At 45.0% G+C, this 115989-nt stretch overlaps 3 protein-coding genes across 3 annotated transcripts; all 3 read right to left on the minus strand.

Annotated features, from left to right (window-relative positions):
* Positions 1–17649: 17649 nt before the first annotated feature.
* Positions 17650–44093, minus strand: FBXO9 (F-box protein 9). The gene is given in 14 exon segments (XM_078873153.1): positions 17650–22640; positions 23377–23531; positions 24122–24218; positions 24734–24829; positions 26283–26373; positions 26901–27019; positions 27913–28027; positions 32119–32243; positions 32735–32837; positions 36436–36493; positions 39414–39593; positions 40436–40519; positions 43911–43948; positions 43951–44093. Coding segments are annotated over 14 exon segments (1431 nt in total). The 5' UTR covers positions 44012–44093; the 3' UTR covers positions 17650–22531.
* A 4239-nt stretch (positions 44094–48332) lies between these two features.
* LOC144945008 (tektin-2-like) lies at positions 48333–59985 on the minus strand. The gene is made up of 10 exons (XM_078873166.1): positions 59815–59985; positions 58215–58420; positions 56613–56738; positions 55355–55560; positions 54436–54579; positions 52770–52884; positions 52008–52115; positions 50593–50736; positions 50058–50137; positions 48333–48596 (listed from the first exon to the last, which is right to left on the minus strand). The coding sequence occupies exons 2-10, from the start codon at positions 58368–58370 to the stop codon at positions 48359–48361; spliced, it is 1317 nt and encodes a 438-aa protein (XP_078729292.1). The 5' UTR covers positions 58371–58420; positions 59815–59985; the 3' UTR covers positions 48333–48358.
* Positions 59986–82214: 22229 nt separating this feature from the next.
* On the minus strand, positions 82215–113518 carry LOC144945014 (protein argonaute-1). The gene is made up of 19 exons (XM_078873179.1): positions 113327–113518; positions 106952–107120; positions 106042–106162; positions 104304–104485; positions 102005–102141; positions 100736–100870; positions 98559–98646; positions 97474–97621; positions 94646–94765; positions 93253–93375; positions 91915–92048; positions 90876–91060; positions 90235–90394; positions 89002–89092; positions 87482–87676; positions 86593–86727; positions 85309–85410; positions 84383–84582; positions 82215–83900 (listed from the first exon to the last, which is right to left on the minus strand). Exons 1-19 carry the CDS (start codon positions 113355–113357, stop codon positions 83792–83794), a joined length of 2565 nt encoding a protein of 854 aa, XP_078729305.1. The 5' UTR covers positions 113358–113518; the 3' UTR covers positions 82215–83791.
* Between the last annotated feature and the right edge of the window lie 2471 nt (positions 113519–115989).

Consider the following 115989-nt stretch of genomic DNA (forward strand, 5'->3'; position numbering starts at 1 on the left):
CCAGAGAATCAGTCTGTCTAAAGCAACTGCAGTTCCTTGTTCGAACCTTAGTGTGGTTAAGATGAATCATCCAGCACTGGAGACAAATTAATAATTGTATCTGTCTTCATCTGCGGACATGACAAGTTACTTCCAAGTTAGAGGCAAATTCATGTGATGCAAAATCCCCTGATTGCAGGGAACAGGTGTACAATATATTTTTCTCAGCACTTCTCCCGAACAATCCTTTAATATGCCCTTGTATCCTTAGTTTGAATTACCAGGGCTGAAATGTAACCAGATTATGTTCACAACCAAATGTTGTATGATGCGGTTTTTGTGCAGTCGTTGGTGACTGGGCTAAGACCATCAACTCGATGCACTTGAGAACCCAGTGTCAAAGGTCTGACCCTCTGAACCACGCGGTCACATCACTCGCTAAGTGAGCTGAACACTAGCCGAGTTCCACAGTTGAGCAAACGGAAGTGAATATCCACACCTCTCTACTCCAGATACAGGGCCTTGTTCTGAGCCACGGCTCAGCTGTGGCTTGGGCGCTTACACGGCTCTGCTCAGGCTTGAACCGCTCAGTTTCCTGTCAAAGACGCGCGAGTGAGCGGCTCTGCCATGATCCGGGGACCATAGTGAGAGCCGGCTCAAGTTAAGGAAGGCTCATTTGAGCCAGAGCCAAGCCTCAGGCAGGCCGTCACGAAGAACCCAGGGCCTAAAGGTTTCACACTCAGCGTCAGTGGCGCCTTTGATGCTCCAGATTCGGGAGGCCACAAACTCCGCCGTGGACTTTTCATGTTCCGATCAACAGAGCCAAGCCTCAGGCAGGCCGTCACCAAGAACCCAGGGCCTAAAGGTTTCACACTCAGCGTCAGTGGCGCCTTTGATGCTCCAGATTCGGGAGGCCACAAACTCCACCGTGGAGTTTTCATGTTCCGATCAACAGAGCCGGCTCAGATCACGCGCAGTCGTCAGATGTCGAGTCGTCTGCGGTGATCTCTGCTTGGCGAGTGTTGTGATTTTGATGCGACGTGGCTCGTGTTGATGCTACGTGCGCTTGCCTCTGAACTGCGTGGATTTTTCTTCTTCTCGCAAGCTGCTCGTCGTACGACGATTATTATCTCTGTAAATATCATCCATCCGAGATGAAATACGATCCCGATCGCGAAAAAACACCCCATAAACGCGCATATTACCACACACTCACTGTATGCACGCACAGTGCCCGCTGTGGTGACGAGATGAGTGAACATCTTTTTTTTGACGATGAGTCTACTTATTCGCGTATAACAAAACCAATTATTCGAATTATGTTTTACTTTAAATACTTATAATCGATCAAATAAAATGTCAGTTAAACTTTCTGCTCATTAATAGTGGCCGTATGTTACATATAGGCCAAATTTACTGGAGTAAGTGTTTAATAACAAATGTTTTTGTTTTACCCTTGATACTTAATAGTCACGAAGTATTATGGAAAGAGCAGGTAACTGCGGTCATATGTCATAGTTTGATAAGTATCAGCAATTTATCTTCTTGGTTCTTTCGGTAAAGTCACGTAGAAGAGATGCTGTCTTTCCGACAGCCCTGTTCTTCACTTGAGGACGGCTGCTTGCGTTGTGGCCGAAACGTCGTGAGAATTGTATTTATTATGTTTTATTTGTATTATTTTATTACTTCCCTTCTACGTGACTTTACCGAAAGAACCAAGAAGATGAATCCCTGCAGTCACGAAAGCTTTAAATCGAAATTTATCAGCAATTTGTCCTGATGATTTACAATTCACAGGTTTTCCCATCCACTTTTTATACCCAGAAAACTTAGCAAAGTAGGTGATGTTTCCCCCCCCCCCTGGAATTGTGATAGCAAACATTGACTTGGATATATTTTGTTGGGTGCGGGGAAAGTGGCGCTGCAAGTGGTGCCACTGTGCCATGAACCTGACGATTCCCCGGTCATGGCTGACATCGGCAGAGAGTTGATATCGGCAACAGTCTTTGTTCACCCCCACTCTGAACCAATAAAAGTTGGCTGGAATAACCCAATGTTGTTGAATGAGGCCAAGACTGCAATAACCTTTGTACCGATGGCATTGGATTACAGGCTCCCGCTGGCACGTGTGACACCAGGAGAGGTTACGATTACCGTTATAGAATCACGGACGTGTCTCCGTCGCAGCTCATCAAATACCCGGGGTCGTCGAGCTACGCGATGATGCCGCCCTCCTTCTACCGCCCCGACGACGGCTTCTGCAGGGAGCCGAGCGCCTCGGCTCTCCCATTCCAAGGAGCTTTCCTCTCCACGGACACCACCGAGCACTACTCGTCGCACACGCCGGCGGGATACGAGTTGCCCTACCCCGGCTACGGCAGGCTGACATCGCCGCTCGCCACCCTGGGCCAGCACGGCGGGGGGCCCGCGCCGCCCCCCACGCAGGGCGGCTACGCCAGGGGCGGACCCCGCTCGTGCGTCGACGTCTCCCGTCCGTTCATCGCCGGCTACGAGCGAGCGGGAGCCGCCGCCGCTGCTCCTGACTGCCTCCGCTCGGCGCGCGTCACCACCTCCTCCTCCTCCAGACCCGCGTCGGCGGCCTCTGCCTCGTCCGGTGGCCTCGGGCACGCGGACGACCCGGCGCTGTCCTACCACTGCATGCAGGAGAGGCCCCGGCAGGCGCCCGACGGAAAGCCGCCGCCGCCGCCGCCGCAGTCGCAGCCCACGGTCGAGACCATCATCACCACCACGACCAAGGTGTCGTACCAGGCGTACAAGCTGCAGCAGGGGCAGCACGGCACCTGCGCCGAGGAGGCGGCGGCGGGGACGGTGGTGGCGCCCGGCGGCGCGGCGCAGGGCTACGGCTACCCGCCCGTGGTGCAGCACGGCGGGTGGCCCGAGCTGGCGCTCTCCGAGGCCGGGCTGCCCGCCAGACTGGCGGCGCCCGCGTATCTGCAGTCGCCGGCGGCGGCGGCGGGGACGGTGGGGACGGTGGGCGCGGGGAGATCCGACGGGATGGGCGACGGGAACGCGTCGTGCTGTGCGCCGCTCTACCACTCGCGCTACGACCTCTAGCGCGGGTGCCGCTGGCGGCGGTCACCGGGGGAAGGTCGCCGAGGACGCGAGCGAGACTCGGTGGCCCGCGGGGCAGTAGTCGGTGGGAGCGCACCGAGGTGGGCGTTCCCGCTGCCCCCATCCGTGCTGGCTGTCGAGCGCGATCTTCCCCGGTGACCGACGCGCACGCGACGGCAAGTTGACCCAACGTCCCAAAGCAGCGTCCTCGTGGGGGGAAGAAGAGATTCCCGTGATTAATGTTACACCTCACAGCACGGCGTCAGCGGGAGCGCGCGTGACATAGACTTGTGTCGTCGAATTGACCGTTGCCATGGGATTATTTATCGTGTAAACGTTATCTCCATCATCAAGCTGCGGGCGTGCCTCATGAGGACTCGGTTTTTTTTTTAGATAAAATGCAAGAACTGACGACCCGTGATCATTTTTAGTTCCAGTTCCTCTCTGCAGACATCACGTGGTTAACGCAGATGGTGGGCCACGGTCCAATTTATGATGGATGTGCACAGGCACTGAGCAGTCAGACTGACTGAATAGGAATACATCATCCGGATTCAGAAGAAATCCATTCCATGTGAGACAGCGACTGTTCGCGAATCTCAGAGCGGGGTGAACATTTTATTGCCGACTGAAATTCTTCGTCATCGAACAAGACCGACAAGAACGATCAGGCCGCACCATACCGCGATGTTCTCACGAGGGCATTGGCTCGCAACGGAACCAAAGTGAAAGGAACTCACGTGATTTGTCTGCGAGAACTAAGAGGAAAACCCCATATCGCCTTGTCCTTCTGCACATGCCATGGCCAGTCAATACGTCCTCTAACTTCCCTTCTGTTTGTCTCCACTTGCGTTTGTAACTCGAGTTTGCGTCTGTTTAGATCGCATCCACTCTCCCTTGATCTTCACGACCGGCATTTATTCATAATACCCCCCTCCCTCAACCAGCTCGCGTGCTTGCTCTATCTGAATATTGCACCACCACGCAGCATGTGTGGCACGCTTTGAAAGATGTCTACGTGGTGAATGATCGGGCAGCTGGTCAGAATCGAACCATATCCCCTTTGTGCTGATTGGCCCAGCAGTGAGCGTGCCCAGCATGAGGTGATTCAGCAGCCCTGGCATTAAAACACAACGTGTGTGTGCGCCGTGTGCCGTGCCGGCCTTCATAGGTGCTCGCTAACAGCACTTGCCTGAACAGTCCGTTAAAGGCTACACGGGGTATATTTGTCTTTGTGTTTTTGCATCGAACGGTGACGTAATGGTTATAGCACTCCACGAAGCAGCCAACGAATTGAGTTTGATTCCCGGCCACGGCCAACGCCAGTGATGAGTATCTGAATCGACCCTGGACCTCTCCTGGGTCGACTCAGCCTTAAATGAGCACCTGGTGCGGTGTGTACATATTAGCACTTGGGGAGCCAAAGGCGGCCGGGCGTGGTGCTGGCCACCTAGCCCCTCGTGTGTCGTGCCAGTCTTCATAAGTGCTGCTCGCTGACAGCACGTGCCCCAGGAGTATGCTAAAGCTACAAGGGGGATCTTTGTCTTTGCATTGCTCTATATCTTATTATCAATATAAGAGGCTTTAAGTGTAACGTGGCATGTGTTTGATGGGTCTTTGCGAATAGTTTTTTTTTAAGCTTGTGCCTCCTAATTGACTTGCAAATGAATGTCGCTTTTTTGCCGTTTTACACTGCAGGGCATTATGACTCCAGTAACGATATCCACAAGTGTGTGTGGCTCTGTCTCCAAATCTCTTGATCGTTTACCTAAAAGGATATCTCGGCCAAATATTGCTGCCTGGCTGAGCCAGTGGCAAAAAGGAAAGCTATCAACATATGCATTGAGACGCCAGTTTTCATAAGAATAATGACAAAATTAAGTTTGATGCATAACTGATTTGTGGGTTAGGCCACGTAACGTTCTGTCCAAAATATGTGTCGTCAGACCCTCCGCCACCACAATTTTCCTGACAAGTTAAATAGTCACGTGTTCACGTACATTTCTTTTTTTACCAAACTTGGTTGTGAGGAGTATTCTTCAACGTAGCCGTGAGCTGATACAATTACAAATGTCGCGTTAAAAAATGAAAATGACCACGCCTGCACAGGTGATAAGTTCATGTGTTTGTGGCCGTGTCGGGTTCTAGCAAGTCTTGCAAGACACATTCGGCGAGATCATTAAATATAAAATCATGTTGGCTGTGAATACATGCGTGTTAAGTTCATATTCAATATTTACTCTTAGTTCTTTCGGTAAAGTCACGTAGGTAAAAAATGAAATTAAAATTAATAAAAATTAAATAAAAATCACGACGTTTCGGAGGCAACACATCTACCGAAAGAACTAAGAGTATGAATCCTTGCAGTCACGAAAGCTTCAAATCTATAATTAATATTCAATATGTTTAGGCCACAACGTATCACCTCCCCACGAGAGGACATTGCACGTCACATGAGGGCAGGCAAATGTATTGCTGAGTTCTCCCTGTGGTGCCTTGCAGCGTAAATGTATTTATACGAGCACTTATTGTTATTTATTTTGATAGCAAGACTTGGCCTGCACGTTTTTGACTGGATAGTATTTTTGTAGAGCAATCTAGTCGTGAAAAAAAACCTTACAATTATTGAGTATGTGCTGTGTATGTTGAATTTCTTTCGCGCCATGCCTACCCAACCATGCTAATCGGAGGTGTGTGGGGGGGGAGGATAGCAAACTAAACACAAAAAGCTGTTCTAACGAAATTAGTCATTTGCTTTCTGAATGAGAATTAAAGGAGCAATCAGATGCTGATGACGCCATTACAGTAACACGATTATAGATGACACTACGAGCGAGTATTTGAAAGTATAAGGACGCATTAATGTGTAATGTATCTTCTTGGTTCTTTCGGTAAAGTCACGTAGAAGGAAAAACATAAAATAATAATAATAAAACATAATAAAATAATTCTCACGACGTTTCGGCCACAACGCAAGCATCCATCTTCAGGTGGAGAACAGGTCTGTCGAGAAGGCAGACAGACCTGTTCTCCATCTGAAGACGGCTGCTTGCGTTGTGGCCGAAACGTCGTGAGAATTATTTTATTATGTTTCATTTTTATTATTTTATTATTTTCCTTCTACGTGACTTTACCGAAATAACCAAGAAGATGAATCCCTGCAGTCACGAAAGCTTTAAAGTGTAATGTATCGTTAACATTATTACAAATTCACCATTGAGGCTTCAACAGAAAGAAACTTGTCCTTGAGGCTTTATGACTCGGGGTAGAACGGTTTCACCCTCCAGCTCCGGGCCATTCACTGTTTCAATTTGATTCAAGAATAATTATTTTAGTTTTTTTATGCATCGTGTGTGGCGACGACTCGATGCCTAATTGCACCCCTGCTCGATGATTCAGGGTATCGGGCATCAATATTCAAATCCAGAGCCACATAAACTGCTGTCTTGTTCCGCTTCATTGGAGCGTCTTGGAGGAACAGAAGTTTGTACAAAGTTAAAACCGTATACACTGTCATTGTAATGTAAACAATTAAAGTAAGCTAATAATGTATTGTTGCACATTACACGCCTGTTCTATTGCAACCGTAAACTCGCCAAAACTGTCTGATTGCTTGCTTCAAAATTTGCGTTCGGTCGTATACGGGCGGTGGTGGCGGCTCTGCACATGGTCTGTAATCCATCAATGTGTAGGCCGTGAGGGTTGGTGGATTACACAAATGTTGCCATACCCTGGATTGCCAGAAGGCAGTACAGCAAAAAAAAACATGAACTCCACCTATTCCATATGTATGGGACAGAGAATATGATTCCTTGCAGTCACGAAAGCTTCAAATCTAGAATTAATGCCCTCTACGGGGAGGAATTCCACCTATGTTTTACCTACGTGACTTTACCGAAAAAACCTAAGAATATGATTCCTTGCAGTCACGAAAGCTTCAAATCTAGAATTAATGCCCTCTACGGGGAGGAATTCCACCTATGTTTTACCTACGTGACTTTACCGAAAAAACCTAAGAATATGGGACAGAGTATTTGTCCCTCGCACGTGTGAGTTTGCTCCGAGCGATTATCACATACAGAGGACCACCAGCACACGATGGCGACACGGAATCTTTACCGTCCGCTGTGAAGCAGATGGCGTGTAGTAATCTAATGGTTAAATACACACCGCAGTGTTAACCAGGGCGGCCACTGGAGTCGAACCGTAGGGCCAGCCGTGTGGCTGCTGTTGCTGTCTACCCACTCGTCGGTGGTCTCTCCTCTTGGCGCGTCTGAGTCGTCGTCTCTTTCTCTCGACGAGAGCAAGCGGCGGCGGCGTGCTACAAGTTATTAACACGGAAAATGCCATTTAACTAAACTATTTCAACGAGGCACATTCCGCAAGGAGTGACTAACCCCATATCTGCAATTGTCATCAATATGCTACATTCCTCTGTTGATATGGAAACTCCTTTGTCAAGGCTCTCTCCTCCTCCCACCCAGCTTAAAATACGCTGCCAAGCTTAGCAGTGTTCATTAAGACGCTGTCTTTCCGACAGCTATGTTTCTTCACCTGAGGACGGCTGCTTGCGTTGTGGCCGAAACGTCGTGAGAATTTTATTTTATTATGTTTTATTTTTATTATTTTATTATTTCCCAATAATATGAATCCCTGCAATCACGAAAGCTGTAAATCGAAATTTATTTCAACTATTTATATTTTACCAGGTAAGGCCCACTGAACTATATAGCTGTTTTTCCAGAAGCGACTTGGTCACAAATGATCTCTCAACGAAGTAGCTTATCACGTGGACATTTATAGCAGCCAAATACGCTAAACGCATGATTCTAAATGCGGAGGGAAAACCCGGAGGACCCGGATAAAAATCCACGCGACCACGGTGAGAATATGCAAACTCCAAATATACAGGCGTTAGGGTCGGTATCGAACCCAAGAACCTGATGCATACCATTTAACCGAGTGCGAGAGTTGTTTCTTCACGGTATCAAACCACGCAACTCACGACCACCCCTGACAGGCAGGGCACAATCACAAATGCATCACTGCTTGTTAGAATCACAAGGGCTGCACACTCCCACCTACCACAGTACAACATCACAGGGGGAATACCGACACACTGCCATGTGCGCTGCCGAGCTCAAACTCACCTCCCGAATTAATTGACCAATTAATAGCTTTCAATTTATAATTTGGACAAACGTGTTCAGGCAATAACCAAATTGGCAAAAGCTGCCGTGGCGTCCACATGAGCGTGGTTTTTGGAGTGAGGTCAAAAATATCCACACTTGAACAACATAGAAGAAGAAGCATTGGAATAAACTAGGTCAGATATTTCAGGCCCAATGTGGAGAAACTTCAGGAGCAGATACAGTATTACCGAAGTCCATCTCTCCGTGCGGATTAGCCCTTGTTCCGACATGAACATCACAAATCGCACTTCCCCTCCACTGTTGAGCAGCAAGATCAGAATCAGAATCTTTATTTATTCATGCTGGAGAAATCCGATGAATGAATAGGCCATTGGCACGAGGCGGAATGGAAGGAACGTGAGCAGGACCACCACGGGATCTACACTGGCCTAGAGGATTTAGATTCTGCGGCCTCTTACCCCGAGGTGATCGAGCTTCCTGGCTCTGCACATCGTTCACCTTTGAGACACCACACGCACACGCCTCGTTTAGACAGCCTGCTAAGTAAAAAAAACAAGTCTCGTTTTCAACGGAGATCTGGGTCATGCAAGCCATACGGTAAACGTGTAAAGAAATGATCAAGACAACGAACATCGTAAAACTGTCATCGATGTGAACATTAAATAGCGTTGAATATTAGCAATACATTTACAATGAATTATATACATTAGCAATGAGCAAAACTACAGTCCGTTACAGCCCTTTGTAAATCAACTACTGAATGTTGGCCTCTCCATTCCGTGTCGGTCATGGGGGACGTTTGGCCAAACATCACCCAACACGCTCGGCAGTGACGGTTGGTAGAGGGAGAGCCCAGGACCTATGAAAATGTCCCTCACCACTGATGTTGTTTGGTCTTGGCCACAAATGTAATTCGGGGTTGCTGAAGTTCACATCGCAATGCGATACAAAACCAACGTTTGTGGGGAATAATAGCCAGTTTCTATACTTTTGAGGCATAAGCAATTAAAAAATAACACTTAGTACCCAGGGACAAAAATCGCGTTACATCGTGTTACCAGTGGTCTAGGAGATTGCTTCTTTCTCATACTGCACAGGGCAGAGTTGACCGTCTGCTCGTCACAATATGAGAAAGCGGCGCTACTTCTAATTGAAGGCCCTTTCACCGCCAGAAGTAGCGTTAGCAAACCCAGGGCTGCAACTTTTACCTTCCCACCTTTTTAATCTTGTTCTACCCATTCTAGATTTGAAGCTTTCGTGACTGCAAGGATTTATACTCCTAGTTCTTTCGGTAAAGTCACGTAGGTAAAAAATGAAATAAATAAAATAAAAATAAACATAAAATTTAAAATAAAATTAAAATAAAATAAAAATAAAATTATTTTAATTTCATGTTTTACCTACGTGGCTTTACCGAAAGAACTAAGAGTATTGTTCTACCCAAACATCGCAAACCTCCTGGCTTTGCAATTTCTCTTCAGAGACACAGGTGGAACCATCAACCACATCAGTTCATAAACAGGCTGATGCACACATCTCCTTCGTTAACGGAACACTAAAGGCCGTGCGACCCAAACTATGGACCATATAGTAAACACATCGAGGCTCACAGGGACCCATTACCTACTATAATCACCCAAAAATGTCTGTCCGTCCCGCGTGTGACGTCACTCCACATGAGCCCCCCCCCCCGCGTGACGTCACTCCCCATGAGGCCCACCCCCCTCATTAATATTCATGAGTTGGTGGATTTTTACACGAACGCAGAGGAAGGTCGAGCCGATTTTAATAAGTTATTATGCAAAGTCGCTTCAAATATGACGTTTCTTTACAGAAAGTGACGGTAAAAAATAAATCTAAGCAGCACAGTGCTACGTCCGTGTGTGACGTCACCGCAAAAGAGCCCCCTCCCCTTCATTAATATTCATGCCCACGTGGAAATTTACACCAACGCACAAGAAGGTCGCGCACTCCACATGCCACACCCCTCCCCTCGTTAAAAATCATGAGCGGGTGACGTCACTCCACATGCCGCACCCCTCCACAACAACCATTAGTGGGTGACGTCACTCCACATGGCACCCCTCTACAATAACCATGAGGGGGTGACGTCACTCCACATGCTGCACCCCTCTACAATAACCATGAGGGGGTGACGTCACTCCACATGCTGCACCCCTCCACAATAACCATGAGGGGGTGACGTCACTCCACATGCCGCACCCCTCCCCAATAACCATGAGGGGGTGACGTCACTCCACATGCTGCACCCCTCCACAATAACCATGAGGGGGTGACGTCACTCCACATGCCGCACCCCTCCCCAATAACCATATTCTTGGTTCTTTCGGTAAAGACACGTAGATCTAAAATAAACATGTAAAATAATAAAAAATAAACATTTTAAAATAATAAAAGCAAAAAACCCACGACGTTTCGAGCGCAACACAAGCAGTCTTCATCAGGCAGAGAGAATAGAGAGGGCAAGCCTCCAAATGCAACTGCTTCTCAGGCTTTTCAAAGTGAGTGGTCAGGGGACGAGAGCTGGGAGGAGGAGGAGAGCTGCACGGCGCAAACAGCACGGGCGGGGCAGCCAGTCAGCCAGTGCCAATGTCGGAGTAGACAATAGGGGGAGGAAGGGGGTAGAGATAGGGGGAGGGGGGTGAGAGATAGGGGGAGAGGGGGGGTGAGAGATGGGGGGAGAGGGGGGGTGAGAGATGGGGGGGGGGGCATTGCACCTCGCAACACACATCCACACTGCTGACGGTAGAAGTTGACAAGAAAACACAAATCAAGTCATGACCCAAAGTGGTTGATGACATCTTTACAATGATTGCTGAGTTTATAACCGTCGTCTCGGTTGAAATTGTGTCTGTCTGTATATATGGATGGCTTCCATCCATATGTACAAGTCAAAATTCCCCAATAACTATTAGCGGGTGACGTCACTCCACATGCCCCCCCCCCCCGCTCATTAATAATAATAAGCTGAACAATTTTTCTATTGAATATTTCAGATTTGCTGCAATATACACCCGTCCTTAGACGGGCATAAAAAAGCAAGTCGAGACAGATTAATGACACGGCCACAAGTCATGTGACTGTGGCCATCCCACCCAAACGATGGACCCCTGCAGTCTGTGAGCCTTCAACGGAGGAGAAACCAGGAAGAGGAAAACCACAGAAACTCTCTCCTGAAGTCCTCCCGTCGTGGCTGGCAGACCTCGACATTGGCATGTAGCTCCTGCACATATTGCCCATACACAATACTATAGGCACTAATCTTATTCTATTACAGTGATTGTTTACTCATGTATAAACAATTGACTCATATATATGGGGGAAATGTTCTGTGTGTGTTGTGACATCACCACGCCCTGCGTGTCATCGGCATTCTGATGGCAAGGTGCAACTTATTCATATAAATCACTGCATTCAGCCGTGCTGACTGGAGTTATTGCAGTGTTCGTTTGCACAACAGACCACACGGTAAAATTTTGATTTAAAGCTTTCGTGACTGCAGGGATTCATATTCTTAGTTCTTTCGGTAAAGTCACGTAGAAGGGAAATAATAAAATAATAAAAATAAAACATTATAAAATCATTCTCACGACGTTTCGACCACAACGCAAGCAGCCGTCCTCAGGCGAAGAACAGGTCTGTCGGAAAGACAGAAGATGAATCCCTGCAGTCACGAATGCTTTAAATCGAAATATCGCTAAACTCTTCTCGCTGTTTTCTACCTCGATCACCTTTGCAGACTTCGTCCCGAGCTCTTGACGTTCAATTTCACAATTGGCGCGACAGCGTAAAGCGAACAGAGGGGGTTCATATTCTTAGGTTTTTTCGGTAAAGTCACGTAGGTAAAAATTTTGTAATTAATTAAAGTAAAATAAAAACATTTTTACCTACGTGACTTTACCGAAAAAACCTAAGAATATGAATCCTTGCAGTCACGAAAGCTTCAAATCTAGAACAGAGGGGGGTTGCTCAGAAGACCTCCCCAGCGTTCCCTGACCCCGCCGTCCGAGGCGCGCCCTTCCCCGGCCAGAGCCGGGCCCTCTCCCCCCCTCCTCTCCCCGTGGTCTCGTCGTGGCCGACGGACGCGCGCCTGGCGCGATCGCTACGGCTGTTGTCGGTGCCGGGATGTCAAGCCGCGTGCCGGAGAGCGTCACGGGGCAACGTGGTCCACTCGCGTGATTTACATGATTTGTTTCTTACGAAGGATTTATTGAAAGACAAAGAATGGGAGCGTTTCTGAATGCTGCATTTTTGCTTAGAAATGAAGCTTTTATTTTACTTTTAATGTTTTATGGTGTCATCTTCTGGACCATATGAAAAGTATTTTCTTAATTATTTACGATGCATCAATTAGTTCATATTAGTGAATGCAATCCGATGAGACCATGACAAACTTTGTACCCATGTATCTAATTACAGACTTTTATATTTTTGGGGTCTTTCGGTAAAGTCACGTAGATAAATAACAAAATAACAAAAAAACGACAACGTTTCGATCTCAACACAAGCGGTCGTCCCCCACACGCACGCACGACCGCTGGTGTTGCGATCGAAACGTCGTAGTTTTTTTTTCTTTGAACCTATCTACGTGACTTTACCGAAAGACCCAAAGAATATGAATTCCTGCAGTCACGAAAATTTTCAGTCAAGATTTTACAGACTTTTATCTGCATCCATCCACTCACCTGTCCATCCATCTACACATGGATGCACGTACCTTCATCGCCATCCATACATCGACCCATCCATCCACGTATTAATCCATGATTGTGTCTATCTATCCATCTCTCTATACATCCACCAGTTCCTGCAACCTACCATCCACCCATCTATGCACGCATCTTCAAATCCATGCATCTACACATTAATCCACGCTTATGTCCATCCACCCGTCCACCCTTCCACCCACGTATCCACGCAATGACAAAGGCATACATCCTTCCATACATCCATCCACCAATCCACCCACTACCCCATCCAATAATCCATCAAGCAATAGTATCCATATCTGCAGTCGCCAGTCTCTAAAGTCCTGAATAGCACTCTAAATCATAAAACCGCCGTGCCGCAATCATAGTCATTTCCCAGGGTCTCTTTCCTCCAGCAGCCACCTCATATCGCAGCCCAATTTAAGGGTACTTATCACAGAACAACGGCAATTTTCTGACAACAACCGCATGCGTCATATTTGTGTAATGCAGCCCCTAATGGACCAAGCCGCATGTGCGCGTCCCTTGCAACACAGTAGCTCGCAGTGCGGCGTTGCACTTAAACCGGGACACGACAAAGGCACCGTCCGTGTACACGCACGCACGCACGCATATACACACGTGCTGTGTGGTGGCCTCTTAGCGTGCCGTATAAATGCGATCAATTCCCACACGGGCTCGTGATTTAAAGAAAATCGCCGCGGTCTTAAAGCTCGGGTTTTTGGAGGGGGGTGGTTGTCTCTCCGTATAATCAGCGTCTCAGGTGGCGCTTTCATCTCTCATTGCCGCCACAATTGAGCAGCTTTTGTAGGAAACAAACTGTTAAGATATTCCTGTATATTTACATAAAGGTATACTTGCACTATACGCACGAAACTATATGGGCCGCGGGGCACGGTCAGTCTTTGTAAGCCCCTTTTTGTATGGAGTGACCTGAACTCCGCATCGCGTGGCCCATCCTTTGTTAGACTGGTCACGTGTCCACCAATTTGTCAGTATCACTTGTACGAGTGATGTGCAAAAGGGGGCTCAGTTCACGTGTTGGTGAATGTTCTCCGTTGTGCAATGTTTTTGAAGAAAATCTGTCAGTCTCCAATGTTTTTGTATGTTGAACTTCTTTTGCACCATACGTAGCCAACCATGCTAATCGGAGATGCGGGGGAAGGACAACAAACTAAACACAAAAAATATATTAGGAAGCCACTGCATAGCTCCAGTGGCTTCCTAATATCGAAAGGGCGTTCCAGACGGCCACGGAAGCGCATCTGAAAGCGCGCGATGCAGTAACCGTCTTTACTTACAGCTGATGATTATCACAGCTGATGATTATCACAGCTGATTATTAAGATGCGTGTGGCCCAGTGGAGGATCCATGGGGAAAGGGGATGATTCCCCCCCCCAACCTTTTGAGACCCTGTAAATTGGTATTTTATTGATACAATATTCACAATGCAAAATCCAATGCATGTTTTTCTAGATATATATTAATACTGGTAGGAACCTCCTGGTTACACCAACCCACAGGGGACTGTTGTGTCCGTCGTGCAGGGAGGGGCTGGGTGGGGAGAGAGGGGCTGGGTGGGGAGGGGAGGGTGAGGAGGGGCTGGGTGGGGAGGGGCTGGGTGGGGGGTGGGGCTGGGTGGGGAGGGGCTGGTCACCCCGTGGTGCCCTTATAAAACTCAACGTTTAACCTACTCACGCCGGCTTGTGCCCGGCCTCACAGTCGGGCATATTTGCGGAATACACCACGCCGCCGTTCACCCTGGCCAACCCAACGTTCCTACCAGCTCCCTCCGCAGAAATGTGTTGTAGGGCCCTGTTTAACAACCTTCAACATTGTATACAGCCCCGGGACACCTCCCCCATCACCTTTGGAAGTTTCTAGATCCACCTCTGGTCTGGCCCAAGATGTGTGGGCAGTAGCTGAGTAGTAAAGTGGGTTCACAACGCCTGTGTCGGCCACCGAGACAACACAAGTGTGTTCTTGAGTCAACCCCCAAGTTTCCCACTGAGATCAAATTGCAAGTTTTCAAGTGCAGAGCTTGGTGGCGTCAGCCTGACCGGCAATGACTGCAATTCATTCTACACCTTAGTTGGGGCCCAGCTGTAGTTTTAGATTAGAGGTTGAAGCACCACTCGGCTGCACGAATAAAGGGAGCACACTGGAGTTTATGCAAGACATGCCCTTGATAGGATGTCTCGCAAATCCATTAATGTTAGCTAATGATGAATTTGTATTTTAATCTAAATTCCAGTTGCTGACCACAAGCCCCAAACCTATAAAATGCCAAGTTTCCAGCAGCAAAGACATTTTGAAGGTGCAAGAGATACGAATGAATGTTTCTTGGATTAAGCAAGGTGATACGAACTCGAGAACATTTACGATCGAAGGGAGATTCCAAAGTGGAGCAGTGCGAAGGAAGAAGCAGAAGTAAAAGTGTTCAGATTCATCGTCGGGGTTGAACGCAGTGCGGATGAGACAACAACAGTTGGGTAGATTGATTACTCAGCAACAGCATCCAATGTACAAGCGATATGATATCGATGAGGCTACTGACTGGCAGTGAGCGACTGATTGGAGTGAATCAATAAGTGCTGGATCATCACTCAACATTATTATATCAAGTAGACTGGGTGCTTCACTCCAAATATGATGGCAGCATTCCAACTTCGGCTGAATTTGTGCGTTGCCTTGAAGTAATAATTGTTCGGAGTTAAAAAGAATCACAAAACATCTCTGTTGTTCGCATGTATCTTGCAATCACAGTTGGGATTTAATCAGTGAAATATAGAGATGAAACATGTTTTACCAGACTTAGGCAATTAAATAGATTGAGCCCCATGTCTCTTCCAATGATGAGAATTGAGCCTGGCTATTACTTGGATGGCAAACCACGTGGGAATATCAGGTGTTGTATAGACTTTCGCGGGGGTGGTCAGTAGATGATAATATGGCAAATGATTATTGCATTTATCTGTTAAGAGCTTTGAGTGTTAAGGCCTCGTGTTTTTTTTCTCTCCAGGTATTTCAGTTTCATCCCACGTGCCAACCACTTATTAATGTGTAAATAGAAAACAATTCCAAATCAAAGATCCTACAAAAAAAAGTATTGCGACTCAGTGAAGCTTTCCGGGGGGATACATTATTACCGTTCTCCCTGCATCATCATGTCTCGATGTTGAATACAGTCCAATACTATTACAAATAGTACAATATTTTTTCCTTTACACTAAAATAAAAGTGCCCCATAGCGGATTTAATGCACCTTTATCTGCAGTTTATTTAACTATGTAAGTTGGAAACTGCTACACATTTACATGCCACAATAGAGATTTCATTTAAGACGTACAAATATTTTAATGCAGCCATGATTTTTTTTAGCTTCCTATTAAAAGCCATTTCAGTGGGCAGTGTTCTTTCGCTTTGTGCTTTAATGTATGGAACCCCGGGATACGTTGTTCAATTTTATTTTCAAAGAAAAATGGAGCGAGCTCCCGGCACTCGCGTGATTGCGGGCAGAGGGCGGACAGAGCCCAAAAGCTTTCAAAAGCAATCACGGCGTTTCCATTACGGTTTGTCACTGAACACTGACAAGCACAAGGACCCTGCACATGAAGACACATTAAAAGCATGAGTGCATATGGAGGCAGGGCAGGTGGTACCAAGCCCCCATGGCCAAGAGCCCCATTCCGTAAATTTGGGCAAGGCCCTCTCGCTAATGACAAAGATTGTTGGACTTATGTGAATGATTCACATTTTAGTTTGTTGTTCGTATTGTGAAATGTTCTTCTTGTGAACTTGTTACTTTCGGCATTGATGTATCTAATGCTATAGTTTATACTAATAATACACGTATTGACGCTAATGTTAATCACAACTTTGACCTGAACACCAATATTAACTGAAATCCTAAGAATTACCAAAAACATATTCCTAACTCTAACCAAACCACAACCCTAAAGGCGTAACTCAAATAACAATGACCACAATCCTATTATTTACCAAATTTATAATCCTAACAACCTAATCACATTCTCATCCTAACTCTAACCAAACCACATCCCTAAAGGTGTAACTCGAATAACAATGACCACAATGCTATTATTTACCAAAGTTATAATCCTAACAACCTAATCACATTCTCAGCCTTAAACACAAACCATGACCACAATCCGAAGACTGACCAATCCCGAGTCCAACACCAACTTAACCACCACCATACAGTTAACATGAACCATAAACACAATTCTAAGACTGAACACAATTCTATCCGCTAACACAGGCATTCTGCACCGCGATCTCAGCTTCCTTGCCTCTCTTCCTCGTGCTGATATTGATGGCATGCCGGCGGGCATTCATTTCAGGGTGAAGTCATGTTCATAAGCGACGAGCAACACGTTATAGTAATTTGTTTTTACCCTTTTAAACTGGTACAAAACTGACACATTTATACAAGGCATCATGTTTGCAATAACCACAACACAAGCAGTCAAAATGCAAACAAAAATAAACTCTGATGATGATATGCACTGTCCTTGAAGTTGATTGGTCAACACCCGAGACAGCTTTCCTTAGAGCCTAGTCTCCTTTATACAAGGCATCATGCAAACATGATGCCTTGTATAAAGGTGTCAGTTTTGTACCAGTTTAAAAGGGTAAAAACAAATAACTATATTTTGCCACTGGTAAAGGAGATGTCTCATAGAGCAACACGTTGTCCAGCAGTCAAAATGTTTTTAATGATGAACACACTTGGTACAGCTGCCGTAAAACAAAATAAAAACTCTTCTATAACAGAGCCAAACATACAGGGCAGTAGCACAAGCACACAGTACCACACAGAGGACAGCCCATGAGCTCACATGAACATTGAACTAAAGTTGTAAGACATTAATAAAATGCAGACCCCAAAGAGGTGTTCAATTGTGGGAGAGTTTCTGACATCAAGATGTACAGTCATAGCCAGCAGACACTGTTAAATATATCATCTGATGTGCTATTATTAATACTCTATGGAATTTGATTAACATAGCAATGCGCTGGCTGAATCTGTTTCACGGGCTGCGTCCGATTCACGCATTGTTGTCGATTGTTTTTTTGTCCCGATTTTCATCGAAAAGGTGACAATATCTCCATCGGCCAACGATGGGGCAAGTCGTCGGGAGTTTCGTCAAGAAGTAAAGATGCCCCGATACATTTAAATTAGGTGACTACATTAATGTGCGTGCAATTGACATTTTAATTAAGTGTCAAAACTTTTGTATATGGTAATTTTGAAAAAGCTGTGATATTTAACTTGTTTTCTTCCCCAAGGAGTACCAATGCAAGACTATTTGTAATATAGCCAGAAACTAAATCTGCTAGTCTGTTATTGATGGACTTGTTATTTCAAAAGGTATACATCTGGGTTCAATGTGTGGTCCCCCCCCCCCTCTTTTATTTATAACATGTCAAATGTACCAGTATATTGTTTTTATTGGGTAAATTTGTTAATGTGGCTTTTTGCCGATTACCCCAGCGTAACCGACAATCGACACATTCGTCAACAACACTGGTTTAAGAGGAACAGGCCACTTTTTAAATCCTTTATATTAAGTTCACGTGCTTGCTTGCTTGCGCGCTTACGACCGTGCAAATCTTTCGGTCGTTTTTTAACTCACTTCCCGTGATCCAATCGAGCTGACATTTTGCACACAGACTCGTGCGTGACAATTTATTTTCGTGAAAATTTTTTTCCAAAATTTTCCACTTTTTAGGATTTTTTTTTAATATTTAATTACCAATTGCTTAATGGTGGCAGGCAATCATCTGACCCATAGGTGGCAGCCATCTCAAGCCAGAGGACGAGTGGACTCTAGCCGCCACGCATATAAAGGATTTATAGTGAAGAACTTTGTTTTTACGGGTTAATTTTTAGGCATTGGCTCTTCGTCACAGCACATGAATAGAAAGCCACCAGCACAACTGTCAATTCAAAGCTATCTCGAATATAAATTTTACACAAATCTAAAATCTTTGGCAATTCCTTAGTCGGACGCACGTTCACATGTGTGCACATCCAATCCCTCCTACAACTGAAGACCTTTTTCACATTTCGCCGCAACATAAACCACAACACTTAACGTATGCTAAATAAAACACAAGTAGAAATTGTAGCGCTCGCACATAAGTTTCGTCAACGATGGCTCACATTACTCAAGGGGTATAGACATTTGTCACACTGCATTGCAAAATATATATTTTTTTGCCAACAAAAAAAATAAGACTTCTTTAAATTTCTTCTTTTGTTTAATCTGCAAAGCCATTTTTTTACGTCCACCCTTTGAGTTTTGAATAAAACCATTTGAACGGTGAATTTAACAGAAATTATTTAACAATGGCGAGCTGTACGTTATATACATGCGGCTACGGCAACCGGAATTTGAAATTACAATTCTCTGTGGCGAACAGCCTCTCTTGACTCAATTCACCTTCACGACTTTAATTGCCAGTGTAAACATTTGCAGCGAAAGGTAGCAGTTGAATGAGGTGCCATGTAAATGATGAACCTTCTACACCAAGAATCATTCCTTCAATCGCTTGTTCACAAAAATGTGCAATTATACACCGTGTAACAAAAAAAAGTGTTCCTGGGTAGTGTTATTTCCTAATTGCTTACGCCTCAAAAGTACAGAAAATGGCTATTAATCCTCACAAACTTTGCTTTTGTGACCAGGACAGTGATATTTTGAAATTTACCTATTTTCAATGAGAAAACGTGCCCATGTGTCTTCTCGTTCACATAAAGTCCTGGTCACGAAAGCAAAATTTGTGGGTACTGACAGCCATTTTCTATACTTTTTAGGCATAAGCAATAAAAAATAACACTTAGTACCCAGGAACAAAAATTGTGTTACATAGTGTTGTGTCGATAATATTTGAAAACCTCAGTGGGCTTTGCCTGATAGGATGGGATGGTTTAGTTGTATTTGTATGTGTTTGGGTGATTTGTTTACCTTTCTTGTACTTTGCACAATCATGTTTTTGTACTGTTTGTTGTTGTAACGTTCTTACCCACCCCCTCCCCCCCCGGACATGTTAAAGAGCTTTATAGCTCATCAGATTCCTCCAGAATATTCTGATTCTGAATGGAAAGCCCTTGATCAGATTTCATGAATTCATACAGACTTGCGATCAGGAACTGAAGTTTACAGACCATCCATTGATTGGTGATCCGAATTCTCTTGCAAAACACCGCTCATCAATTTGCTCACGTTTAGTGCTGAACCGCTCACACTGGCAATTAACCGTCAACGGCTGCATTTTTTACTTGCCTTGTTTTCAGAGGATTTCGTGTAAATGTCAATCCGGCTTGCCGCAGGGAGCAATTAAGTGCTTTTTTTGTTGTGTTTTAAATTAATCTTAATTCTACAGCATTACATTCACAAACGTCAAAACCGTACCAACTGGCCATGCCAAGAGATCGAGTCGAGCAGACGTTGCTGGCTGGAACCCAGAGGAGACGATGACTGGAAGTGAATCGCTAATTGGTCTCCTAGCGGGAAGGCCACAATGTTCAGAGATGTTTCAAAGTCAGGGATCAACAACTCCAAAAACTCCAAAGGAGACGCAAAGGATCTCGCCACCTCTCGTTACCGCTGTTCTACAACAAATGCAGCGCATTGCAGGCAGTGGCCCTACTGTGTTCAAAGGTGGCAACCAGTCTTGTAACAAGTCAAAAACCAGAACAGCCCCCCGGAGATTCGATAATCACATTTATAGGTCACGATCTGATTCCAGAATAGTTTTTTTTTCGTCTCATTTTTAACATCTTGTTCGTATTTTTTTGTATTTTTTCTAGTTTTATTCACTTACAAGCTTATCATTTGCATATAATTTGCTTAAGTTGTAAATAATCGATTCTCACATGCATGATTCACTGCATGTATAGCAAAACAAAAAATCATTACGAATGGATGCGTCTAATGATGAAACCTGTTTTCATCCAAAACTCATCTGCCTTCTGTTGAGCAATAACTTCACCAGCACCCCCTAAAACAATGTTCACAAGCTTTCATTTTTATATATTTTTTGATGCAATATACGCTTTGGATATGCTGTTCACTATTACTTTCATTGATGTGTGCCCTCTATGGTTTCCGTCGAATAATTGGGCCGGTGGGAAGCTTGCAATTATGCACTTGCTAAGTAAAGGGAGTTCTCAGAATCATGGCTCAACAACACATTCTACGCAGCATGACACCGGCAAAATTGAGTCTTTTGATTTCACCGCAGATAGCGCAAATATAATCAAGGTGCTTCACCTGCAGCCGCACTGCATTCCCCTTTAAGCCTAACTTGACATTAACCTTTACAAGGGATCAAACAAGCAACCAGGCTACTGGCCAATCACTGTTTGCCTGCCCTGAACGAAGTTTGCGATTGGTTGGTCGATTCCTGGTGGGTGGCGAATATGAGAAAAATCAGATATCGGGGTTAAACGCAAGTGCGATTCAACTGAATTGACAAAGCAAAAGTATTCTGTGGCAGCTGTATAGGTCAAGATGTGCAATTCAAACACATGGCAGTCGACTACATAGGTGGGCAATGTTGGTTATGACTACAGCTCAGTTAATTCCATGTTGGGAGTAACACAATAGCCTCACGGCGATTGAAAACTGCACAATTGTGAAATCCATGGCAGGTTTGGACAGCAATCTCACACGGGTCAATAAGCTTCTGCTGGGCAAGGTCCACGCAAGCCAAGCAGAAGGGTCGGAGTAAGAGGTCGGTCTAGATGAGTCAACTTGTCTGGATTGAATGCTACCTTTACACCAGGCAGATACATTTAAAAATGAAAAATAATAGGTTTTACCCTTTCTGGCAATAAAAACCGGTGTTAAGATATTCAAACGCCAAATAGATACCTTTTTTTTATTTTGATACTGGCAAAAAGGTCCCAAAGGCAGATAACATTTTACTCTTGTAGTATGTGATAGATATTTTGGAGAGGCAATTGTGCCTCTCACAAGGTCTCAAGATGTTACATTCAGATTACATTTCCTTTGAGTTATCTATAAATTTAACAATCCCAATGAATTTATGTAGGAAGCTGTCAAAGTTTAACATTTTCTACCCAATATTGAACCTTTTTTGCAGTAATTCCTTTCGGCCTTTTGAACACCCAATAATATTTTTCTAAATGTACTCTGTAGATTTCACAGCAGTCATTTACAAAATTGCTAAATAAAATGTACACACGTGTGATAAGATTCAATGAAAATGGGGTAAGTTCTTTCACGGCCCTCCCATGCTTAACAAATTATACAAATAAACCAGGTTATAATAATGATAATATACTTATCCAGGAAAGACCAAGTCTCAAGACATTTGGGATAAAACAAGTATGAACACTCAACCTCAAAACTCATATTTTTTTTAAAGAACATGTGAAGACGCTAATATACGTCTCCATAACATCTACGCAGTGGTGACGTGACAGGTCTGTTGCCGCCCTGGTTTGTGACGCACGACCTCTTGATTCCAGACACGTGACCCTATCCCACTCCCCCCTCCTGCAGGCTGGGTATACACTCTCGAGGGGGTGGGGCGCTCTCTTAGAGGGGCCCCTCCGAGTAGGCTGTGAAGCTTTTGACTCGGGAGAAGAAGAACGAGGCGTATTTCTTGTCTATGTCAAAGTTGGACACCACCGTCTCTCCAGTTGCCCTGGAAGCAAAGAGAGACACCAGGTAAGAGCAAGGGGAGACATTTGTCTCTCTAGGTGAAGTTTTTCATTTTTCAGTTTCATTCATTTGGTATCGCCCTGTGAGCCATTCGGCTCTTGAATTGGGTGCAACCACAACAAACAAAAAACTAAAACATGAACAAGAAAACATCTTAAAGTGACTATGTGCAGTGGAGGATACAAAGGGGGAGTGATGCGAGTGAATGACCCCCCCCACCCTCCCTTGAGACTCAGGAAATTGGTATTTTATGGAAAATTACAAGAGAAAATGCATTGAATGTTTTTTTTATGAATGTTAAACCCTATTTTAAGCTTGATATTTCAGGACTGCCAAACCCCTTGAGAAGTTTCTATATTTGCCCGGGTGAAGGTGTTCCACCTTGTTTTGGAGAATGGTCCTGGAAAATGTCACAAATAACTTAAAAATGGTTCTGTATACAACAGTAAGGTGACATTTCAGTTTTTTTGCATTTCAACCAAACCGAAATTATTTCATCTTTAACAGTTGGAATAAGACATATGAAATGACAAACCAAATATCAAGTGATTTAAGGCATGCACACACATCCCAGACACCACAAACACCCATCATCACACACACAGCAACACCACACCGTCCAGCCCACGACCCCAACACCTCACCACAACCATCCACAACACAGCTCATGGTCCCCCGCACATCCCTGTGCGCAATCCCCCATGCCCACGTGCACCCACCGGCAGGTCACTTGGCATGAATGTTGCAGCCACAACAGCTTGTTGAATCTCTGCCGCCCCCCGCACACCAACTGCAGCTCCACGTGGAAGCGCTGCTCCGACTCGGGCGGTGCCACACGGCGGTAACGGCGGTATCGCTGGAAATCCCCGCCCCTCTGCACGAGATCAAGCACGCGTGTGCATGCGTAAGGCACAGTTAATGAACTCACGACAGAGAACACTCCCCACCCCATCAGCGCACCCCCCCCCCGCCCCGTCCACTAAAGAACTCACAGCACAGAGACCTCCATTAGTTGCGTTCACCACAACGACACTCAGTGATGAATACTTTTTTATATATAAAAGCTATTTTATCATGTGTGAAAAGGCTTTAACGGTTTGGTGTAATTTTAACAATTTGTTTTTAAATGTCCTTTTACGCACCTAAAATTGGTTTGTGTTTAAAAGGTATTTAGTTAAATGTTGTTGCGGCTTGGCAGTTGTGCGATTGGCTCACAATCAGAAGGTTATGAGTTGAAATTCCGGTTTATGATTGATTCAGCATATCATCCCTCCGGGGTCGATAAAATTACTACCACTCTGCGAGAAAGTCAGCATAGACTCACCCCTGCTGTAGGAACGTGAAATTTCCACCACTGGCTCAATGCTCTCAACAAGGAGATGACAGCACTGGTTCAACGATCTATTAAGAGGTCACTTTGCTTTGGTTTCAGTCACAATGCCATGCTGGGCGTGAGGCCCTCACCTCCTTGTCGGGCCTCTTGGTGAGGATGGAGAGGACGCGCGTGTCCCCGTTAGAGTCCTGTGTCATACGGAAGTGGCCGTACAACACAGCGTCAATGCTGCGGTGTGACAGGTTGTTAGGGACAGATAAACGGGAGAACGTTTTAGAATACATATCTTAACGGAGACGTTCAACAAAAACAGGACAAAATACTGAAAAACCATCAAATGGTTAGAAATACAACAAAAGATACAAGTTAGGACATATGAGTTGGGCCACTTTGAGACAATGTTAGAGAGACACTTAAAATGAGTAGAGAACTTTAAACAAGGCGGCAAGGGCAAGTCGGTTTTGGATGCATCTCCTACACTTAAAATACTCCACAATTCGATTCCTGTCCACAGCTACCATTAGGGTCGAATGACATCTGAACTGATTCTTCTAAACCTTCACCAAAGCCTACCGACCAGCGTGGTCAAGTGTCGTCAAACAACCAACACGACCCAACAGTGTGGGGAGGTTCTCATCCAATAATCGCCTGACAAGAGGGCTATAAATGTGCGTACATACAGAGTAGGTGGGCATGCGAGATTTGAATGACGGCTGCTGTATGTGGCGTCGCTCGTCGCTTACCGCGTGTGCTTTGTGCGCAGACGTGACACGATGGACTGGGGGTCGTCTGGAGTTGTCAGCATCATCACCAGCCCGTCAGGGAAGAAGCGCAGATACCTGCAGTAAACAGGGACACATCGCACGGAGGTCCCGGACGCAGCCAGCCATCCAGTGATCTACCCCCCTTCTGCCAAGCGATCAACAGTTCAAGACCCGATTTTTTGTCTCATTTGCATTGCCCGCTTCATGTACCGTGCTTCGTTCGTTCCATGAGCTGAAAGGTAACATTTTTATACTATTGCATGTAATTTGCATCTCATAATAATTGATATATTTTCATGAACACGGTTGGATTGGTCTAAAGTGAAAGTGTGTTAATTTTCACTGGTGAAGCGCTACATGCTTATAGGGGACAATGCTTTTTTTTTACTTAACCAGGTATGCACGCTCCACACTGAGGTGCACTAACTCCAATAGAACAATGGAAGAAGTTGGTCTGTACTGATCCAGACAAGCCTGTCTCAAAACTCTTACTAATGAAGGTTTTTTCACATGTAGTAATGAATGGAAATATGCAGACCATCCACAAATATAATGGAAAAACATTCAAAGGTCCGCACATGGATGCGAGATTCTCCTTGCTATCTTGCCATCTCAAAGCAACCTCAAAGCCCAATGGCTTTTGGTCATTTTAAACACCAACCCAAGGCATGAAATAAACCAACTAGTGGGATTGAGCCAGATGTGTAACTTCCACATCCTATGGCGGTGGCCAAGTTTATCCAGCGACCAAACTGTGATGACGTCCCACACCGTGGTATGCATTTTATTGACCCCAGAGATGATGGGTTGACTCGGCCCCCGACTGGGATTACAACTTCCAATATTCGATTGCGAGTCAAGTGCTCCAAGCGCAGTGCCACTTGCCAAGATACATCAAGGCCAAGATGTCATCATGGCCAAAGCTGATGTTGTCACCAGACCTCTCCAATACGTTCTACCCTCCACAGATCCCTCTGCTGCTCCACAATAGAAACTTGACTTCCAAGATCTGCCCTGACAGGATCCCAAGATCTGCTCTCGGGGCTTCCATTTTGGTCACCAGATTCGTGAACATCACCCCAATGCGGGTGTTGCCAATCGCCCTCACCCATTCTGCGCATGTCCCACCCAGCACAACCAGACACATCCTTATTGCTTCACAACTCAACCCTTTTCCATTTCGAGACATCTGTAAGTTGCAGGGTGGGTCCCGTTCACCACTGAATCTCGGAACGCGCAAGCGGTCAGCATTCAAACTAGATTCGGTTAGCATTCATTTTATTGTGAGGCATCGTGTCATTGTTTTTAAGGATAATTGTCCTCACCGCAAGAAAACTGTAGCGACACGACTGCACTCTATGACAGCTGATGCCAAACCGTGCCACACGCCCTCCGGCATGGCCTTTTACTTCCGATTGTGACCAAGACGTGGAAGAAAAACTGATGACGGATATGTACATACACGTACGTCATTGGAACGAGAAAGGGTTAATGGTTGAAATCTATCCACTAAATTCGCCCGACTCACCTGAAATATTCAACCAGGTGCCAGGGGCTGTAGAAGCCGTCCAGGGATTGCTCGCCCTGGCGAATGTAGCTCACTCTGCTGATGTACACCCCTGCATCCCGCAGAACAGCGCTCGTTAACGCATGGAGCTATGAGCACGCGAGGGTCAAAGCCGACGATCATCATGTGTGAAGTCTGGGGATCATCATGCCTATCTTAAATCACCTGCAGTGTATGGCTTTCTTTTTACTGCCTCTCCAATCTCGATTGTTGTTCTCGCTTGTCTATACTGCGTCATTTGTAGTCATTGTCTCATTTCTTCAGTTCAACCAACAGCCTAAAACATTATTATTTGAACTTTGTGTTTGCTCAGTTTGCCTAAATATAACATTAATGTATCACATGCATACATAAAAAAAAATCCAAACATTTAAAACAATCGTTTATGACACGCAACTCGATGCACGCACTTGTGTAAAGATTTGACTCTAACCGATTAATCGTCGCATGCCCAGTCGCAGGCCAACTGTGGGTACAGCGTCTCGTCACGGCACGAGGTCACAGGGTGTCACTGCCGTGAAGTGAGGAACCACACGGTGGGGAGGGCTGTGCAGGTGGCCTTGGCGGAGGGAGCGGTACCATCGTAGCGCAGGCGCGTTCGCTCCAGGAACATGTGCCTCCAGGACAGGTAGGGCGACAGCTTGCCCGTGTTACGGCCCCACACCCTCAGGCAGGCCAGCCGCCAGATCTCCGGGTCCCTGTGCAGTGACAAAAACACAGACTTAAATTACCTGCAAACTATTCCATCGGGATTGCAAGGAACAATCGATGGCGAGATGTTAACTACCTCGCCTGGTCAACAGGATGTGGTGGAATTTCGATTTAAAGCTTTCGTGACTGCAGGGATTCATATTCTTGGTTCTTTCGGTAAAGTCACGTAGAACGGAAACAATAAAATAATACAAATATTAAACAATACAAATTCTCACGTTTCGACTGCAACACAAGCAATCATTATCAGGTGTGAAATCCACAGCAAGAAAATTTCTTGCTGTGGATTTTCTTGCTGTGGATTTCACGTCGAAACGTCATGAGAATTTGTATTGTTTTATATTTTTATTATTTCATTATTTTCCTTCTACGTGACTTTACCGAAAGAACCAAGAATAGTGATGTGGTTGGTTGTATATCTGGATGAAAAAATAAGACTCGGCTTTACCCTTTCTGGCAATAAAACGGGTGTTAAGATGTTCAAACACCAAATGGATACCGATTGCAAGTCGGCATCAAGTCTGCATTAACCACACGTACTCGTGGCAAAGCATGCAAACAAACACGCCCTGATAATATGTGCATTGCCTTTGAAACCGATTGGCCTACACCAGAGACAGCCTTCTTGAAAGTGTAGGCCAATTAGTCTGCTTACCTTTCCTATACTTTGCACTCCCATCATGTTATTGTTTATTGTTTGTTGCTTTTGTAACGTTCTGACCTGCCTCGACTGGAAAGTTGTGAAAACGAGCTGCATAGCCCATCGAATTCTTCCAGTATGAATACATATTCTGATTTTGACACTCATCCATAGAGGCAGCGACAAACACACCGCACATACACATAAAGGCGGGCTGGATTCACGTAGACCACTACCGACCTGGCACACATGTAGAATCCCCGACACACCATAGACAGTTGTTCCAGAGAGCGCAGGTCCAGGTCGCTGGATACGACCCAGCGGAATACATACACCAGCACCTCCACGGGCAGCGCTGGGAACACCAAAGCACGGGCAGAGCATAGAGCAGTACCGTCACACTCACCCGCATGCAAACCGTCGAGCGAAAACTTGTCTGTGTGCTCACTCGAGTGTGGGGCGACGCTCATCTTCACTGGCAGTACCAGAGCCAGTGGTGGAAATTCCAGTCACATGTATGTAGAGCTTCTTTCGCACCGTACGTAGCCAACCGTGCTAATAGTAGCGGGCAAGTTGATCCAAAAGGACGTGCATTAAGTGGCATTACTCATTTTATCCACCCAGAAAAGGTGATCGTGATGGGTTGAGTTGACACTGGGCCAGGATTTGAATTTGCGACCTTCTGATTGCGAGTCGAACGCCGACAGCGTTTCTTCATCTGCCAGGTTCTTGCGTTCCAAGCACTCAGCACCAAAGCAATTGCCCTTGCATTAACAAATCGTACCCTCTGTCTGCAACGCAAAACCCACACTTCAAAGCATACAACTCTCGCCACAGGAATTTGTCAGTATTCCTCTTCAGCCTTAGCCAATGGCCCAGAGGTCTGCAGACACGCGCTCGATACGCGCGTACATTCAAGTCGCGGAGGCTCTCGCACGTCACAGAAATTAACGAACCTCCGTCTCCAGTTGCTTTACAAACCAAGAGGCCAGGGGCCAAGGGGGTTGATTTTCTCCACGTTCGGGAGTAACATTGCCAAGATATCATCATCCGCTGGGCCACTGTGCAGACATTCCGTCGCGGCATCTCGCTCGGGTAAACTCTCCGTTCTGCCGCGCCGATGTTTATCGGAAAGGTAGGCTGGCAATCGTGTGGCAAAAACAAGCCTCGCCAGCCAGTCCATAAACGGAGCCTCCTCTCAGGCAATTCAATCGGCAGGCCTAAGTCTTCCAAACCTATCTTACGTCCCTTACCAGTTGACCACACCTGACCAATACGAAGGTAACGATGCATTGATTCACCAAATCAAATCAGTTGTAACACTCAAGATACGTGCTTTAAATCATGTGTATGATCAAACTATTTACGTGCGATAATCTACTAATTACGATTTCTTACAAAATATGCGCGATTCACTTTAAGATTGCGTTCGTTTTTTTGTCTCGATTAGACCGTCTTAGCTGCACTGTCTGGTCTGCACGTTCCATAGCATTGGTTTACAACCTCTTGCTTGCCGCATGTCCCCTACCAGACCTATCAACTGTCCATATACCCCTACCAGCATATGAGTTCAATATTTGATTAAATAATTGTGATGCTCTTAGTTACATGTAATTAAAACCGAAGCCATTTATCTCTTAACTTAACAACAATGACTAAATATTGACAATGTAATATTTCCACATGAACAACACACTTCCGTACAGTTTAAGTAATCTTTTAAACACCACACTACACAGCAGGAAAGTTGAGGATCACTGGGCGTGGAATAAAATAAACGGTGTAAACACGAGAGGGCACAAGCAAAGTATGTGGATGGCCGAGGCGTCCAAGTTCATGGGTTCACCGAATTCCATTCGACAGATAAGTACATGGCATTAGAATTGCTAGTGCACACACAATGCGCATACATATTTTTTACACTTATTTATCCAGCAAAGCCTCAGCGAGTCCCACTAATCTTTTGCCAGGAGGATCCTGCCATGTTTTTGCAGTAGGTGGCAATGACTGCTATGTATATTCCAATTTAGTCATCTCCTTCGAAACCCCGCGTGACCTAACCCAACGTGACCATTGACATTCCGTGACCCGTGTCGCATAACCCTCGAGATGTCACTTGGTATCCCTGGGAACCGCCCGTTCCATAATGCATATTTCAACGGTACTATCCCATTCGTACAGTCTGCACCGTCACAATTTGTCATACCATATCATTTTTGTGCTCCGTCTCGTTTGTTACTTGGAACTCATTTAAACCATTAGCCTCAATGAATCATTTGCAGAACGCAAATATAATTATAGCCGGATGCAGAATTCTATGCATGCATCAGAGCATAAGAATCACATCGTCCCGACTAGAGCCCCTGTGACAGCACACACACAAGCGAGTCACAAAGTGCCACGTTCGCGGCATACATTTTGGCAATGACTCAGGAGGAATAACCCCCAATCGTGAATTAACATTCAAAATACAATCATTGGGAGACATTTCAACGTCCAATCACCTGCAGGAATCGCAATGTCCAATCGATCAGCCAAGGGTTGCTCAACATCCAATCAGCAGGAAGCTTTGTGGTGATGTTCAGCGATGGTATAGAGAGATGCACATCTGGCTTATCTCATCTGCCGTGATATATTCAGAGAAAGGGAGCAAGAAAGCATGCTTGGACTATGCCAGCCATGGTGCTCAGTGAGTTTTACTGCAATCAAAGTGACTATGAACTTCCGAGCATCTGCAGAATCTAGGAAAGCGATAACCCAGAATAGCAAAGCGTATCGGGTGAATAAACGCACGCGTTTATGTTCCTTTTGTGTCACCCGCCGCTCACTTGGTTTTATCATCACAGGCGAGCCACGTGGGTTGTTTCTTTTTCAAATGTTTTTCTCTCTCACGTTTCGCCGAGTGGTCGTTATTTTTGTTTGAGAGCCTCAGGTGCTGCACGTAGCGTTAAAAGTGCAGCTCTCTCTCCCCCTCTAAACAATGCTCACGTCAATGATGGGGTTTTACGGTCAAGTTTTGGGTCATGAAGATGCACAAAAGAATGTATTTACAAAGACGGTGGTGCCTCGGTCACAGCCGGAGAGAATAAGAAAACCGTGGAGAGCGTGACTTCCTTATAATGACATTTCATTCGTCTTTCCGAGGTGGAAAAAAAATCCGAAGCACATTTGTGACTTTCAATTATTATTTCTTTATTTCGTGTAGCTGCGGCACTTGGAACGAGCCGTCAGCATGGACGGGTTCAGGAGAAACCACTTCCGGAGCCCCAAGAAATAAAAGAGTAGTGCTTGACAACACTCAACAAGGCACACGGCACGACCTTGTAAATAAATTACACGATGGCTTCACGGCTTCTCGGGCTTTCACGCGCCAAGAGATTATTTACGTCAATAACGCGATAAAAATTATAAAACAAAGAAATGTTAACGTTCCGAGTGTACCACGCACAATTTACGCCTAAAATCAAGAGCCTTCTTCCGAGCCGTGGATTTTTGGATCAGCCTGCGATGCAACCCCTCGATAAAGCACCTTCACAAGCACGGCACTGTGTTGTCGCTTATCGTGCGCGGCCCGGTCTGCTGTGACGATGAGCGATACACGCCCACGCGCGTCTGTGCTTGTTTTACCAAAAAAAACGTTTCAAGCGCTGGGGAGAAGATAGTCGATTTCTTTAACCGTGTTTTCATACGAAAACAAATGATGCAAAATTATGAGATACGAGCGTGGTAGAAAAAAAAAATAGATTTTTGGGGGAAAGATATGAAGGAGGGAAAATAAGAGGCGGTCGGTCGCGCTTGTTTTGTGGGATCGCATGCGGACCGTCAGTAGAGCAATCACGACTCATTGCTCTGTGACATTTCATCCGAGAGCGAACGCATGAAATGCGACATTTTCGAGAACGCATACGGTGGAGTGAAGACAGCACGAGCACGGCAGTCGTGTGTGTTTGTGTTGGCGCGCGAATGTGTGCGAGTGTGTGTGCATATATTAATGTCCTGTGTATGGTTGTGCAAGCATGTGTATCAATGTGCATATGGGTACGGATGAATATGGGTGTGCGAGTGTGTGGCTATGTACCGGTTTTCAGGTGTGCAAGTGTGTGCAAGTGTGTGCAATAGAGTGCAGCGTGTGAGTGCAAGTATGCAAGCATGTGTATTTGAGTGTGGGCATATGTGAGCGCATGCGTGCTTCCGAGCGTATGTGTGTGTGCGAGCAAGTGCGCGAGCAAGTGTGTGTGTGTGCAACTGTGCGGTTGTATGTGTGCAGGTAAAACAGTGCACGCGTGTGCAAGCGCTTGCGGATGCGTGCAAGCGTGCATGCAGGCAAGCGACTCCTTGCAAGTGCGTACGGATGTTTGTGTGCGAGTGCATGCGGGTATGTCAGTGTGTGTAGGTGTGTGAGTGTTCAAGGGTACGTTTTGAGTGTGTGCCAATGTTCTCTCTCACCGGAAATGTGCGTCTGCCTCGACTCGGTGTCCCGCCAGCACAGTTTCGGTTGAGCCTCCTGCAAGCTCAGTTCACTTTGGAAGGAGGTGAGGAGGTTCGTCACCGCGTTGTCCTCCACCGCCTCGCTGAAGGAAACCACCCATCCACTCGTTCATTGACTGCGAGCTTCCACTCACTCATGCGTTCACTGTCAACTTCCACTTGGGGAGAACGGTCAGCAAATATTACGAGCGATGGACTATACTCAAGCGTGGTGGCACACGCCTGTAAATTCAGAGACTTAAGAGGGTGGAGGTTGACGGATTATAAAATCAACAAGAGACAACACAAGGGTGACATAACATCACTTCCTGGCTTTTCCCATTAGGCACCTCCTGTGACGTTCCTTCCCGCTGGTCACTTCAGTTGTTCCTCTGCCGTTATTGTGCAGCATGGCCACAGACAAGGCGTTGGAGATCAGAGATTATACTCCATCGACAAGGCCCTGCGCAATCGCGCCATTTTCTCTTGAAATTATAATGACCGACGCTGCATCGGGGAGAGTGCAGTTGGCCCAGCGATGCTCGCTCAGTGTCAACAACCCCACTATGCTTCGTGCGGGCCGGGCCAAGCTTACCGATTGTCCATGTCTCCTGGCGAGCCATTTTCGCCCTCAAAATCATTCACCCGGAATTCGATGTCAGGCACCAGCTGCATCGCCTGCCGGTAAAACTTGATGGCTGGAAGCGCAGAGAAAACAAAAACCCGCAACAAAGAAAATTGTCGCTATTTTATGTTATGATTTACGCCCCCCCCCCCCGCCCCACCACCAGCGTATCAACAATGTCACATTTCGAAATTGCGGTTCAATTCTGAAAGTTTTTTTGTTCAGAATCAGAATCTTGATTTATACCGGCAGAATCCGATGAGCTATAAAGCTCTTTTCACAGATGTCCAGTTGTTAGTTTCATTATCCTGTGTGCGGGACCCACATGGATTGTTACATTGCCGCACTGTGAGAAATGGCGATGGGGTGGGGAGGCCTTCATCCAGCAGTGGACAGATTATAACCGAGATGATGGCTTATTTCGAGATTATACAATCTACAATGTTGAGCGCATGGTACGTTGTGTGTGACTTGTGTTCGATTGCACTCCCTGTGCCTTTGCACTTGTTTGTTTATTGTGTTTTCCCAGGTCTCCATTGCAAGAGGTTTGGGAAAGACTTGTATGCAGTAGTTGTGTCAAGGTAACTTAACCCAAACATGCAATATTGTAATTTAAACATGTAAACCACATGGCCAGATGTTTTTGTTTTACAATTAAATCATTACTTATTACCGTCACTTAGTTATTCGTCTATTATTCAAATTGATAACCTGTTGGCAGAATGTGAAACTGAAAGATGTGTTAAAGCTTAAAAAACTAAGTCTCTTTCATTCCAAAATATCTTGGCCATCTGACCACTCTTGCATAGTTTTAGCTTGGGACGTGATTCTTATGCCCATTTTTCTAAATAATATTCCAATGTTGCTATCGGACAAAACAATTTCCACTTGGAACTCCCATGGCAAGCAGTGTACCATCTTGGGCAAAGGGTGGCTCTGGAGGATGTCAGAACTACTTCCGAAGTCGGTCCCAAGGGGCCCGCTTTAGCCACACTAGGGGCACACAGACATTGGTAATTGTTTGCTGATAACTGCAACAATCGCCGCCTTCAGCAAACCCCAAATGCCTCCCAGCTAATGCTCACGTATAGACTCGCGAGCCTACGTGCCAAATTCTCTTCTTGTCCCAACGTTTATTTCAATTGGATTTGTTTTTTTTTGCAAAAAAAACCTGCTGGTGCCTCAATCACCACTGAGGAGGAGTGAAGAGGTGAAGGGGGGGGGTAAATCATCCAGGTGATGTGTTTTGGCCATGTCGCTGAGATGGGAATCTCTCCCTAAGTGCGTGCGGCGTTGAGGCTGGAACAAAAGGCGGCCAGCCGTCCCCGTCCGATTTCGCGGTCATGTCTCCTGCTCTCGCGCGCTCGCCCGGCAGCCCGCTATCCGTTTGGCAGCACGAAACTAAGACAGCCAGCCGCAGCCTTTGCAGTGCTCCCGTGACAACTTAGCCGGCATTTGCTACATCATTTAGCATGAGACGGGCATGGGCTGACTTGCTCGTATCGCATTACAGGCAATTTGAAATGAATACGATTAAACCACACAGGAGACAAGACGCTAGGCACATAACCAACAACAACAACAAGGTAAATATTTACAAAGATAATTCAAATGTATCATTTAATGTATTAAATTGTAAATATTTTAATATTTCCTGTAAATTGTTCTTAGTGGGGCAATTACAAAAAAAACTGTAATAGCTAACTGCTTAAACGATAAATGAGGCAACTTACATCTATGCTTAGGGCTCTAAGTCAGTGGTGGATATTCTACATTTTTATGGCTGGGGTCAGTCTACCATGAAGACAACCAATAATAGACTTTAGCAGAAAACAGTACTGATATTATTGACCCAGAGGGATGACAAGCTGAGTTGATGAGGATTTTAATTCCTGACCGTCAAATAACGTACTTGCTGGCAGTACTATTTCTCAACTGTCACCATCATCACCCTTGCGAGTGAGATTAAATTAAAAGACTGCCTCAGTGGAATAGACGTTTTCGTTTGGAAAGACTGGTCCCGATCATGGGAATGTGGAATGTCCACGACTGGCTCAGGACTGCCAACGAAGATAAGCCTTAGAGGGTATGTGACTTGTTTAGTGACCCTGTTTACAAAACTAATTGAACACGCTTGGTGGACAGGCGTGCCGCTGTGTTTCCATCTTGTGGTAAATTGTGCCTGTCCACAGAGTCCATGACAGACGTTGCTCTCGCTCTTATCAGTGACAAACTGCCAGGCCAACACGGGCGGTGACAAAGAAAGCGGCAGCAGCAACAACAGAAAAAAAAAAGTGTTAAAAAAAAAACACCGAGAGGCCGTTCCGGCACAGTCGCCCCTCTCTCCCCACCGTCACCTGACCGAATTCCCCGGTGTCATGTTTCACGGGACCAGTGGCCCTGACAGCCTTTCCCTGCCATCGCCCACCCGCTCCTCCCCTACTCCGCCATCTCCGGTGCAAGGCATGCGTGCCGTTCCATCATCAGCCTCGGCCCCCAGTCGAACCCTAAACTTCAGCGGCAGCTTAGACGCCAAGCGCTGACCCGACCGCACACAGGTGATGCTTGCCCACCCCCCCCGCCCACCGCGTTTCCAACACCACGCCACCCTCGCCTAACCTAGCCCTCTGAAGTTTGGAAGACTTAGGAAGCGAGGCGGCAAAAATAAGAAAAAGAAAAATGAAAAGAAAAATTGAGGGACGACCAGCATTTTGGAGAAGGGAAGTTGTCAAAACACTGCTGTTGGAGGGCCTTCGATGGTGGGGACCGAGGCTTCATGATGGCATTACTGTTTGCTGCAACCACACAGACGCCATGCTATTCTGAGTTACACCAGCTTGAAGCTTGTCTTCAAAGGAGAGAGTATAACATTACTGCACTTACTCATAATCTATATTATGAAATGAAAAGCGAATTCAGACATTCCGACCGGATGCCCTTATTTATAAGGCTTCTATTGAAAGCACTGAGCCAGTGGTGGAATTTCCACATTTCTAGGACAGAGACCAGTCTATCCTGAAGACAGAAAGAAGGCTTCCCGGAAGGAAACCTACACATTGAGATCTCTTCTTTCAGTGACCGTAAATAACCTATGTCTGAATTACCCTTTTAATTTACTGCACAATGTTATACCACTTATTACCGATAACCATTGTTGTTTGTTGCCAGCCTAGGGGGAGTATGGTTGCTGTCAAAGTAATGTGGAATATGAACCAATAGTTCAGGGTCAGCAGCAAAGCTGAGTGCTACAGCAGCGGTTGCTTGTTGAACATATAAAAACATTGATTTTATTTCATTACAGAAATCCTTACAGTCTCGTTTTCAGGAGTGCCCCAGGAATGTTTGACCAGTTTATTTTAGAATATCGATTCCCTAAAAAGTCACTCTTGCTCGGCTTACCACCATCACGGCTGGCAAACACCAAACGTAAAAAAAAAACTGCACAGATGTGATTTGTGAGCAAATGTTTACAGTAACGCAACGCTGACACTGACCCTGAATGTTGTGATTTTTATGTTTCGCAAGGGATTTGAAGACGAGTAATTGTGATGTTTTAAGTGGGAAACCCTCGGATTTGTGGTGACCCGGATCAGGATTACGGGTGAGAGAAACGCAGTCATCACAAGCTCCAAATCCCCTTTAATCCCAGTAATGGGTGCTGAGTTGGGTACCTTCATACAGAGCCCCCTCCTGTTCCAGCTCTGCAGCTCTAATGAACAGCTCCCGCGCCTGCAACGCAACACAACACAATGTGGGTTTATATAGCATCAAGTAGGCCACAACGTGGGTTTACGTAGCGAATACAACAGAACGTGGGTTTACATAGCGTCTAATAGGACACGTGGGTTTAAGTAGTGTCTATTACACAACACAAAGTGGGTTTATAGAGCATCTAATATACACAATGTGGGTTTACGTAGTGTCTAATACAACACAATGTAGGTTTACATAGTGCCTAATACAACACAATGTGGGTTTACGTAGTATCTAATACAACACAATGTGGGTTTACGTAGTGTCTAATACAATACCAATGTGACTGCATCTCATGGCACTGTATAGAACTGACACGGCACAACAGCGCAAACATCGTCAAATCATGATCCTCTGCAGATAAGAGTTGACATCAAAAAATACACAGCACAAAAAAAATAAACGGCTCTTGTCATTAGGCACATGGCAATGCCTCAATTAAAACGTAATCTTACAAGCATGATACATCAAATTGAAAGTTTAATAACAGGATATTTACAAGCAATACAAATCACATGAAAATGATATGCTGTTACACTGATGTAATATTTCAAAGCCGTTGTCTAATATGTGGTTGACCAATGTTCGTCTTGCCAGAGTTATATTCCGAATGTGCTACGTAACGACATGAAAACATTCCCATTGGAGATTTTAAGACGAGCAATGCTCCACATTGTCAATGGCCTGAGAAGATGTTGTTACAGAATTACTTAAGTCACTTCAAATCTCCTTTGTCAACATGAGGGACACACTTTTAATATGCCCTGCAATAAATGTTTGGTTTAACACGTAGGCTTTCGCGACCAATATTATTCATAATCAACGTTTTTGGGTTAGATCGCATTATTTATAAATGTGTCGTAACCCTCCACCACCCGACACGGCCAATCAGCAAAAAGTGTCACGTTGACACTCCCCCCTCCGCCTCAAATCGTTGCACCTGATGAGTTAAATGATGACGTCACCCTGCTGCTGCTCTATTTAAGACCGGGAGCAAGAGCAGAGCCTCACCATTCTGGCGAATTGCTCGATGATGCTGGATGCAATTACCAGTGAAACGTCGTACTCAAAAAATGGTAAATGTTGTGGTTTCACTCTTCAACACACCAGTGGGCTAAAGCAGTGAACTATTTGTCTTTTGTTAACGTGACACTTTTTTGCTGATTGGCCGTGTCGGGTGGTGGAGGATTACGACATATTCATAAATAACGTGATCTAACCCAAGAACGTTGATTATGAATAAATGTTTGATAAGTGTCAATGAAATGGAAAATGTTACATCTCCAAGCTGGGATAAGTCACGGCTCGTAAAATTACTAATCTAATGATGGATTTTTCACGTGCAGTTATTGCCGACCAGGCTGAGACCATAAAATCAATAACCCGAGAACCTGGCTTAATAACGAGCAGCTGAAACCCAGATTTAAACCCAGGTTGTGAATGATTGCTGGCTCAGTGTCTCTCTACCACGGTATTAGCCCAATAAGCAACCTGGCCACCAATGAACAAAACGAAGAACATTTAAAGTGACTTTCATCTTAACGACTGCCGTACCTTGTAATACATCACCACGTCGCTATAGGTAAGCGTCACTGAGAAAAAAACTATAATGCATCACACTTGAGCTTAAACTCCGACAAACAACAGGCACTGTGGAGCACGTGCAGAAGCAACAGTGCGATTTGCATCCGACAATAATTCAGAGAAGTGTAGTCCCGTGGCTGTCACACAAGGGCGTATGTAGGCTTCTGTCGGGCGCAGCGAGATAAAATGAACCAGCGATGGCCAAACGCCACTGGCCAGAGCTGATCTACGGTACGCAGCCCCACCTGCTGGTAATGACCTGTCATGTACAACCAGGTGCGCAGCCTCTTGTTACGATTAACCAATTGACACTGATTCAACGCTCACTCGGCAAGCATCGAATTCAGTGCTTTATAACGGAGTATTTAATGTTAATGTTTGCACACGTTTCCCCTCAGGCAATGTTATTGGCTTAACTTGTTCAAGCGAGTGAATATAAAATGTTTGATCGAAATCTCGGTATGAATGAAATCGCAAAGTTAATCGATCAAATTTTCATTTCTTGTTTTACTAACTGTAGTTTATTAAACCAATTTCTTTTTGGTCTCATATTTCATCTTTATTCTGTATTTGTTGCAACCCAAGGTTCACTTAAAAAGACGTTGACTCTCAACAGTTTATCACCTGGTTTAAATTATGATAATGTATTAATTTTGAACAGACCACTGCACATATGTAGCACAGACGTACATTTAAAACAATTCCTAAGCACAAAATAAAATTTCATTTACCAAAGTGTACAATAAATAAACGAAGAAATCAGTGCACGATGAATATCATTTTTAGAAGGTCAGATTTCAACCTCCTCTTAAATTATTTACAACTGCAAAGCAAATTGCACCGTTGTGGAACAGATCCCAGAGCTGCGTAGGGATACAGAAAATGCCATGCCGACTATTTTGAAGTTGGTATGTGGTTGCACCCAAATGACCTGACGAGCCGATCCCTGCAAATCTCACATGGGAACATAAACTTGAAGAAGCGCCTTGATGTAGGAGGAAGCCATGGAATGAAGAACTTCACATGGATTGAAGCAGGTCTTGGAATTCACAATTCATAGGGAAATCACTGTTGACATCCCTACAGAGAGTATTCATTTTATCAACGCATGTAGAACTTCTTTCGCAACATACGTAGCTAACCGTGCCAGAGGGCTTCAGAAATGTCATAAAGCGGCAATACGTATCTATTAAGCAAGAGTGTAATGATACATTTTAATGAGGGAACCAGTGCATTGCTACAACCCTAAATAACGAGTATGGGTGACGGTGCCAATTCGGACTGCCAGCGTCTCTCCCCCTTGTCGCCGCACCTGCTCTTCTGCGCCGAGCGTTGTCTTTGCTCGGTCTTGTGACCCCGGCTGCACCGGGGACGGCACGGGCAGCGGCGGGGCTGTACCACCGGGCAGGGGGCCCTCGCGGGCAGTACCCCCTCCTGGGCGGCCCCCTTTCAGCTCCGAGCGCCAGCGCTCCCTGAACGCCTCCAGCTGCTCCTGGCGGCGGCAAAGGACACGAGCCTCAGGCGCAACCCAGGTGGAGTGCTTCCTCTGGCCCCATTATGTTACAACACAGCATCATGTGGATTCACAAGTGTGACCAAACGTCCCTCAGCTGTAGAAGACACATTCGGCACGATTTGGCGAGTGTGTAGATTAATTCTGTGGTCTGTCTTGCCATTGAATTCTGTATCGGCCGTGCCTCATATGCACTTGACATTTGCTCTTGTCGTGTGTGCCATTTCTCATTTGTGTTGCTCGTATGTATTGTCGCATTTGTAATTTCTCTCTCATTTGTACTTGAAGAATGGAATCGGCTGTATTTCAAATGCACCATTGATGGCATGGGATGAGTACGTTTCCAACTGGAAATTCAGCAACAGATCACCTTGTGTCAGGCAATAGCCCTGAAAGATGACATGGCAGTATAATAATATAAGAAATGCCTTTATTTACCCAGGAAAGCTTTAGCGAGTCTCAAGTATAGCTCACGAGAGGGTCATCCAAGGGAAAACTTAATCAATTCCATTAACGAGTGTTTGGTGACTTCTGAAGTACCATCAAAAATCTGGACAACATTGTTTGTCAATAAGTCCCAAAAATGTACTCCAAGAGCTAAAACGTGCCAAATTAGTGAACCACCAATTTAATGCAGTATTTTTATGCTGCCAATTGTGCCCAAGATAAGACCAGTAAATCACTACAACTAAAATCCATTTAAATTATGCAGGAAACTAACTAGGTGCTTTCATGCTGGGTTCAATCCTAATCAAGGGGGTGATTAAGGCTCATGGGATAAGTTGTAGAAGGATCATTAAATGCATTTGTTCTGCACTTACATTCAGATTCTTTTCTGATGCAGCCTCTTGCTCATCATCACTGTCATCCATGAGAAAAGAGAGATGATCTTTGTCTCCTTCAGCCTGTTAATGCACACACACCCACACAAATACATGCGCACACACATACTCAACAATGTCCATTTCCCACTAAGTAAAGGTGATATCACTATAGCGTTCCAGATCTTCCCATACCACATCAGTCATCTCCTCTCAAGCTTGTGCTGTACCCCTTTGGCCCCCTCTATCTGGTCAAAGTGAAATTGCTTTGGCATGCAGTAACTGGGCATGCAGCCCACACAACCTTGCCTGCCAAAAAAGCTTACTGATGTGACTCTGTCCAGAACATTCGAGTATCTGTGAGCTCATTGCAGCGTCCAGCCTGATTAAACCCAGGAAGGAACGTCGGAAAGCCAAATGTTTCAAGCATCCGCAGGTGTACCTGTGAAAGGGACCACGTTTCGCAAGCATAGAGAAGAGACTTTATAACTGTGTCCGAGAAGACTCGGAGACGTGTGTGGAGTAACATGCCAGGCAGTTTCTACACAGCGTAGCACGAATGATGAAAATAGAATGCTGTGTGAGTGATCCGAAGCGAGACCTTTGCTACCCAACCGAGAGCTGGTCATTAGCACACTATCGGGTATGGGAACTCCTCAAATATCTCCACAATTGCCCTATTACTCACGGAGAGGTAGAGGCATGGAGTGTTTAATGCAGGGGCGGTTTCTTCATTAGGGCGATTGGGCGACGCACCACCAATGTCATTCAACCACAGAGTCACGCTAGCCGTCACTGTGCCTCTGGATATAGTCCAATCAGCGTCATGCTACGTTCTGTGGAGTACCGCCTCTTTTTGGGCGATTTCCCTCCGGCTGAGAATCGCCCCGAGTAGTCCCATAGACTTACATTCAAAGATGTTTTTTTTCGAATGGGAGGCGCTGCAATGCATTCTCTATGGCTTCCGGGAGGGCTCGCACTAACGTGCTTACGTCATCATACGTAAGCACGTTTCATCCAACAAAATTATTTGTCGCCACCTAGTGGAATCTTTAATAAAAGAAACATGAGTGGATTGTATTAATAGTGAGTATAGAAACAAACAAGATGTATTGTAAGAGTCACTTTATTTTTCATTAAAATTAAAGAAGTGAAGTTGCCTTTACATGCTTAAGCTGTTAATTTATCCATTGCATGGGTGGACCTTATCCTTATCAATCATCCAGACATTTGCCCCCCCTGAGAGATTTTGCAGGAGCCGCCACTGGTTTAATGGTACAAAATATCTAGGCAGGTGCAGATGCAGACATAGCAATTGCAGGCGATTTAAGTTGATAAATTCCCAGGTCCAACTCAACGATTCAATTTAAATGCCGAAAGCTCCAACAGCCAAACATAATTGTTTACGGTAAATAATCGAAAGAGTATCAGGAGGAATCTCCCAAGCCATGTTGTGCAGCCGCCTTATTTACGCACTGTGTTTTAACAATGTTGGAACACTTGTTAAAGTTTATATCCCAGTAGAGAGGCACTCCTGGACTGTACAACGTCGTTCATGAGTCATGAGAGAAAAAGAAGATTTAAAATGTATTTTAAATTACACCACTAGATCAGAAGGATGCAAATTCAAATCGTGGCAGGGAGGTTGACTCATCCGATCACCGCTGCGGAGTTGATCAAGATTAATACGACGTTGGACTTTGGATAAACTCGCCCCTGTCATACGACTGTGGAAGACACCGTTTGCACATGGCTATAAACAGGATAGGAGCACTGCCTCAATGCACATTTGCGCAGGAAATTCACTTTGTTTTTAGACATCACTTTAGCACGCATGTCTCTCAAAGTGTTATGCAACTGTTCCCATGTGGACCTAAAGGCATTCCGTTTACTTCATGTCAGTCTATGGGTATTCATTCATGTTAGTGTTTAGCCCCGTACATAGCTGTTTTTGGGAATCACCAATGAACCAAAGCCCGATTGCCGCTGTTGTTATCCTGTAAGCAGCATTAATTTGTCATCCGCGTTAACCTTCTGGCGAGGACCAAGCGAACTCTAACATCTTCAGCCATTGCCTAACCACTGCCGGATGAAGGCATCTCCTACCACCGCACAGTCTGACAGGCAATCTTTTTCAGTTAACATTTTACCGAGAAAATCCCTTGAGCTGGAACTCGTTTGCAAGGGTGCCAAACGTGTTATAATCATCCAACAACGACGCCAAGGATTATTCCGAGTTATGCAAGATATCGTAATTATCGGCAATTCACCCGCATTGGCTCTACCAAAGCGTAACTGGCGATGGCACACCGAATGTTGAAACCGGTCTAGAGCCTGCTTGTGTTGAAACAATGCTCCAGGATTTCTCCACAATTCTTGGCTGTCCGCCTGATGATGCTGGTTGTAATTACTCGCGAAACGTCATCGGTACTCGAATTGTAAATGCTGTGGGTTTACTCTCCGACACACAGCGGTGTGCTGCTGTATTAGTATCGAATTGGCATGTGACAGACCTTACTAATTGGCTGTGTCGGGTGGTGGTGACGGGTTTGACGACACATTTATATTTACGCGATCGAACCCAAAAACTTCGATTATGGATATTGGTCGCAAAATCCACCGACCTGTTAAACTCAAATGATACTCTCGGATGGGTTATGAATTACTTTTCTACATTTTATTTTATGTGGAGACGCAGATATGTGGAGGAGACATTGTGTGCTTGCGTCTTGTCGCAAACAGCTGTTATGTAATGACACGTACACACAATTTTTTTTTAAAGTCTACAACCCGTACAGTAAGTAGGTCAGCAGCGTGCGTGACGTCACGCGCAGATGGGAGGGCGGACCGCGTAAGTGACGTCATACTCGCACGCTGTTCGCAATAACATCGACAATGACGACACGAGCGACCGCTACGATGACGCCACTACCAAAGAACCCCCCCCCCCCACCTGTCAAAGAGAAACCACGCAAGCTGCAGCTCCTATTGGCGCGCAGGCCGTCACGTGGTGTTGTAAACACCCCCCCCCCGGCGACCAATGAGCGTCGAGAAGGGGTGAGCTGGTGTCAACACTGCCGTGTTGGCTACGCCCCCCACCCCACCAACAACAACCCCAACAACAACAATCACCCCAACAACAATAATCCCAACAACAACAATAATCCCAACAACAACAATAATCCCAACAACAACCCCCCCAACCACAACAGTAACCGCCGCCACTCGCCACACAGTGGCGGTGACGTCACCACGGCGCTCGTGCCAGGCTACGTGCGCGTCTAGACCGACGGTGAAGTTGTAGAACGCCCTGCTTGGCAAGTAGGTCAACAGGAACAGAGCCAGCGGGTGCCATGGGGTCGGCCGACTTGAGCCGAGTGCACCGATGCAACTCCACCCCTCACCGCCACGAACGCCTCTCGCGTCTTCGCCTCAACGCGACCGCGCGCCGAGTTTAAAAGCAATCGCCGCTCACCATTTGCACCCGGCTCGAGCGAGGGGTTGTCGACGACGCGCGCTCGCCACGCGGCGCTCAGCACAGTTCACGGTCGGTGAAGCGAACGACGCAGCGAGCATCGCTACGAGCCCTGCGAACCGCGGCCATGGCTGAGACGGAACTGCGAAGCCACGCCCCCCTCCCCGTACTCGCTAGACCACGCCCACTGAAGCAAAGCCACGCCTATTTTACGGGCCGTCCGTAAATGACGTCATGCACCTAGGGGGGGGGGTCAGACGTTTGTGACGATGTGTGACGAGTGGGGGTTTGAGAAATGTGACGTCACATCAAAATGCGCAACTTTAAATAAATATAGACAACAGGTTCTACTTAATTAAATATACTTTTTAATAAATGTTTTTTCCTACAACATCAGAGTCAGCGCCACATTAAATACGCACTACAATGACAATAGTTTAAAGCGATTTGAAGCATGTTTTATTTTCAAAATGGAAATATGGTTTTGGGGGGGGGCAAAGCTTTGTGACGTCATATTTGAGGGGGGGTCTGACTATTTGTGACGTCGTGTGACGAAGGGGGGGGGGGTAAAAAATCGTCCAAAATCGCGTGACATCATTTATGGACGGCCCCTTATGTGTTACAAAGACCTTTTTCTCCTGCAACGTCACCTGTTCTAGGGGTCACCACGTACGGACACGCCCCACACACAGCCGGCGCCGCCCCCGGGCCCTGCAGGCCACGCCTCTGTGACAGGCCACGCCTCTAACTGCGGCAGGTCACGCCTCTAACTGCGACAGGCCACGCCTCTAACTGCAACAGGCCACGCCTCTAACTGCAACAGGCCACGCCTCTAACTGCAACAGGCCACGCCTCTAACTGCGGCAGGCCACGCCTTCATGATCGCCTCGAGTGGGGTTAGCAGAAGCTAACCCCACTCGAGGTGCGTGACGTCATTTATGGACGGCCCACTACCTGACACCCCCTTATCAGTGCCTACCTTATTACAGACCAATTCAGAGCTTATTGGTCACCCTGTCCCCCTTATAAATCTCAGCGTTCTTCCTCCAAAGTCCCATCACGGGGACGAAACACACAGACATAAAAAAAATTGTCCGGATTGAAACGGCTGTACGCGGTAGATACCTGAAAACACAATTTCCCTGTACAAGAATACGGGCAAACCGTATGGGTTGACACGGTGTGGATCTGTGACGCGCAACAACAAACTCCGTTTACCACGAAGTGGCGGTAACGTCGCCACGGTGCTTGTGCCATGGCGAGGTGCACTTTGAGGTCACGTGAAATGTCGAAGGCTTGTCGCTGGCAGGAGGTCACGGAACAGACCCAGGTGCCATCGGTTGACCGACTGAGATGGCTGGCAGATGCAATCGCTGTGCCAACTCTCGGAGTTTTAGCCGCCCGGAGCTCCGCTCGTTGTTATGAGCGTCGCTTCTCTGCAACTCCGTTGTTGCTGGAGGACGACTTCTACAAACTCCCCAAAGCAGCATCCTTCACGAACCTCCTCCATCGTCGTCCGTTGACACTGGCGGGCAACCACATTAATGTGCAACGTTGCGGTGTCCACGGTAAGTAGGGCTCACCATTGCAGGTGAACAAGCACATTAGAAATACGGTGTTACCAGGTCGAGAACGTTACCCTCGAGGAGCCGATTAGTGCGGCTAAGATGCTTGCAGTGACAGCCGTATGGAGAATAGAGAACAAAAGCTGACGCATCGACTCTGGTCTCTGGCCACCTCGTGTTTGTTCTAACCGCGGTTGCTGAGCACAACCCCAAGACGCCAAACGGGCAGCAACAAACATCACCATTAGATGGTAGGTTGTAACAGATTATATTTGACAGGTTTGTAAATTGAGCAAGGTCATCATAATTTGGGAAAAGAGGCGATGGGAGAGTCCTAAAGTAGATATGTGAGGGAAGGAGCAGAAAGAGAAACGTTATGACCTGCAGTGTGGTGGGTGAACATCGTGGATGAGATGAAACAGTCTGCTAGACCGTGTCCTCAAAATGGAGGAGTAAAGTTTACAGAAACTAACGATGGTAGAAGTGATAGCAGTATGATAAGGAGGCAACTGACTACCAATGAGTGAATGACTCGATAAAATTGGTGAGTTTTGGACCACCAAACCGGTTTAGAATCGTTGGAATCTAAACTCAAGTCACCCATGTGTATGCTGAATTCACTTGCCCATGTGTGTGGTGAACTCACTCGCTAGCCCATGTGCTTCCAGTCTACATGAATGAAAGCGTTCATGAAAAAAATCTCAGAAAGTCACCATGGTTGAAGGGATAGAAGACTGTTGAGACGACTAACTTCCGGTACAGCCTTTTCTTCAACCACTGGTTGAGTACGTCCTCGCGCATTGTGGAATTGCTACTGCTGGTCAGTGCGGGTTGGTCAAGGCATGGAAGGAGCTTCGACGTTGAAGCATAGTATAGAACAACAATAACCTTTGTTGCACTGCCCAATAGTGTGGTGGTTGACCAAGCACTATCCAGGCTCATGCCTACACAGCTTCCAAGATCTAACGAGATTGGGTGCATTATGGGTAATTTTGTCAGACTGCTGTGGTTAAGGAGAAATGTCACCCCAACCTAAAATTTATGTGAGCAACACCTCTTGATCCATGGTTCTACAATACCAATTATTTCTCAAGGCATAAACAAACCCCTTCCCTCAATACAGCACTGGATGTTCCATCAGTATTCTTTCAGACCGTTGAAAGTAGATACAGATTATGAGTCCAAGTTAAACTTTTTCAGCAACCATATTATTGAAATGTATATCACTATGCCCAGGTAAAAGTAATTTATTTAAGCCCACAGGTGCCCACATTTCTCATTCAGCCTAGGTCCATTAAAACTTTGCAGGACAATACTGTATACTTTTATAAAGTTCAACACAATTTACCAGATCTCGGGGAATACAAATTCTGCAACCTGAACAGAAATGCCAATTTCTGGACTGTTCAAATCAAACCTAGACACGTGGCAATCCTAGTCTAAAGAATCATAAAATGGATAATGTACAATGCCTTAAAACCTTCTCAGTCGTGCCAGTTAATGGCCAACCTGCTGAGCTTGCAGTATTGGGAATCCACATGAACATGAACATGTGGATACAAACATCAAGTGTCCAAACTATACAAGCCAACATCAATTCAGCATGCTTTCGGTCACAGGTAAAATTTCACAGCCATATGTGATCAAATAAAATTCTTGAAGCAAATGATTTTCTTATATGTATTTCTGTGAGATCTCAAACAAATAAAAAGTCAAGCTAGAAGTTAAAACTCACAAGTAAAATGCTTAACGCATGTACTGTACCTATATTTAAGCATTTTTTTAAAATCTATATTGGGGGTCACATTGCTCAACAATTTGAATGTATGATAATTAAATTACATGATCTTTTAAAGTAAGACATAATTAAAGTTTGATCAGATCTTTGTCAGATTTGTGAATCAAGTGTATTTTGGTTCCTTTATTGTAACCATAATGGCTTAAACATGACAACAACACATGCTTGGATTAAAGAGGCAGATCATTGAGTAATAATTTAAATTGTCAATTTAGTAAATGGCCATGAACTTATCCTGGAAATAGCCAAACATTTTTTTTTTCTGTGATATTAATATCTTACTGCACAACTGTGCTTTCTCTGGTCTCTGCAAAAGAAATAAGGGATCTGAACACACACATCTGATTAAGGACATCAATCAATAAAGCAAAGTGAAGGTGCAATTCAAGTTGTACACGACAAAAGTGCACAAAATGCGACATCGCAGTGCATACACAGCAACAATCTAACATTTTAAAACTGAAAACATTTCCCTATAATCAATACATCTACTTCAGTCTAGAAGTTTAAGATAAACATCTCAGCACCGGACCGTGTTGTGGTGATTATGCACGACTGTCAGTGACCTGAAAGTGGGGTTGATGGATCAGGTAGCGATCACCGGCAGGATTTACATCTTGCCAAAACAGCTGAAACACATCGCCTTTACGTTGCTGCTGATGGAGACTGACATTCTTCTCAAAAACATTGACTATCAAGTTAATATATATAGCCTGATGTAAATGAGGCATTGGCAACGTGATGCCTAAAGAAAACATTATGTATCTATGTTGAACTTCTTTCGCACCATACATAGCCAACTGTGCTAATCGGAGGTACAGCAGGTAAGATGCTTAACTGCTACCACCAACACCACCACCGCTCCCACCTCCACCACTGCTGCTGCCAACACCATCAGTACTGCCACCACCACTACCACCACCTCCATCATCATCACCACCACCACAGCCGCTGTTGCCACTAACACCACCCTTCCCACCCCAACACGACCGTCACCACCACCACCACCACCGCTGCTGCCACTAACACCACCCCCTTCCCACCCCAACACCACCGTCACCACCACCACCGCCACTGCCACCTAATTACGCCAGCTCCAGCTGTTTCTCGGCAATGCCACGCGGGGACACGAGTGTTGCAGGGATGCGGCCGTTGGTGATGGCGCGGGTGAAGGAGTCACCGAGCGGCTGCGCTCGTTCCGCCGACACGGTCAGTTTGCGGCGCACATCCATACAGCGGCGCTCCAGCCCCAGCGCCAACACCTTGCTGGCGAGGTCCCTGTCCACGCGCTCCAGGCTGCAGCGCAGGCCCGTGAGTGCGTTGCTGGCAGCGGGGAAAGGTGGGGCGACATTGAGGGTAGGGTGCAGAGGTTATGGAAGAGCTCCGTGAGAAACTAGAATCGATATTAATATGCTGTCTGTCACTGGAATGTCAACGTCACAATGTCCGGGTGAAAAGGATTGTCACGTATCCAAATGCATTATTGTTTAATATTTATATTCGAGGCGTAAATTAACATGCGGGCGTGAGCAGTCGCTGCAAATATGTGTAATGAAACCTCGTAATGTGTGTGCATTTTCCTGTATCTAACATTCCACATTTAAATAAATAATCCCCATTGACACTATTTTTAACTCCAGTGCAACAAATCTTCCCCTGTATTACATTTTATCCCCATGTAACTAAATATTTACATGTCTATTATACTTTTTATGCTATGACCACCGACCACATGAGCTGTGCACCAATTATATGTCATTTGTGTTACATGTCATTAGTGACGTGTAACTACACTTTTTGCTTTAGACATTTGTAAAAATAAAATAACATTGATGAAAGTGTGTGGTTTGCAAGTGGCAAAGTCTAGTAACTCGTGTATGAAGTGACGTCACAGCTACACCGTGCAGTCTGGCTATTTCCAAGTCGGTATTCAAGTGTGTGTCATGTGCTGTGAGACAGCATTGTGCAATGAAGATCTATATGTTTGGTTTTTTTCGGTAAAGTCACGGAGGTAAAAAATAAAAAAATGAAAACAACTAAATTAAATCACGACATTTTGGGCGCAACACAAGCGTCCGTCTTCAGGTGGGGACAGACACAGCGACAGAACAACCGCTTAAGTGTGCCTAAGAGATGGATGTAACGAGGGATTAGAGAGCTGCGGGAAGGGGCCAGGGTGAGTGTGGGGGCGGGGTGTGGGCTGGAAGGTGCCATCTCTTAGGCACACTTAAGCGGTTGTTCTTTCTTCTTGGTTCTTTCGGTAAAGTCACGTAGAAGGGAAATAATAAAATAATAATAATAAAACATAATCAAATAAAAATTCTCACGACGTTTCGCTGTATCTGTCCCCACCTGAAGACGGACGCTTGTGTTGCGCCCAAAACGTCGTTATTTAATTTAGTTGTTTTCATTTGAATTTATTTTATTTTTTACCTACGTGACTTTACCGAAAAAAAAGTATGGATCCTTGCAGTCACGAAAACTTCAAATCTAGAATTAATGACGATCTGTTGAGGGAAAATGCCCAACCAATTGAATTTACCGGTTAGTTGGATAGAAGCGTGTGCACTGCTCTGAATTGTGATACCGATAGTTATTGCTGACTGCTAACTTTCCGAACAATATGAAACTGCTGTGGCTTAAATGGGTAGTGAGTGAATGTAGAGCAGAAAATGTGATCAAGCCAAATGCCTCGTAACTTCTCACATCAAAACCAGGGACAAGCTGGCAGGGAGCCGCCCAAAAACGTGACCACAGCAGCACCTCATGCAAAGTGCTACTCACTAGGAATCGGACAGCTTCTTCTTCAAAGCGGCGATGGTGGCTTCAATTTGATGAACTTCAGTGGTGATGCCATACTGAGGCTGAGGGAAAGAGGCATGTCAGAGCAACAACCATCGCAGCAGACACACAATGAAACATTGTCACAAATGTGGTGAGGCGTGATTATGATGCCAGCTTGTCATTGTGATTATGAACACACTAGATGACAGTTTGTTAAAGACAGTGAAGATCATATCATGGTGAGGATCAAACCAGCATCAGAGCAGAAGCGGTCTCTCACCATGCAGAGGTTGACTAGCAGTTTAGAGAGAGGGTGATGTCTGTATTTGAACATGATGGACGCACTACATTAACTATAATCACAGAAAGAATTGATTCCTTGAATTTGTTTATCACTAAAAATGTTGACAATTCTTTTAAATCACAACAGGGACAAATCAACACACTTTTCCTCCGTGAACAGCAACGGATGTAATACCACTCGTGAAAATGACAACCACGATGATGATGATGATGACGTGGAGGGGGAGAATACCTCATCACGGCATAATTCGACCCCAGAGCGGTAAGTGCGCGTCTCCAGGCGCGTGTGTGCCACCTTCAGTGGCAACATCTTAGCACGAACATCTGCTTCCAAGTGTGCGATGTCGCCCTCCAGCACCGAAATCTCCTGCTTGTTCTGAGTGGACAACAACCAGAAGAATAACAACAACAATAACAACGCCATTTATGATACAAGAAAGACTCACCGAGTCTTAAAATTATTTTTCACCAGGGTCCTGCAATTGCTATGTTTGGCCAATTCTTTTTAAAGAGTGCTTTCCAAATGGGAAGAAATGCAGTACCCAAATAAAACTAACACATACGATGGGATAGCATGAAATGTTCGAAATAGATAGGTCATTACAAAGCTTACTTTCTCTACTGCCATCTCTTCTCCACCTCACAGGCCAGTGAGTTTAGGAGCTTTAATATGTAACAAACTAACTGACATCCACACTACTACACCGCTATGCCAGATTACAACTGTAAAACTATAAACTATTTTATTTTTCCAGGTAAGGCCCACTGAGCTATATAATTATTTTTCAGAAGCGACCTTGCCATAAATGTTAACTCAATTAAGTGGATAATCATGTGGACATTTATAACAGACAAATACTCAGATTAAGGTTTTGGTGAAGAAGTAAAAGGTTCAAGTTGTATACCACGAATACAAACAATGGGTGATTTCAATCTCAATGCATGGCCCTGAGCCAGAGGTGGAAATTCCACTTTCCCATGGGAGCAGCCACTCTTGCTTGAGGATGACCGAAATTGACATCAGTGACTACAGTGGTAACAGAACATCAGCATGGCTCTCATCCCAGCTAGTGTGGTTTATAAACATGACCCCACACCTCCGATTAGCACGGTTGGCTACGTATGGTGCGAAAGAAGTTAAACATACATACATACAAAGATATGATAAGTAAGCAGTGATAGAGAGAAGGCTGAACAACTCAAGAAGGTAAATTGTGTGTCACAGACACAGCCACCACAGCTCAGATCCTGGGTTCAAATGTGGGTTTCAGTCACCTGTGATTTAACCAGGTTCTTAAGTGGAGTGAGATGATGGTCTCATCATTGCACAAAAAGATACAGTATATAACTTATTCTTTGATTTAATTCATCATATGTAGATTTGATTTTCACGTTATAAACACTCTTGGTTGGACATATAAATGTGTCCATCTGATTTGGATACAGACACTATTGACGCTGCAACACCAGCATTAGCTGACATCATCTTCATAACACAAAGTGGTGTGCTGCTCACCACAAACTTCAAATGTAAATGTCTTTCTCTTTATACAACATAATGCTGATAACACAAATTGGAATACAACTGGGAGGAAAACATATAAGCATAAATCACGTAAAGAAGCAATGACGGATGTGCTCACTCACGTTCTTCTTCTGCCACTCCAGCTCAGCCTTGACCTTGTCGAGTTCGTGCGAGCGCTTGCGGAACGCAAAGTCGGTGCTGTTCTTCTGCGCCTCCAGCTCATTTGTCGTCTGCACACAATGGACGTTATAAAATGTAAGTCAGTGGGGGTCACCGAGCAATAGACAACAAACGCTCGCTCACAGTCATGCTGCTGCGACGAGCAAGATGTAAGCGTGCTACCGTGGGGCCAGTGCTGGCGTCATCGTTATTGATTCAAATCGCTTCATACTCTCTTGGTGGTTGTTTCTTTGGAAATTGTGTCAGCAAAATGGTTCTACAAACCTCGCAATGCCACGAAAGAATCAATTTGTGAATTTAATTTTGATCCCGAGTTGTGTTTAAAAAAAAATACAAACACGATAATTAAATGCAATGATTTAAAGCTTTCGTGACTGCAGAGATTCATATTCTTGGTTCTTTCGGTAAAGTCATGTAGAAGGGAAATAATAAAATAATGAAAATATAAACCAATAAAATTATCACGACGTTTCGACTGCAACACAAGCAATCGTCATCAGGTGTGTTGCAGTCGAAACGTCGTGATAATTTTATTGTTTTATATTTCTATTATTTTATTATTTCCCTTCTACGTGACTTTACCGAAAGAACCAAGAATATAAATGCAATGAGTATGAATTAATTGTAAGAGTATAAAGTGGTGACAATAGAGCATTATAACAGACTAGATGAGAGCAGGGCTGTGTGGAGAGGCAACCTCTTGCCTGGGCGATTGTCGCGGTGATGGCCTCACGCAGCACAGACGAGGCACGCATCTCCGCCATGGCCCGCTCCACATTCCTACGGCTGTACTCGTCCCACGTCTGCGGAGACGATGACCTGAAGCCCCCCCCAAACCAAGCCCCATACCCCCCCCAAACAAGCATACACAAGGACATGCATCTGTATGTATTCAAGAATAGACATGCAGGTGCATAAAGAGTGACAAGAAATCCCCCATTTAAGCATGAAAACTGTTGGGGCATGTGAAGATAGGAAGGTATGGCACAAGAGCTAGGTGTGTGGTGAGGACCACACCCGGCCCCCCAGTGCTGGTGTTTACTAAACCACACAGCAGTGCTCATTTAAGGAGTTGACCTGGGGGGGAGGTCGAGGACTTGTTCAGATATTACTCGCCACTAATAATCGCCTTCGCTGCAAATTCAACTGAGCTCACTGGGTGCGGAGTACATTCTGCTAACCACATGCTCCACCACTCTTCACGCACACATACGTGTGAACGTTACACTTCTTTATAACCTTTGAGCTATACCCATTTCAAACCTTTTAAAACAGTCTGCCTCAGCAGCAGACCATGCTTTCCCACCTGATGATGGACGCTTGTGTTGCACCCGAAATGTCGTGATTCATTTTATTTTATACCTACGTGACTTTACCGAAAGAACCAAAGAGTGTGGATTCCTGCAGTCACGAAAACTTCAAATCAAGATTGTTCCACAATAAACTACAGCTTTGAGATGGGCAGGTGCTTCAGAAGACTAATAACATATCTGCTGAGATCCATGCTTCTAATTTGGTTTTAGCCACCTGTCATAATGCTGGATTCTCAAAAGTAGGAAGTTGATAGCCTGGTCACCAATGACTGCACACACAAAAATACCAGGTTAAATTAGTTGTATCATTTAATCAGGCTTATTCCAAACACCTGGTCAAATATTCCATCGGAATTAACAGTATATCCCATTGCAGGACACTCTTATCTTTTTTAGGTATGATGACTAAGAAAAAGCTGGCTTCATTTGCCCATTACCGCGGGGCAGGTAAATAGGCGCACCACCTGGTGTGGATAAGAGGCATATGTAGGGAATTAAAAAGTAGCTATGTGATGTCGTCTTCCAGAGGCTGTTCCCTAACATGTTACACATTGCTTTCAGTGAGAGCTCTCAAAGGAAATGTGTTAATTTCATCACATATCAAGAGAGCACAATTGGAATACAATTGAAATATATGATAATATAAACAGATAAATAGCCGATGACCAAATTATTTATATTGTGACCAGATCTCAGCAGGTAAGTAAGGTTCAGTCTGGAGAGTGCTTAGATGCGTGACTACCATGCATAAAACAGGTTCTGCAGACTGCTGCAGGGCTGCGTGATGGGCAGTAAAGGGCAGTGCAGCAAAATACATTATTGTACTGTACTTTCATGCTCCAACATCTATGCTTCCTTCCTTCACCAATCCAAGCAAACCAGCCCAGTGAAATATGGTGAAATACTCCTCACGGTCAAGTATGGTCAAATAACTCCCGTGATATTCAGCAGTGGATTTACAAAAAAGCACTGCATATGTGGACATAGATACAAATGCAAAAGTAAATACAGCTCCGCCTCGTGCAACACAACGACAGCCTGCTCGCCACATGCTCACCCCTTGGGCACGCGCATGGGGTTGGGTTTGAGGGAAATGGTGGCCGAGGCGTTGTTCAGTGCCCGGCACGTGCTGTCGATCTCCAAAGCCTCTTCCTTGTCGCGCACATCCCCCTGCAGCTGTTGCCGAGCCTCCTGCAGCTGACTGTTCCACAGACGAGCACACAACACACACCACACCGCACTTACGATTAGCAAGGTTGGCTACGTACGGTGCGAAAGAAGTTCAACATACATACCACACGTTACATGGACCACACGACACACAGTCGCTTAAATCCCCGGTCGGCAGGTGATCGATCGACTGCACGGGAAGGCTCCAGTGAGAGCTGTTGGAGCACTTCTCTGCAATGTGCACTGAGATTCAAAACAGCAGCATGATGTTAAATGTACGTGTGGTTATCCTATGGAAATAACGACCCGTCGTGTAGGAGTATAGAATTTCTGGATGGATGTGAGGGGCAGGTAACCCCTCCACCTTAAATGTAATTACCAACGGATCGCACATACACGCTCACACAGGAGTGCACTAACGTACGGTGACGAGATGTTAAATACCTCGCCTGGTATATAGGAGGTCGTGGGTTCGATTCCAACCCTGACGCCGAATATTTGGAGTTTGCATGTATCTCTCCCTGTGGTCGCGTGGATTTTTCTCTAGGTCCTCCGGTTTTTCCCTCCACATTTATAATCAATATGCGTTTAGAGTATTTGGCTGCTATACATTTCTACGTGATGATAAGCCACTTTGTCGCTTCTGAAAAAGAGCTACATAGCTCAGTGGGCCCTATCTGGTAAAATAAAAATAGTTTAGTTTAGTACTTCACCCCAGCTGATGGAAGGGTTGTTGACACACACACAAAGACACAGATATACAGAAACACACATGCACACACACAGGTGCGTGCTAATGCACTCACCACAGCTGCAGGAAGGCATCGTTGATGCGCCGCGTGAGCGCCTCCTTGGCTCTCTCGATGGTCTTGACCTCGCGGTGCAGCTCGTGCTCCACGGGGTCGTGCACAAGGTCGACGCCGCGACGAGCGTCGCGCAGAAACAGGCACTCCGTCGCCACCTGCAGCGGCACCGCCTTCGCCTGCAGTGCACGCTCCGCATCATCCTTGGTCTACACGGGAGCACGTCGTAATGAGGAGCAGGGGGAGAAGAGAATCGGCATCAGAAGTTGATTTCCCCGAGTAAAGGCCCATTTGGCTAAGAAGATCTTTTTGAAAGGCGATCTGACTGGCAGATAAATTCAAAAGAGGGATGAGGAGGACTTTAAAAAGGACCAGGACAGATGGAGAGGGGATTGACTATTATAATAATGATACCTTTCATTTACCCAGGGGAGCGTGAATAAGTTTCAAGACTCTTTTTAAAGAGGGTCATACACTAGAATGTTTGTTCAATTTCATCAGTGAGTACACATTTTAACAAAAATATGACCACTCTCATCATTAACACTTAATGGACTCATGTTTCTGGCAATTACCCTTTTTCAGAGCACCAGGGCACCACTGCAATCTCCCTGAATGTGTTGATCCATGTAGGAGAAAAGCAGAGCAGGTGGAGAAGTCCCACCATATATGGTAACATCCAAAGTTCTGCACAGATTGATTCAAAGAACCATTACTGTTCTATCATCTCCTGGCGACCTTTCATAATCCCAAGCCTACAACGCCTGCTATTTTTCCAGGCAGTCAACCATCCCAGTACTAAGCAAGACAAAGCATGGTTAGCTTCTGTGATCCAACAAGATCAGGAATTTTTAGGGTGATTTGGGTCCTAAAGAAGGGACAAGGAAGAGAATGGTCAAGTTGCTGATTTCTTAACGAATAGCGTTGCCTGTTTATGAAACACGAGAGCCACAACAGCAACGAAACAAGGCGTAAGGAATTCATGAAAAATGCACAATGATAAATGTCTGTACCTCATTCCATAGTGCCTGTATTTAGATTTCGTATCTACGCCGCACGAGATTCTGCGTCTCATTGAGCTCTTACGTGTTAATATAAAGTATCCATAATAGAACAATGTTGAAATTTAACACTGGAAACAACAGCAGACGTTGGGGGCATATGCCCGAATTTAACTGAATGCATTGTAGTGCAGAACTATAAGTGAAGGCAACAGCCCTTTTCCAGCAGGAGCTGGAGCCTGGCTGTTGGCAGGACTTGCCTTGGCGAGCGCATTGATCTCGGCGTCGGTGTCATCCAAGGTGTGCTGCAGTCGCTCCACCCAGCGCTGCACCGAGCTCATGCGCTCCTCCAGCCTCGTGTTGCTGTCATGTTGGTCCCATTTGGTCTGCACACGGACGCCAAAGTCGCATCCATTAGACTCGGCAATTCTTTCATGACAACAATTCAAAGCGGTGCTGTGATTAGAGCGCTCGACTCACAAATGGAAGGCTGCAAGTTCAAATCCAGGTGGGCAGGTTGCTCAGAGGGCAGAGCACTGTGCTCACATATTCTGAATTCAAATACAGATAACCACCCATGATTGAACTTGGTTCCCATCCTTCCAGGGTTGATCAATTGAGTACCACTGGGTGGGAGATGGCTATAGATCCCACTTGTAAAATAACCAGAAAACGGTTCAATGGGATCATCCGTGTAACAAATAAAATGTATTAAAACTTTGGAGTATGTGGAATTTAAAACACAAGCTTATGGGCCACTTACATTGCTCATTTGAACAGGTATACAATTTCCAATACCAGAATTGCCTTGTTATTTCCAGTGCTTTCAACCTTATTGTTACATTGCGTCATATAATATACTGTAGAGGGCACACTATTGTACAACTAGCATCATACGTTGCATGCACAATTGTGCTGTACTGTGCTGAAAGAGCAGCATGGTGTTGGCTTTTACTTTTGCCTAACGCAATTGGCAACCCAGTCGTATATGTTAAACTTCACACACACTATTGATAATAAGCAAGCACAAACCGGTCTGTACTTTTCCTGCTTCACAAATGCGCCTGGAAACCATGAAGGATTCAATTATTGTTTAACAGTATTTCACGTTTGTGTTAATGGAAGAACATGTCCTTGTCAGATTACATATCAATATATTATTCAGTGGCCAGTAGTGACATGAGAAGCAAGTGAAACACGTTCCTTCGGAGTGGGCAGGTAGGAACTTGGTTGGACAGCGCATTCGTGCACGACAGACAGATATGCACGACAGACAGACAAATAATCCCTGGTGAGTAGTATGGAATCTGTGTTCCTACCTGTATATTTAAATATTTACGTAGATGTCATTATGTCTTTGTCTATGAATGCATAAATTGACTCACTGCACACACATGCCACTGAAATGTTCCATCTCAAGGGATTATCCAGGTGAATATCATAATAAATAAAATAAAAATGAGACAATAGGAGAGGTATAACTTTTAATGATATCAGGAAAGCCTAACCCTGTCTGAAGACTCTAGCTGTAGGAGGAAACTAGAGCACCCAGAGAAACCCCATTGCAGGACAGGGGAAGAACATACAAAAAGTCCACGCAGAAAGGTACCCGAGCAGAGGTCGCAACCGGGTACCCGATACCCGTACCCCTACCCAATACCCGGCTACCCGTACCCGGCCCTGGTGCGGCCGGGTACGGGTACGGGTAAGCAATCAAAACCCGTTTGCGACCTCTCTACCCGAGTCAGGAATCAAACCCAGTGCCTTCCTGCATTGAGGCGCACGTGTAACCACCGCACCTCTCTGCCTACCAAAACCACTATTGTGAATTAAAGCCGAGGTCTTCAGGAGCGGGGTAGCACCTGATTGTTGCTCTGGTCGCGAAGGTGCCGAGCCTCCTGACGAACGGAGCGGGAAACGTCGCGCCGAGACTGGGCGCCGGACGAGATGCGCTCGCCGCTGTCGTGCCACTCGCCCACCGTGAACCGGCGACCCGGCTTCATGCTCACGCCCAGCATCGTGTCGCGCGGCAGGCTCCTTCAACCACGCGGTTCTCCCCAAGCTGGCCCTGCCGGACGGCAGGGGAAGAGAGAGATAGAAGAAGCATCTCACATTCTAGATTTGAAGCTTTCGTGACTGCAAGGATTCATATTCTTAGGTTTTTTCGGTTAATTAAAATTAAATTTATAAAAGAAAAAATAAAAGAAAAATTTTTATTTTACTTTTATTAATTTTCTTTTTTTTACCTTACGTGACTGTACAGAAAAAACCTAAGAATAAGCATCTCACAGTCATACTCTTAGGATTTTTCGGTAAAGTCACCTAAGAGTATGAAGATTATGGACGGTCCTTTTAAAAAAAATCCAGTGTTGTGATAAGAGTTACATTTCTATCGTGGATAATGACAACTGCGATGATTTGTACCTGTTCACCGTAACATTACCACTTATTATACCTCATTACAGACACAATCACTCGTGACCATGCGGAAAAACAACCCCCGCTGGCATGACGACTAAAACACACCTTGCTGCCACGATTACCAATGTGAACCTCATGGTATTATCACCATGGGTCATTATCGCAATTAACATCAACTATTGTTTCTTCTTACCGCCCTAATGGAGCATTGTAAGCACAATTGTACATCACACACATACTAATAATTTCCATTTACGTGTATGTATACACAAAGACAAAGATCCCCCGTGTAAACTTGACAGACTGTAGGGGGCAAGTGCTTTTAGCGAGCACCTATGAAGGCCGGCACAGCACACGAGGGGGTGGGTGGCCAACACCACACATCCACTCATTGCCACAATCGCCGCACACATGCCCATCACAACAATTATCACACGAGATACCTTACCACAATTACCAATACCCCGCCATTCGCTACGAAGTGACGGTAACGTCACCACGGCGCCTGTGCCAGGCTAGGTGCACTTTGAGGCTATCGCTGCTGCCAGGAGGCATCGGGACAGACCCCAGGTAGGTGCCGTGGGTCGGCCGACTGAGATGACCACCACCACCAGCTGTACCCCCCTACTGTACCACAATTACCACACTTACACACACAATGTACACACGCAGTCGTGTCCACGATTAGCAATAACGCACACACTCAGCACCGCAATTAGCACTGACATTACCGCAGTTGGCTAATGCGAGGCAAGTTTTACTGTATTTAGACAACTTGTGCATTATCGATCACGAGTCGCTATCGCAATATCAGTTACCACACACACCCGTATCAATAACTACACACAGCCAATCCGTACGCTTTAAGTTAAAACTTTACATACAATCAAGTTGTGTATAATTTCAATCAAACGGCAATTAGCCGTGAGTTAATTTACATGTATATATCTGCGTGTGTATAAAGTGTATAAAGTGTATTGTGGTCTACAACATGTACCGTTACCATGGTTCCCACAGTGGCTGGCAGTGTTTCACGCTCACCTCAGCGCTGAAGAAATGTCGACGTTGCCCTTGTTCGCTTTGAGGAGTGGTGTTTGCCTCCGCTGCTGTAGTTTACCGAATTAAAAAGGAATGTTTGTAACGCTTTAATAATGTTCTACAACCACCAACCCCGAGTGAAGTCGCCACGTGTCTCTACCCTCTGGGACCTTCCCGGAGTCCCAAAAGCTTTGGGGAGGTGGGGGGGGTGAGGGGGGGGGTTGCCTAGCAACTGAGTCACGTGGCGCCGCCTCGACCAATCGCGTGGCGCGTCACGAGCGCGTTGGTCGCCACGGAGACGCCGCGGTGACGACGCTTCGTTCGATCAACACTCAAGTCGCGAATTTAATAAAATTAAAATTTAAACTAAAATCAATAATAGAGGTTAATCTTTTTTTTTGCAAGAAAATTTGCTGTGGGTTTCACACCTGATGATGATTGCTTGTGTTCTTGGTTCTTTCTTATTTTTATTTAATTGTTTATTTGTATTATTTAATTATATATATATTTTTACTATTTTATTATTTCCCATCTACGTGACTTTCACGAAAGAACCAAGAATATGAATCCTTGCAGTCACGAAAGCTTTAAATCTAAAATTTTAAATGTGTTGTCGCGTAAGCAGAACGTGGCCAATTCGTTGCTAACACAGCACACCGCTGTGTTGGAGGGTATAAAACCCACCACAACATTTACAATTATAGTACGACCTTTCGCAGTAATTACAACCAGCATCATCTGGCGAACAGTCAAGGGTTGTGGTGGCGGGTTTAACAACACATTTATATTTAAGCGATCGAACCCAAAAAAAACTGGTCGCGAAAGCCGATGTCTTTAAACAATATATTAAACTTCGATTTAAAGCTTTCGTGACTACAGGGATTCATCTTCTTTGTTCTTTCGGTAGTCACGTAGAAGGGAAATAATAAATAATATTTTATTATGTTTACTTTTTATTCTTTTATTATTTCCCTTCTACGTGACTTTACCGAAAGAATCAAGAAGATGAATCACTGCAGTCACGAAAGCTTTAAATCGAAAAATATGGAGTTATTTTTCACAGATCTCCAATAGACGGGTCAGCAAGTTACAACACCATCTTGTAGTTCACCAGCTTTGGTTTAGGTAGGGTGGGTGGACTGCTGATGAGAGACTGAATGTCGAAATTAGTCCAGAGCTTTGCTACAGTTGAACCAATGGTTCAAGCAAGCCCGACTCTGCTGATGAGACAATGTCGAAAATAGTCCAGAGTTTTGCCCGAATTTAACTCAAGGTTGAGCAAGACTGATGCTACATGACTCTTTTAGCATTTAGCATGTAGGCTTTCGCGACCAATATTATCCATAATTACTGGCGAAACGTCGTGCTCAAGATTGTAAATGTTGTGGCTTTGTTCTCCAACACACCGGTGTGCTGTACTAGTAACGAATTGGCACGTTCTGTTTACGTGACAATCCTAATTGGCTGTCGGGTGGTGGCAGGTTTAACGACAGATTTAGATATTTACGTGATCTAACTTGTATTATGGACTCTCTACCAACTTTTGTACGTTGACTTGCTTGACGTGCAGACGCATTTAGATGTTAAATTCACACAAATTGTAACCGGAAAGACCCATGCAGTTGATGGAAGCTTGCAGACAGTGCATTAGACGGGGTAAAAAAATTATGCCCTTTGAAATACGTCCATCATTGGCCATGATCAATTCAAGCCATGATTTATCCACTGCTGCATGACGTTTTTGGCAAGCCCACTTGCTTTTCTTCACGGTCCAATTGGTACTCTTCGGTTACCTACGTGACTTTACCGAAAAAACCTAAAAGTATGAATCCTTGCAGTCACGAAAGCTTCAAATCTAGGTCCAATTGGTGTCTGCTTATGTTCCCAAATCTATTACCACCTCTTCGTCTCTTGTGCAATTCCGGACACGTGCCTTTCCATTCTTCTTTGCGCACTCTTCGATGCTTCTTTGCACACGTTTCGGTTTGCTCCATATTCTTCCCTCGTGAATGCTCATGTGCGTGATCCATGTTACAGCAGGTCATATGCACTCATTAACGCTTCCTCAATGTTATTTGCTTTGAATTTTTTAACCGACTGCCGGGCTGGATAGCAAAATAAAAGCTTGCGCACAGCAGATTATGACAAAGACCTGAACAGCTTTGGAAGGTAGACCTAAACAGACACGCTCCGAGCCAACCTTTTCCTCAATAAAACTAAAACGAATTAATTTGTACCCATTTTCAGCCCGCATCGAGCCTCCACACGAAGACAAAACACGAGGCGGTGGTCTCAAAAAGGGAACCAAAGTATTTTATTAAACAGTCGATAATTCCACGTATATATGGTATAGTACCTGCCGGTTACAGTGTCATAGGCAATCGATCACAGGCTCCGAGCCATGTGGCTGGAATCCAACCTTGGCTTAAGGGGCCCACGACTCCGGGCTACACAGTAAGTGAGCAGCAGCCCGTGGTGCTCTCGTTACAAAGACTGGAGATATAGAAAACAATTAAACCAGCAAGTCTCTTTTCTGTGGGAGCAGTTGAGCTCTCTCCATAAAAAGCTTCAGGGCTGTAAGTTGTTTTAATGTATATAAACTTAAAAAAAAGAACAAAGCAATGCTAATTAAAAACTGAATGTGAAAATGTATTGTGTTTTATCATTAGACCGACTTTGCCAGTACCAAAATATAATAATAGGGGTTTTCCCCTTTTTTTTGGACAACAAAACTTAAACCTTTTTACAAGGATTCATGCATTAACCACAATACTTGCAGTCAAAATTAAAACAAAAACACACTCTGATAATATATGCATTGTCCTTGAAACTGATTGGTGTGGACTGCAAGTATTGTGGTTAATGCAGACATGAATCCTTCAGTTCTGTTGCCAAGAAAAGGGGGAAAACCCCTTTATTATGCATTGTATTGTTTGTTTTAATCATTGCTGTTTCTGCTTTGCTTCGACCAATTATCATTAAACGTTTTAAAAGCATATTCAGGCCAACGCCTCCGTTCATTTATTTTAATAAGTCACAAAATTCCTTGGCAATTGCAAATTAGTGATTGATGAAGACAGTAATTGGCTTTGTAGCCAATCAAAACGTAGACGCCAATCAGCTGGTTTGGAAGTGAGCAGTGTGGGGTGCATCACAGTAAGCGCGCTGTTTGTGCTCGTGACACCAAGGATGTAACACCGCTTCTGTGCAGCCTCAGTGTGGCAGAGCCTTTAAGCCTCACTGTGGCAGCCTTTAAGCCTCACTCACTGACAAGTGTGCAACGATTAATTTCACAGGGTGCAAAGGTCAACGGCAACGCAGCTTAATTACTTGTCTGACAACAGCTAAGACCACACAGCAGCACGGCTGGGAGATTTGCAACCTGGTCAGAGAGGGCTTGACCAAACCTGAATCATCGCAATCATTTATTGTACGGTTGTTCAAATGAGCATCGCAGGTCGGTGAAGTTGAAGTCAACGGTGGTTTCCCCTGTTACATGAAGGAGTGTTTGGGCCCTGTCATAGGAAGGTAACGTTTCCAATAACGTCTCGAAACGCCAATGGGGATGCGCACTGCCCAGTGATTGTTAGAACACGAGGACACTTTGGCATTTGTGCGTTCGTGGCTGGCGTGAGCCTTGCGACGCACACAAAGACAAAGATCCCCCGTATAGCCTTAACAGACCATTGCGGCCAGTGCTGTTAGCGAGCACCTGTGAAGGACGACACTACGCCCGGCCGCCTTTATCTCCCTGGTGGTGATGTTTGCTTGGGACGCTGAGTCAACCTTGGGGAGGCCCAAGACCGGGTCAGATAATCTTCACTGGTGTTGGCCGTGCACGGGACTTGAACTCGGGTGGCCCAGGTTCGTAGCGCAGCGCGCTAATCGCTTCACCACCGCTCTATGCAATGTGCCTAGGCGCAATGTAAACGTGCAGCGGTGCTGATAACAAAGATGTCGGTTCCAGCCACGGAAACAAGCGGAGGAAGAGAGGTTTGGGCCAAGTGGTAGAATTCGTTTGGAACCTCAGCAAGAAGCGTCTCTTGTGCTTACACACCGAACTGAAATGCTCACGATGTAGGCACACTTGAAGACAAGTTTAGGTCATGGTTAACAATTAAAGCTCGGTTTATTGTTTTGCTCACCAAGTCTTAACTTTAGCAGACAACAGATCAATTTGCACCCAACCTCAAAGTGTTGTTATTATCGTTTGACACCCTATGCACATCCAGTGTTCCCCGTGTTTCAGCATAGTCTATCCATAGCGTTGCATAATTTTCACACACGAGAAAGGAAACTTCTACAAGAGGGCACACACATATACAAACTGGATTCCCAGGACTAATATATTTTTAAAATCTGTTTGGTGTCAGAATGGCAGAAGAAAACCCTGTGCCGTTTCATAGTTGCCGCACGTGCACTTAGGAGGCAGTAATGTCGACTTTTTTCCCGTGGGCTACCAAAGCCAGGAGCCCCAAAAACTAATATTTTGCAGTGAACGAATCAAAACCATGATTTGCACACATCAAAGGTTTAGTGAAAAGCTGCTTTCAGTGCACAGCCTTGTGCTACATCTAGTCAATGCTCATCATCTGATTTTTTTATTAGTCAAATATTACAATGTAGACTATTTTAAATCCTGTGATTGTATGTTTTATGAGGTTACAGAAAAAGAAAATTCACTTGCATGACCACTACCCTAAATGGCAAATTCTGGACACTATTGGAATTAGTTTCCATATTTAATCTTATTTTTCACAGCTCTTTCCAGCAAGGATTTCTCCAAATCGACTCAAATTCCATCAGACACTCATAGTCTGCAACACCAATATAAATACTGGAATAAAACAATCAGGATATTTATGTTATCCAAGTGGTTTTAAACTATAAAAAAAATGGCGGTTGTGACATCATATTTTAGAATTTTTCTAATTTTACTTTGCTTATGTTGACAACTGAATTCACTGTATTGGTTTTTCAATCGCTCTTGAGAGAATTACTTTGCGGATTCCTTAAGGCAGTGAAAACCCAAAACGTCCACAACCTAAATGCTAACCCCAATATATCTGCGTGCATTGGAGCGACTGAAAGGGTGAAATAAACATTTTGTCAGTTTTGAAAGGAATTACATTTTTTGTCCAACGCTGAACACAAAAATATATCTAACCTAAGATATTGAGAAGCTAAATTAAAAATGAGAGAATGTCGTATGAATCGTAGCTGTAAAAGAACAGAGTGAAAATGCAATTGCTGTAATGCAGAATGGTCATCATAAACTTTACCAGACTCTTTATTTAAACTGGACGAATCTGATGAGCTTTAAGCTTCTCTTTCACAGATGTCCAGTACGACGTAACATCCTCTCACTTGTCACAATGGAATGTAACACACATTAAGCATGAACCTACATAATACGGTAATGAGGATTTGTTTTTATTCTTAAAATAGCATCCTCTGCATAGTCATACAAACAAAGCTCCAACGGATGAGACATCGCAAAGAACCACGGAATATATAAAGCGCTGGTGTAGCGAACCAGTGTGGCACCTACGACAGAGAACATTGGAGACTATGCTGCAGAAAATCTCCCTTTGCATCTACATGGATGCTTACAAAACACAGCAAGTCCCACCTGTTGTCGTCTCGGCCAAGGCAGATAATATTGCCACAATTGTCTGCGTAGCTTTGCCCAGTAAAACACAATTGAGTCTGATTGCTCGATTTCAGGAGAGTCATGTTATGTTGAATTTTGTTAGGGGCCTTATTGGTGGGAGGCCACTGGAGTGCCTGGTGGATAATCCACACACATTGGAATAGAACACACGAACAGTCCAGTCAGAAGCCTAATTGGTGTCCCGCAGGGCATCAAGATGTCACGCGGCAGACAGGGATGAGTCTCACACGCAACATCACGGCTCTTGCTAGGAACGAGGTGTTAGGATCCATGGGACCATAGATTCTAACACAGTGGTTCTTAACCTGGGTTCGATCGAACCCCAGGGGTTCGGTGAGTCAGTCTCAGGGGTTTGGCGGAGGTTAAAACACACACCCGACTCATATGATTGTGCACCAGTAAAACATATACCTATGTTTTGAATTTGAAAAAATCACATTTTATTTTTCCAATTAATAAGGGTTCGGTGAATGCGCATATGAAACTGGTGGGGTTCGGTACCTCCAACAAGGTTAAGAACCACTGTTCTAACACCTATTCTTTTTGACGAAAAAACGAATAGGCGTTACCCTTTCCGGCAATAAACTGCTCAAACCGAGCTTTTAATGCTTTGATATTACAGGTAGGAACAACAGGTTCCACACTGCCCACCAGGGATTATTTGTCTGTCTGTCGTGCATATTTGTCTTTCGTGCAACCAAGTTCCTACCTGCCCACTCCGAAGGAACGTGTTTGGATTGCCTTTGTACGGGTCACCTTTCGGCATTCTCTGGTCTCACACTGGTGGTGAGACACGGCCATAAAAAGAAACTGTCTCTGGTGAAGGCCAATCAGTTTCTAAGGACAATGCATACACTATTATCACAGCATGTTGGTGTGCATGTTTTACCACAAAGCATGCACGGATAATGCAGACTTGATGCCCTGCACAATGTGTTTGGACATCTTAACACTCCTGTATTATGACCGCAAAGGGTAAAGCCTATTCTGTTTTTCATTATAATCAAGTTGTTAGGCCTCTCTGTTCCACATGACGCACCAATCCAACTTTCGCGTGGCCGCATTAACGGTGCGAGACACCACCTTGCTGTGCATGCTGTAAAAGGTAATATCCTCGGCATTAGCTCACGATTCACGTATCTTTGTAAAGTTGTCTAGGATGCTTGTTAATGACAACCGTGGTAGTGTTCTTTTAACCTGTGTTGTAACCCTACTTAGTTGGACACCCGTTACATCAAACTACGCGCGCACAATTACATATCAACGCAAATTAACTTAAAATCTTCCCATCGTACTGCACATCAGCAGGCTGTTGTATACACAAATCCTCTTTGGGGCTTGCACCGCATTGTGGATCGCTTTTTTTCCCCCCATAAACGCTGTGTATTCTGAATGTTTATGAACGTAGCACAAAGTGGTGTAGCCAATGCATTCATCCACACAGCACTATACTGCAGCACAATAGCAATCTTATAAGCCCTACTCTACACTAGGGCCTATCTAAAGGAAAAATGTAAGTTAAGACAACGGTACATCACATTAAGATCACACCAAAATCCGTTCGCCCATCCATCCATGCAATCCGTCCAGGTGGAAGATAAATCAAATTAATTTATTTAGAAGGAAATTATGTTTAATCCATCAACTCAAAGTATTCGGACGCTGCCTTTCCGACAGCCCTGTTCTTCACCTGAGGACGGCTGCTTTCATTGTGGCCGAAACGTCGTGAGAATTTTATTTCATTGTTTTATTTTCATTATTTTATTATTTCCCTTCTACGTGACTTTACCGAAAGAACCAAGAAGATATTAAGCCACCATTATACTTCGCACCTACTCACACAATGCCCTGCACAGCGATGCCAGTGGAGCGCATCCCACTGTGAAACGCGGCATGTGTCCCTGGCACAGATGCCTCGCTTTGAATCTGTAAGGTAAACAATCACAGGACAGCAGACGTTTTAATTTCGATTTGATGCGGGGACGCGTGGGCACGGCCCTATTATCCGTGTTAGTCCACAAAAGTTGAATAAGAATTGGCCATGGCGTCTGAGTTACCCCTCTTATCAGAGCATAGGCTCAGATGAGAACAATTGCTCGGATAATAGCGTTAGGTGACACGAATAATATGAATAATTGATAATAGGGAAATAATAAAATAATAAAAATATAAAACAATAACAATTATCACGACGTTTCGACTGCAACACAAGCAGTCGAAACGTCGTGAGAATTTGTATTGTTTGATATTTGTATTATTTCCCTTCTACGTGACTTTACCGAAAGAACCAAGAATATGAATCCCTGCAGTCACGAAAGCTTTAAATCAAAATTTATAATAGGTTAAGTATAAGAGGCTGCTTTGCCAATTTAGTATATGTATCATGATTGCCAATTTAGTATATGTATCATGAATCCACTTGGCACATGGATTTACTGTACGTCCCATCCGTTCACATGAATCCGGTGCACTTCGATGATGTCACAATGCGTCAAAAGTGGCCCGCATGGCAGCCTCAGGATTTAATTAATCAAATTAAACTTTGGCCAACAACACAAGTTTCACATTCGTGTCAGCCAACCCAAAGTAAACACTTCGGATGTCTGTTCATATTAATTCCTGCTTGTTTTAATTATGTTTTAGGATGTCAATTGAGGTCAATAGGAGACCACGCTGTTTAACATAATCACTATTTGAACTACAATTAAAAAAGCTACTTCCTATACAAGCTTTCATAGACTATTTTCAATGCTTAAAAGTGTAGACCAAACTTTGTTGTAATTATCAGTAAGAATTCCGACAAGGACGCAAGCCGCAAAAATATAACACCACTCTCCCTACGCAGCAGCAAATAACAACATAACGTAACACCTAATACTGCTGCAATGCTCATGAATAACAGTAGTAGTAGTAGTAATCATACCAATGACAACACAGAGAGTAAAAACCTGATTTGCATATGCACCATATTTCGAACACTGATACAGTCCCAGTGGCTATGATCACATGTCGTCGGCTGGCAACTACAACAGCTGGACAAAACTCATTCACAACTCCATTTGAACCCACACACGCGCAAGGCAGAAGGGCCCACAAGGGATAGGGAAAATCCCAAAAGCCAGTCACGTGAGTGACAGGCAAGCCTCACCCATTCACGCCGATGCCGGAGGTAATCTCTTACTCGTAGGAAAATTATCCTTGTACGTGAGTAGCCGACGGGTTATCGCGCAATGATCAATGTGCATTTGCATGCTGGCGTACGCACATGTCCGAGGATGTATCTGTTAAAACTACTAATGCAATGAAAACTTGGTTTTGTGTTGTTGCAAAAATATGACACAATTTTGGAATACACAGGTTGCTTGCAACTTTGAATGATATTGAGTTCCCTGCCTTTATAGTTCTACAAAACACAAACTAATGTACTGTGGAAAAGGTGAATAGTTGAGTGTGAAAAGTTGATAAGAGAGCACAGCTAAGATTTTCCTGTGTAACTTCAATTCAGAACGTTAATAAAGTTGTATCAGATTGAAAAATATTCAACGCTAGCTGAGCACGTTAACAATCGACGAAAATACCGGAATCCCCCGCTCTACATAAGGGATGCGTTCCTGGGAAATGCAACTTAACTCGAAATTACTTAAAACGAACTCTAATTTCCCACAGACAATGTTAAAATCAGGGTTTGCATTCCTAGCTAACGTTTCTGGAGAAAAAATGCGTGACTACATGTTATAAAGTGGTACAAAAATGCATGTGATTATAAGATGACATTTTAACTGATATTTAATACAAATAATTAAATAAAGCTTTGCAGAGATGATTGAAGCGCTTAATGATCAAGGCCTCTTGGGGTGAGCAGTGGTGGAGTTATGCTGATAAAAGGGCAGGATCACCTGCCTCTTCATCTGAAACTGGAGCCACAGGAAAGTTCACCAGAGCATGCTGGCTTCTCTTCTGGCCTCTTCTGCAGACCTTCTGGCTTGAGATTGCAGAATGTTTAAAAGCGTCTGTGCACAGACAGCTGGACAGCATTTTTTGTCTTCTGCTGGTACAGCTCCATACAGCAGTGAATGTGACTGATTACTGCCCTGTTAACTCAGTGTGGATTATTCTCCGAATACGTAAATTGTTTATCCGCAATGAATAAAAGGCTCGGATAATTTAGAATTTAATATTCATGGCGGTGGCATCATTTCATCGGTCTATTCCTCAATGTTGTTGTTGTTGTTCCAGCTGCGTCAGATACTCGTTAGACAGGTCCTCACCATGGGACTCAAGCAACTCCTCCACATCGCCAAGTCCAGTTTGCCTCTGCCACGTGGCAGAAAATCCCCCCCCACCACCTGGCGGAGAGATTTTCGGTGGTACGCGCTATGTGCGTACAGTTATGGTATTACATCACGAAAGTCCGTTTTCACCACGTGCATTCCTAGTTTTAACAAGCGTAAAACATTACATTTATGAGGATACGTTCCCCAATTAATCAGAAAGGTATATGCGAGACAACGCATAATGCAGCAACTTTTAGCGGGGGATTCCTGTATTTGCATTCAGTCCACACACAGTTACGTACTCGAGTTTTGTTTGCCTTCTTTGAACGATACTGGGCAATGGGTTTCTGGAAGGTCTGACCCGACAGGGAGGAAGAGTTGCTCTCCGCGTGATGATACTGTCACGGGGGCAGAGCAGAGGCCAACGGACGGTAGCGTCACGGGGAAAAGCAAGACCGTTCTGCCTTCGTTCCTCATTTGCTACAAATCACACAGCCGACGATGATGAAGCGCCCGACCCCACAACAAATAAATACACGGTTCAAACGCACATTTGCAAAAATTACATTGAAAGTATCAAATTTTTGTCCATTATAATATTTTTTTTCAATCATTAAAATCGGTGTTTTTATAAAAAGAAAACATATCTTCACTCCCCCCTCGCCCCGGCTATCACATTTAACGACTTCAGGCAATTTGCGTGAGCTTGTCAGAAAGTGTATATGTATAGACTTTTCTTTACTTTCTATAAAAATCACATGTACATACCAACGGGCCGTTCCAAACGCGTTCCGCCAAACGTTTCAATATTGTCATAAAAACACAGAAGCCCGAGGTCCCATATCCTGGACTGCAAACAAGACCTTTGTGCATTTGCCTTCAGGGTTCCCTGTCGACTCGACTGCAATTGTTCAACGCGAGTGGCAGGCAACAAGTCTACTCAACGAGGCATGTAACGATTGGAGCAAATCAATTGGAAAATGTGAACCGATTAAGGCATGCATGCTTTGCATCGTACATGTGAGAGTCATCAATTATATATACGAATTATGCAAAGCGTACACCTATATTTAGGAAACCGGAGTAAACGAGACAGACCGTACAAACAAGAAGGCGCAAAAAAGGTGAGAGGGTACGAGACGGAACAAACGGTGGACAAAACAAGGGCGGTACAAATGAGACGGAACGCGAGAGAACAAACGAGTAAGTGCGAAACGGGGAATTATTATTGACTTGAAAAACTCGCGTCTTAAATCTGATCCGTAACACCGAATTGTCACCATTCATCAAATGGCTGAGGGCGGGTGGAGTGTTTCAATGAATTATTAATCAATGGGGAGCAGTTGTCACGTGGAGAATGCGACCAGGTTGAAAACCACCGCATGCTACATTGCTTGCAACCCGCGATTAACTTGCATGAGGGCGCACTCAAGTTCCACGTTTAATCACTAAAACCTACGTACCTGAACAGCAAAGTAAATGAAAGATGGACAGGAAAAAGAACACCGATCTTATAAGTCAATGTATATAGTGCATTACAACACTCAGATCAGGTGTTTAATGCACATATGCTTTTATCATTCAATGCCTCAACTCGCTAAATCCTGTATAGAGAATGTATGGAGCCCATTCAACTACTAAAACGATCGTCATTCACTCGCACCGATAGCCGAACCGATATTAGTCCAACAATCCTCACGCCGACACGGTGTTGTGAGGCCATATTATTCAGCAGTGGAGTGACAAAGAATTTTAAAATGTGATTTTTTTTTATTAAACGAGGAAAAGAGCATTCAAAGGTCAAGTCTTCTCATAACATCATGCCTTCCAGGAAATTTAAAGTATTTTATCTCATTCGGGAAGCCTCAAGGCATATTGGGCAGTCGCAGTGTGTAGTTACAAGATGAGAGGCGTTTGTTTTTTGCGTTACGTCTGTGTTTAGGTGCCTCAGAATTGAGTGGTTGTGAAAATGTTCATTCTTAGTGTGGCGAGCCCGAGGCAAACAGCAGACACCCCTGCATGTAATAAAACACCAATTCACCAAATAAAATTGGCACGTGATACATGTACGGAATCGTGTGTGCCAGTATCGATTCCCTTTAACTCGTGAAAATTATATGCAACAACACATTTCAGGGTCACAAAACAAACAATATACTCGGCGGACGAGGCGGCGCACACGAAACGGACAATTTGCCAATGAGGCCGGGACAAGCGAGACAAAACGGTGACCCTCCATTTGGCGACGATTCATCGACACACGGGTGGACGGGGGGGGCCCGAATCATTACATGCCCAGCGGTAGCGCGCGGCTCGCGTGGTCATAGCGACAGTGTCACCACAACGACGGCGCAGCCACTGCTAGTCCACGGCTCATTGCCCACCACCGTTTCAACAAATGAATTACTGCATAGTCCGTTTCCCTGCTCAAACTCAACAGAACACAGAGCACATACATCACACACAGCTCGACAAACTGCGGACGTCACGCGTTCGGAAGTTATTTCAGGAACGCACCAACATGTTACTTTGTTTCGTTAAACGCAGCACACGTCGAGAAGGCGATTTAAGACAGGAATCCAGAGAAGTTGTTTTTTGTTGCTGCTTAGATCCTGTGTGGCGGCGGCGCTCGCAGCGATCGCTGCATCACGGATTAACCGAGCTGCTGAGATGATGAATGACGCTCAATTGGCTGCGAGTTGCCGAGGAACAAGATGTTTGGTGCTCGTATTTCAGGGATCCATGTGCATTGCCAGTGTCACATGCCACCAATTGCCAATTCAAAACTTGCTCAATATTTAACGGGTCATCCTTGACGTGATATTTTTTTACGGTGTGCACAATCACCTAGGTTTTCGGTTAATTGTACATTACTGTGCCGTGTTTACCGAATTGTCGGTTTTTATAACTTATTGGATTGTGTTTCTTAAAACAACTGACCTTTAGAAAACAAACTGCAGAGAATAATATATATGAGCAGGTAAATGATTAGCCTTACAGTGAGAAAATTATTTATAAGCGAAATATTCCGTGAAGCAGGAAAGGAGGAAAATATTAAATGGGAGAAATTTTAACTACATGGAATAACAAATCTACAATTAATTTAATCGCATCTCCTGCGTGGAACACGGATGAATCACCAAAGCAACCTTTTATTCGACTGCCTGAAAAGGTAGCACTAAATTGGTGGTCAACTAAAAATAAACTGTGAAAAAAACAAATGAAAGATAGGAGGAAGCCATGATTTTAAACGAGCCAAGGCATAGCGACACTTCAGTTTCGGGGACGATTCACCCAACTTAAATCTTATTCAAACTGCTTTAAAACTAAACGTGAATTTTTACAGCGTAAATTTATCCGGGGGCTGAGCAAATGTGTTCAGCCCGATATAGAAAGAAGTTGTGAAGCAACCAAGGGTGAATGGAAAGTTCAGCTCTCGTTTTAAAAATAAATTCTACATTTCAGAGTAACAGCAGAACTCTGCAATTTTAAAATAAATAAAAAATTATGTTTGTTTGCGTCCTCTGAAAAAAATGTGAAATAAGGTACAGAGACTCCTCGGGGAAAAATAAACGAGAAAATATCCAAACAATTCTGGAAAGTAAAATCCCAAACTTCCCATGCCTGGCTCCCAGTGATCTACCCATGGATCCATTGTAAAAAAATAAACACCGACAAGAAAAGTGGTTCTCTGGCGACAATGACATGTGTACTGTGAACAAGTGGTTTCAGGAGTTCTTCTCGACACTGAACTGCAAGAGGACCGTACAGATAACAACTTAACAAAGGTTACACGCGCCAGGCCATAGACTTTTCTAAACACCATTGGAACCTCCTTTGCCAGTAGCAAAATATGATAATTGATTTTTTACCCTTTTATCTGGCAACAAAACTGACACCTTTTTTACAAGAAGTCATGTTTGCATTGACACCTACGAGAATGATAGGGTATGATGACTAGATATTGACCACACTATAAAAGAGTTAACAGAAACAAATGAATCTATCTATCCAGTGGTTAGTTTTCAAACAGGCTGAAGAATGGATTGTTGAAAGTGTTTTATATTGTGTGTTATTTGACGTGGGGGGAGGCACCAAGGCTCTCCCTTGTCATCCCGCTTTTAATTTTACATTTTGCACAACAGTGGCTCTCATTCGATCAACATGCCGGTGAAACATAAATAAAATAATCGGTTGTTGAACTATCAACCAGCTTGGATAATGTCTTACAAAATGGGGAAAAGAAAATACTACACATTATTATAATAATACATTTACATACACTTACTTAATCATAGATAAGCCCTGAAATTGCAGATACACAGTAGGTACAATATTGGCTTGTTTTAGGCTCTCTGACCATCATATTTAATGAGCTCTTAATAAAAGATATAGTTTTCTAAGACTCCCCCCCCCCCACCGTGTACTAGAGTGGCTCTCTACTCCATGATTATAAGGTGAAGCCTGCCTGTTCGGGTCGACTGGACAAGGCCGAGCTCGTCCATGAACGACACTGCGACCGCTTACGCAAAAAAACGTCGCCTCCGACGGGGGCGAGAGGAACAAGACAAACGCTGTGCCCCCCCCCACCCCGCCCCCCGCGAATTCACTGACAAAAGTGCAACGTCTAAAATAGCACTTCTGACGGAATAACAACAATAACGACGAATGATTTAAGATGCGTAAAAATGATTAACAGTCTACGAGGCCGAAAAAACAGTAATTGCGTGCACACACGCTGCCGCCTCGCTCAGTGTTAACGTTTGACCCAAACCACGGATACGCAGAAAGGCGCAGCTCAAAAAAGGGGAGCCACGAGAGCCGGCATTTCGTGAAGCTGTGAGAGAGGTTTACGTGCGCGCAATCTCTCTCGCAAAGTAACGGCGTTGACGTGTCGCTGTGATCCAGCAAATTCAAAGGGGGGTTTGTGGATCGCGCCATGATTACGTGCGTGAGACCCACGTGCAGTGACAGTGACACGGTGCCTGTAGTGGTGGGGGTTGGGGGGGCAGTAGAGTAAGAATGTCACTGACAAATCTGAGTGTTATCCCATCGTATGAGAGGGTTTATTTCATTTGTGGGCACCCCAGTTTCCTTCCATGCTAAATTTCAATACTTAAATAAAAATTTGCCAAAAATCTCATTGACTGATCCTGGACCCTTCTGAAAACGAGCCTTGATACTGAGCTTGTCCTAGGTAAAGTGTTATTTGTTGGGCAGGTAACTATACATCAATTCATCAATCAAGGTTGAATGTTACACTCATGATGGACGTATCGAATAGTAGCGTGAGAATCAATTCATTTAGGTTCATGGTGCAAACAAAGCTGTACAAATAAGACCGATCAAGCGACACACAATACAGGAGACTATGAAGACGAGACAGAAAACGAATAATAATTCTTGAATTGAACTGCGATCCAAATAACGTGACACAATTCGTGAGTCCAAACCGGTTGGACCTGAGACGTGGGAGTGAAATGCCCTTGGTGCTGCAAACCCATCCAAAGCTGCAGCTGAACCCTTCACATAAAAGCGTCGGTCTCAAAAAAGAACTCAACACATAGCGACTACTCCTTTAAACCACCACTTATGCCTCCAAGAACGAGAAGCACATTCGGCACACTTAATAACAAAACGGTTTCAGAATATAAATTACGGCTACAGCTAAAGACTGAGGCAGATTTGCCTTCAGTCGTTTTGTTGTCAATGTCGAATTATTGAGTGGTAGAATTTACATATTTTAGATACGCATTTCAGGGTTTGGCTGCCGATGATATTTAATGATCATGTAGTTGATTATAATTAGCCTACCAAGCAACCTAAGAGCCAAACTCATGAGATAAAGGTTATGTATCGAATGAGATATGGATTGTGTATTGAATGGGTCGTTACTAGTTCTGTGTTAGTTGAGAGTTTGCTTTGGATGAGATGAGGGTTCTGTATCCATTGATCAAGATGTTTCCCTTTCAGACAAGACAGGGAATCTCTATCTGACTGGATCGGGGTTCTATATTACACGATTGAGCTGATACATTGTAAGAATCAGGGGTTGGTTATCATGAAACTTGGCATTTGTATCATATGAGAAAATGGTTCCATGTTAAGTAATATAAGAATTGTGCATCAAATTAGACGCAGGTTCTGTGTTGATAAGACGATGGCTCGACATCGGACGGGATGAGGACTCTAACGTATTAAATAAGGGTCACTTAAACTGAGATCACATTGGCAGCGCTGGTGGTTTTAACATGCTGCTTTCACCACGAACCCTACAAAAATCTTCAAATCTCAAAAAAAAATGATCTGTATAAACTTACTTTCTCTCTTTAGTTATTTTCAATTGACTTTCTCACTTCTTCTTTACTTGGTTGTTGTTAACTATTTTCCTCCTTGCCATGCATAGCGCCCTGAAAATTATCATTTAAGGGCGCTCTATACATTTAAATTATTACGTACTGTTGACTACAGCAACAATCCAAGCGGACTCAGTCAAATCGAAATGGGACCCTTTTTTTGCCAGTATCAAAATACTGTATGAAAAAATAAGAATAGGTTTTAGCCTTTCTAGCAATAAAACATGTGTTAAGATATTAATATTCTTGGTTCTGTCAGGAAAGTCACGAAGAAGGGAAATAATAAAATAATAAAAAATATTAATCTATTATTTCCCTTCTACGTGACTTTACCGAAAGAACCAAGAATATGAATCCCTGCAGTCACGAAAGCTTTAAATCAAAATGTGTTAAGATGTTCCAACACCAAATGGATACTTTTTGCAAGGAATCAAGCCTGCATTAACCATTGTCTTTGTGCTGTTTCAGCGTTCTCTGGTCTGACACTGGTGAGACAAACGGCTGTCCCCTCTGGGGTAGGCCAATCAGTTTCAAAGACTGCATATATTATCAGAGCATATTTGTTTGCATGTTCACCACAAACACGTGTCGTTAATGCAGACTTGATTCCTTTGCGAAAGGTTTCTATTTGGTGTTTGACCATCTTAACACCGGTTTTATTGCCAGAAAGGGTAAAACCTGTTTTTGTTTTTTTCAGTCAATGCAGTTGGACTTTGTCTTACAACTGCACTCAGTAAATCACTGAAGCTCTGCGACAACTCCAGGATCAATGACGCGCGGGGTTCAACACTTGACTGCAATAGCAACAAACACCACATTCAATTCACATCCCTCTTCAAATGTTACACTTTAAACGAGCACCATTCGTGTAAACATCACAACTACTTTGTCGCTCTACAAAACCAAGCTAGACTGTTTGCTTTTGCTGGACGTTGCCAAAATGTAATTTAACATTTTCTGTCAAGGATATTTCCCCCCCCCTCCCCCCGATTCAGTTTAGTGTAATTAATGACTTAAAATGAAGACTTGCATGTTTCTAAATTTGAAGCTTTCGTGACTGCAAGTATTCATACTCTTAGTTTTTTCGGTAAAGTCACGCAGGTAAAAAATGAAATTAAAATTAATAAAAAATTAAATAATAAAAATCACGACGTTTCGGAGGCAACACAAGTCTCCGTCACCTGATGACGGAGACTTGTGTTGCCTCCGAAACGTCGTGATTTTTTTGATTTTATTTTTATTAATTTTAATTTCATTTTTTACCTACGTGACTTTGCCGAAAAAACTAAGAGTATGAATACCTTCATGTTTGTTTAAAAGTATTATTGTATACAATTGAATACATTGTTCATTTAACACATTCTCAATCACTAGAACAACTGCAGATAATACTACCGAAGAGTGTTATATAATTTCAATGGTCATTATAAAAAAAAAATTCCTTTTGAATAATATTTTTATCGTAATTCAAGAAAAAGTATTTTTAATAAGCAGACAATAAGAATGTCAAGAGCTGATAAACACACCATTATACATCTGCCCATGTAATGTCATACCGGGTGCTTCTATAAAAGTATCATGCCTTATTAAAGTATTTGTAAAATATATATAATTTTTTTTATAGATCTCATTAAGTTCGCATTTAACGTGGTTCATTGCGCAGGAAGGCTTCCAGTACTGTAATTGAGAAAATAAGTCTGGATCCCATTCATGGTCGACTCCGCTCCATCACCATAATGTTCATCATTAAACCAGGTTTGGTTAAAAACACGTACCAACTCCTGACACTGTAATTGAGATAAGAAGTTTTACAGTCGCAGTCCTGCTGAGATAACGATGGCTGCCAGGCACGTTAACGACGCATCAATTCATCGATTTAAATAAGATTCTTAAGCTCGCAACGTATGCATTGAATCGTGCGTGTAAACACAAACCACTTTTTCTTTTATTTGTACAAGTTGTATGCAACTGGGTTTTCACGGGAACCCTGCACAGCCACTTGGAGGTGTTAACACCATGTTAAATTTAAATCGCGACTCCATATCCTGACAATTCGTCTAACCACAAAGGTAAAATCGTTACATGCCTCGAGACCGCAATGGGAATGCGGAATTTCCCCTACTGGCTCAAGAGTGACCCCATCCTGCCCTGGGATGGTCTCAATGGGTACTGCCCCACGCAGGCCGAAGCCAAGGAAGGGGACACCCGTCCGTGATAAGCTATTGCAGAGTTAGCAAAAAGGCATGTGTGAACGAATGACCATGCAGACGGGCCCCCGAGTCATTCCACGCCACTCCACGGCCGTTCCGTTCAGAGCTCACAGATTTACCACCTCGACGCAAACGTGCCCGCCGCCAGCTGGGGGAATGGCACGAGCGAAAACATGTAAACGTGACCGACCGTTGACCAAGTGCGTTCCAGTACGGGACTCTTACGATACGGCCCTCAGGAGCAGTTCCATGGTAAGGCATTAAATCCAGTTGGTTTGTTGGTTCCCTGGGATGGGTCTCGAATGGTTGTGAGTGGGGGGGGGGGGGTGAAGGGTTAATGGTAGTTGTTGCAGGGCCCCTAACCATAACCCTAGCCATCAAGAACCCCAGTGCAGTAGGAATATAATGATGCATCGATTAAACATTTTCTTACACTCATGATACATGCACTGAACCCGTGATTGGCAGAACAGATGATTTGCAATGAATGCAAATTTGTTTCTGATGTTATATCCAGGCTTCATGGTGCGGACACAAATGTGCAATTGAGAAAATACTAACGAGGGTGAAAACGCGACAAGCACAGATTATTTGATCAAATCCTGACCTCGGAATATTGGCGACAGTTCATAGAGTCACTTGTTGAGGGTAAATCGTTGCATGCCTCCTGTGTCGAGCCCACCCATGGATTACTACAGACCCTCCAACAGGGGGGGGGGGCAAAGACAGCCATATCCACTGCACCACTGTGACCCTTGCCCTTGTTTTGTTTTTAAGTGTACAATATTTCATGGCAGACGTTCCCAGTGGAATTGTGAAATTTCATATCAATAACATACACATTTAAACACGTAAAATGTCAAGGTTCAATTCAAATCAATTTATGTTAAAATTAAATTTCTCAAACAACCCAATGTAGTAACCTCCTGGAAACGAGACATGTAACTCAGTGACACTTGTTATTAATGAGAGCATGTTTTTTTTAATGAATTAGCCTCTACCTGTAACAGACAAAGATTGAACACATTTCCTGACAACTTAAGTGCATAACAAGAGTAGCCAAAACGCCTTTGTGGGCAGCTCCTTGAGAAGAAACTCACAACAAATGGTGAGCATTTGTATTATTCTGAAGCAAACTTCCACCTTTGCGTGCTTGTGGTAACATGAATAAGTGCATTGACGTTTGGGGAAATAAAACAAGCATTATTGTGGTTATTTTAAAAAAAAATTGGACTTTGCCAAAGCTGGCAGGACTTAGGAACGGTAGGTTTAAAAGAGAATACGAGTGCATTTCTGAGAATTCAATTGGCTGTTCACTTTCAATTGGAAATCACAAATTATTTGGCAAATGGTGACATGACAGTGCTAACCGGCTCTGGGTTATACAGGAATAAAAACTCTGACATGAGCACTGTCGATTTAGTTATGCAACACCAGTTGTTCCATTTCCATTTCATCCCAGATGTAAAGAGTATGTTTACGAGTGTAAATATTGTCAATTGCATCCTTCAATAAAGTGTCATGTTCACATCTTTCCTCAATACTCCTGATGGCGGTGATTGTGTACACAGATTGTTGATAGGATGCCCCGAACCTCACCAAACGTTTGCCTCCTCTTAAAAGGTGCGCCAAAGACTTGTACAAGTGCAACCAACTGGATGTGTGGTGTAATGTGCGACTTATTTATCTCGTAATTACAGAGCTCACCCGATTACGCGAAGATGATTTTCATCGGGAATACCCGCGGGGCTAACAGTGCAGCGCCATGTTAAAGAGCAGCCTCGGAAGATGACATCACGTAACTAATTCTGAAGTCACTACAGTGGACCTCTTCAACAACATTTAGGGGCACAACTATTTACATGCCTTGGAAAGAGTGCTTATAACATGTTAATCTAACCAAATGTGAAAATCTGTATTCGGCCAAATTAAGCAACAACAAAAAAACTCATCTGAGTTTGTGCTATCATTGTGACCAGGCCGAAACAATAAACTTGTTGCAATTAATCACCTAATTTATTCATAGATGATTTCCCAAAATTGAAATCCAGATCTCAGCGATGCCGGTAAAGCACTATGTTAACATTTGATAAGATAAAATATAACTCCGCGTTTCTCCCTTTACATTTTTATTCAACTGCCGTCGACCTGGGCCCCAGTCGCAGCCAGTTTATGCTTCAAACGAACCTGACCGGGACTAGGCAATGCGGTTGTAAATGCACGTGCACACAAAGGACTCAAGGCTCGAGCATACAGCCACGTGGAGACGCGAGCCGCCAAAACGCACCACTCCCAGACACAGCCAGTCACTCCGACGCAACAGCATACCCCTCTGCTTTCTGAAAACCATCCAGACATGAATGAACCCCCAGACGGGACTCGACACACTTTCTTTCCTCACACCTAGCAAGACGCCCATCGTCCAATTTAAATGTTTACCAGTTTGAGGCCATAGCAAAAATCTGATTAAAAAAAACACGTTAATGTGCTCGTTCTTGCAGATTGCCATTTTAAGACCCAGCATGCAAATTCTAACGAGCGCTGTCGCCAGTCACGTGTGGAAGAGCTCCCCAGGATGAGAAGCCCGCGGCGGATGCACCCAGACACCGGCATAAACGCGCGAGAAGCTGCACGCGGCGATGACGATCTTACGATGAGCGTCATCGTGAAGGATTCTTACGATGAGGCTCATAAGGACTCTCATATTGCGACCGTTTTTAGGAAAACAGTGCGCTCAGCCTGGAGCCTTGACCTCGTCAAAGTACAATCCCAGCTCATTTTCAGCTCGAAATGTTATCAACGAACATTACTTTTACGAGCCTGGCTTTCAGACAAGCCTGGTGTTGTGTTCCAGGGTTTGTTTTAAGTGCATAGCATTCGGCATGTCTTCCACTTTCATGTTTAGTAATAAAACATCAGATTTGTTTGGAGCAAATTTTTGGGATTTTGTACATTTTAAAGTGGGGTCAAATTTAGAAAGAAAAAAATTAAATACAATTTCCCCAGAATAATGCCCAGTCGTTAATGTGCACCCACATCACAGCCCGTGTGTGTCCGGCAGTAATTTGAAATGGACCGTGGTGCGGATTTCGCTCCACAATGGCAAAACCACATGTTCACGGCGTACGTAGATGCTGCAACAACTTTAGTGCTGTACTTTCCAGTAGCTCATGATAAACCTGGCGGCGTATTAAAATACAAAAACCTGTATGCAAGAGTGACAAATCTGTCCCCAAGCAGAATGATGCCTTCTCAAGAACAAGTAGCCCAGTGATTAAAAAAACCTTATCACCTAAATATTTTTCCTACAGTTTTTTTTCTTTTAAGAGGCAGAAAAAATATGTCGGTGAATATTCATAAAACTGAAGTGTACAAGTGCTCTATTTAATGATAGGTAATGTTGGGGCACCTGTTATTCTGAGCGTTGAACTGTAGTGACATGGAAACCCCACCAAGCTACTCGTTCACATTACAAACACCGATAAAAAAGACCATTCAATACAAAACTAGTACCTCGTTCAATGACTCAACATTACTAAAACGTGCCTGTAGACTTACAGCATTCGTGTCATTTAAAAGTTATATATCTTACAATAAAAGTGTTTTCATTGGGAAGGAAAAGTACTTTGTTCAATTACACTACCCTCGATTTCCTTAGTTTCAGCACCTTTAACAGCTATGACCAAGCCATTTTTGTTTAAATATCCCTAACACTAAATAACATTGTACAAACTACTTTGTTACTCGTTGTTGTGTTTGCATTTTTTGTTGATTTTTTTCCCATCTAAAACAAATTCACGGAAAACTCTGGATTTGGCCACAGTCCCTAAAGTCCCATTGCCAATCACGCCCGTCATGAACGAATCGCAAATGCCCCCCCACCCCCCCTGTTCACCTCAGTGCCTCCAAACATGAGCCTCGGCCACCTGGAACATGCATTAAACTAAGTGCAACACCGACAACACAGACCCCGCTGCTCACAATCTTCGGACCAATCGATGCCCCACTGTTGACAAATACCAGGAAGTACCTATATGCTTGTCAAGGAGCATAACCCATCACGAAAAACCGCGGCCATCCTCGTAGCAGCGGATTTTGGCTAACCATCGAACAAAGACGGTCACCGCATCGCAAGCTTTCAGATGCGCTTCTGCGGTCGTCTGGAACGCTCTTTCTTCCGATATTCGGAAGCCACTGGAGCTACGCCCTTTAAATCTAAATTGAAAACTCATTTCTTTTGGACTGCTTTTATGTTTCGCTTGTTGTCCTTCCTGGCACCTCCGATTAGCACGATTGGCTATGTACGATGCGAAAGAATTTCAACACACATACACGAAGCATTGCCATCTCTACACCTGGTTTCACCAGCAAATGATCCGTTAACCTGGACCAATGAAGATTGCTTTATATCCGTATTTTCCCCATGATGTTTGTTGGCCCAAAAGACCGCAGCCTGGTCCAGGTAGGAATCTAAACCAAGCTGCCGTTCTATACAACTCTCCGGTTCGCGATAATGGATTCCATGCGAGCTGCCCCATTGGTTGGCAGAAGCCAATCTAACCGCAGGGTAACAAACACTCTCTGCCGAGAGACAGAGAAGCACTGGTGTAAAAACAAGGAGTGCCTACATTATCGTTCCGGTTATCGATTAACCGATGCTTGTGGAACGGTGAAGCAAATCGCTCTCTCTTAGAAGAATCTGATTTTTTTTTGATCAGTCAGTGGCCACAACGAATGGCAATGGGAAGAAAAAAAGAATAATAATAACCGGGTGGAAATTTGTGGAACAATAAAACATTTTTAGATCAATCCTCACTATAGAGATGATATTTGAAAAAATTCTGTTTAGGTTTTTTTTGAACATCAAAAATAAATGTTACATTGCTATTCTAATTTCAGATTCTTAAACAGTATTAAGCCATGCTTGACATCAAACAATTCGTCCAAAAAACTTCAATGGATACAGTTCTGCAAATGTAACACCATTGCCGCTGTTAGTTTATAATCAATGTCACACAAACTTTGCAATCGTCGATTAACGCAATAAAAAGATCTTGCATTTCGTATGCGGCGATTCTCGGGGGGTGAGCGCGCACGGTCTCCATAGTGAGAATTGTTTGCTGCCACTACACACCCTCCCCGCCCCTCAACCCGCCCCCTGCCGCTCATCCATGAGAAAGCACTGAGTAATTCCCCAAGTAAATGGCGCACTTCGGGGCGAGCACAGGAGGCAAGCGGGTTGGCACTCGTGCTCAGACCACCGCCCCCTCCCACCACACTGCGGGACACGACCTCTGGGAGGGAACGTGCCACCGAGCGAACGAGCGAATGGGCGGACGGACGAGAGGTTGAGGGTGCCGGCCACCGCAGGCGCGAGTGCTGGGGGGCGTCGGTGGCGAGCGAGCGATACTTGCGGGTGGCGGGGGCCCGGCTCGCTCCGGGCGCTCCGCCCCGCCCCGCCGGCCTTCAGGCGAAGTACATGGTCCTCAGAGTGTCCACGTGAACCTGCACAGCCTTGGCCAGCGCCTGCGCGTCACGCCCGTTGCTCGCGCCGGACACGTGGCTCCCCTCGGCGCTGCGTGGGGAGGACAAAAAGGACGAGGGAGTTTCTCACAATTCATTCCGCGCAAGTAGGGCAGGGGTGGCCAGCGAGGGAGTGTGGGTACGGCGTTATGTGCCGGTGTGGCGTGGCAGCCACAGTGTATGCTGCTAAACTGTGATGTGTAATTTGCTGGCCGATTTACAATTATTTAATTCACAGACACATTTGGCTTAGTAACAATCATTCAAGTTGTGCTATTCCCAAGTATTTATACTCCTATAAGGTTCAACCAAACAGCTGTCAATTTACTACGACCTTTCAATCATCACTATGCTGAGATTGAAGAGTCGCAACACAGACAGACATACAGATTCCCGACTTAACTTTAGAGGCTTTGTGAAATTCTATACACATACACAAAGACTCATAAACCTTTTACCAGTATGGGATGCACGCACACACATACACAGGAGCTGAGTGACCTCGATGAGGCCACTCGGCCCTCCCCCACCCACCTGTCATGCTCCTTGTCCACCAGGTGGTATCGCGCGCGGAAGGCGACGAGGCGGGCGTAGTAGGCTGGCGCGGGGATGGAGACGGAGCGCGTGCAGCGCACGTACGTGTGACACAGCTGGTAGGTGAGCACCTGCAGCTCGTCCGCAGAGAAGCGGTTGTCGTCCCACAGCACGTGGTAGTGGGAGGGGCGGCTTGTGCCCTGTGGAGGGCGAGGCAGTGCGCGAGTTAGTCGGTGTGTGTGCGAGGAAGTTGGTGTGTATATTAGCGGGTGTTTGCATAACAGGAGCATAGCGGTTAGTGCACTGTGCTACGGACCCAGAAACCAGAGATCGATTCCCACTCACCGCCAACACAAGTAACAAACATTGGACTGGTCCTGGGCCTCCCTTAGGTCAACTCAGTCTTACATGAGAAACTGGTGTGGTGCGTAAACATCACTGGGCAGACAAAGGCGGCCCGGCATAGTACTGGCTACCCACCCTCTCGTGTTGTGCCGGCCTTTATAAGTTCTTGCTAACAGCACTTGGCGCACACGTCTGTTAAGGTTATACGGGGGATCTTTGTCTTTGGGGAGCAGTAGTAGCAGTTAGCATGTGCTATGAAGGGCCATTGTCTGAAACGTCACTTATTATATATATTATTTTCTTTTTTCTTTTAAGGTAGTGTTGTTGACGAGTGTGCTAGGTACCACCAAGTTGAGGGATTGAAGGCGAGACATCGCCATCAACACACGAGTCAACAAGTATGTATGTTGAACTTCTTTCACGCTGTATGTCGCCAACCGTGCTAATTGGAGGTGCGATTATAATCATAGCTCTGAAAATGCAGATCATTCTCAGGGTGACAATACAAGCGTCACTCAATAGGGTTCACCTGAAACAATCGGCCGCTCGCTAGAGCAGTTCAGGCAGTGGGCGCCACTCACCTGGATCCCCGCGTGGCTGCACAGGTAGAAGTCAAACTCGCTGGGGTGCGTGATTTTCGTGTCGACCGTCGTTCCTGCCGGAATGTTACCGCTCTTCCCGATCTGGGGGGAGGAATATTGTAGCACGCCAAATGCAGGAAATACAAGACAATGCAGACGAAACAACAATAACTTGAAATATGAATTCATGTAAAACCATGCCACAATAATGTGCGTTTACACACTAGTGTGAAAAGTTATATTCTACGCCACACTGTGCTTTGTGTAATGCATAGCACCCGTAATCATAATGACTGTAACTACACTTGAAAATCCACTTAAACCACAGGTTTCTGCGCAAATGTAAAACTAGAATATCAACTGAACTGCCCTGACATCTAAAGGCCATGCCACACTTTGGGCATTTTAGGGTAATTCTCACTGACAGTCATCGCCGGTAACACCATTACGATGAGGAATTATGGCAATGTGGTACAGCGATGACAGAGTGTGCCGGAACATTGCCTAACCAATGAAAACAGTTCGCTGACAAGTGCATTTGATGAACAGTTATGGTATTCTTTGGGTCTTTCGGTAAAGTCACGTAGATAGAAAAAAGAATAACAATAAAATAATAAAATAAAGTTTATGAAAAATTATAATAAAAATATCTCGACGTTTCGATCGCAACACAAACAATCGTCATCAGGAGAAAAAAGAGGGGGAAAGCTGCTGAGGCAGGCTGTTTTAAAGGTTTTTCATTCACTTCATTTCCATTTAAATTTTATTATTTTATTACTATTATTTCTATCTACGTGACTTTCCCGAAAGACCCAAAGAAAATTAATTCCTGCAGTCACGAAAGCTTTAAGTCAAGATTGAACAGTTATGGGTCTACAAAACGCGAAAAACGTAGGCAGTCAAGCAACCTTATCTGCGATCCGATTGGTAGTTGCTATCCCAGTTTCTTTCTAGGGGGAGCAGAGATTTGATTCGTCCAGATTTTACCACTGCCGGTGATGAATCCCAGTGTTCATTACCAGTGACAACTGCCAAAGTGCAGTGGTTACAAACCTTTGTGGACCTGCATTGACCACCATGCAGTCAAAACTATTGTTGTGTAAAATATATCTGCAACATTTCTTCGGACAACTTCCCACAGCCCTGCATACCACCACAGGTTCACGAATCACAGGTTGGGAACCACTGCCTTATGCATTCGATGCTCTTGAGCCACCCCCCGGTCACCTCTGCATTCCTTGAAGAAGGGAAGACTCGCTAACCGTGACGCGGACAATCGCGTACCCGCTCGTTTCGGTCGGCGCAGAAGAGCCGCGTGTGGTGTCGCTTCTGTACAGCGACGTAGGTGATGCCGGGCTGGTAGTCCTTCTCCAGCTTGATGCAAGCATCGCGGATCGCCAGCAGCTCATGGAACAGCACCTGCATGCACGAGTGGGACAGCACAGGGGTAACACAGCAAATGAGGCTCAAGTCACACGTATCGTGGCACATGGAGTTGGATGGTGGCACACAACGAATAAGCACGGTGGTGGGACAAGGAAAAGTGAGGGGGAGATGCTGACACAGAGGGGCTTGAGTGAGTTCATGGCGCATAGTACGAGAGAACTGGCGGCACAAGGGCATGCGAGTGAGGTGGTGGTGGTCGTGGCGGTTCAGAGATGAACTAAATGGTGCCACAGAGATGAGTGGGCACATTGCCGTCACAGGGATAAACGAATGAAACTAAACACTTTTTTCATTTTACCAAGGCCCACTGAGCTGGAAAGCTCTTTTTCACAAGCGATCTGGCCACAAATGATAGCCCAACAAAGTGGCTTATCATGTGTAAATATTTCGCAGCCAAATATTCTCAACGCACGTTTCTAATTGTGGATGGAAAAACCGGAGGACCCGCAGAAAAATCCACGCGACCAGGGTGAGAACACACAAACTCCAAATACAGAGGCATCAGGGTTGGGATAAAACCCACAACCTCCTGTATACCATGAGAAAGAGTTAACATCTCGCCACCGTGAGCCGCAGGCAGAGGGGTGGGTGAGTCAGCTGACGGCACAGAGTGAGTGTGACCGAACTGGCAGCACATGGCAGGGCGGGCGGACGGGCAGCTTGGCCGGCGGGAGAGCGAGTTCGCCGGTAGCGTGCGCACGGGCGGTGGGGGCGTGTCCGCTTGCACCTGCTGGAACTGGCCCTCGGAGACGCCGTCGCGGTAGAAGATGATGCGCGTCGGCTTGAAGCGCGTCGACTTGTAGAACTGGATGAGCAGCTCACGCACCATGGTGCCCAGGTCCTGGATGATCTCCTGCCGGTGGTGCTGAACGCGCACCGTGGCGCAGTAGCGGCTCGGGTGGGCGTCCATGCTGCCCACAACCTTCGCAAACATGGGTAGAACGGTTGGCTATGTACGGTGCGAAAGAAGTTCCACAAAGTTCAACATACATAAATACATGTTCCCTTCCGGTCAGTTGTATGTACACATGTAATATTGTCTTCATCCCATGAGCCCAAGTGTCCACTGCAAAAGCTACAGAGCAGCGCATTAACCTGTGTGTTAGAGAACGGTCCGTAGCAGGGGAATATAAAATCTTCAGAAATCCCTTCAAGTAACTGTTTTCTATAGACATGTTAAGGGGTGAAGAACTTTCCCGCATGCCCTGCTAAAGAGACATTTACTTCACGTGAAGTCAAAGGAGATAACAAGCCTGAGAGGATGACCAACCTTGGAGATGGAAAAATCAGATCGGTTAATGTGCAGGGTGTGCGTTGGATTGTGGCTTCACAGGAACGTAAAGGAATGGCGATGGTGTAGGAAGACCTTCACAAAGCAGTGGATAGACCATGACTCATAATGACGATGTCAGTAGAACAATATCTTCACAAATGGGCAACTCCAGATGACAATGATAATGATGATACTGGTAGGAACCTCCTGGTTACACCAGCCTACAGGGGATTATTGTGTCCGTCCGTCGTGCAGGGAGGGGCTGAGTGGGGAGGGAGGGGCTGGGTGGGGAGGGGCTGGGTGGGGCTGGGCTGGGTGGGGAGGGGAGGGTGGAGAGGGGCTGGGTGGGGAGGGTGGGGAAGGGCTGGGTGGGGAGGGTGGGGCTAGGTGGGAGGGGTGGGGCTGGGTGGGGAGGAGCTGGCCACCCCGTGGTGCCCTTGTCAATGTTACGCTGTTTGCAAAGGAGTCTTTGACATATGATTCGTAAATTAGATTAAAACCTTCACAGCTGAGCCAGGTCATATATGATGAAAATCCAAATGCAATTAAAACCAAAGATTCACCGAGTCTCAAGACTCATGTTTAGGATGGCCCTGCAATGTAACGTTTGACCATTTGATTGTTCAGCAGTGTTTCGCATGTTGGGTGTGCAAATTGAACAACCCAGAGAAAACCCGACGCACACAGGAGGGGATAGCACTCCGACGTCAGCACTGACAAATTCACAAACCCACTTGCTGTGCTGCCACATCCTGGCCACCCCACAGCCCAGGGAGTTTGGGAGTGCCACCCGCACATAACAGATTCCGCGCGATTCATAAACGCTGTTAACACAGCGCTGGGTTAGCGGTGTGCACCATCACATCTGGGGCTTCGACCATCGTCTTGCCAAGCCTGAGAAGCTGGCTTAACCGCAAACAATGTGATGTAACCGTGAAAACGTGCTACACGACGTGACGTGGCGAGGGGCTCACGGCGGCGATGGAAGGCTTCTTCCCATCACCGGCAGGAGGATGAGTGACCTCCGCACCCAGGAAAATCACGGGCTGGTGGAACACGGCCGGCCTGCCAGTACACGAGGAAGCACACCACGCAAGCAGTGAGAACAGCACACAGTGAGTTGCATATCTCGTAACAACGGAACTCAACATCAAGTTTTCTGCGTCAAATCGTGATGCAAATAAATGGCTGGGTGAAATTCTCTCGGGGTATTGCATCGTCACATGTTTCGGAATGACCGGTGCAACCAGCAATGTCTGTTAAGATATCTCTCCCAGTGACCTTTTTTAAATAAAAAATGGAAAAAAAATCCACTTCGCCAAATACCGTGAGAGAAAAATGTTCATCGCGTAACAAACGTGCATTTATTATTGTTAAAACGTCAATTAAATTGTTTTATTTAAAACGCTTACATTTGAATATTGTGTAGTTGCAGCTGAGACTATCAACCAACCAGTCAGTTTAATCGCGGGTGGCTGAATCACAGATTGACCCCTGAGCCACTCAGCCACCTTTCTCAGCACCTCATTAAACAGTTTTTTAATTGGATTTTAGGATTATGGGTGTATTATTGCACTGTGACTGAGGGTTCTAAATCTAGTCCAGGGTTGACTCAGCAAATCATCCTCCCATGGTGAATAACATGAGTACCAGTGGGAGAGTGGTGGGCTCCCATTTGTGGGTCGCAATCAAATTCAAGAAGGCATTACCTATTCTTGGTTCTTTCGGTAAAGTCACGTAGAAGGGAAATAATAAAATAATATTAAAAAATATATAATTTTCTTGCTGTGGATTTCACACCTGATGATGAGTGCTTGTGTTGCAGTCGAAACGTCGTGATAATTTTTTATAGTTTAATATTTCTATTATTTAATTATTTCCCTTCTACGTCACTTTACCAAAGAATATGAATCCCTGCAGTCACGAAAGCTTTAAATTAAAATTTAAGGCATTACCTTTTAACACTTTGGAAAACGTAGCACCTGCAGTGGGTTGCAAGGTTCACACGAACCAATCGCATACAACAAATATACGAAAAGCAAAGCTATCCGTTCTCACACGCACGACTCGGATAATGTGCATCGCGAGCGTCAGAATCGGCGCCGATCGACGACTCAACGCGTCGTGAACTCGCCCCAAACCGACGGCCTCGGCCGCAAATCTGGAGCCCGTCCTCCTCCCGCCCCAGCCGCGGCACAAACGGGCACCTCTGCTGCGGCACGAGGATGTTGTTGACCCCGCCGAGCTTCACGTTGATCTTGAGGCAGAGGTTGGAGAGCGTCTGCGGCGACGTCTTGAGCACGTTCTTCACCTGCACGCACTGGGTCGCCATGCCCAGCAGCGTGTCTCCCACGCGCTTCACCTCCGCTGCGCACACCACCGGGTGTCGCGTGTCGCACACCGGCCAGGGATAACAGGAGGACGGGGGCGAGGAAGAGAGCTACATTTACGAATGGAACAATGAGAGCTTTGTACGTGAAGATGCCTCCGATTTCGTTCAAGCTTTCCAACGGAGACCGAAAGCGTTATGGAATTGCACCATCCGTCTGTCTGTAACTGTGGGTGGGGAGCCACGATAACTCTCGTAAAGTTGATCCAAGATGAATACAACTTCAGGATAAAGTTGTATTAGGGACTTACGTGACAGAAACCAGACATTGTTCAAAGGGTTGCCTCAAGACTTGGAGATGCAAGCCAGCGCTGAACAAAAACATGGCGTGGTATCCTGGCCCTGCCGGCTAAGATGAGCGGCTACATTATGATCGCCATTTAATTATATCAGAGGACAAACAAATGTTGAAAAAAGCGTTCTAAAAGCCACGCAAATGCACGCCGATTCTCCCCGCACCGTAAACAGGCGTCTTGCCAGGCAGCACCACCACGATGAGCTGCAGGCCCATGTAGGTGTTCTTGAGGTGGCGGAACATGGGCTCGACGCTGTCCGTGCCCTGGGCGTACTTGCAGAAGCACGGCTGGCCCTGGATGGGCATTCCCGCGTCTTTAGAGATTCGCCGCAGCTGATCAGTGAAGCCCCTGCAAAACGCAAAAGCACAAATGACCAACTCAAGATTGAGTAGAGGTCGGCCGGGGCGGCTAAGGGGGCTGCGACAACGTGCCAGAGCCGAGTTGGCACGTGTATACTTCTGAACTTCTTTCGCGCGGAACACAGAAAACCGTGCGAATTGGAGGTGCGGGGAAATCGAATGTGCGGCACCACTGAGATCCTCCGTTCCAATCTGAGTTTTCCAGTTGAGTGAATTGATGGTCTAGGGCCTGGTTACAATTGGCTGCATAATAAAAAGCACCAAAACAAATTGGGTTTGACCAGTTATTTGAGCATATTCTAGATTTTAGACTTTAACACTTCTTCTCGAGCGACATGTGATAAGCACTCCTTGCAGGGTATTTAAAATGTGTGAGTAGCATAAAAAAGAGGCTACTGAAGTGACTCTATGAATAAAAAGAACTCCCATGCATCACTGGAGCATTCCCAGACACAAGATGCTACTATATTCAAAGCTTTCGTGACTGCAGGAATTAATTTTAAATTTATTTTCTTTCTACGTGACTTTACCGAAAGAACCAAAGAGTAAGATGCTACTATGCTCACTGCAAGGGTTCTAAATAGTAGTTTGTTCTTCTCATGACTTGGCACCAACTGCACATTTTAACTACTGTGCGATCAGCGCCGTGTCATAAGATCCGTGGCAAGTGGTATCTGAACCTGTCGAGTGCCTCTGCTAGGTCCACTCAGCCTTAAACGAGTACCTAGTGCAGTGTGCAAAACATCGTACGCGTTGCCAGCATTGACGGGTGCTTGGCCGCTCCTCAACGGGACAGCCTTGTCTGTGCATGAGGGTGGGGTGGGTATCCATCGGTCTCCTTACTTGAGCACGTCCTCCTGGCACTGGCGCTGTGGGGCGAAGCAGGCGATGGCCCAAACACGGATCTCCGTGCCGCAGTAGAACTGCTTTCCCCGCATGTCCCACACTCCCTGGCTGGGCGTCGCTACAGCCCGGCTCTGGGTCACACAGCAACAATAGCAGCAGCAGCAGTAAAAAAAACAAATTTTATTACAAAGTGCAATTCCTATCACTGGCTCAGGGCTGCCAATGTATGTATGGATGTTGAACTTCCTTCACAGCGTACATACAGTGGCGGAGCCAGGATTTTCAGGTAGGGGGGCAACCCCTCCAGCAATTAAAAATTATAGGAGTTGTTAGTAAGTAAAGACATGTCCCTTGCTTTTTATTCGACGCGTGTGCGGCGATGGCGCAGCCAATGATCGAGGGTCGAATTCGAACCGTGTGTGATCGGCATCTCGCTCGCTGAAGGTATGCATTCAGGGAAGTCGTGTACTGTGTACGCAACTGCGCACAATTCTGTGAGTCACTTGTAACTGCTTTGCCATTACCTATTGCCAATTATGGACTTGGACTATTGCCCTATCATCTCATAGAGTCCCTGGCACATAATTAATGTGCTACACAGTGGCAGTGGGGGTCGCAAAATGCCGATTTATTTCTAATAAACCCCAATGATCCGATCGAAATTAGGGATTTCGATCGGATCATTTGGGGGGCACGTGCCACCCCAACCCCCCCCCCCCCCCCCACTGGCTCCGCCAGTGCGTACATAGCCAACCATGCTAAGAGGAGATGCTAATTTAAGCAAAGAAGCAGTTAGACATGCAACCCATTTTGAGGTGTGGCACCAGGCAATTGTGAATGTGGAGTCTCTAATGTAGCAGTTCTGAACCCGTGAGGTGTGCCCCCTTTCCTTTCAGGGATGGGTGCAAGCTGCGGCATGGATACCGTGCAGGCGAAATTTTAAGTGTGTAAGTGTGCGTGCGGTGAACGTCGGCATCACGTTTTGGTGACAAAACTCGCCAATACACAGCACGAAACAAATGTCGAACACTGCATGGGCCAGAGGACATGAACATGTGATGTCTCTGTATTGTGGCATTAGTAATCTTGGTTGTATTACAGAAGCTGGTGGGGGTACGGGGGCAAGGAGACCAGTGGAATTTATTGGGGGGGGCACAATTCCAAACAAATTGAAAACCACTGCTCTAGTGGTTGCAGGTTCTTGAAAACCAACTACATACAAAATCTAATATTTAAAAGATATTTTTTATTCCATGAACAGTGCGATGATGCATCGCCACATGCCTAACAGTACCATATGGATGAGTATGTGACTGTGTGTCACAATGTCCTTACCCGGCCTCCGTACTGCAGCATCGGAGCAGGCAGCACCCTGCCTGTCACCTCCGTCATGTCGTCACGCACCCGCAGGCCAAACTCCTGCACGTACGGGTCCACGTTGAAGCTAGCGTTCTTCATCTGACGCACGCGCGGACAATGGGAAAAGAGCTTTAAATGTGTTTTATTAAATACGCCAACGACAACGGGTTTGGATGCTCCTGCCTTTCATATAGGATGAGTCAACCACAGCACAGAAAACGCACTTTTATCAGTCAGAAAACATCCCCACAATTGTAACAGGCTTAACCCCTCAACAGCTGGTCCCATCTATTCTGGGGACCCATTGATGCCCTCCTTTGGCCGGTCTCAATATGTCACGTGGCAGAATGTGATTTTTGCTTGCAGGCCACACACGAAATGTCTGTAATATAGTGGAAAAAAATATTTTTTATAAATGTATTGCACATATAAACCAGGGTAATTCCCCATTAAACCCACACATTTTTTTTCTATCAAAATGCAAACTGGGTCACCCTCAAACTTCACCCAACATCATGACGCCAAAAAAGTGCCTGCTGCATGGGTGACGGAGTTGAATAACGCATTGCTAGAAAATAGTTTGGTAGGCATGGAACCCACATTGGGGAGGTAAACAGGGTGGACAGTGACACAATCTGAACCAATGGCCCACTAACTTCCAGACATCTACCTGCAGGGACTCATACAAATTAGCATTCATAAAGCTTAAGTAGGGGGGGGAGTGACACAGGAGTGTAGATTCACAGTCAAAATAATATTTTCCAGGAAATGTTGTGTTCATCGCATGTCAAATAAACTGAAACTGTTTCATGCTTAGAGCAGGAATAAGCCAAATGTAGAATCAAAATGAATTAAACAAACACATTCCTGCGGAGGGAGCTGGTAGGAACGTTGGGTTGCTCGGTCAATGGCCAGGGTCAACGGCGGCATAGTGTATTCCGCAAATATGCCCGACTGTGAGGGCGGGCACAAGCCGGCGTGAGTAGGTTAAACGTTGAGTTTTATAAGGGCACCACAGGGTGACCAGCCCTTCCCCACCCAGCCCCACCCCTTCCACCCCCCACCCAGGCCCACCCAGCCAATGCCCACCCTCCCCACCCAGCCCTTCCCCACCCTCCCCTCCCTCCCCACCCTCCCCTCCCTCCCCACCCAGCCCCTCCCTCCCCACCCAGCCCCTCCCTCCCCACCCAGCCCCTCCCTGCACGACAGACGGACAGACACAATAATCCCCTGTGGGCTGGTGTAACCAGGAGGTTCCTAGCAGTATAAGTTTCTACGCAATAATTGGGGATCAGGCCGAGACAATTAACTCCTCGTCATTGAGAACACGGTTAAATCGCCGCGTGCCAAAAGCTCAACCGGAGCGCACCAGCTTGCTGATCTCGTCCTGCCGATCGGGGGCTGAGCGAGCCGTGGCTTTGATCATGGTGGACGTCTGGTTGTCAGTGAGCTTCTTGATGCAGCGCTGTCCCGCCAGGATGTTACACACCTGCACGTGGGTCACGCGGAGAAAAAACAACCACAATAACAGTGAAGATATATCTCCAATAGGCGCATGATAGAAATAACCCTCCCCCACACGTTAGTCCACAAATTGTCATTACGGTCGACATTCGATTGCAGAATTATTTATTTTAATCTATTTTTGAATTATATTATTTGGGTCGTTCGGTAAAGCGACGTAGATAGAAAAAACAATCTAAATAATAACAATATCACGACGTTTCGATCGCAACACAAGCAATCGTCTTCAGGTGAAAAAGGGGGGGAAAACTGCCGGAGGCAGGCTGCTTATAAAGGTTTAGAGATGGGCGGGGCAGCTAATGTTAATGTAGGAGAGGTCTCCGTAACCTGCAGTAGGTCTACACCAGGCATGTCCAAAGCCCGGCCCGCGGGACAATCACGGCCCGCGGGCAGATTTAATACGGCCCGCAGCTTCGGTCTTATAATGTGTTAGTTATGGCTCGCCAGCTCTGTCAGAATAAATACATCATAAAACTCATGGAAATTTAAGGTATTCTATACAGTTTGTTCAATGTTATCTGACTGAATGAAAGGCAGAATTGCGTTTTTAGAGTTGTTTCCGTCTGCCTGAGTGGCTTATATTTGGTTACATTGTCATTTGAAAAATAAAGGTAATTGTGACAATGAAAATTTTTTATAACAGTGTGTGTTTCCACGTTGTGGTTAAAACAATGTCAAAAGGAAATATTGGCCCCCGGGCATCTTCACTTTATCAAATGCGGCCCTCTTTGCAAAAAGTTTGGACACCCCTGGTCTACACCAATCAAAGAGCTGTTTACAAATGGTTGAGAGATGGGCGGGGCAGCTCATGCCAATGTGGGGGAGGTACTACGGAGCTGTGGGGGGTGGCCATTGTATTGTGAGAGATTAGCATGTCAATGTAAGAAATTTGAAGCTCGGCGAGAGCTCAGACAGCGCAGTGGCCACAAGGAGATACTAACACGGCTAACGGTGGCTGTGTTAGTGAATGTAACTCACAGAGTCGAAAATAACTGCTAGGTAGGATAGGAACATCACAGCCAGTTATGACCTAAACTAGTTAATAACGTCCTTCCAATGATTGCTCAGTTTGTACCCATCTTCTCGGCTGAAATTGTGTCTGTGTTGAAATATCTGGATGGCTTCATGAACGAATCTTTGTTGATAGCCAGTGGGGGTTTGCAGAGGCCCTTCGTCTTGGCAAAATCAATTTCGTGTGCACCCACCTCAGCCACGGCTGAGGTCTTGGTCCTACCGTGTTTCAGATCTGCCTTATGTTCACGGACCCGGTCCGAGACATGTCCCTTAGTTTCCCCAATGTAACTGCTGCCGCAGACACAGCTTAGTTTGTAGACACCGGGGTACTGCATGTTGGGGATCGCATCCTTCACAGAAGGGATCAAATCACGAATTTTGGTATACAAAGACACCACATCGAAACTGACAAGCAAATCACCTGGAGATAGTGAGATGTCCATAATGGAAGATATCAAGTGAGCTGAGTTAAGTACAGCTGAGGTGGTCTTACCAGTGAATGGTTGCAAGGTTTCAGACAGAAATCGGGCCAGTTTGTAGGTGGGTGAGCCAATGGTGGAGACGATAGGGCGGAGTGGTGCGCCTTCTTTATGGATTTTTGGTAAGCCATAAAATCTGGGTGGTCTAGCAGCAGAGGCTTTTAAGGCAAGCCGCTTGGTTGGTTCGATTAAAGATGTCGAATCAGTGATGATGTTGGTTTTCGTAATATGGGGGTTGGTAGAATCTCTATTGATTTTGGTATAGCTGCCATCATTAAGTAGGTCCTGTATTGTCTGTCATTCTTTTCACATCTCGTTTGAATCATTAGTCTAACATGTGGTATCCATATAGTTTCACCCAAACAGTACATCATTTTTTCACACACAACTTGAAATATGTATCTCGAGCACAATACAATTTTAAATAATGACATCAGAAACTCATGACTGTATAAACCGTCTAAATACAATACCACTGTACAAGGATGGGGATGTGAACATGAGCCATTGGACAGGGAAGGGCCTTGAGAAGAGAAGGGTAATTATTGTAAAAAAAAAATTCGAGAGGTGGCATGATTATGCCAAGCAGTGGGAAATAATATCAACGTTTGGATATGGGCAAGCATGAGCACAGTGGATGGAGAGAAGACGTAGGCAGAGGCGAAAAAAGGAAAATCTCAAGCTTGGTTCCAAACAGCGAAGAGGAGTAGTGAGCAGTGTACACACAGAGCAAGAGTTGCAGACAGCGTGGGCAGCAGAGCAGAAACGAACCCCCAAGAAGCAAAGGCAGAGAAGTTGTGTGCTCAGAAGCAATGCCAAAATGTACGCACGTAACAGTGCATATTAATTATACAAGAAATTATCGGACTCAATACACATGCATTAAATTGCACGTGAAAGCATTGATAACACATCAAGTACGCAGATTACATGCAACTGACGTGCGATTTTTCCTGCGAGACAAGTGGAAAATGTGTGATTAAACAAACAAGACGGCAAAAACAAGACCAAATCGTCAAGTTGTTGGGGGTGAATAGGTGCAAGCCTGCGAGTGTATGCCCTTCTGTTCGCGTGGCTTGAAGAGAGAGCAAAAGAAACTGAGTGGCCCAAGTGACGGATTTGCAGCTGCGTACGATGCGAAAGAAATTCAACTTGCATACATGCGGGTGCTGGCACTCACCTCGAGAGGCAGGTAGGTGTGTTTCTGCTCCTGGCCGACCTGCAGGCAGGGCAAGTGTGCGTACTTGAGCTGTAGCTTGTGCCGGTCGCGGAAGTAGTGTGCCACCGTGCACTCCACCGTTTGGCCCGTATCCAGCTGCAGAGGGAACCTGGTGGTCCGCATGTGTGTGTGCGTATGCATATGGGGAGCGTAAGTGCAGTGGTTATGCGCGCTGTGCTACGAACCCGGTGACCCGATTCCAATTCCAACTCAAGGTGCACCACTCGCGACGATTATCTGAACCGCTTCTTGCTCTAGCTCGACTCAACCTCAAATAAGTATCTGGTGCGATGTGTAAATATCGCCACTAGAGAAACAAATGGTCCTGGCCACCCGCCCCCTTGCGTGTCGTGCAGGCCTTCATAGGTGCTCGCTAACAGCTGCTCAAACAGTCTATTAAGGCGATATGTGTGCATGAAGAAGACAATTGTGGTCATCACCAGTTTAAATATTCCTTCCACAATCATCACCATCATTGTCATTAATCATTGTCACTTTCACGATGATTGCATGCATCATCATAATTAGTCATCATCACTGCATCCAGCACCGCTGCCACCATTGTATTCAACATAAACACCACTTTTACAACCACCAACAACACGAGCATGACCACCACCACCACCATCATCATCACTACTATCATAACCACCATCATCACGATCACGATCAACATCAACCCAACCACCATGACCACCATCACGATTACCACTATGATCACTACCAGCATCACCACCATTGTCAGCCACTCTGGTCTGTGACTCCGCAATGCATGGGTCTATCCCGTGACCTCCTGCCAGGGAGTAGTCACCACTGGACATTATTTCAAAGAAGTACGGGACCTACCAATTGTGACATCTCCATCACTTAGTGGCGAACGGCCGACTGCTGTTGTTGCTGTGTGTGTGCATGCGTGTGTGTGTGTGCATGCGTGTGTGTGCACATAGCCTGGCACAAGCGTCGTGGTGACGTCACCGCCACTTAGTGGCGAATGGCGGTTGTTGTTGTTGTTGTGTGTGTGTATGCGTGCGTGTGTGCACCCTTACGTCTGGTGGCTGGCCGGTCTCCGCGTCACATTGCACACCTTGTACTTGCGTTTCATTTGCCCACAGTGCGTGATCTCGACCTTGAGGCCTGGCACAAACAACACGCGTAACGAACCCACACGAATATTGGGCTACAACGCACGCCTCACAGTGGCACCAGGGTCATTACTGACGCGGTTGTAGAACGCTCGGCCCATAATTGCTGCAGGTGGCCAGTTATCCCGGCGGGCGGTGGGGAGCAAGTGTTAGGAGACGAGATCTTTACAATTTATTTCTGGCGAACGAGCAGCTGTAAGATTTTATTATGTAAGGGAGCCGCGACATGCTGCTTGTTAAAATACCTTGAAAAGATTACATCCACCGATCCGAGGAAACGCATGTTTTTAAGAAAATTACAAAAATGCACAAACCAAATGCCATGAAACTGGCAGGCAGCTTCCCAACACCAATGCTCAATTGTTATAGGTTCTCGGGCAGGATTGGTAATCGAATACTTTCACAACATAATTACTTTAACAAATGTTATGTAAGGTTGCATACGAGCATGACTAATGCACATATATTAGGATGCGTGAGTGCGAGCTTGTAAATTAATAGGATTTCAGGTTCAGTTAATGAACTGGCTTGCCATATTGTTTTGTACTGTATGTGTTCTTGTATATTCTATATTAAATTAGACAGAATGATTAAGGGTTCTTTTTTTACATTTTTAATGTTTATTGGTTGTATTTATCATTGTTATGCACTGTGAAATTTTGCACTGTGAAATGTTGCACTGTACTTTGCACCTCAAGCCTCCCTTGTGACAAACCACCATCTCAATGGACTCCCACATGACTATGAATAAAATGTATATGCATGCATGTCTCTCGCTACTATTTTGCAAACTCAGTTTACATCACAATTCCTTCTTTGTGATTGTGTTATGGATAGTCTTGGTCCCTGCCATCAAACGGTCAATATCCACCCCTAGGCTCAGACCCCCAACAGAGATGAGCACCACTCAAATGCTCATTTAATCAGGAAGATACTTTGACTCTTGGCTCGATACTAGAGCCACAAAAAACATTTCCAGAATGCAAAACACATGAAAGAAAAACAGCAGCTGCGTAAAGTGGTTTGGAATGTTTCTGCCGCGTGTATTAGACTTCCCTGCAAACTCTGCCTTAGTTTTGCAATCTTTGTGCACGTAACATTGTTGCTGCCTTCAAATGTGGTGCAACATCCCGTGTTAAACAAAGCAACATCATTGTTTCTCTTTCACAACAGAGTTGGGCATTGCCCACTCATTCCATTCAATTATGTTCCCTGTGTGCCTTTCATCATGTATACAGTAAAGCCTCAAGCAGGTGTGGTGACCCGAAAAGGAAAACTAAACGATCTGAAAAATATATTTCACCACGTAAGGCTAACCGAGATATGCAGCTCTTTTTCAGAAGTGACCTGCCCACAAATGATAGCTCAACGAAGCAGCTTATCAAGTGGGAATTTATAGCAGCCAAATACTATAAACCTACAACCCCTGCAGGCCGTTTTCATTGGGCCCGAGGTCACATGAGGCCTACCACTTTACATCAGAATCTTTATTTAAATTGGAGGAATCCGATGAGCTATGAAGCTCTATTTCACAGATGTCCAGTCAGGACGGGTCAGAAAATCAGCAACAAACAATATTTAACCCTCACTGCATTGATAACATGAGTATAATAACTTACTCTTTGGTTATTTCGGTAAAGTCACGTAGGTAGAAAAAAATATAATAATATATCACGACGTTTCGATCGCAACACAAGCGGTCGTCCTCAGGCGGAAAAAATAATCCAGCAGTGGAACTGCTATAATAACTTAGATGATGATATTTACCATTACATTGACAGATAAAGCCAGTTTTTCGTATTCACTATCTCCAAGTCACTGTGCACATAAAAACAAATATTCAGCTGTGTTGAATTGAACATTGCCATAACCATATAACCCTGTCCAGCCAATTACAGTACTTGTTGCTTGTGCACTAAAACAAATTTCAAACGGTTGCTTCCGTGTCAAAGATCAACTTGCAACTTTATTCATTCAGTATCGCGGGCCACGCTAAACAAAGCAACGTGGACATTGGCTTTTTTAATGCAATATTATCGAAACAAAATTTTCCCGTTTAACCTCAGCTCAGGATTTTGTACCTTTGATCTCTTTCGTGAACTTTACGCGCTGGGAGTCGGTGAGTGGCTTGGGCTGTTCGTCGATGTTACGGATGTCCAGCACCTCGCACATGAACTCGATCACCGGCTGAGCCTTGTAAAACGCCGTGGCCGACACTACACAAAGACAAGCACGAACACACACATTTATCCCGCATAGAGCCTTATGAACTGTAGGGAAATTGTTGTTAGTGACCACCTTATAAATCCAGCACAATCCGCAAATGGAGGGTGTGTCCAACAACACATCAAGGCACCATCGTCTCCATGCTGATGTTTATTTATATACTCTACCAAGTACCGAGTGCTCATTGAAAGCCAAGTCAAAATCTTCAAAAGGGCCAAGTTAGGTTCATTCAGTACCACTTGCCATTTTTCACAAGCATGGCTGGGAATCCAGCCCACGTTGCCAGGTTTGTAACGCTGTGCGATAACCACAATCATCTTTCAATGAGCACACACCACAGCGCTGCTGTTGCACCAAACGTCCGTAGAAATTTCTGAAGGATGCTTGCAATGGATCCGAAGTGGAATCATAGCTTGGCGAGTGAATCATTGCACCAGACAAGTGGCTAGCATAAATGCGCGCACACACAGACACACGTGAACACGTTTATATCGGCACACACACACAAGCACTTGCACACACACTCGCAAGCATGCATACAAACATGATATAACACTGCATTCAGTCTCAGCACAGCTATATTTCTCCTTTTCCAGTTTTACATGATTAATGAGATGAGTGAAACTTATGAGGCGATGACTTCTTTGTGGTCACATAACTCAGGGGTAAAGGATGCCGAAGCAGCATCACCGAGATTCTCAGTTCGATTCTGGGTTTCAGCTACCAGATGACTAGATTATGCTTGTATGTGTAGCAAGTTTATGGTCTCAACCAGGTCAATAATGACTGCATATGCAAAAAAAACATAACATTATACTCGCAAGCACACCGACACACTCAAGCGCACACGCTGACACACACGTGCGAGCGTGCGCCCCCGCTGACATGCAACCAAAGACAAAGATCCCCCGTATAGCCTTAACAGACTGTTTGGGGACGTGCTGTTAGCAAGCACCTATGAAGGCCGGCACGGCACACGAGGGGGTGGGTGGCCAGCACCATGTCCGACCGTCTTCCGTTTCCCCAGTGGCAATAATTTTACACACCGTCACACGTGCACGTTAACACACGTACAGACGTTGACACACACATACTCATGCTGACAGACACACACACACACGTACCATCAATGTTGAGCATCATCTTCCACATGGACGGCCTCACAGACTGGTGGAAACCGAACCAGACCTCGCGGCCACCACCCAATGGGTGGCTGTATCCCTCGGGAGACGAGAAGAACGAGCGTCCGACCGGCGTGTATCTACAAGACAAAGATCCCCCGTATAGCCTTTAACAGACTGTTCAGAAAAGTGTTGTTAGCAAGTACCTATGAAGGCTGGTATGGCACAGCAGAAGATGTTCATAATTTCATTTAAAAAATTAAGGGGAAATTTTGAAGTTCAGACAAAAATGTGGTAAAAAAAAAGTACTGTAAGCCTAATTATAAGGAGGCTGTGATGGGTGGGACTCGTGCATACAATGGCGGACAGCAGGTTACCATGACAGGCATTGGGGTGGGGAAGACCTAAAGCCAGACAGCGGTGGAGGTGACACGATTGTAAAAGTGGACTTTGAAGGTTAGGTGTCAACTTTGCATGAGCGGTGGGATTTATCAGACCGAGGAAACAATGCTGAGGGGTGATGGCATCAACAGCATCGACTGTGGTGACCTTTTCACCCTACATGAGTCAATTACACAATTAGTCAGTGCAAGTGTAAACATGTAAAAGATGAAAGTCATAAATACATGCGATACTTTATTCAAGAAATTCATTGAGTATTTAATTCTCAACAAAGTAAATGTTCCAATCAGATCCTTAAAAAAAATATCTGAAATATTAATTTAGACAGCATAGTAATGTTGCACATAATTACACATTATGTAACAACGCACAAATGTAAGATGTGGTTAGACTCAATGTTAATGATCGTGGGACTTTAGCGTGCATCACTCACATAGGTTATTATATAACATTCCATAACAACGGCAGCCAGCTCCAGCTTCCACTTGAATAGCTACTTGTAATGCTCAAATAGGGGCACAACATTTGGCCTTGTGGCTCAAAGGAAATGTCTGGTTCACATGTAACCTATAAATACAACCGCAAGAAAAAGCATAATTACCCAATTAATAACATGTGATCATTGTTGAGGAAGTATCTCACAGACTCCTTCAGATTAATTCTCAGAAGAATCCAGCTTGTGACGCTTGGCCGTTTCCTTGTCTCATAGGAATCGATCAAATAAAGTATTTATTTATTAAAGAGATTTCACTTTTTTTCTACTGCTTTACGTGGAAGGAACTGGAGTGCTTGGAGAAAACCCATTGCTACTGGAGGAGAAAGGTCAAACTCTTTATGCTGCTGTGCACAAAATAAGCACAAATCAAACCTTTTGGGGGTTCACACAGCATCGCATGTATTTTTTTTTATTATAAAAAGCTCAGCACACACTCATAAAAGGTTTGAAAAATCGTTATACACCAAAGACATTCACACACAAAAATGAGAATGCTTCGTCACAACAGTTTGCAGCAACGTTTCCATCTCCACTAGTAATTCTCCCACTTGCACAGAAACCTCAAGGTTGTCTTTCACAACACGAACCCAGCAGCAAGCCAGGCCCCGAGAGAGACCCAGCACGCTCATTGCTCAATGCACACGCTTCTTGGTCAAGTGCGTTTCCACTGAAATCTGCTGCTGCTGCTGCTGGGTGTTGTAAGGCGTGGAGGATCGGCAAGGGAGGCAGGAGGTGGTGGTGAGGGGGGTGGGGTGGGGTGGCGAGCGGGCGGGCGTAGTTGCATCGACGAACGCCCTCGCGTAAAAGCAACAAAAGAGCAGGCTTCCCAGGCGCTTCGAAATAGGAACTCGTGTGGTCTGAACCATATTGCTATTTTTAATCAATGGCCATATAAAGGCAGAAGGAGCCTGGTAATAACTGTGCCTACCGTTTCTCAGTGCCCACTGATTCTCTGTGCCAAGCACAATTCGCCATGATTGCGGCACGATTTCATCGGATCTTTCAACTAAAACTACGAGCGAAACAATTTTTGTATTTTACCAGGTAAGGCTTACTGAGCTATGTAGCTCTTTTTCAGAAGCAACCTGGCCATAAATGATAGCTCAACGAAGGGGCTTTTCACGTGGAAATTTATAGCAGCCAAATAAATACCCTACTCTAAACGCATGTTGATTCACAATGCGGAGGAAAAAACCAGAGGACCCTGAGAAAAATCCATGCAACCATGGGGAGAACATGCAAACTCCAAATATACAAGCGACAAGAGTCGCGATCGAACCCACAACCTCCTGCATATCAGGCGAGGCAGACAAGATCTCACCACAACGGCGCCCACAAGCCTGCCAATTCCGGACACAGAGAAAGTGACCTTCTCCTCCATAGCAATGTAGAATTTCCACTCACCGCATGGAGGGCAGGTGTCGTAGCACGACGTCCACCGCCTGCACAGGGTCCTGGGGAACCTGCATGATGCGGCCCGCGAGCGCGTCGTGCAGTGCGTGCCAGCTCACGTAGCCCACCCACTTGAGCGCCACCTTGAACACACGGTCCTTGCCCTCGCCCGGCAGCGTCACCTCAAGCTCCACCTGCACCAGCGGAGCGGCGGCAACAACGACGGAAAATTTAATTTGTTAGTCTTTTTCCAGAATCTGCTTATGGTAAAACTCCGGCTAGCCGGACTAATTATTATTTACACTTGTAAGGAGCATTTCATTCGTAGATCTCAATGCGCCATGTACGGAAATTGGGAAATAAACAAAACCAGGTTGATGGCCAGAACTAGGGGCGAGTCCTAGTCCAGCTAGCTATTTCAACAAAAATCTTTGTAGAAAAAACAACAATACATGTATGATATATATAGTATGTGTAGCGTGTTATTGCACAGACCAAAAAATAATCCATACGTTATGTGCTGTGGTACAGTATGTCCGTTGGTCTCGAGGGTACACCAATCCCCCTATCCCCCACCACCCCACGCCTATTCCCCATTGCCCGGCTCCTATCAACCCACTCCACCACACACATATGGACGCGAGTACATTTGGATATATATGTTGAGCTTCTTTCATACCGTAAGTAGCCACCCGTGGTAATTGGAAGTGCGAGGGTAGGATAACAAACTAAACACAATAATAACACTTCACTATAAACAATTTAACATGTTCTAGTATATTGTATTATACATATTTAAATGACAAAACATACAATTAAATACAATCTTGTTTTTAAGCTTTCGTGACTGCAGGAATCCATACTCTTAAATACTATTTATGTAAATGTCTTTGTTATATTTATTATATTATGTTTACAATACATATTTACATATTTTGATTATTCTACCTGCTCTGGCTTGAATTCTGCATCGCCAGGGTCTGACTAGCTGGGGAGGGGATTTGCTAAAATAGCATGTACGTAATGAGTGTAGAGAAACCTTTGCCACAAACAAATTACACACAACACACATGAATCTCTAAAACAAATCAACAACTTCGTCAATAATACTGCCTTAACAAGTATATAATAGGTGTAATTGTGGACAATAGTCCTTCTTCACAGCACTAATAGGCCAGAGAGATAACGTGCTCTTCGAATAAAGAGACCCGAGAGATTAGTGCGCTACCTCTTCAGTCTGGATGTATACATGTATGTTGAACTTCTTTCGAACCATCTTCTTGGTTCTTTCGGTAAAGTCACGTAGAAGGGAAGTAATAAAATAATAAAAATAAAACATAATAAAATTATTCTCACGACGTTTCGGCCACAACGCAAGCAGCCGTCCTCTGGTGAAAACCAGGTCCGTTGAGGCGACAGAGTCATTCACTCGACGGACCTGGTTTTCACCTGAGGACGGCTGCTTGCGTTGTGGCCGAAACGTCGTGAGAATAATTTTACTATGTTTTATTTTTATTTTTATTATTTTATTACTTCCCTTCTACGTGACTTTACCGAAAGAACCAAGAAGATGAATCCCTGCAGTCACGAAAGCTTTAAATCAAAATTCTTTAGAACCATACGTCGCGAACCGTGCTGATCGGCAATTGCTCAATATGTTGCCTGTTATAAAGTTTTTGCGTTTTTAAAAACAGTGTTGTTGACAAATATGTTGAGATGCTTTGTTAATTTGTGCTTTTGCAGCAAGGACCTTGTCTCTTCCGACGGGCAGTGCACTCGCCGTGTACAGGTTTTTCCGGCCATCGAACACCGGCTTGCGATCCCGGAAAAACTGCACATTGGAGCGGTTGACCAGGTAGTCCACGACCTCCCTAGTTCCCACGAGAGACGAGAAAAAAATTATACAGGAAAATTTACATTTAAATTACAACAAGGCGAAGAGCAACACGTTTGCACAATAACATCAGTGCCAGCAGCAATGATGAGCACATGTGACAGAGCAAATCCATGCTGTTTCAAGAGATATTCTTATTTTATTTACTAAAATAAATTATCTTCATTTTGAACTCGGTGAAAGCCTATTGAGACCACAAATCTCTTTAGGGTAATGGTTATTTGAGAGCCGAACTGTCTCTAACTCAATTCAGAGGTCAATCTCTTCTCCTTGGGCAACGGGTTAAACATACCTCAATTGACAGGGCCTCAATAGCCATGTTCACATTACCCGGTAGTCTGAACCAACCAGACCAAGTGGATAAAACAGGCCAATCCAGCAAGAACACCTCCAAAATAGACTACCGTTAACACGAGGCTGTGCATAGGAAGTCATCGCAATGAATGACATCACTGCAAAGGATGCCACAGGGAGATGAACAGCTGCCGCTAAATCCCTGGCCTCAGCCTTCCAGGTATGGCCATGCATTAAACAAAAACCCGCACGCATATGAAGAGATAGCATTTGTAGATGTCTGCACAAACAGGTTCACCAACTCACTAGCTGTAGTACCATTTTCTCGTTACCTTACAGCCGAGCGGTTTAGGAGTCTCACAAATCTCTACCAAATCCATCAACAACCAAAGCGCAGAATCACAGGCGGTTACCAACACATCATCTGGAGATGAGCTTAGCAGCGTGCAGTATGCAAAAGGCATTTAGGCACCTGTTGACTCTTCGAGGACATTTCTCGGGCTTGATGTCCAGGTCGTAGTGATGCACCTCGATTTTTGGGATGTCCACCTCAAAGTAGTTTGCCAGAAGCTTGATGTGCTTTCCCACCGTGCCGAGGCCAGGCCTGCGAGGGGCCTGCAGGTGAGGGGGCAGCACATCCCCTGCAGGGTGAGGGAGAGAGGGAAGAGTTAAATCAGCCATATTTACCAATATCCCTGTCGCCCCCTGTATGTGTTCTCGAATAGGGGAGAATCAGCATAATGGAAATGTATGAGTATGGCTGTCTCCGGAAACTAGGCGAAGGAGTACCATTCTGAGCATGTTAACATCCAACAATATTCAACCGGCTAACAAAAGGAAGAACTATCCAGCTAGCCATGTCAACATCCAGATATGTGGGTGTTTCAACAAAGAGAAATATGTTTTTTGCAGAAAATAGTTGTGAGAATCAATGACAAACAGAACATACATCTATATAGTCTCCCTCTGGGGTGGAGTGGTGGGACAGCGATGAGCGTACTAGGCTGAACGAGTTTGATTCCTGGCCACCAGTTCTGAACCCCCTTCACTAACCTGCACTGCATAATGGCCAAACAACCCCAATAATCGACATTGAATGCAGACGCCTTCATCCAGCAGTGGATTAAAAAAGGACCATAAATTATTTTTAAATGGTTAGCCACCCTCTACTAAAACACATGTCCTCTACAGCCCACATACTTCCTAATGCCAGAAGCATAGACATCCTCGGACCGGTCTTTATAAGTCATGATAGCATCACCGCTTTGTCACTATTTAATTTTTTTATTTTGGTTTATAATATTTAGCTGGAATATCCGTTTAGAGGGGACATCTAATTTATGAGGGTGTCGATTTACAACATCCATAGCCAACAAACTGCCTTCCTCGTGCAGCTTCTCTCGGAGGTCCGAATTCCAAACAGATCTGAAGTCTTGCCCTGTGTGCCGGACGTACCAGAACATCTCAGCTACACTCTAAACAAATCCACTGTGGCATGCACAGTGTGCGGACGTGCATTATTGTGCAGAAACGCTTCTCTCTCTATCTCATCAGTCCACAACTTTTTTAAAAATCTAATTTCAGACTTCATCTCCATATATATAAAAGGCAAAGTTGTGCATGTGTGTCTGTTCAAAAATGTTTAGCGTACTTCCCGACATGCAACAAACTTGAAATTTGCCATGTGGGTACTTTCCAGACAGTACACCAAGCAAAAATTATAAAAATACACTTTTGTTTTTTTTTGGGGGGGGGGCTCAATAATGCATATATTTTTTGCACGGCAAGTGAACTGTGACGTCAAATCTGTTACGTGACCCGCGCATGTGGAAGCGTAACGCCTTGTCGTGTAGTGGTTAGCGCGCCGCGCTACGAACCCGGCGACCCGAGTTCGATTCCCGCTCACGGCCACCACCGGTGACGATTATTTCAACTGCTCCTGGGCCTCCCTAGGTCGACTAAGCCTCAAACAAATAACTGCTGTGGTGTGTGAACATCGCCACTGGGGAGACAAAGGCGGTCGCGCGTGGTGGATCCAAGTCCCGGGCGAAGCCGGGTAGTACAGCTAGTCCAAAATAAACAAGTCAAAAAGAGCAACACTGGCCTACCACTTCTGTCAACATTAGATATACACTCGAGTCTCAATTGCGATTGACCATTTGAGAAATTTCCAACAATGCTTAGTTTTTAACATATTGCAGCTACATTCTTTGATACATTTCACTAGTTGTGACACAATAGGCTGTCTGTGTTTCTAAAGAGCAGTTGTGTCAGGGCACTACCACCTTTGGCCACGCGGTACGAGTGACACGTGGTGGCAACATCTGGATACAATATATGCACCTGAGTACCTGGGTAATGGCCCATTCCCCATGCAATTCTCATTGACATCACATCAACTTAAGCTACAGAATTATTGTTTCTTTCTTTATTCAAACACCATAGTAGTTATGAACCAAACAGATTACTACATCAGACGACCATATAACAAACTGGCCTGCCAATAACTAACACGATAATCAACCATGCAAACAATTCAACAGTGCATACAGACATCAAACATCTCAAGAATGAATCAGATGATACAAAGACAGGCACAGTATCACATATCCACAATAATAGTTTAACATTGTCCTCAGCTAAAGTTGGTCACAGCCTAAGTTACTTTACATTGAAGTCTCCCCTTACAATGATGTAATTTTCTTTACCCTGATTTAGTAGTTAAATTCATCCTGCATTTTGGTCATTTAGCCTACTCCATATTTAAATAGACACTAACAAAGAATATTGAACAAAAGCCAAGAAGTATGAAGCACGGAGAGATGCATGCTTCCAATTACATTGACAGGCAGAAAGAAAAATACATGGATCTGACAACACAAATTATAGACATCAACTCCACCAAAAATTCGTATCTGCCTGTCCCAAGCCAGGATAAAAAGAGAAGAGGGTTGGAGTCTGGTAGCAACCGGCCGTAAAAGCCTAAAGCCAAAACATATAAAGTCCTTATCGATTTAAAGCTTTCGTGACTGCAGGGATTCATCTTCTTGGTTATTTCGGTAAAGTCACGTAGAAGGGAAATAATAAGAACAGGTCTGTCTTCCCGACAGACTGCGTCTGTCTTCCCGACAGACCTGTTCTTCACCTGAGGACGGCTGCTTGCGTTGTGGCCGAAACGTCGTGAGAATTATTTTATTATGGAGAACAGGTCTGTCGGGAAGACAGCGTCTGTCTTACCGACAGACCTGTTCTTCACCTGAGGACGGCTGCTTGCGTTGTGGCCGAAACGTCGTGAGAATTGTATTTTATTGTTTTATTTTAATTATTTTATTATTTCCCTTCTACGTGACTTTACCGAAAGAACCAAGAAGATATAAAGTCCTTGCAAACAAATGGTCCTCAGTCCCCCACAGCCCTTAAGTGGGCAGAGGATGTGCGAAGAATCTCGGCACCCAATGACTCTGTCGCTGCAGAGAGTGCAGACCCGGGTGGTGGTAGTATGTTGTCTGCACAGATCAAAATGGAGAAACAAAATGGTAAGAGCAGAAGGTTGTTCCGAGAGGAAGGTTGGCCACATGGAATATTGGAACAATGACAGGACAAGGTCAGGAATTAGTGGACTTCTTGAGGAGGAAAGTCGACATCGCATGCATCCAGCAAACAAAATGGAAAGACAGCAGAGCGAAATATATTGGCTGTGGGTTTAAATTGTTATACCATGGAACCACAGCAAGGCGTAATGGGATTGGAGTTGTGCCGAGTGAGGAGATTAAGAGAAAGGTGGTGGAAGTCAGAAGAGTGAATGACAGACTGATCATAGTCAGACTAGTACTGGACAGTGGGGTTGTAAATGTGGTGCCTGCGTATGCCCCGCAGATGGGCTGCAGTAGGCAAGAGAAGGATGAATTTTTGGAGAGCTTAGAGCAGGAGTTTCAGAGTTTACCGGTAGATGAAGCAGTGGTGATGGGCGCAGACTTAAGTGAAAAAGCGGGAAGAGGTAAGGATATGAAAGGAACCATAGAGGATGCGGATATGGCAGTAGGAATGGGGGCGGAGAGGACATACTTCGAATGACCCAGGCAAATGATCTTGCAGTGGTGATTAACCTAATTCCAGAAGCAGGAGGGACATATGGAGAGGTGAAGAGCCAGACAGATTTTATTTTGGTGAGGAGGAAGCAACGAGTGAAGAACTGCAAAGTAATCCCTGGAGAGTGTGTGTGACTGGACAACATAGACTACTTGTTAGGAAGAGGAAGGTGAGATAAAAGAACTGTAGTAGGGTGAAATGGTGGCAACTAATCAACGAGAAAGAAAAATACTGCAGGCAAGCTATGGAGAACTTAACAAGTGTAAGGCCTAGGAGGAGTGTGAATGAAATGTGGGCACAACTGGTGAGTGCAATACTGAAAGCAACAGGTAGTACGGTGGGAGTGAGCAAAGGAAGACAGATGCAACAGAAGGAAACATGGTGGAGTGATGAAGTGCAAAAGGCAACAAGAGAGAAAAAGGCCAAGTTTAAGGAGTGGCAGAACACGAGAGGGACCATCTGGAAGAATACCTGGTAGTGAGAAGAGAGGCAAAACGAGTGGTTGCAATGGAAAAGACAACAGCATTTTCACAACAGAGAGACAACAGGAAAAATTTATGTAGGTAAGAAGGTGCAAATGATGCAAGTGGAAGAAAAGAGATCAAGAGGAAGGCAGAAGTAGAGGTGGGCGATGTGGTACGATCGGACATGGTGGCCCGAGGAGAGGAAACAGAGATGGCGCAGGACAGGACAGCGTGGCGAAGGTTGGCAAGGACAGCGGACCCCACATGAGTGGGACAAACGCGTGTAAGAAGAAGGTATTGACTTGTTAAGGGATGGTGACCAATGGAAGAGATGAGAGACGGACTTGAAGCCACCTGACAGCATTTTCACAGATAACAACCACTTCTGCGATCGAGCAATGAGATCAGCTCAGGGCTGTGAGGGTTGTTGAGAGTACGTGGATTCGTTCATCCAGTTGTGTAGACCACGGCTGATGACGATAATTGATTAACCCACACACAGTAAGCGGAACAACACGAATGAACCTGTGACACACCGATAATCGTGAACACACAGCGGATACACCAATCGTGAACAGTCCCTACACTATTAATGCACATGGGACTGAGAATCAAAATATGTATTTAGACTGGAGGAATCCGATGAGCTATTAAGCTATTTTTCATAGATGTCCAGGATGGGCAGGTCACCAATTCACGAACAGGGTGCAGTGGTGTTCGCACTAACAGGGATCACACGCAGAACCTCAACTCATAAGGTACACAGCAACAACGCAGAGAGTTAACGCACACTCAATGTCCACGCGAGTTAACAGTAACAGCAAACTACACTAGTGGACAAACGACATCCCCACTAACAAAAAATCACGGTGCAGTGTTCATACTTCGTGAATACACACAATACTAACACTAATAGTAAACACATTGTACATGAGATACACAAATAAAGCACACTGCTATTGCACTAACAGATGAACAACAATAACAGTGGACAACCATCGCCCACGCAAAGCATACACAACACTTCAACAGGAAATAAATACCGGACAGTGCTGATACAGAACTAAGAGTAATCACAATCCCGAAACTGCTCGCGAACGCAACAGCAATATTTTGCTGTCTTTTCTTGGATTTTCTGTTTGCACTCAGTCACATATTCACTTTAAGATGTTTTTTGTTCATGTTTTTTGTTTGTTGCGGTTGCACCCGATTCAAGAGCCGAATGGCTCACAGGGCTATACCTAATACATGAACTTGAAGCTATATTCATAGCGAACAAACGCATAACCTATGTTAACAAAGGCATAATGCAAACACGTAATACGCACACCAATAATATACTAAGCACACATCCATACATCGACTGGCTGACACGCACACACACATACCAACAATACAGTGCCAAGGCATCGATCACTTTACATGAAGCGCACACGCATCAGCAGCAGCTCCCGTCTTTCGCGACAAACGGCACCGACGTTCTACAAGTCACTTAATCGAGCTTAGACGCACATTGCCGTGTCTGTGACGACAATACCACAGAAGTAAATGCAGCCGCAACATCCGAGTGGCGTTGTCCCCCTTTTGACTCAGCGACCTCAACAGACACACGTCGGTGCCACCGCCGCATTTAAAGGGACCAGGAGCGTGTTTGCATCAGCGGCGCTCGAGATAAATATCTCGTATGTTTGTTGCCTTTTATCCATGTTGTTGTAAATTACACCGCAGAGATGAAAAGGTGGCAAAAAGGTGGTTTATGCTCTCAACCACGGGTGCTTTTACGAGCCAAAAACTCCTCGAGCAAAGTCATAAACAGCAGCAGCAGCATCCAGAAAGTGGCAATAACAACATCACCAAACAATAGAAATTCGCACAGCGACTGTGCTTACTGTAAAACATTTGACCATATATATAATAACCGTGTATGAATGATAAACAAACTAAAGGTGCACACGTGGAAAGCACACAAGTTAGAGAAACCTCATTGGTTAAATATATAATATACAAACAATTTGTGGCTCAAAACACTTTTGCACCAGAAATGGCCCACCGAATGCCACCTATGATGCCAAACAATCATTTATTTTGTTCCAAAATTCGACTTTTTTTTTAACCCAAAATGTAAACATTGTACTAAAGGGCCACACACGTTACAAAAAATACCAAATATGTGCGGCAATATCACTTTTACACAAGAGATGTGCCCCACAAAAACATCACGAATTAACCACAATTACGGGCCACTCTTCAACAACGCAACTGTGCCACGGGTGTTGTTGTTTCTCTCAACGCACCCACAGCGGTAGCTTCTACTCCTGTGTCCATGCCATTAACGAGGAGGAGGCGCGTCTTGTGAGCGTCGTCAATCGCAGGGATTGACGAGGTTTGACGACGACGGCGCCTGACGGGCGGGCGAGACGCCGAGAGGAGGACGCGGGCAGAGTGCGAGCGAAACGGGGCCCGGGTTGGGCCCGCGCGCGCGAGCGGGGGGGAGGGGGGGCCTTGTTATGCACGGGCTCGAGGCCTCGCGCTCAACAACGCAGCGCATTGGCTGCGCGCTCACCCACGTGACTGGGTTGTGCGGGGGGGGGGCTCTCCCCTATACCCCCCTTCCCCTACTCCCCCTACCCTACGCACCCCCACCCCTACACCCCCTCCCCTGCACCCCTCCCACTACACCCCCTCCCCTACGCACCCCCTCCCCTACACCCCCTCCCCCTAAACCCCCTCCCCTACGCACCCTCCCCCTACACCCCCTCCCCCTACACCCCCTCCCCTACACCCCCTCCGCCCTCAGGGCCCCAACCGTTGGCACGATCACGTGATCTTATCCCCCTCGTCCGTCCCCCGTCGTTGGATCACGTGATCTAACCACCCTCTGTCCCCCCCCGTCGTTGGATCACGTGATCTAACCACCCTCTGTCCCCCCCCCCCTTATTGGATCACGTGATCTAACCACCCCTCTGCCCCCCCCTTATTGCATCACGTGATCTTATCCACCCTCTGTCCCCCCCCCCCTTATTGCATCACGTGATCTTATCCACCCTGTCCCCCCCTTGTTAGATCACGTGATCTTAACCCCCCCTCCTCGTTGAGCTATCATTTGTGGCCAGGTCGCTTAAGGAAAAAGGCAACACCTCAGTGGGCTTTGCCTGGAAAGATATAAAAAAACATAATTTTGTTGTATTTTGATTTAAAGCTTTCGTGACTGCAGGGATTCATTTTCTTGGTTCTTTCGGTATTGTTTCCCTTTTAGTTGTATTTGTATGGTTTATCCAAGTTATATGTTTACCTTCCTATCGTGTTTTTGTACTGTTTGTTGTCAGGTTCTGACTCGCCCCGAGTGGACATCTGTTGAAATGATCTTTATAGCTCATCGGATTCCCCAGTATAAATATTCCGATTCTGTATGCAACAACCTCGAACATGCGCCGTTCGCCACGATGTGACGGCGACGTCACCACTGCGCATGTGCCAGGCTAGGTGCACCTTTCACCCTCGCTGCCCCTCCCTACATTTGCTCACGTGACCTGGGCACTGCCCACGTGATTTCCCAGTGGGCGACCTTGAAGGCGACTCCGAAGCCAAATTCCGCGGCCATCTTACGTGGGGTCCTCCAACAATGTATTGGGTGAATTTTTATTTAAAGCTTTTGTGAGTGCATAATTTTTTTATTTTATTAGAAAACTAATTTATTTTATTGTTTTATCAATTTTTATTTTATTGTTTTATAATTTTCTTATTTCCCTTCTACGTGACTTTACCGAAAGAACCTAGAATATACAAATGTATTGGGCTGTCCATGTCTTGTGACCCCCACCCACCAAGTCATTAATTTCTATCTTAATTTTAGAACTTTCGTGACTGCAGGAATTATTATTTGGTTCTTTCGGTTAAGTCACGTCTAAAGATAAAATAAAAAATTAAATTAAATAATAGAATACGACGTTTTGTGTTGCAATCGAAACGTCGTATTCTATTATTTAATTTAATTTATTATTTTATCTTTAGACGTGACTTAACCGAAAGAACCAAATAATAATTAATTTCTGCTTGAAATAAACCTTCCTTAAAAAACATGAAGTTTTAGATATTTTACAGGGGCTCAGAAGACATCTGGACCACCCTGTACAGTACTATACTCTATAAACTATTTTTTTTATCTTGACTTAAAAGCTTTCGTGACTGCAGGAATTCATATTACAGTATTTGGGTCTTTCGGTAAAGCCACGTAGATAGAAAAATTTATAATCAGACGATTGCTTGCGTTGCGATCGAAACGTCGTGATATTTTTTTCTATCCACGTGACTTTACTGAAAGAACCAAAGAGTATGGATTCCCGTAGTCACTAAAGCTTCAAATCAGGGAATTTACTGGTTGACTCGGCGTAAACTAGTTAATTTCGGGGTATCGTGCGCTCTCTCTAGTGGAGGCAGTGACGTGAGTTTGAGAGGTGAAGACACCTCAGCCACTAAGGTCATGATTTGTTTTTACCGTGACAGTTATCAATCGTATGAGTGCATACTGCCATCTAATGGCTCAATACGGCATCCCCAAGCCTGTGCTTCGTCAACAATCTCCTCCCCCACAATTAAAATCACAAACAGAAATGTTCGCCTCCATTGCCAGTAATGAGGAAAAATGAAAGAACTTTGTAACTATATTTATTGCATTTTAAATAACTGTTCATGTCATGCGTAGGAAAATCATAAAACACACCTTACATATAAACCATTGTATACGAACCAGCATGCTGCAGAGGTTACAGACTCAAGATGTTCATATTCACACAAATATAACTAATTCAAACACTGGGCTGCAGTTGCATTCAGAAGCATTTTTCACCATCAAATCCAAACCAAACTGATCCGCTCAAGTAAGTGAGCATAACGCAACAAATTAAACGGTTAGGACGTGTAATGTGGCACAGGATGACGACACTTAAATGAGTCACAG

This window comes from Lampetra fluviatilis, chromosome 2 (assembly GCF_964198595.1).
Source record: "Lampetra fluviatilis chromosome 2, kcLamFluv1.1, whole genome shotgun sequence".
NCBI lineage: Eukaryota > Metazoa > Chordata > Hyperoartia > Petromyzontiformes > Petromyzontidae > Lampetra > Lampetra fluviatilis.

Bases quoted from the DNA above. Each gene is read 5' to 3' on its own strand.
- LOC144945008 (XM_078873166.1), bottom strand. From the start codon at position 58,370: ATGCTGGGCGTGAGCATGAAGCCGGGTCGCCGGTTCACGGTGGGCGAG. The intron at 50,737-52,007 runs GTGAGTGAGCAC...TTGTCCACTCAG, and splicing joins TGGAGTGGCAGAAGAAGAAC to AACAAGCAGGAGATTTCGGT. The intron at 50,138-50,592 runs GTATTCTCCCCC...TCTTTCCCTCAG, and splicing joins TCGAATTATGCCGTGATGAG to CCTCAGTATGGCATCACCAC.
- LOC144945014 (XM_078873179.1), bottom strand. From the start codon at position 113,357: ATGGACACAGGAGTAGAAGCTACCGCTGTGG. The intron at 97,622-98,558 runs GTAAGGGTGCAC...GCGGACCACCAG, and splicing joins AGACCGGCCAGCCACCAGAC to GTTCCCTCTGCAGCTGGATA. The intron at 85,411-86,592 runs GTACGCGATTGT...TCCTCCCCCCAG, and splicing joins GCGCCGACCGAAACGAGCGG to ATCGGGAAGAGCGGTAACAT.